This window comes from Choloepus didactylus, chromosome 8 (assembly GCF_015220235.1).
Source record: "Choloepus didactylus isolate mChoDid1 chromosome 8, mChoDid1.pri, whole genome shotgun sequence".
NCBI lineage: Eukaryota > Metazoa > Chordata > Mammalia > Pilosa > Megalonychidae > Choloepus > Choloepus didactylus.
In genome coordinates, this window is record NC_051314.1 from 145,694,721 (window position 1) to 145,818,030 (window position 123,310).

The 123,310-nt window shown below is 37.2% G+C and overlaps 1 protein-coding gene and 1 pseudogene across 12 annotated transcripts; one reads left to right on the forward strand and one right to left on the reverse strand.

Moving 5' to 3' along the window:
* Positions 1-2, forward strand: part of LOC119542967 — a 492-nt pseudogene extending 490 nt beyond the window's left edge.
* A 6,678-nt stretch (positions 3-6,680) lies between these two features.
* Positions 6,681-108,557, reverse strand: LOC119541431 (zinc finger protein 596-like). Of its 12 annotated transcripts, none has more exons than XM_037845392.1 (7): positions 108,440-108,528; positions 91,084-91,147; positions 89,325-89,414; positions 13,244-13,381; positions 11,502-11,628; positions 10,602-10,697; positions 6,681-10,090 (listed from the first exon to the last, which is right to left on the reverse strand). In XM_037845392.1, the coding sequence occupies exons 4-7, from the start codon at positions 13,253-13,255 to the stop codon at positions 8,976-8,978; spliced, it is 1,350 nt and encodes a 449-aa protein (XP_037701320.1). In that variant the 5' UTR covers positions 13,256-13,381; positions 89,325-89,414; positions 91,084-91,147; positions 108,440-108,528; the 3' UTR covers positions 6,681-8,975. The 12 variants fall into 12 exon arrangements, with proteins under 12 accessions (XP_037701320.1, XP_037701323.1, XP_037701321.1 ...); XM_037845395.1 differs by having other exon boundaries at positions 108,436-108,500; XM_037845393.1 differs by lacking the exon at positions 91,084-91,147 and having other exon boundaries at positions 108,440-108,557.
* Positions 108,558-123,310: the final 14,753 nt, after the last annotated feature.

Genomic DNA, 123,310 nt, shown 5'->3' on the forward strand with positions numbered 1-123,310 from the left:
AAGTCAGATGATGAACATCTCTGGGAAAATATGGGCAAATATGCTTGATACGGACTGTGTATCACACCGAAATCTACCAAAGTTAATTTTTACTTTGCATAGATTCATTTGTCTGTTTTATTTATTTTTCCCATTGAAAAGTGCATTTTGATGAGTATTTTTCATTTTATAAATACTCTGAGTTGCTGAAATATAGATTTTGCTTCTTCCTAAAATGTGCAATTATAATGTATGTGCATACAACATTACTTAGGTTAAAAATTCCCAGTGTTCAGTTTTGAAAGATAAGGCAAAAAATATATAGGAGAAAGTTGAAGAATGCACATTTTTCATAGCTAGTACATTTTGCTATATACATCAGAAAATTGTATGAAAACTTGATTGTTTATCAAAACTGAGCATTAATCTTTGAGATACATTTTTTCATTTAATCTTTTAAATATGTTTGTGAAACATGCTGCTGTGCTGTATTAACTCCACACCTTGTATCAGTCTTGAAATATTTTAAATCAGTGGGCTTAGTGAAACGATTTAAAATGGTCAGCTTAGTATGTTCTGAGTGTATTTTAGATATGTACCCTGTATTTTAGATATATATAGTTGCAAATAGCAGTAGCTGTGTGAGCTTCACCAATTCTTGTCTGCTCACTTTCCCAATAAGGGAACTGATCCACCGATCTCTGAGGCATCCTTTTCAGCTCCTTATATAGTTCTGTTCAGCATCTTCAAATCCACCTTCTCAGAAGTGTCTTTGGCCACCAGGCCTTGCATTGTTTTATACTCTGAATTTCACATGCTTGCTTGACTTAGCATTTCCAAATTGATCTTAAGTTTATTATGTTGATTTTCACTGACATAATATGGTTCTGTCACAATGCTGTAAATTAATTTGAAGTGTATCATTAAAGTAACTGGGATGACTTGTGTGCCGGTTTGGATGTATTATGTCCCCCCAAAATGCCATGTTCTTTAATGCAATCTTGTGGGGGAAGAAGTATTAGTGTTGATTAGGTTGGAATCCTTTGAGTGTTTCCATGGAGATAAGACTCAATCAACTGTGAGTGAGACCTTTGGATAATTTCCATGGAGGTGTTACCCCACCCATTCATGGTGGGTCTTAATTGAATCACTGGAATCCTATAAAAGAGTTCACAGACAGAAGGAGGTGGTGCAACTAAGAGAGACATGTTGAAGAACACACGGGAACTGAGAGTGGAGCTGGAACACAATCTCGGATCAGCAGACACCAGCCACGTGCCTTCCCAGCTAACAGTGTTTTCCCAGATGCCATTGCCCTTCAGTGAAAATATACTTGTGTTGATGCCTTTATTTGAACATTTTCATGGCCTTCAGACTGTAATATTGTAGCCAAATAAAACCCCTTTATAGAAGCCAATTCATTTCTGGTATTTTGCATAGTGGCAGCACTAGCAAACTAGAACAACTTGCTTTTAAAAAATGTTTGTTCCCTTTGCATTATGTTCAGTGTACTTTAATCCTAATTCAATTTGTTTCATTTACCTTGTGGAACACAGAGTAAGGTGTAACCTTGTGGCTGAAGACTGAAAAGAATGGAGCTAGTGGCATCTTTTATTCTCAAATGTTATCTGCAGTCACAGATGCAATTTCAGAACTGAGAATAAGAATCTTTGGTATTGTGTGACATCTGCTGAACTAAGCAGTATTTCTCATTGTACAAATTGGCTTTATACAGTCTAAAAGTCTGTGGAGAGATCCCAAAGTTTTTTCTATGTACTGGGCTTTTTATCTTGTCTGTTCTGGTTTGCTATTGCTGCCATTATGCAAAACACCAGAAATGGATTGACTTTTAAAAAGGGGATTAGGTTACAAATTTACAGTTCTAAGGAGATAAAAGTGTCCAAACTAAGGCATCAACAAGAGGGTATCTTCACTGAAGGACAGCCAATGATGTCCAGAACACCTCTATCTGCTGGGAGGCACGTGGATGGCATCTGCTGGTCCTTTGCTTTTGGGTTGCATTTCAAAATGGCTTTTTCCAAAATGGCTCTTGGTTTCTCCATAGCTTCTCTCAGCTTTCTACTTGGTTCTCCTAAGGATTTCTCTCTATGCATCTGGGAGTTCTCTTGTAGCTTCTCCAGGACAAACTCTGGGCATCATCTCTTAGCTTAGCATCTCCAGACATCCTTCTGTCTGTATCTCCCAGCATCTCCAAGTGTTTGGGCCTGTGTCACCTACTCAGCTTCTCTGAGCTCCGTCTCTCCAGGAGCTCTCTTAAAGGACTCCAGTGATCTAATTAAGAACCACATGGAATGGACAGGGTCACACCTCCATGGAAATAATCTAATCAAAAGTTCTCACCTACAGTTGGGTAGGTGACTTCTCCTTTGAAACAACATAATCAAAAGATTCCACCCTAATCAAGACTAGTAAGTCTGCCCCCACAAGAATGCATTAAAGAACATGGCTTTGTGGGGGCCATAGTAGATTCAAACCAGTTTACTTACAAACTTTTACCTTAACCTAGGGTTTTTTTTTGTTTTTTTTTTTTTCTTTTAATGTGTGTGGTATAGTGAAAAAGTGGAAACTTTTAATGGAGGCTGTGGTATAGTGGAAAAGTATGAAATACAGGTCTAGCTTCAACCTCTAGCCACATAGCCTTGGGCATGTCATATCACCTTTAGTATTATCACCTATAAGAACAGACTTGATGGTTCAAATATTTAAGGACTCTTCCTCCATGTACCTTCTAGGTTTGTGAGAACTCTTAACAGTATACTTTTGTTACTATTATGGCACTTTGCTTTTTGGTGGGATGACTAGTAGAGATGTGATGGTTGGTTGGTTTTACTAGTAGGATCCACAATTGAAAGCATCATAGTTTTGATTGGTCAGTTGACCATGCATCTAAGAAGCAATCTTCTCTCTTGCAATATTCTAGTATAGATTGAGGGGGTAAAGGGAGACTATAGGTGGGAAAAAAGAGCAAGGAGCAGTTTGGCAAGAAAGGAAGTGACCAAGAAAAACTAAGGATTGTCTGGAGGTGTGAGGGGTCAACTTAGATTTTGGGAGTGTAGAAAGCTAATTATATATGCCTTTGAAAATTTTAGTGCAATACAAGCTTGTTATCACTTGGCTTTCTGGAAAGTAATCCACTTTGATTTAAGCCTTGTTGAAAAGGCAATACTAGCTTTGCTTTAGAGCTAAGGCAAGTACATTCTATTTAAATGACAGGTTTGGTACTTTAAAATTAGGTCCCACTTTTGAAAGTATTACGTTAAAAAATCACCTTTTTTTTTTCCCACAAATGAAGTTTCCTGACTAAAGTTTTAACAGTGGTGATGAAACCAGAGGATTGTGATAGTACCAAGTAGGTAGGAATAAAACTCAAGACTACGTAAAACAGATTGACAGTTCCCATGTGCTAATGTTGCATGCTTGTACAAAATCTTGGGAAATGCAAATCATGTACTAGTGTTTGGGCAAAGATCTTTGTTAAATACAAAGTTTCTGTAATTTGTACTTAAAGTGAAAGCATTTAAAACACAGCCTTACCTGACAGTAGCATTTCCAATAGATAACTAGAACTTATGTTCACATTTAAATTACATAGTGTGTAAAACCTAGTACAGTGTGCCTAGTATGAAGACAGTAGATATTTTATTCTTCTGATCCCTCCTGATTACCATCTTCCTGCCTTTGTGACCTCACTGACAACCTATGGACGAGAGTGTTACTGAAATGTTATTGTGGAACACATTTTGAGAAAATTGGCATATCATGCAGCTACCATACAAAAATTTTTTTCTTGTAACATAAAAAAAATACAGTTTTTATTATTGCTTGTGCCTCAATGGTTTAAGTGAAAATTGAAGGGCTTGGAGAAAAAAAGTAACTGGTGGAAGGCTATAGCTATACTCCACTTATAGATCTGGGCAAAGTAAATGGAAAACCTCCTGGAAAGGATTCACCATTCTAGATGCTATTAAAAACATTTGTGATTCATAGGACAAAATATCAACATTAACAGTTTGGAAGTTTCTTCAAACCCTCATGGCTTCCTTCCTTTTAGTGCCAAAAGTAATTGCAGATGTATTGGAAATAGCAAGAGAACTAGAATTAGAATTGGAGACTGAAGATGTGATTGAATTGCAATCTCATAAAACTTGAATAAATGAGGAGTCATTTCTTATTGAATAAAATGGCTTCTTGAGGGGGAATCTACACCTGGTGAGGGTACTGTGAACTGTGTTGAAAAGACAACTAAAGATTTAGAATATTACAAAGCTTTGTTGATAATGCAGCAGCACAGTTTGAGAGGACTGAAATTTTGAGGTGTTCTATGGTAAAAATGCTATCAAACCTCATTGCATGCGACAGAGAAATATTTTGTGAATGAAGTCATCAATCAATGAAACTGACTTCATTGATGTCTTATTTTAAGAAATTGCCACAGCCACCCAACCTTCAGCAACCACCATCCTGGTCATTCAGCAGCTGTCAACTTTGAGGCAAGACCCATCACTAGCAAAAAGATGACTCACTAGAGGCTCATATGGTGGTGAGCATTTTTTAGCACATGCTATTGTATGCTTAATAGTCTACAGCATAGTATAAACATAACTTTTATATGTACTGGTGTGCCAGTTTGAATATATTGTGCCCCCCAAATGCCATTATCTTTGATGTATTCTTATGTGGGCAGACGTTAGCAGTGATTAGATTGTAATTCTTTGATGTTTCTGTTGAGATGCACCCCACCCAACTGTGGGTGATGACTCTGGATACTTTCCATGGAGGTGTTGCTCCACCCATTCTGGGTGGGTCTAAGTTGAGTCACTGGAGCCATATAAATGAGCTGACAGACGGGGAACTCAGTGCAGCTGAGAGTGAACTTTTTTAAGAGGAGCTACAGCCAAGAGGAACACTTTGAAGAAAGCACAGGAGCTGCAGATGAGAGACAGTTTGAAGACGGCCGTTGAAAGCAGACTCTTGCTCTGGAGAAGCTGAGAGAGGACAAATATCCCAAGTGCAACTAAGAGTGACATTTTTGAGGAACTGAAGCCTAGAGAGGAATGTCCTGCGAGAAAGCCATTTTGAAACCAGAACTTTGAAGCAGACACCAGCCATGTGCCTTCCCAGCTAACAGAGGTTTTCCAGACACCATTGGCCATTCTCCAATGAAGGTACCTGATTGCTGATGTGTTACCCTGGACACTTTATGGCCTTAAGACTGTAACTGTGTAACCAAATAAACCCCCTTTTATAAAAGCCAATCCATTTCTGGTGTTTTGCATTCTGGCAGCACTAGCAAACTAGAACTGGGAAACCAAAAAGTCATGTGACTCACTTTATTGTGATATTTGCTTTATTGTGGTGTTCTGGAACTGAACCCACAATATCTCCTAGGTATGCCTGTACCCCCCAAAAATTGAAAGCAGGCACTCCAACACATATTTGCACACCAATGTTCATAGCAGCATTACTCAAATTTCCCACAATGTAGAAGCAACCCAAGTGTCCATTAACTGATGAATGGATAAACAATGTGTTGTACATACACAAAATAGAATATTAATCAGACTTAAAAAGGAATGAAACATGATAACATAAATGAACCTTGAAGAGATTTTGTTGAGTGAAATAAGCAGACACAACAGGAAAAGTGTTGTATGATCTCATTGATAAGAAATAATTAGAATAAGCAAACTCTTAGAATCTAGAACATAGTTTGCCAGGAGATGTGTTGTGGGTAGATGAATATGGAGTTAATCCTTAAATTGTATACTTTCTATTTGGAATGATGGAAAAGTTTTGGTAATGGTGATTATAGCACCAAAGTGTGGAAATAATTGAAAGCACTGAATTATATATATGAATGTGGTTGTCAGGGGAAATTTTAGTTGTATATATGTTACCAGAATGAAAAAAAAATTAAAAATCAATCAGATGGTACAATACAAACAGTGAACCCAAAAGTAAGCCATGGACTACAGTTAATAGCACAATTATAAAAATGTGCTACTATCAGTTATAGCAAATGTACCACACAGTATTGCAAGTTGTTAATAACTGTGAAATGGGAACGCTGTCTTTCATGCATGATTTTCCTGTAAACCCATGTCTCCAAAAAGTGATACATATAAAAATATTATAAAGACATAATACATCAAACTTAAATAAGTTAGCAAATAACTGAAACAGCATGGGAAGAATGGGGAAAATATCATAAAGTAATAATTCCATATATATGAATAATGCCCTTGAAATCACTATGGAAATTTTGCATTATATGGTCAATTTGTTTAGAAAAAGTAAAATCTATTTGAGGAAAAACATATTTGGTTAAATTCCTGACATTCATCACTCACAATAAATTAAAATTCAAATGTAATGAAGAACAAAAAGTTAAAAACTACAACTGCAAAAGAAAATGTTGAACTCAAATACTGAAAGTGCTACAAACAGATTGAAAAATGGGACAATGGAGTGTTTTACAACTTATGTTCCCAAAATGCCAAAACAACTAAGAGATGGGAAATCATCTTATACCGGTTTCAACAAAGGGGGAAAGCAGATGTAATACAAAACCACCCCACAGATCGGTAAGAATGTAATGCATAGAAACATATGCATAAGTAATGCATAGAAATGTATCAGCACAAAAGTCACCAACATTGTCACAAACAATTCCTCTTCGGGAAATATCTATTTATTTTAATATAATTTAAAAACACTGTTGTGAATGTAAACACACTGTTCTACTTTTATTTATAATTCACATGCAGCAAAATTCACTTTTAGTGTACAGAATATCCTTTTGCCAAAGTGTACAGTCATGAAGCTACCGCCACCAAAAAGCCCCCTATTTCTTTGTCATCAACTGCTTCCCACACCCCAGCCCCTAGCAAGCACTAAGATATATTCTTGCCCTATCATTTTTCATTTGCCAGAATATCACCCAATGAGCTTGAGATCCTGATGAGACAGAGGCTGAGAATGATCCTATCAAAGAGGATGATAATGGACTTAACTTCAATGATACCCATGAAATAGCTGAATTTCCCGTAACTGCTTCTGCTGCTGGGTGGACCAACACTGAACTGGACATCAGTTCTGGCACCATGAAATCATGGGCCCAGGAAAAGGGATTACCTCTCAATAAATTTCTATATACTAGAAACTGAATTTTACTTTTACTTCAGATCCTGTGACATTCCTACACTTGATAATGGCCTCTAGTTTTGTTTTGCAAATATAACAGCTGTATGGGCCCAGGAACAGGGATCACCTCAATAAATTTCTAATATATAGAAATTGAATTTTACTTTTACTTCAGACCCCATGACATTCCTAGAATTGATAATGGCCTCTAATTTTCTTTTGCAAATATAAAAGTTGTTTCTATATACCCAAACATGCATTTTTCCCCCAAGTTTTCTGCTTTTTCTTACCACTCTTCAACAAATTACACTACATGAGTCCACTCTTATGCCTACATATAATGGAAGTTATGAGAGGACAACCTTTACTTGGTCTCTAGGGTAAAGCAATTAGTCTTTTAGTATTTATAAAATATGAGTAGTGATGAGAACAGAGATTCTTTTAGTGTCCCCAGTTTTAGTAGGAAAGCATTCACCACTCTTTTGAAAGTATGCTATTAGTGAAAATTTCTATATATGCATGCTCTGGATAATAACATTTTCAAAATTAACATTAAAGACTGGGTTTCCACATTTGGACCAACATAATAGCATTGCCTACGGGTCCTGTAGATCTTGGAATCTATTATCTCTTTGATTACTAATATAATTATTTCAGTGCGTTCAGACTGATAGTTCCTAATGGGCTAATAGAAAGGGGAAAATGGAATTATCTGGGCATCCACTTTACTCAGTGAACTACTGTGTGCAGGACCCTCTCACCCACTGATAATGTTGTTACTTAGATGAAGTTTAGTTCCCTCTAAGATCAGAAACAAAGTAAACATATCTGTTCCTAACCTTCAGATATTTAATCTCTGACCCAAAAAAATGTCCATCACTGATCCATTAGAGGGCAAGCATATAAGCATATTCATTTACTCTAGAAGACTCCCGAATCACAATCTTCACATTCTCTTATCCCCAAAACTAGAGCATTTCCAACACCAATCTCTATAACTCAGCCACTACCCAATAATTTGCCCAATCCCCTCAAACACTATTCCTCATAGATACAATAACTCATGCCCACAACCTCAATTTCTGAATAAATGATTTCCCAAGATTTCACACTGAATGCATTCTCCATCATGAAATTTCTGGATCTCTCCCAAGGGGATTCACATTGCTAATAAAGAATTTTATCTTATTTCATGTTTTCATAACTTTTCTCTCATTTCATATTTCTGTCATTATTCCTAAATTGAGTATTCTTTAGCATACAAAGTCTTGTGTTTCACTCAGTGACAGTGCACAAGAAGTACAGACCTAGTAATTCACTCCTATGGAGTTCACTCATTTTATTTAAAGGATAAATTACAAATTAAGGCACACCAATCTTTAGTACAAGCATAGAGTTCCTCATGTGCTCATTTCTCTGACTTGTCTATCTGAGTGGTAGATGAGGACTTTCCACTTCCATTATATTTCTATTGAGTTCTCTCATATGGTATATCATCAGCTCAACTACTAAGGGCTTTGCTACAAAGACGACATTCATTTTGTAAAAATTTCCTTATATTAACTAAAATAGTAATGATGACTAAAGAAACTATCATATTGATTACAAACAGTGTTTCTTCAGTATGTGAGTTCTCTGCTGTGTTTAAAGGTTGAAGACATGGATAAAACATCTTTCATATTCAAAACATGTGTACTGTGGGTTCTCATTCCATCTAAGGTCAGAATACTGACTGAAGGCTTTGATGACATTCATACATTTCCTCTCAAGTTTGAACAATTTCCTCTTGTCTAAGGATAGAAAATTAAGGTTTTCCCAGATAGGTGACACTCTTATGGCTTCTGTCCATTGTGTGTTCTCTCATGCTGCCTGAGGGCAGAACTATGAGCGAAAGCTTTCCCACATAGATGACATTCATGGGGTTTCTCTCCAGTGTGTGTTCTCTTATGTCGTCTGAGGGCAGAACAATCAATGAAGGCTTTCCCACATATATGGCATTCATAGGGTTTCTCTCCAGTGTGTGTTCTCTCATGTCGTCTAAGGGCAGAACAATCAATGAAGGCCTTCCCACATGTACGGCATTCATAGGGTTTCTCACCAGTGTGTATTCTCTCATGTCGTCTGAGGGCAGAACAATCAACAAAGGCTTTCTCACATAGACGGCATTCATAGGGTTTCTCTCCAGTGTGTGTTCTCTCATGTTGCTTAAGATGAGAACACTGACTGAAGGTTTTACCACATACATGGCATTCATACGGTTTCTCTCCAGTGTGAGTTCTCTCATGTTTTCTAAGAGAAGAGTACTGACTGAAGGTCTTCCCACATAGATGACATTCATGGGGTTTCTCTCCAGTGTGAGTCCTTTCATGATTTCTAAGAGAAGAGTACTGACTGAAGGTTTTCCCACATAGTTGACATTTATGTGGTTTCTCTCCAGTGTGAGTTCTCTCATGATTTCTAAGATGAGAATATTGACTGAAGGTTCTTCCACATAGATGACATTCATGGGGTTTCTCTCCCGTGTGAGTTCTCTCATGTCGTCTTAGGGCATAACAATCAATGAAGGCTTTCTCACATGTATGGCATTCGTAGGGTTTCTCTCCAGTGTGTTTTCTCACATGCTGTCTAAGATGAGAATATTGACTGAGGGCTTTGCCACATATATGGCATTCATAGGGATTACCTCCAGCATATGTTCTCTCAGGTTGTCTAAGATAAGAATATTGACTGAAGGTCTTCCCAAATAGATGACATTCACGTGGTTCCACAGCAGTGTGAGTTCTCACATGTTGTCTAAGATTAGAAAACTGACTGAAGGCTCCTCCACATACAGGGTTCACATCAATGAAGCTTACCAATGACATGAAGTCAGAATTGTCTTTCCTGCAGGTAAGTTGCATGAATATCATTTCTTGCTTATTACAGGCATTTTTCCTGCCTATAATTACTGGGGAAAAAAAGCACAATAAATTGTTAGAGTAGCGTTAGGGGAATGAAAATGTTGGAAAGTTCCAAATATCCCTGTCACTATGTTTCAAACATTGAGACTTGGTTGGAAAAGAATATCAAATTAAGGAATACTCTACAAAGAAGAAAACATTATAAGACATTAACAATCAGAGAAGATTTTGAGGGTTGAAATATGAGAAAAATAAGTTGCTGTGTCAAGGAGGGAGTAAGAGGGAAAATCTTCCAAGGCTAAGACTAAGACATAGTTCATTGTGTCAAAGTTTAATTCCAATAGTACATGAACATCCCTTTCCCAAAGTCAAAGAGACTTGAATACAGCTTGCTAAGTTTATAAAATAATGACCATATATGAAGATAATTTCTCCAATATCCTCTCCTGCAATTCAGAAATAATAACTCACTTAAGGAAACCTGAAGTTGGCATTTACAAGGACATATTAACTGACAAAGTCCCCTCCACTACTGATGCACAGGTTCCTAGAGCTCACCTGGACTCTGGTTTTGGAGAAATCCCATTCCTTCTCTCCACACTTCCTCTCCTTGTGCCAACTGGGAAGGCACATCTGATTTGCAGACCTGACATCCTGTTTGTAGGAAAAAAAGACACCTGGAATTTAAGTGTTAATAGTGCATTATCAACTCCATAGCAGGCTATCAAAGAGAAAGGTAAGCACTGAAGTTCAGCAAGGAAAAATTAGTTTGAATACAGAACAATGACAATACTTCACCAGCAAAAGGGTAACACCTGACCTTGTTCTCATTAATGGGAACCTCTTGTTGTTGCTGCCCATGCACAAGTGCAAAGAGAGACTGCAGAATCTTCCGTATTCTGAATGGGGAGAAATTCTATGATTCTGCAGTTATTATTTTCAAAAATAATCCAATAAGCATAAACTTCACAAAAAAATCTAAATTCTATGTGGAAATTGATATATGTGGTGTTTTTACTATTGTCTTGTGAAGCATCAGCACAGCCATTACAGAATAATTATGTCAAAATGTATAGTCCATTATTTATCCATTCAAAAACTATTCATTGACTTCTCAGCACTGCTCTGAGTGTTGGAGACTGAGATTCAAGAAAGACATTAAGTTGTGGTCAAGAAGTTTAAATTATATGAGGGTGAACTAGATGTAAGCAAAAAGAGTAGAAAACATTTCATGCAAGTGGTTGTATGTGTTATATAAAATATAAAATAATTTAAATGTATTAGCATAAAATATAAAAATATAAAGATTATGAAAAGGTTATACAATAATATAGAGAAGCTAACCTAGATACTTAGGATAAATAAATAGAAGATAATACGATAGACACATAGGTAGATAAGATAGATTAGATAGATGATAGGTACCTATCAGTGATGGATAAGTTTTCAGAGACTCACCCACTGAGATCAGATGATTGATATTCTCCAGCATCACTTCTCTGAACAGCTCTCTCTGGGATGTGTCTAGCAATGCCCACTCTTCCTGAGTGAAGTCTACAGCCACATCTTTGAAGGTCATTAACTCCTAAAATATCAGACAAATTTGGGTTCACACAAGGCCATTCTTATTAAAGTCCTGAGTGTGGTGCTCAAAATGACAGCACTGAGGAAGCAGAGACTGAAAATGTTTGGAGTTCCACTAAGATCACTCTCAATGCTCAAATGCAGTTTGCTTTTCAGATAAACTCACAGACACATAGACATTTTGAATACATACAACTCTACTGTAAAGGAATATCACATGACATGTAGTGTGATATACGCATGGAAATTTCCCAATAGATTTGTCCTCATGCCTTTCTGATGTTGATTATAATACTTGCTCTAGACATCCATAGCTAAAATGATCTTTTCTACCATTTTCAGGTAAATCTACAGACTCATCATGAGGCAAAAAATATCTATTATTTATATCAGTTTTAAAAAATAATTAGGGTTGGATTATTCCCATATATGGATGACCTCACTTTCCTCTCACTTGTAAAAGTGTTTATGTTATGCATTTGAACAGATCCAATGCGCTAATGTGTGAAGTGCTTTCTATCTAAATTCAATTATATGGTCTATTATTTATTAATGTGGCAGGGAACTTTGAAGCAATACCTAGAATTCTGCAGAACTGAACAAGTTTCATACAGAACTCTGGGTCATTTAAGCGCTAACACCCTCAATTCTATGTAACTCAGCTGTTTGTGATAATGTTAAATACAGCTGGTTCAGGATCACGAGTCAGGGACCCTTCAGACTGAAAGATGGCCCTAGTCTGACCATTCCTGTGGTAGAAGACCTCCCATTCTCAACATTTTCTGGGGCCTATACCAGTTTTCATTGTCCCTCTTATGTATTCATCTCATCTGTCTGCTCCAGATTAAAAGAAGCCCCTTCATTGCTTCTGGTCTCTTCAAGTCTTATAATAATTTCACACTGCCATAAATTTTATTCTTCCTAAGGGAACAATATTTCCTATACTTTGAATCCATGCATAAAATTTGAATAAAGCTGATTTATAAAAAACAAAGATGGGAAATTAGGAACAACAGTTGTAAGGAAAATTTTAGTTTTCTGTTTTTGAATATTTCAAAATGTGCAAAATATATTCTGCCAACACTTTAAGAAAATTAAAATTTGGGAAAATAATTCCTCCTTTCCTTTTATTTCCCAAAATAAATGCTCCAGTCAACAACGCATAGTTTTAAATGTCAGCATGTGTAAAGCTGGACTGACTGAATGTATCTGCTGAAACATCAGCATCCCAACTGACTGTTAACTTCTGCTTTTACTCATTTATTTCACTTACGTTCACTGTAAGCCTAAGCCAACTTCAGGCACTGACATGATCTGACTGCATTATTTCTTCCAATGAGGCCATGAGTTGGTTGAGAAAAAGAAAAATCTCTCATGTCTTCAGAGAATACACAACCTTAAACAAGGCTAGAAGAAACTATTGTAATCTTGGGAAGGAGATTACCTATTGCTGAGCCCCAAATTACCATAACTATTCTAGAGTCTGGATAAACTAAACTGAAGCTCAGATCCTTGAATAGCTAATGAATAGACTCAAAATGTTTATGCCACTAGGAGAAACCTCCCCATCTGCTGGCAACAGTGGTAGAACTTCAGCTAAAGAATTCCCTACTCACCTGTGGTTGCATTGTCAATAGCTCAGCTGAGAACTGTCTTCCTTTGGATTTTCACTAAACCAGACAAGCAATAGGTGAGCAAAGCTGAGAGAGGAGATAGAAACCTTCAGACTCAAGTCTTGACCACAATTCTCAGAGCTGAAAGAAAACAATTTCCAACCAAGAAACTTTATATCTAGTAAGATTTTGTTTCAAATACAAGGGACAGAGTAAGGCATTCCCAGATAAAACATGAGGGAGTTAATTACCACTAAATCTGCTATATCATCAAGGGTAAAGGGAGGTCTTCAGACTGAAAGGAAAGGCCAAGATACAATGGATCAAAGTGTATAGCTCTGGAAAAGGTAATATTATGGTTGACTTAAAATACCAGTACTATAATATTGTATTTTTTGTTATATAACTCCACTTCTTACAGCTGCTAAGATGCAAATTCATAAAAAGCAATAACAAATCAATGGTTATGAAATTACAATGTACAAAAATATAATTTGTAACAAGTGCAAAATATGGGCGTAGAGAACTGTTCTTGTATAGTATTGAATATAAGTTGGTATCTGTGCTGGTTTGAATATATTATGTCCTCCAGAAAAAGTCATATTCTTTAATGCAATCTTGTAGGGGCAGATGTATTAGTGTTGATTAGATTGTAATCCTTTGATTGATTCCATGGAAATATGACTCAATCAACTGTGAAACTTCTGATTGGATAACTTCCATGGAAGTGTTACCCTGCCCATTCAGGGTGGGTGTTAACTGGATCACTGGAGTCATATAAAGGAAGTTAGAGACAGAAGGACCTCAGAGCAACTGAGAGTGACATTTTGAAGAGCAACTGCAGCTAAGAGAGGACAAAACGCCCTAAGAGCAACATTTTGGAGCATGCCATTTTGAACCACCACTTGGGAGTAAGCAGACACCAGCCACATGCCTTCCAAGCTAACAGAGGTTTTCTGGACACCAGTGGCCCTCCTTCAGGAGTACCCGATTGTTGATGCCTTACCTTGTACACTTTATGTTCTTCAGACTGTAAATTTGTAACCAAATAAACCCCCATTACAAAAGCCAATCCATTTTGGTATTTTACTTAATGGCAGCATTAACAAACTGGAACAGATTCTGGTACTGGAGAATTGGGGTGCTGCTGAGTTTGCAAATACCAAACATGCTGTAATGGATTTTTAAATGGATAAGGGTAAGATTCTGGAAGAATTGTGAGGATCTTGATAGAAAAGGCCTAGACTACTTTGAAGAGACTGTTGGTAGAAATATGGACTCTAAAAATACTTCTGACGAGGACTTGAACAGAAATGGTGAATGTGTCATTGCAAACTGGAACGAAGGCAAGCCTCATTTTAAAGTGGCAGAAAATTTGGCAAAATTGAGCCCTGATGTTGGATAGAAGGCAGAATTTGAAAACGAGCTGGAATACTAAGCTTGAAGAGATTTCAACACTAAATATCAAAAGTGTGGCCTGGCTTCTCCTTGCAGCTTGTAGTAAAATGCAAGAGAGGGATAAGCTGAGAAATGAACTCTTGGGTTCTAAGAAACCAGAAACTGATAGTCTGGAAAACTGGGTTTCCAAAATGAGACTCCAGAAGCTACAGACCAACGTGAGGATTTAACCAAACATGGAACCCAACTGACATTTCAGGACAAGCCAGGATTGGAGATGGAGTTATCCAGAAAGGATTTGTGGAAACTCCTGTTGTCTGACAGTTTTGACCCCCGTGTGCTTCATGCCACACCAACCAGATATTTGCAAGATCTGTATATATGGAGCCACTGCCAGTCTGGACTGGAAGGGACATAGAAGGAACAAATTGAAGGAAAATTTCTTCAAGGACAGAATCATGGAAATTGAGTTCTGGAGTCAAGAAATCCCAGGCAAGAAGAGCAGGGCAACCCAGGGACATGGAAAGGGCAAGTTTGCCCCAGAGGCAGAGTGCAGGCCTTCGGCCTTGATTCTCAGGAAGAGTGCTTGCCACCCCAGGCCCCAGAAGAGAGGGTGGAGCACATTCCCCAGGGATTGGGGAGAGCTTGGCTACCACCCCATTGTTCAGAGAGGGGAGAGCCTTTGCCCCAGAAAGGCAGAGTCCGGGGTGGCACCCTGATGTCTGAGGAGGGTGGGGCTGAAAAGGTGTTCTCCCCAATGTGTGGATATGTTGGAGCACTCACCCCAGTGTTTGGAGAGAAAAGGGCTGCAATGTAAGCCTTTGCAAAGTGTGCAACTGCTGCTCTCTAAAGCCTCGAGGATACATCATTCTATAAATGACTCTCAGACTTTGAAATCTAATGGTGTTTGCCCTATGGGTTTTAGGAATTGTTTTGGTCCCTTAAGCCCTGTTTTCCTTACTGTTGATCCTTATGGCAATGGGAACGTTTATCCTATGACTGTCCCTCCTTTGTATATTGGCAGTAGATAACTTTTTCTAAGTTTCACAGGTCCACAGTTAGAAGGGAATTTGGCTTTAGGACATACCAGGCCTGTAACTGATTTTCATGAGATCTTGTACTTACCTACTGTTACTGAAATAATTTAAGTTTTTGTGATACTGTGATGGGATAAATGTATTTTGTATTTGGAAAGAACATATTTTTCTGGGGTTCAGGGGGTGGAATGTGCTGGTATGAATATATTATGTCCCCAGAAAAAGCCATATTCTTTAATCCAGTCTTGTAGGGGCAGATGTATTAGTGTTAATTAGATTGTAATCCTTTGATTGTTTCCATGGAAATGTGACTCAATCACTGTGAGTGAAATGTTTGGATAATTTCCATGGAAGTGTTACCCTGCCCATTCAGGGTGGGTGGTAATTGGATCTCTGGAGTCATTCATATAAAGGAATTTACAGACAGAAGGACCTCAGAGCATCTGAGAGTGTTATTTTGAGGGAGAAGCTCCAGCTAAGAGAGGACAAAACACCCCAAGAGCAACATTTTGGAGAATGCCATTTTGAACTACCACCTGGGAGTAAGCAGATGCCAGCCACAAGCCTTGTGGGTGCCTTACCTTGGACACTTTATGGCCTTAAGACTGTAACTTTGTAACAAAATAAACCCCCTTCATAAAAGCCAATCCATTTCTGATATTTTGCTTAATGGCAGCATTAACAAACTGGAACAGTATCTTATCAAATATGATTGTTATAGATTTAGGATATTAAGTTTTAACACCATGGCAACCACAAAGAAAATACATGAAAAATATTTTCAGAGAAATGTGAAGGACTCAAAATGGTACAATACAAAAAAAAAAAAATCAGAAGGACACATGGAAATAGGCATTAACAGAAGAACAGAGGGTCAAAAGGATAAAACTCATAAAAGACAAAACAGCAAAACAGAAAAAGAAAGTACTTGTCATTAGTTACTTTCAATGTAAATGGATTCACTCTCCAGTCAAAAAGCAGAGATTAGGAGGACCGATTAAAAAAAGCAATTAATCTTAAATTCAAATAAATAAATAGGTTGAAAGTGAAAGCATGGAAAAAGTAGATACTATGCAAGTAACAAACAAAAGAGAGCTGGGGTAGCTATACGAGTATCAGATAAAATATACCTGAAGTGAAAAATCATTACAAGGGACAAAGAAGGCCATTATATACTGATAAATGGGTCAATATGATGAGACCTACCAAACAATTATAGATATATATGCACCTAACAGCAGAACCTCAGACTATATGGAGTATATATTGACAGATTTGAAGGGAGAAGTAGATGTTCTATAATACTAGAAGATTTCAACACAACACTTTCAATAACAGTCCATCCACATATGAATAAATAAAAACTATGTGGTATATACATGCAATGGAATATTATTCAGCTATAAAAAGGAATGAAATTCTGATTCATGTGATAACATGGATGAACCTGAAAACTTCATGCTGAGTGAAATAAGCTAGGCACAAAAGGACAAATAAGATATTATCTCTCTGATATGAAATAATTTCGGGTAACAAATTCAGAGTCAGAAATTAAAACTTAAAAATCAAAATAATAACACTGTACAACACAGTGAACCCTACTGTAAATAATGGACTATAGTTCATAGTAAAATTATTAAAATTTCCTCTTAAATTGTAACAAATGTACATTAATGCAAGGGATTAATAACAGAGTAGTATATGGGAACTCTGCATTTTCTGTATTTACTGTAAACCTATAATATCTCTAATAAAAAAAAGATTGGGGCAGGCTGAAGAATCTATATACTTAAAGATAATCCAGCTGAAATCAGCCAGTCTGAGAAGGAAGAAAAAGTGCAGAAAAGTGAAAAGAGCCTGAGGATCTTAAAGGAACAGTTGGTGGTTTGGAACTGTATGTACTGCAGAAAAATATTTTCTTAAAGGTAGTCCATTTCTGTGGGTGTGGACCCATTATAAGTATAACTTTTTGATGAGGCTATTCAATTAAGGTATGACCCAGCTCAGCTCATTCATCATGGGTCTTAATCCTCTTCTGGAGTCCTTTAAAAACTATCAGAGAGAGAGAGAGAGAGAGAGAGGGAGACGTGAGAGAGAAGGTGAAATCAGAAGTCAAAATAAATGAAACCTGGAAGAGAACGGAGACCAGCAGGTGCTGCCATGTATCTTACAATGTGGCATAGGAGCCAAGGAACACCAGCAGCCAGTCTTCAGGAAGAAAGCACCACCTCGAAGAAGCCTTGATTTGGACATTTTTTAAGACCTCAAAACTGTAGGCTTCTAAGCTAATAAATATGTGCTGTTTAAGCTGAATCATTTCATGGTATCGGTGCTGAGCAACCTAGGAAACTGAAACAGATTTTGGTGCCAAGAGTCAGGTGCTTCTACTGTAAACACCAAACATGCAGAAAAAGTTCTAGAGTTGGATAATGGACAGAGACTGTAATTGTGAACTGTTTGATTAAAAAAAAGGCTTACTTTGCTTTGAAGAGACTGTTGGAAGAAATATGGATGCTACAGGTACTTTTGATGAGGTCTTAGATGGAAATAATGCATGTGTTATTGAAACTGGAGAAAAGGTGATCCTTATTCTTAAATGGCAGAGAAATTTGTGAAATGGAGCTCTTATGCTGGATGGAAAACAAAACTTAAAAGTGATGAGCTTGGATATTTAGCTGAAGAAATTTTCAAGCTAAGTGTGAAAGTGCAGCCTGATTTCTCCCTTGCAGCTCATAGTAAAATGTGAGAGGAAAGGGATGAGCTGAGAACTGAAATACAAAGAAAGAAAGAACAAAGAAACCAAAAATTGATGGCTTGGAAAATAAGTTTCAGCAAGGTGAGTCCCCAGAGAACAGTGCTCAGTGTGAGGGTTTAAATGAACATGGATCCAGTCAGCCATTTCAGTGTAAATCAGGATAGGAGGTGCAGCTATCAAGAAAATAACTGGAAAATTTTACTGTCTGATGAATTGGACCCCTGTGTATTACATGCAAAACCAACAAGTTTCAGATGAGATCTGTATGAATGGGACCACTGTCAACCTGGACTACCAGGCTGGAAAAAAAGGGACAGAAAAGGACAGATGGAAGGAAAAATCACATCAAGGGCAGAACCATGGAGGCTAAAGCCTGATTCAAAGACATCTTTTCAAGCCAAGAAAGCCAAGATTGTGCTAATCTTGTTACTGGAGTCCTTTGTAAATGGAATGAATATACATAGAAAGATAAAGCAACAGATAGAAGCTGAAAGCAATAAAACCTGGAAAAGAAGGGAGAAACAAGCAGACACCACGGGTCATGACATGTGGCAGAGGAAACAAGCATCACTGGCAGTTGGCCCATGGTTTCAGAATCTAGGTGGCTTCCTTCTAGGGCCTGTTAGCTAATAAATCCCCATTGTTTAAGCTGAACCATTTCATGGTATCTGCTTTGAGAAGCTTAGGAAACTAAAAACAGACATCAAACATACCAATATATGCATTGTGGAAGTCAAAGAAGGAGAAGAAAGGAAAAGGCAGAGAGAATAGTCACAAAAATAATGGCTGAAAACTTCCCAAATTTAATGAAAGACTTGTATAAACACATCCAAGACGCTCAATGAATACCAAACAAGATACCAGATAGAACCATACCATGACATGCTATAGCCAAACTGTTGGATGCAATGATAAAGAGAAATGTTACCAAAGATATATATAAAAAGGAAAGAAACATAAAACTGTGAGAGCCCTAATGTGAACTATGGACTAGAGATAATAGTATACTTATAGTGATGTCATTTCATTAATTGTAATAAAAGAAAAACAATACCTTTGTTAAAAATAGGGTAATCATGTGAGGGGGTAGATGGAAACTACTTTCTGCATGATTTTTCTCTAAACCCACAATTTGTTGATTTAAAAATGCCAACTAAATATCCTGTATCTGGCACTACTGTCTTATATTCACAGATTAACAAAAGCTGAGTGATAAGAGATGCTAAAGAATAGACAATAGACAGCAGTCACCTGAAGAAATAAAGATCTCCAGTCAAGGTAACAACATGCATAAATACAAATGAGTATACTTCCAATTTGGTTTATAAATCCACTTTTTACTTCCTACCTGATCTAAAACACAGCTGCATAAAATATAATCACAATTCAGTGATGTTGGACACATAATGCATAAACATGTAATCTGTAACAATAACTACATGAAAGTTGAGGGATGCAGAAGTATAGGGAACATAGTTTGTGTATAATATTGAAGTTAATTTAGTATCACAGAAAATGAGATTTTCACAGATTTAGTATGTTAAATTTAAGCCCTCTGGTAACTACAAAGAAAATATGAGAATATGCAAGCTGATTAAAAGAGAAAAAAGAGTATGCCACCAGGGGTGGTGTTTCAGTTTGCTAAGGCTGCAGGAAGACCAGAAATGGATCAGCTTGTATAAAGAGGATTTATTAGGTAACAAATTTACAGTTCTAAGGCCATAAAAGTATCCAAACTAAGGCATCAACAAGAGGATACCTTCACTGAAGAAAGGACGATGGCATCCGGAGCACCTTTGTCAGCTGGGAAGGCATAGCTGGTGTCTGCTGGTCCTTTGCTCCTTGGTTGCATTGCTTTCAGCTTCTGATTCCAGCAGCTTTCTCTTTAAGAATCTGTGGGTTCTCACTTAGCTTCTCTGGGGGCAAACCCTGGGCTTCATCTCTTAGCTTAACATCTCCAAACATCTTTCTGTCTGCATCTCCAGGTGTCTGGGTTTGTGTCAACTCTGAGTTCTCTTAAGGACTCCAGTAAACTAAGATTCACATTGAATGGACAGGGTCTCATCTCTGTGGAAACAACCTTATCAAAAGAACTTACCCACAATAAGTCTGCACCCATGAGTCTGGAAAAAGAGCATGGTTTTTCTGGGGGTACATAACAGTTTCAAACCAGCACAGGTGGGAAGAATGGAAAGATGGGAAAGTTTTAGTAATGGAAGGTAGTCAGGGCACCACAATATTGTGAATGTGATTCATCCTACCCAATGCTATGCTTGGGAGTGTCTAACATGGGAAAGCTTATGTTGTACATACGTTTCTGCACAAAATACTTAAAAAAAAAGAGCAACCAAGTAGATGAGGACAATTAAACGCAATGTGATCTTGAATGTGATCTAACAAAGGAGGAGAAAACACTAAAAGAGAAATTACTAGGAAATATAATAATGGAATACAGACTGTAACATTTACTATCCATGTTAAATTTCTTTAATTTGATAACTACATTTAAGAAGATTATGTAAGTGAATATTCTATTTCTTAGGAAATGTACATGGCAGAATTAAGTCTTCAACAAGCATGATGTATACAACCTATACTTAACTGTTCAGAAAATGTATTAAATAGATAAACAGGCAATTGAATAAACAGGTAAGTAGATGGATTGATGGATGTAAAATATGGCAAAGTTGAAAAACTGTTAAATTAGTAGATCTGGGGATCTAGGGTGAAATAGGTGTGCTGGAGGTCTCTCTATTAGGTTTGTATCATTTTTGCAGCTGTGCTGTAAGTTTGAAAGTATTTCAGAATGAAAAGGGTTTTTTAAAAAATCACTTGGCCATAGATGTGAGGGTTTATTTCTGAACTCTCAATTGTATCCATTATATATTTCTCTATTTGTGCTGGTACCACATGGTTTTGATTTGTTGTAGCTTTGTAATATGTTTGAAATCAGGAAATGTGAGAACTCCAACTCAGTTCTTCTTCTACAGGACAGTTTTCACTATTCAGGACCATCTGCCTTTTCATATAAATTTGATAATTGACTTTTCCATTTATGCAAAGAAGGCTGTTGGAATTTTATTGTTATTGTAATACACCTGTATGTTCCTTGGGGTGGTACTGCCATCTTAACAATGTTAGGTTCTCCATGAAATGGGGTGTCTATTTATTTACTTCTTTTTTAATTCTTTCAGCAATTTTGTGTAGTTGACTTGCAAAAGTCCTTTACATCCCTTGGTTAAACTTAATCCTCTATTTTATTCTTTTAGTTGCTATTGTAAATGAATTTGTTTTCATACTCTCTTGGAATGTTCACTGATGGAAAATTAAAACACCCCAAATTTTGTGCTGAACTTGAACTTGAACCCACTGATTAGTTCAAGCAGCTTCCTTCTAGATTCTTTTTTATTTCTATACTTAGGATCATATCATCTGTGAATCAGGAGAGTTCAACTTCTTTTCCAATTTGCATGCATTTTATTTCCTTTTCTTTTCTAATTTTTCTGACTAGAACCTCCAGTAAAATTTTGAGAGGCAGTGGTGAAAAAGGGCATCCTTTTCTAGCTCCCAATCTAGGGGTAAGTTTTGCTGTCTTTCACTGTTCAGGATGTTACCTGTAGGTTTTTCATATATGCCTTTTATCATGTTGACGATTCCCATGGTTTTTCTAATTTTTTTGCATATTTTAATCTAGAAATGTTGCTAGATTTTATCAAATGCCTTTTCTGGATCAAATGACATGACCATCTCATTTATTCCATTCATTCTTTAATGTGGTTTATTGATTGTCTTATGTTGAGATATCATTCCCTTCCTGTCATCAAGTCAAGTTGGTGATAATGCATAATTTTAAAATGCAGTTGGATTTTGTTTGCTAGTATTTTGTTGAGGATTTTTACTTCTTATATTCACCAGCTATATTGGATTGTATTTTGTTTTTCCTGAGATGTCTTCTACCGACTTTGGTATTAGAATGATGATAGGCCCATAGACTGCATTAGGAAAAGTTACCTATTCTTCAAATTTGGAAGAATTTGAGAATTATAGATGTTAGTTAATCTTAGAATATTTAGGAAAATTCACTGGTGAACCCATATCTTCCAGGATTTCTCTTTGGAAACAGGATTTTTTTTTTCCTTATTAGGAACTTGTGGGTTTTCAGAACAATCATACATTAAATACAGGATTCCCATATACTGCCCTATTATTAACACTCTGCATTGGTGTAGAACACCTGTTACAACTGATGGTAGCATATTCTTATATCTGTACTATTAACTCTAGTCCATGGTTTATCTTTGGGTTCACTGTGTAGTGCAGTTCCATGAACTTATAAAAAATTTTTACTGTTACCATATATACAATATAAGATTTCCCCCTTTTAATTATATTCATATATATTTCAGTGCTGTTAACTGCATTCACAATGTGCTACCATTACCATCACTCATTATGAAAACATTTCCCATCATTCTAAATAGGCATCCTGTAAATGTTAAGCCTTAACTTCCCATTCCCTATCACTACCACTTCCTGTGGTAACCTATATTCTGGACTGTGGTTCTGAGTTTGCTTATTCTAATTGTATCAAATCAGTGAAACAATATAATATTTGTTCTTTTCTGTCTGGATAATTTCACTTAACATATCTTCAGGGTCCATACATGTTGTTAAATGTAATAGGATTTACATCTTAATATTCAGTCTTATAACCCATGAACATGGTATGTCCTTCCATTTCTTTTGGGCTTTGATTTGTTTTAGCAATATTTTGTAGTGTTCTTTAAAATCCTTTACATATTTGGTTAGACTTATTATATATATTTGATTCTTTAGTTGCAGTTGCAAATGGGATTTTTTTCTTGATTTCTTTAGCCAGTACCATAAACCTTCTAGAAGAAACTACAGAAAAACATCTCCAAGACCTAGTGATAGGAGATAGTTTCTTAGACCTTCTACCCAATGCACAAGTAACAAAATAAAAAATAGATAAATGGTACCTCCTCAAAACTGAATACTTCTGTGCTTCAAAGGACATTGTCAAAGGCTGAAAAAGCAATCTCAATGTGAGAAAATATTTGGAAGCCACATATCTGATAAGTGTTCAATATCTAGAAAATATAAAGAAATCCTACAGCTCGACAATAAAAAGAAAAACAACCCAATTAACAAATGGGCAAGAGATATGAATAGACATTTTTCCAAAGAGGAAATGCAAATGTTTAAAAAGCATCTTCACAAGCTAGTAGGGAAATGCAAATCAAAACCACAATGAGGTATCATTTCACACCCACTAGAATACCTGCTAATAAACAAGAAAATACAAGTGTTCTAGAGGATGTGGAGAAATAAGAACACTTATTCACTGCTGGTGGAAATATAAAATGGTACAGGCACTGTGGAGGATGGTTTGGCAATTCCTCAGAAAAGCTAAGTATGGAGTTGCCTTACGATACCAAAATCATGCTACTCGGTATACACACAGAAAATCTGAAAGCAGGGATGTGAACAGACACTTGAACAACAATGTTCACATCAGCTTTATTCACAATTCCCAAAGAATGGAAACAATCCAAGTGTCCATGAACGTAAGAATAAACAAAATGTAGAATATACCTATGATAGCATATTATTCAGTAGTTAAAAGGAATGAAGTTGTCAAGCATGTGAGAATATAGATGAACCTTGAGGACATTATCCTGCATGAAGTAAGTCAGATAGAAAAGGACACACATGATCTCACTAGTATGAGCTAATGATAAGTAAACTCAGTCATGAAATGTAGAATATAGGTTACCAGAAGATAGAATGAAGGTAGAGAATGGGGAACAATTGCTTAATAATTGCAGAATTTTTAAACCGGTTGAACTTAAATGTTTGGAAATGGACAGAGGTGACAGTAGCACACAATTGTGAGTATAATTAACAGTGCTGAGTTTTATGTGAATGTGTTTGAAAGTAGTAGTTTAGAATCATTTATGTCAACAGAGGGAAAGCTAGAGGTTAAAATATGGGAATGCATAAAATAGCGAACCTTGTGATCGATAATCACTACAATTACCAGTATGAATGTAAATAAACCATTTCATAAACCAGAAAAAATGTACAGCACTTTTAGATGGAGTTAATAACAGAGTGGTAAATGAGAAAAAAAATGTACCTATAGCAAACTATGGACAACAGTTAAAAATAATAGCATAATATTCTTGATGTCATCAACCGTAACAAATGTACCACACCAATACTTGGAATAAATAATAGGGGACAGAAGGGGTATGGCATGTTTCAGGTTTCCTTTTATATTTTTATTTTTTATTTTTCTATTTGGAGTAACAAAAACATTCTAAAATTGATTTTGGTCACGAATGCACACCTATTTGATGATACTGTGAGCCATGGATTTTATACTTTAGATAGATTATATAGTGTGTGAATATATCTCAATAAAACTACATTAAAAAAAACAAACAAAAAAGGGCCATACTTTAAATATATTGACAAAGAAAGGTCAAATCTAAAGGATGATATATACACATCATGAATACACTAACCTAAAGACAGCTTTTGTGGCTATATTAATTTCAGACAGTAGACTTTATATCAAGAAGCATTATTAGAATAAATACATTTTATAATAATAGAAGTGTCAATTAACAAGAAGATACAACAGTCCTAAGTTTATATAAACTTAATAACATAGCTTCAAATTTGCAAATTAAAAGACGACAGGAGTAAAAGGAAAAATAGACAAGCCCACAATTACACTGAGGTTTTAACACAACTGTTTCAATATCTGATAAAACAGACAAAAATAACCAGTAAAGACTTAGAAGATTTAATAACGTTATTAATCAACTTGACCTAAATGAGTTAGCTAGAGCTCTGTATCCAATAACTAAAGAAAACACATTCTTTTTAATTGCACATGAAACATTTACCAAAATATATCATATGCCAGGCTATAAAGCAAGTATCAAAATTTTTAGATTAAAATCATATTTAGTATGTTCTCTGACCCTGTGGTATTCAACTAGAAATCCAACCAAAACCATAACCAGATTTTCAAATATTTGGTAATGAAGTAGCATGCTTCTAAATAACCTACAGGTCAAAGAGGAAATTATAATGGAAATTAGAAAATATTGTTAAATAAATTATGAAAATGACATGTCAGACTCATGGGATGCAGCTAAAGCAAGGTTCACAGGTAAAGTTATACCCAAATGCATATATTAGTAAAGAAGAAATGTTGGAAAGTTAGTGACCTGTGATCTAAGTTACGATCTCAAGAATCTGGAAGAAGAAGACCAAATTGAATCCCAAGAAAGTAAAAGAACAGAAATAATAAAGATAAGACCAGAAATCAATAACTAGAAAATAAAAATACAAATAAGAGAAAATCAATAATGCCAAAAAACAATACTTTTGAAAAAACTTAGTAAAATCATTATACCCCTCATATGACAAATAAAAGAGAGAATGAAGAGATAGAGATGGAAGAAGGAAGAGAAAGCAAACTACCAATATCAGGAATGAAAATCTGAGGATAAATGAACAAGTTTATGCCAATAAATCTGACAATCTGGATGAAATGGACAAGTTCCTTGTAAAATGTTACTTACCAAAACTGTCACAAAAAGAAAATCTGAATTATCCCACACGTATTAAAGGGATTAAATCTGTAATTAAAAACCTTTCCAAAACATGTAAATACAGATAGCTTCATGGCTCAGTTCTCCTAATAATTAAAGGAGAAATAATATCATTCTTTAAAAATCATGAAGGAAGAGAGAGGGCACAGTTGCCAACTTGTTTTATGAGGATACTATAAGCAACATATTAAAATATTCTTTCAGGAATGCAAGGTAGTTTTAACATATGAAAATCAATGAAATTCAGTACATAAACAAAGAGGAAAAACCCTAGCATTATCTCACTAAAGGGAAATAAAATGGATAAAAATCAACACTTATCACACTAGGCATAGAAGGGTGCTTTCTTAATCTTATGAAGTGTATCTAAAGACATGTTCAGGGTTAAATTTGAATACTTTCCTTCTGAGATCAGGAACAAGTCAAAGGAGATTCATTATTATCATATCACCTCTTCTAGTCTACATTGTCCGAGAGGTTCTAGAAAGTGAAATAAGTCAAAAACAGAAATAAAAGGTATAAAGATGGAAAGGGAAGAAATGAAACTGTCAGTTAGTTTAGGTTATACCTAAACTATAATCCACAACCTTAACTGGAGGATTGTACATGAAGGAAATCCAAAAGAACCTACAATCTATTAAAATTAATGAATAAATTTAGCATGGTCCCTGAATACAAGGTAAGTATGTGAAAATCAATTGTGACTATAAACTAGCAACAAACGATTAGAAAATGAATTTTTTAAAATAACACTTAAAATAGAAAAAAGAATCACAAAATTGTGAAGGGTATATCTAACCAAAGATGTGCAAGACCTCTACATAGAACACTATAAAATATTATGGAGAAAAATTAAAGAAAACTTAGATAATTGCAAAGATATTCCGTGGTCATGGACTGGAAGCCAATATTGTAAAGATGCCTGTTCTTTCCAAGTTTAGCTATAGTTTCAGTGAAATCTCAACCAAAATCTCAGCAAAATTTTTATACACAATTTTTTTTAGCAGATTTAAAAATTTACGTGGAAATGCAGAGGAGGTATATTCTACATTTTGTTTATTCTTACGTTCATGGACACTTGGATTGTTTCCATTCTTTGGGAATTGTGAATAAAGCTGATGTGAACATTGTTGTTCAAGTGTCTGTTCACATCCCTGCTTTCAGATTTTCTGTGTGTATACCGAGTAGCATGATTTTGGTATCGTAAGGCAACTCCATACTTAGCTTTTCTGAGGAATTGCCAAAATGATTGTGAAAAAAAAGAACAAAATAGGAGGCCTTACGCTATTTTATTTCAAGGCTGCCTATCAAATTACAGGAAATAAGACAGTGTGTTATTGTGGTAATGACAGACATTTATCTCAATGGGACAGAACAGAGAGTCCAGAATGGATTACACTTACGAGGTAAATGGATTTTTGCCCAAGGAGTGCGCCAAAGCATTTCAATGGTGGAAAAAAAAGTCTTATCAATAAATAGTGCTGAAATAACTTGTTATTTATGTTGCAAAAAAGAAATCACAACCCATACCTCAGAGTATACAAAATGAGTTGAAGATGGACCATAAACTTAAAAGAATATAAAGCTTCTAGAAGAAAAAAAAAAATAGAATGTTCATGACTTTGAGGTAGGCAAAGGTTTCTTCAACAAGACACAAAAGCCTTAACCATAAAGGAAAAGACTGATATGCTGGGCTTTTAAAAGGATGAATCATTAAGAAAGTTTTCATAAATATGTACAAATTAATTGTTTTACACATATTTGTGGACTTTACTGTAAACAAGTTATACTTCAATTTAAAAAATAAAAAGTGGAAGAGGTAAAGAAAATAACAGTTTCCTACTATTAATATAGAACCATCAATTTCTCCCTTCAATTCTGACAGTAATTGTTTCATACATTTGGGGGATCTGCTGTTAGGCGCATATATTCTTACAATTGTATTTACCCCTGTGCTGTTTTGAGTGTGTTATGAACCCCATAAAAGACAAGATTCTTTTAAATCACTCTTGTGGGGGCAGACACATTGTGGGTGGGACCTTCTGATTAAGAGTGTTTCCACGGAGATGTCAGCCCACCCATTCAAGGTGGGTCTTAATGCTTTATTGAAGTCCTTTAAGAGTGCTCATGGAGAAAGCAAGCTTACAGAAAGTGGGACATTTTGGAGAGAAGCTAAGACATGTAATCCAGAGTTTGGCCCCTAGAGAAGCAAACAGAACTGACAGAAGCCAAGAAAAGCTAAGAGAGATGTTTAGAATGAAACACCCTGGGAGAAACAAGCAGATAGTTGAAAGAAGCTAAGGGAAACAGAATCCCAGTGACATTTTCGAGAAAGCCATTTTGGAATCAGGACCCAGAAGGACCAGCAGACATCACCCATGTGACAGAGGAGCCCCAGATACCATCAGCCTTTCTTCAGAGAAGGTATTGTCCTGTTGATGCCTTAATTGGGACATTTTCATGGTCTTAAAATTGTAAATCTGTGAATAAATCCCCACTGTAAAACCCAGTCCATTTCTGGCATATTGCATTTTGGTAGCTTTAGCAAACTGCAACAACCCCTTTATCAGTATATTATGAACACATTTGTCCCTTGTAACTGTTTTGGTCTTAAAGTTTTTTATATCTGTGACCAGTATAGCTACCCCAGCTCTCTTGATTACTAGTTGCATGGTATATTTTATATCTGTCCTTTCAATCTACTTGTATTTTTCATTTAAGGTTAATGATGAGCAGACAGCATATAATTTGGGCATGGTTTTTTATCCAGTCTGCCAATCTCTGCCTTTTGAGTGGAGAATTTAATGGATTCACATTTAAAATCACTACTGACAATGCAAAACTTTCTTCTTCCATTTTGCTATTTAGCCTTTGTAAGTCTTAGGATTTTTTTTTTTTGGGGGGGGGGGGCTCAATTCTGTTAATGCTTACATATATATTTACTTGATTTTTTTGTGTCACACTGTATTAAATGCCTTCTCTTTTCTGTCTGGGTCTATTTTTAATAGATTTTCCTTAAGGCTATCATGAGGTTAGGATTTAACATTGTAAGTATGTAACAATCATATTTGGTTTAATACCTACTTGACCTCAATAAAATACTTATCTACTTTTCCATTACCCCTCTGTCCCTCCACCTTTTTTAGTATTTGTTACAAATTATATCTTAGTACATTACATGTCAACATGCAAAGACATCATCCTTGTTTATTCACTCACATTTTAGCACCTGCTGGAAGTAAGATGTGGACTCATATATCCAACAATACGCTACAGTAGCATTAGCATTTATAATAACTGAATGGTTACTGTGCCAGTTTGGATGTATTATGTCCCCCAAAATGCCACGGTCTTTGATACAATCTTGTGGGGGCAGATTTATTAGTGTTGATTAGATTACAATTCTTTGAGTGTTTCCACGGAGATGTGACTCAATCAACTGTGAGCAAGATCTCTGATTGGATAATTTCCATGAAGGTGTTACCCCACCCATTCAGGGTGGGTCTGAATTAAATCACTGGAGCCATATAAAAAGCTGGCAAATAGAAGGAACTCAGAGCAATTGAGAGGCACATTTTGAAGAGGAGCTGCAGCCGAGACAGACACATTTTCAAGATGGCCATTGGAAGCTGACACTTACATTCTGGAGAATGTCATTTTGAAATGCAACCTGGGAGAAAGCAGATGCCAGCCACTGCACACAAAACCCGAACAGTTACCTTCACTGGAGATCTTTATTTCTTTATGCTCCTTTGAACAAATGTCTAGTGTTCTTTCCTTTCAGTCTGAAGAACTCCCATTAGACCTCCCTTTAGGTCTAATGGGTTGACTTCCCTCAGCTTTTATTTACTTTATTTATCTTAAAATGTATTACTTTCTCCTTCAGTTTTGAGATAAAGCATCACCAGGTATCAAATTCTTGGTTGGCAGTTGTTTTCTTTCAGCACTTAAAGTATTTCAACCCACTGCCTTCTTGCCTCCATGGTTTCTGATGGCAGATCAATGCACAATCTAATTGGAGCTCCCTTGTACATAACATGTTACATTTCTCTTGCAGCTTTCAGAATTCTTTCCTTGTCCCTTGCATTTGGTAGTGTCATTGTTCCAGTTTGCTAATGTCATTGTTCCAGTTTGCTAATGCTGCCCTTTTGTGAAATACCAGAAATAGATCGGTTTTTAAAAAGGGGATTTATTTGGTTACAAAGTTACAGTCTTAAGGCCATAAAGTGTCCACGGTAAGGCATCAACAAAGGGTACCTTCACTGGAGAAAGGCCATTGGCATCCAGAAAACCTCTGTTAGCTGGGAAGGCACGTGGCTGGCATCTGCTTGCTCCCAGGTTGTGTTCTAAAGTGTTACTCTTGGGGTGTTTTGTCCTCTCAACTGCAGCTGCTCCAAAATGTCACTCTCAGTTGCTTTGAATTCCTTCTGTCTGTGAACTCCTTTATACAACTCCAGTGATCCAATTAACACCCACCCTGAATGGGTGGGGTAACAACTCCATGGAAATTATCCAATCAAAGGTCTTGCCCACAGTTAATTTAGTCACATCTCCATGAAAACAATCAACAGGTTCTAACCTAATCAACATTAGTAAGTCTGCCCCCACAAGACTGCTTCATAGAATATGGCTTTTTCAGGGGGGGGACATAATATATACAAATGGCACAGTCATCAATATAAGACTAGCTGTATTTTTCTTCATGTTTATCATGTTTGCTATTCCCTGGGATTTTTTGGATGTGCACTTTCATGTCTTTAGGTAGGTTTAGGAAGTTCTCTGTCACTATTTGTTTGACTATGCCTTCTGCCCCTTTCTCTCTCTCTTCTCCTTCTGGGACTCTCATAATACACACGTTGATACACTTGATGGTGTCCAGGAAGTTTCCTAACCTATTTTCTCTTTCTATACTTTCTTCTTTCTTCTCGTCAGCCTGATTCATTTCAACTGTCTTGTCTTCAAGTTCACTGGTCCTACTTCTGCCAGTTCCAATCTGTTATTGAAACTCTCCTCAGAATCTTTCATTTCAGTTTTGTGATATTCAAGTATGGTACATCTGTTTGGTTCCTTTTTTTAAATTTCTATATCTTTACTAAGATTCTCATATTGCTCATTCATTGTTTTCCTGATATCCTTTAGTTCTATCTCTGCATTTCCTTTCATCTCGTTGAACATTTTTATGATCATTTCTTACAAGTCTGTTTGGTATGTCTACACTCTGGTTTTATTTATTGATGTTTCCTGGACTTTTATCTTCTTCCTGCATCACTACCACTTTTTTTTTTTTTTTTTTGATAAATGCTATTTTACTGAGCTATATTCATAAACCATATAATCAACCCAAAGTATACAATCACCGGCTCATAGAATCTTCATATAGTTGTGCATTCATCACCATAATCATAAAACATTTTCATTACACCAAAAAATAAAACAATGAAAAAAATAAAAAAGAAACCTAACAAGCTGTACCCCTTTACCTCCCCTATTATTTATATATTTTTGTGGTTATTTTATTACTCATCTGCCCATACACTGGATCCAGGGAGTGTCAGTCACAAGGTTTTCACAATCAACATGATCGCATGATAAAAGTTATAAAGTTATACAATCATCATCAAGAATCAAGGCTACTGGATTACAGCTCAACAGTTTCAGGTATTCTCTAGCTACTCTAATACACTGGAAACTTAAAGGAGTATCTAAAAAATGCAACCAGCCAAGAACTTCTGGGGCTCTCCAGCATCCAGTTGGGAACTCCTGGGGCTCATCAGCATCATCAAGCTTATTAAACTATTTAGCTGTACATGCTGACTAATCTTTGGATTCTTTCCTCTGTGTCAAGAACCCTCATGCCTCCAGCCCTTGCTTGAGGTCTTGATCTCTCCAAGATCTCCCGGGCCTCTCCTGCATCCAGCTTGGAGATCCTGGGGTTCTCCAACATCCAGCTGGAAAATCCCAGGGTTCTCAAGCATCCAGCCAGGAACTTCTGGGGCTCTCTAGCATCCAACAGGAAACTCCAGGGGCTCCAGCATCCAGCTGAGAACTTCTGGAGCACTCGGGCATCATCCAGCTTATTAAACTATTTGGCTGAACACACTGACTAGACCTTGAATTCTTTCCTGTGACTGAGTCAAGAACCCTCATAGTGCCAGACCTTGGTTGAGGTCTCGATTTGAGAACTACCGGGGCTCTCCAGTATCAGTAGGCTATCATGCAGTGCCCTGGCTGGCCCTGCGCCCACCCATCAACACTTCATGCCCAGCTGCTCATACACCAAGTGCAATTCCCTGATGAAGTTCTGGAGGAGTTACCCTTGTGAGTAACGAACTGGGGGTGTGTATGTCTGGTACAACTGGACAGGAGGCAGTGTGGCAGTCTGAACCAGGATACTCATCACAAACAGGCTTACTGTTTCAGAACTTACTCTATTATTGTGTGAGAGCAGACAAGTTGTGGCTGCCTGGGGCAAGGTTGCTAACTGTGGGACATAAAAGTCAGTGCTCAGGACCTAAAGGAAACTGTTTCCTAGGGCCACCCTGGCATGCCCAGGACAAGATGCATGCATAGAAAGGATCAGGGAGGTGCCAATGATTTGGCCTGGAGCTATTCTCTAAACTGACTATATGCATAAACCCTCAAGTAAAGCACTGAGTGTTTTTCTGTTTTCCTTTTTCTTTCTTATCTCCTGGCACTCAAGGAGGGCTCTGTGATAACACTAACTGGATACAAGCTTTCAGGAGCATGAACTGTTCTGGGAAGATGGTGGAACAGGTAAGGCACAGCAAACTTCTCCTCTATGAAAGAAATAATTGAAAGGCAGAAAACGCCCAGGACAGTGGTTTCAGGGCACCAGAGGCCAAAGAGGGAACTCTATAATATGTGGTGGGGACTTGGACGAAAAAGCAGAGATACTACATCTCAGAGGATGGGGTGAGTTTATTCAGTAGGGACTGCCATCAGGAACTGGCAGAAGTGAGATGGCTGCCAAGCAGGGGAAGGAGCAGCTCTCCACTGCTGGGCACATATCTAAGCAATTACTGAGAGAGAGAATCCTCCTCAGCCACATGGCTGGGAGCTCCCATGAGAACCCGGGAAACAGGGGACGGGTGTTGACCGCATATACTCTCCCTTGATGGAAGCCCATGGTGTGAATGGGTGAGAGGTGGGGATAGGTGAGGGCAATACACAGAAGCACCAAGAGGCTCGTGGGAGCACGGTGGGCAGGGAGCAGAGCAAGTGTGAGCTGCACAATGAGACACGCAGCCCCACATGCCAAGTAATGCACTCAGAGGCTTGGGAATCACCAGACCCAAGGTGCACTTAAGCAGACACACCACAGCAAACTGCACAGGGCCCACACTACAATCCCAGGGCTGTCAGCCCCCACTGGACACAGAGAACCAGTGTGCTGACTGGATTTCCACCTGGTTTGGACCCCACCCAGGGCACCACATACAAAGGAAACCAAGTAAGACTTAAGTACTGACTACACAGAGGGCACCATGGAGGCAAGAAGGCAGTAAGACATATTTAGAATTCTGAAAGAGAAAAATTGCCAGCCAAGAATTCTGTATCCAGGAAAGCTCTCCTTCAAAATTCAGGGAGAGTTTAAAATTTTCACAAATACTGAGAGAATCTGTTAACAAGAGACCTGCCCTGCAAGAAATATTAAAGGGAGTTCTACTGGCTGAGAAACAAAGAAAGGAGTGGAGAGATCTGGAGAAGGGCACAGCACTGAAGAGTATCAGCAAGGGTAACTTAAATGAAAAAAAGGGGGGGGGTGTAATAGATTTGACAAATAAAAACCAAAGATGGTTGGTTCAAGAACTGCCTTCACAGTAAAAACTTTGAATGGGAATGGATTAAACTCCCCAATTGAAAGATACATATTGGCAGAAGGGATTAAAAAGTATAATCCATCAATATGCCCATGACGAGAGACTTATCTCAGACCCAGTGACACAAAGAGATTGAAAGTGAAAGGATGGAAAAAAATATTCCATGCAAGATGCAGCCAAAACAAAGCAGGGGTAGCAATACTAATATCAGGCAAAGCAGACTTTATTTTCAAAGTGTCATAAGAGACAAAAAGACTGTATATTAATAAAAGGGACAATTCACAAAGAAGAAATAAGAATTATAAATGTTTATGCACCCAATCATGGTGCTCCAAAGTACATGAGACAAAAATAAATACATGAGAAAAACACTGGCAAAATTGAAGGGAGCAATCAACATTATACAATAATAGTGAACATTTCAATACACCATTCTCTTCTAAGATACAACAACCAGAAAGAGGACCAATAAGGAAACTGAGAATCTAAAAAATGTGATAAATGAATTAGACCTAACAGATATATATAGAGCATTATATCCCAAATTACTAGGATATATATTCTTCTATAGCACTCATGGAACATTTTCCAGGATAGCTTATATGCTGAGGCACAAAACAAGTCTTAATAAATTTAAAAAGATTGAAACTATTAAAAACCATTCTCTAACCATAATGGAATGCAACCAAAAACCAATAATCCCCAAAGAACCAGAGCATTCAAAATATGAGCAAGTTAAACAACACACTACTAAATAATTTGTGGGTCAAAGAAGAAATTGCAAGAGAAATCAGTAATTATCTACAGATGACTCTGAAAACAAGAACACAAATATCAAAACCTATTGATCACAATAAAGGCAGTGCTGAGGGTGAAATTTTTAGCTCTAAGTGGATATATTATAAAGAAAGAGCGAGCTCAAAGACCTAACTGAACAACTGAAGAAGCTAAAGAGTGATCAGCAAACTAACCCTAAATCAAGTAGAAGAAAACAAACAAGGATTAAGGCAGAAATAAATTATATGGAGAACAAAAAACAAAAGAGAGACTAAATAAAACCAAAAATTGGTTGAGAAGGTCAACAAGATTGATAAAGCCTTAGCTGGAAAAAGTCAAAAACAGAGAAAACCCAAATAAACAAATTCAGAAATGAGAGGGGGGTCATTACTATGGATCCCAAAGAAATTTTAAAAATCATAAAAGAGGATACTATGAACAACTGCATGCCAACAGACTAGACAATTTAGAGGAAATGGGAAACTTCCTGGAAACACATGAACAGTCTAGACTGAACCAAGAAGAAACACAAGATCTCAACAAACAAATCACAAATAAAGAGATCCTATCAGTCACCAAACATCTTCCTACAAATAAAAGCCCAGGGCCAGATGGCTTTACAGGGGAATTTTATCCAAAAATTCCAAAAAGAACACCACTCCTGTTCAAACTCTTCCAAAACACTGAAGAAAAGAAACACTACCTAATTCATTTTATGAAGCTAATATCACTGTAATACCAAAACCCAATAAAGGGGCTACAGGAAAGGAAAATTGGAGGCCAATCTCCCTTATGAACATAGAGGCAAAAATTCTCAACAAAATACTTGCAAATCGAATCCAAAGACACATTAAAAGAATCATACACCACGACTAAGTGGGCATCATTGCAGATATGCAAGGGTGGTTCAACATAAGAAAATCAATCAATGTGATACAACACATTAACAAATCAAAAGGGAAATATCAAATGATCTCAACAGATGATGAAAAAGCATTTGACAAAATTGATTCTTTTTTGATAAAATCACTTTAAAAGGTAGGCATTGAAGGAAACTTCCTCAATATGATAAAAGGCATGTATGAAAAACCCACAGCCAGCATAGTACTCAATGGTGAGAGACTGAAAGCCTTCTCCCTAAGACCAGGAATGAGACAAAGATGCCCAATGCCATGACTATCATTCAACATTGTGTTACAAGTTCTAGCCAGAGCAATCTGGCAAGACAATGACATAAAAGGCATCCAAATTGAAAAGGAAGATGTAAAACTGTCATTATTTGCAGATTATACTATCTTATATTTGGAAAATCCCGAGAAATCAACGACAAAGCTACTTGAGCTAATAAACATATTCAGGAACAAAGCAGAATACAAGACTAATGCAAAAAAGTCAGTAATGACACTCTACACTAGAAATGACCTAACTGAAGAGACACTCAAGAAAAAGTTTCCATTTTCAATAGCAACTAAAAAAATCAAGTACTAGGAATAAACTTAATGAGAAATTTACAAAAATTACAAAATTTTACTGAAAGAAATAAAAAAGGACCTAAAGAGGTGGAAAGATATTCCATTGTCATGGATAGGAATGCTAAATGTCTTAAGATGTCAATTCTACCCAAACTGATACACAACTTCAATGCAATTACAATCAAAATTCCAACAACCTACTTTAAAGACTCAGAAAGACTTGTTATCAAATTTATTTGGAAGGGAAAGGGGCCTTGAATTGCCAAAACATTCTAAAAAAGAAGAACAAAGTGGGAAGACTTATACTTCCTGAGTTCACAGCCTACTATAAAGCCACCTCCGTCAAAACAGCATGGTACTGGCAAAAAAATAGACATGTTGATTAACAGAATCAAATTGACAGCTTGGAAACAGACGGCCAGGTCTATGGTCGGCTGATTTTTGATAAGGACCCCAAGTCCACTGAGCTAGGACAGAATCTTCTCTTCAACAAATAGGGCTGGGAGAATTGGATATCAATATCCAAAAAATGAAAGAGGACCCCTACCTCACACACTATAAAAAAATTAACTCAAAGTGGATCAAAGACCTCAATATAAGAAACAGTACCATAAAACCCCTGAAAGATATATAGGGAGCTCATTAGACCTTACACCCAAAGCAGAAGCAATGAAAGAAAAAATAGAGGGGAACTCCTCAAAATCAAAAGCTTCTGAGCCTCCAATGACTCTGTCAAAAAGGCGAAGAGGTAGACAACTCAATGGGAGTAAATATTTGGAAACCATATATCTGATAAGAGACCGATATCCAACACATATAAAGAAATCCTAGAACTCAATGGCAATAGTATGAACAGCCCAGTTATAAAATGGGCAACAGATATGAAAAGACATTTTTTCCAAGAAGAAATACCAATGGCTAATAAACACACACACACACAAAATGTTCCTAGCTATCAGAAATATGTTTCTAGCTAATGAACTAGCTATTAGGGAAACACAAATCGAAACCACAATGAGACTTCATCTCACACCAATAAGAATGGTTGTCATTGAACAAACAGGAAACTACAAATACTGGAGAGGATGTGCAGAAATTGGAACTCTTATTCATTGCTGGTGAGAAGACATAATGGTACAGCTGCTGTGGAAGACAGTTTGGTGGTTGCTCAGAAAACTGACTATTGAGTTACCCTGTGATATGGCAATTTCACTTCTCAGTATATACCCAGAAGATCTGAAAGCAGGGACATGGAAAGTAATTTTCACACTGATTTTCATCGCAGCATTGTTCACAATTGCCAAGAGATGGAAATGATCCAAATGTCCTTCAACAAACGAGTGGGTAAACAAAATGAGGTATATACATACAATGGAATACTATGTAGCAGGGAGAGGGAATGATGTCCTGAAACATATGACAACATGGATGAACCCTGTAGACATAATTCTGAGTGAAATAAGTCAGACATGAAAGGAGAGATATTGTTATCATTAATATGATCTCCCTGAAAAATGTAAAATCAGTGTCTTATAGTGTAGAACATAGGGAAACTAGATAGACGTAAGCTACTGAAGGAAGAATGATTACCTAATATGTACAGACATGTTAATGACAGCGAACTTAAAGATATGGGAATGGAGAGGTGATGATAGTTCATTAACAGGATTAAAAGCATCAGTGCCATATTAAAGGTGAACATGACTGAAAGGGTATGTTTAGCACTACAGACGTAAGTGCTTGCATGAGCTACTTCTAAGGGATGACAGTGGTACAAAGAGTTAACACAATGGTATATGGGAAAAACTACCTATTGCATATTACAGACTATATTTAATAGGAATACCTTACCAGTACCACACTAATACTAGGGACAAATAAATAGGATCTGACAAGAGCTTTGGGGTGTTTTGGTTAATGATAATTGTTTAAAAATGAACGTAATGATGACTGTACAACTAAGTGAAGATAATGTGAGACACTGATTGTTTACCTTGGACAGAATATATGTTATGTGAAATTAGGAACCCCTTACTTAGTAAATCAAGCCCTTGATCTTGTGGCTTGCTCTTGTGAAACTTATGGCTATAAAGGGGAAGCTAAGGCTACCTATAATTATGCCTAAGAGTTACCTCCAGAGAAACTGTTTGGTTGCTCTGATGTGGCCTTTCTCTCTCTAAGAAGAACTCAGCAAATAAATTCATTACCCTCCCCCTTCGTGGGACATGACTCCCAGGGTAGTGAATCTCCCTGGCAACATGGGGCACATCTCCCAGGAATGAGCCTGGCCCTGGCATCAAGGGACTGAGAGTGCCTGGTTGACCAAAAGGGGAAAAGCAAGGTAACAAAATAAGGTTTCATTGGCTAAGAGATTTCAAATGGATTCAAGAGGCTATCCTGGAGGTTACTCTTATGCAGCCTCCAGCTAGATATTCCAAATGCCCATAGAATGCCAAGCCTAATCAACAAAATACTAAAGAATACTTAGGTCCCTATTTGAGACTCTATAAAAGTTTCAGTCACTAAGTTTACTTTTGAGAAACTTAAACCGTCCAAACTGTTCCAATGCCAGATAAGTACCAAAACCCAGAAGCAACAACCTCTCTAAGAACATCAACCAGATGCACTCCCTTCCCAATAATGTCGACACCCCTTTTCAAAATGAACAAGTTAGGGTGGTCACTGCCCAGATATCCCTGAAAACAAGAGAGAGGGGTAGCAACAGACAAGGCAGGATTTAACAAAGGATTAAAAATACTGAATCTTTACATTAATCACTCGTTTTTAGTTTCTAGGGTCCTAGGATAGCTAGAAGGAAATAACTGACATGGTGGAACTTTAACATATATATGTAAGTTAAATAACAATAACCTATGTTTTGAAATTTGCTCTATAGTTATTTGTTAAATTGCACTTTGAAAGTTATCATATTTCTGTATATATGTTCTATTTCACAATAAGGAAATACCTGAAGTTGTGGAACTGTAACCCATAAGATTCTTTGAAATCTGCTCTCTAATTACTTGTTAAATTGTACTTTGAGAGTTATCACTTCTCTGCATATATGTTATATTTAACAATAAAAAAATGTGAAAAAAAGGAACAGGACCTCGAAGTCCAAATTCCAGCAATAACACATTCAAATGTCCAAGTGTCAAAGTTTAAACAAGAGATTACAAAACATACAAAGAAATGGGAAGTGATGGCCCAGGTCAAGGAGAAGATTAAATCATTAGAAACCATTGATATAGAGGACCAAACCTGAGACATTCCAGACAAAAGTTTTTTAAAATGGTTCTAAACATACTCAAAGATCTAAAGGAAAAGACAGACAAAGAGTTAAAGGAAATCAGGAAAATGATAGATGATCACAAAGAGAGTATCAATTAGATGGAAATTATGAGAAAGAACCAGAGACGAAGATCACAGTAACAGAAATTAAAAATTCCTTAGAGGGGTCCAACAGCAGATTGGAGCTGACAGAAGAAATACTCGGTGAACCTAAAGATAAGAGAATTGAAATCACCCAGTTTGAAGCACAGAAAGAATGAACAAAAGTGAACAGAGCCTAAGGAACTTGTGGAACACCAACAAGCTAACAATAGATGTATTGTGGGAGTCTCAAAAGAAGAAGAAAGGAGCAGAGATAATATTCAAAGAAATAATGGCTGAAAAGTTCCTAAATTTAACGATAGACATGAACATATACATCCAAGATTCTCAACAAACTCCAAACATGATAAACCACAATAGACCACACTGTGGTATATTATAATCAGATTGTCAAATGCCAGAAATAAAGAGATAATTCTGAAAGCCCCAAGAGAAAAAGCAAAATGTTCATGTACAACGTAGCCTCATTAAGAATAAGTGCTGATTCCACATTGGAAATGTGGTGGTTTGGAGCTATCTAACCCAGGAAAACATGTTCTTAAATTTAATCATTCCTGTAGGTGTGAACCCACTGTAAGTCAGACTTTTTGATGAGGTAACTTCAGTTATGGTGTGGCCACCTCAACTAAGATGGATCTTCATTCCATCATTGGAGCCTTCTATAAGCAAATGAAATTCAGACACAGAAAGAGAAAGCCAAAGATGGAGCAGCCAGAAGCTGAGAGTCAAGGGAACCCAGAAGAGAATAAAGAGGCCAGGAGAAACACCATGACAGAGGATCCAAGGACCAGAGATCTCTGGCAACCAGCCCCAGAATGCCAGTCTTTGGGAAGAAAGCATTGCCTTGATGAACATTGATTTGGACTTAATTTGGACTTCTTTTAGCCTCAAAACCATAAGCCATTAAATTCCTATTGTTTAAGCCAATCCATTGCATGGTATTTCCTTGAGCAGTCAAGGAAACTAAAACAGAAAGCATGGAGGCAAGAAGGCAGTGGCAGGGCATATTTAAAGTGCTGAAAGCAAAAAAAAAAAAAAAAAAAAGAACAGAAAAAGCCAATCCAAGAAATCTATTTCTGACAAAACTGTATTTCTAAAATGAGGCAGAGATTAAGACATCACCAGATAAACAAAAGCTGAGGGAGTTCCTTGCCACGAGACTGGATCTACAAGTGATGCTAAAGAGAGTTCTGCAGGTTAAAAAGACAGGTTAATAGACAATAGATTGAAGCCACATGAAGAAATAAAGATGTCCAGTGAGGGTAATGACATGGGTAAATATAAATGCCAATACTCTTATTATTGGTTTGTAACTCCACTTTTTACTTCTGATGGGATCTAAAAGGCAAATGTGTAAAATGTAATGATAAATCAGTGGTTCTGGACTCATTAATGTGTCATCTGTGACAAGAACTACTTAAAGGTGAGGGATGGAAAGGTATAGGAACCTGGTTTGTTTATACTACTGAAATTAAGTTGGTATCAAAGCAAACAAGAGTGTTACAGATTTAGGATGTTAAATGTAAGCCCCATGGTAACTACAAAGAAAATACCAGAGAATATGCAAGCACATACAAGGACAAATTAGGGTACAGATTGCCAGGGGCAGGGGGCAGGAGAAATGAGGAGTTAATGCATAAATGGGTGTAGAGTTTCTGCTTCAGGAGATGGGGAATTTCAGTAACAGTATGTGGTGAAGGAACCACAACATAGTGAATACAATTAATCCCACTGGATGCTACGCTTGTGAGTGGTTGAGATGGGAAAGTTTATGTTGTATACATGTTCCACAATAAATATTTTTAAAGGAGCAACTAAAGAAACAATAAAATTAAATGTAATACATAATCCTGGTCAGGATCTGTGAAGGTTTGAATCTGTATATACCCCAGAAAGGCATGTTTTTAAATTTAATGCATTCCTGCCAGTGAACCCATCCTAAGTAGGAACTTTTGATGAGACTACTTCAGGCATGATCCACCTCAATTAGGATGGGTCTTAATCCCTATTACTAGACTCCTCTATAAGCAGAATGAAATTCAGACAGAAGAGAGAAAGTGACAGGAAGTAAGAAGCTGAAACCATCAGAACCCAAAAAAGAAGGGAAAGACCAGTAGATACCAACATGTACCTTGCCATGTGACATAGGAGCCAAAGATCATCAGCAGTCACCTCGAAAATGCTGGTCTTTGGGACGAAAGCATGGCCTTGATCACACCTTGACTTGGAGTTTCTTTTAGCTTCAAAACCATAGGCTAATATATTCCCATTGTTTAAGCCAGCATATTTCCTGGTATTTGCTTGAGCACCCTAGAAAACTAAAACATGATCCAACAAGGGAGGGGAAGACTTACAAGGACATTATTGGGATATATGAAAAAATTGGAAGACAGACTATAAAGTTTATATCAATGTCAAATTTCTTGAACTAGAGAACTCTACTTTAAGTGGTTACATAAGTGAATATCCTTGTTCTTAGGAAATGCACACGGCAGTATTGAGTGTTCAAGGAGCATGATATATACAACCTATACTCAAGTGTTCAGAAAATAGATTGACAGACAGATAGATGGACAGACAGAGGACGAATGGGTAATGATAGAATGATACCACAAATGTTTCAAAATGTTAAAATTGGTGGATCTGGGTATCTGGGGGTGGAGTGGGGAATGTGTAGAGGTATGCTGTAATGCTGTGTATGGCCTTTGCATTATTTTTGTCACTGTCCTGTAAGTTTCAAAGTATCTCATGATAAATAGTTTAAAAAACATATGGCATTATAAGAGACACCAAATAGTTAAAATGATATTGTAAAAGAAGAACAAAATTGGAGGATACCCAATTCTCTATTTCAAAGCATACTAAAAATAAACTGTAATCAAAATAGAGTGATATTGGCATAAAGATAAACTATATAGACCAATGGAATAAAACTGATAGTCCAGAAATAAACCCATGCATCTATGGTCCATTCATTTTAAACATGGCACCAAAATAGTACACTTTCGAAACAACAGTGACTTCAACAAATGCTGGTGAGGCAAGTGGATATTCACAAAGTATAAAGTTTAATTCCTCTCTTAAAGTACTTAAAAAAAATTAAGTCATTTAGAGAGCTAAATTTCAGAGAAAAATTATAACACTCTTACAAGAAAATACAGGGGTAAATCTTCATGACATTGGATTTGGCCATTAATGACATTAAGAGTTAAGAGCAACATAACCAAAAAAGCAAAAATGTGAACTTAATAAAAATTAAACACTTTTGTTCATCAAAGGACCCTCCCAAGAAATTGAAAAGGCAACCTACTGAATGGAACAAAATATTTGCAAGTCATATATGTGACAAGGGCCTAATATCCAGACTATACATGAAAAATTTCTTATCACTTAAAAAAAATACAAATAATATAGTGATATCTGGACAAAGATTTGAAAAGATGATTCTTTCCAGGAACATATGCAAATGACCAACAAGCACACGAACAGATGCTCAACATCTTTAGTCATTAAGGATGTGCAAATAAAAACCACAATGAGACACCACTTCACACACACTACAATGGTCATAATTTTTTGAAAATCTAAAATAACTGTCAGTAAGGATGTGAAGAAAATGGAACACTTTTACACTATTGGTGGGAATATACAATGGTGCCATCACTGTGGAAAATATTTGGGCAGTTCCTCAATAAGTTGTGTACAGAATTAGCAGATGATCTGGCAATTCTAGTCCTTCAAATATACCCCAAATTGAAAGAAGATATTCAAATAATTTTAACAAATATTAATAGCAGCACAATTCACAATATCCAACAGGAACAAACCAAATATCTATCATCTAATGAATGAATAACAAAAAGATGTTATATCCATACACTGATTGGAGTACAGTTCAGCCACAAAAAAAAGAAAAAAGTAACAGTACAACCTATAACTTGGACAAAACTCAAAAACACAAGTGAAAGAAGCCAGACAAAAAAGGTCACATTTTTAAAAAAAGATTCCATTTACATGCACTATACAGAATAGATAAATTAATAGAGATAGAAAGAAGATTAATGGGTGACAGGGGTTGAAGGGAGTAGGGAATGGGGAGTGTCTTTTTTTGGACATGAGGTTTCTTTTAGATGTGATGAAAATGCTCTGGAATTAGATAAAGCTGATGGGCTACATGTGTACGTACTAAGCACCACTGATTATGCTGTTTAAAACAGTTACATTTATATTAGATGAATTTCTCCTCAATAAAAAATGTGCAGATAAGCCCAAGTACAGTAATTGCATGAGATTTTATTCAAAGAAATCCATTTTTCTTGGGAATATAAAACATTTTAATGTTTATATATGAATATAAATACCAATAGTTCTAAATTTTAATAAATATGTACTTTCTAATATTTTTTCACACAAAAATGACACACTATTCAGAGAAAAATTAAAATGGAAAATTTAAAAGAAACATTTGAATTCCTCTTAAACGTCAATTCAATTATGAAATGAAATGGCAAAAAATTTATGTCCCGCAATGTTATGCACTGTAATACTATATAATTTCCTCTTATCAAAAGCAAGTATAGAATTAGCATCCAATTTGGCTTATGATAATTGATAACATTTTAAATCTTTTCTAGAGAGTTAGTTGCCTCTACCCTATCACTCCCATCCTCCATTCATCGAAGTACCCTGTTTTATTTTTGTCATAAATCATTAGGCATGTGGGAAAAGATAGATTTTTTAATTTTCCATTTCTTTTTATTTCCAGATTTATTTCAGAGACTTCCAGCCATTTCCCTGCTGAATCTCCAGAACCCAGGCTATTTCCTGGTACACATAAGGCATCCAAAAGGACTTATGAATGAATAAAGAAATGAATGAATTTTCAAAAGTTCCCCTCACAATGGCCTCACATATCCAACATCATGAGGGTTATAATTTTGTAATTGCTTGATATTTCCAGTCAAGATGAACAAGTGAGTATCCCAAGGAATGAAGCACTGACTAAGTTTATTATCTGTGTAATTAGGGTGGAATCCCTGGAATATAACCCCTATTAGGGTTATTGAATGTTTTAAAGGAATACAAAACAGGAGTTATAGTCACTTTGAGATGAAGAAGCTTAACAGAGCAGAACTTTAGGAGAGGAGCAAAGTGCTGCTTTCCTTTTATACCTATCTCAGAACATAGGTGACCTTACTGAGTCTTCCAATTTGTGAGTTCTCATGAATTTTCCAAACAATACATGGGAGCAGGCCTCACTCACTTACACTCATTCACTTACACTAAGTATATTCATTTTCTTTATATCAAACCAGTATCTTACATTTCATTTTGTCAACTTTTGCCTCACCAAACTCATTTCCTATTTTGACTATTTGTGTCCTTTCCCATTTTCCTCTCCAATCTAGTTCATTACTTTTTTTTTAATTCAGTTTTATTGAGATATATCCACATACCATGCAATCATCCATGGTGTACAATCAGCTGTTCACAGTACCATCATATAGTTGTGCATTCATCACCCCAATCTATTTTTGAACATTTTCCTTATACAAGAATCAGAATCAGAATAAAAAATAAAAATAAAAAAGAACACCCAAATCATCCCCGCCCCCATCCCACCCTATTTTTTCATTTAGTTTTTGTCCTCATTTATCTACTCATCCATCCATAGACTGGATAAAGGGAATGCGATCCACAAGGTTTTCACAATCACACTGTCACCCCTTGTAATCTACATTGTTATACAATCATCTTCAAGAGTCAAGGCTACTGGGTTGGAGTTCGGTAGTTTCAGGTATTTACTTCTAGCTATTCCAATTTATTAAAACCTAAAAAGTGTTATCTATAGTATGTAAGAATGTCCACCAGAGTGACCTCTTGACTCCATCTGAAATCTCTCAGCCACTGAAGTTTTATTTCGTTTCATTTCGCATCCCCCTTTTAATCAAGATGTTCTCAATCCCACGATGCTGGGTCCAGATTCATCCCCAGGAGTCATATACTGCATTGCCAGAGAGATTTACACCCCTGGGAGTCAGGTCTCATGTAGGGGGGAGGGCAGTGAGATCACCTGCCAAGGTGGCTTGGTTAGAATTACAAGCAGGTTTTAGCCTCTCCTTTGCAGTAAGAAGCTTCATAGGGGCAAGCCCCAAGACAGAGGGCTCAGCATGTCAAGCCGACAGTCCCCAGTGTTTGTGAGAACATCTAGTTCATTACTTTTAATTGCCTCCTCCAAGATTCTAGGTTTTGTTGCTTAATACTGTAAGTGTTGAATACTTGTATGGCACATGTGGTAATTAAATTTAAATTAATTAAAACTAAAAAATTGAGGTATTCAGGACTTCTACTGAAATTTCAAATGTCCTCTAGCCCCATGTGGCTAGTGGCTTCTGTAATGGTCTGTGCATATAGAACATTATCTTCATTGGAGAAGACACTATTAGGCACACTGTTCCGGATCCAAGATATTTCTTTTATTTTTCCTATTTATAAATGATTTATTTTTTGTTTCACTCCATTAATTCCCTTCTGTCTTTCCTCAAATGATGTTTTATTGTATTTCTTTTAACTTCTTAGGGTGGGGGTTAATATCATTAAATTATTTATTTTAATTAATCTAACTATTTTTCACAGTATAAGGCCAATAATTTTCCTGGGAATACTGGTTGACTTTTGGGACTTTGGCAATTTTATGTAATGTGTTCAAGTATAATTTTTTTTTTCAAAATGTACATTTTAAAAATTTGTGCCAAGGTTATTTAAAGGCCTTTCCTGTTAACTTTTGGTTCCTAGATTATATTTTCTGTCTGTCACTATTTTCTGGTTTTATTTCTTTTTGAATAGGGAATATTGGTTATCCATTTCAATTTTTTTTAGGTTTTCCTCCATTTTATTTTAAGAACCATTTGTTTGCTGGGTCCATGAGATCTTCAAAAATAGATTTCCTCTTTTGGATGTGCTACTTTCAAATATACATTTGTTGAATAATTGTGGAATTCATTCTACTTTTTTTTTTTTTTGAGAAAACAATAAGGATTTTTATTGTTAAAACAAGTAAGAGACACAAGCAAAACATGATAAATTACTTAAGTAGGCCTGAGATGGAGTCCCACATGCTAATAAGCCCATGTCAGCAAAACCAAAGCTTAACTGAGTTCCAAATTCCTCCTGTAAGTGTTCTTACTCCCAGAACCTGAAACATGAGAACATAATCTGCCAGCTCCCTTTTCCTTCTGTAGCTTAGATTCCTCTAAGTCAAGGCTAAGCTCAATAAGGAAAACTATCCTGCACAATCAATAAGATGATTTTAAGACTACCTTGCTCTGCCTATATAATCCTTGCTCTTGCTCTCCCTCTACAGAGCTCCCCTCCATTTTACGTACTGGAAATTGCCTAATTCATGAATTTATTCATTAATAAATTCATGAGAAACAAAAAAAATCATTTCCTGTGGATTTTTTTTTTGACAGTTTTGATGATAACAGGAACTAAAGGCAACTGCTAAGGACTATGGAGGCAAGACAGAAAGCAACCACTGAACCCTTTGAGTTCTCTGTCCTCCCCAAGGTTCATGGGCGAGTCCCTCTCAGAACTGAGATCCATTCTTTTTGTATTTGAGCTCTCTGATCTCATTAGCTCTCAATCCAAAAGCTAGTATGTCAATCTTATTGATCAAAAAGAGCAAATTTTGAGCCTGAATCCCTAACCTTTTGGCGCACTCCACAGTTTCACTTTTGTTACTACTAGTTTCTTTGCCTGTGCACGAGGTAAGAAATGAAACAATAAAGATGGAATCCATAAATTATTAAAATGTTTATTCTCCACCCTCTGGCACTGTGGCATTCACAAGTTTGCAAATTGGGGGTGAGAAGCTGTGCCAATATATAACAGGATGGCTACCTCTCACCAAGACAACCTAGAATTTCAATGTTCATTAAGGGAAATATTCCAAATAGACAAAATGCCTCATCTCAGAAATGCACTCCAGAGTAAAGCAAACAAATAACCTAAGACTGTTTCATTCAAGGATTCTTTGCAAAAGGCAAATAAGTAATTTAAAGTTCATGACATTTATATGTTTTTATGTCAGACTAAGAGCAAACATTTTTTCATTGAAGCTTATTTGCTCTCTATTTATGTCTGACTGTAGGTTTGTTGCATATTTTCCTACCTCTGAATGATATTACCAAATTAACATATAAAACTCCTTAGAAGTGCTCTACTTAAAATAATTATTTAAAGGTAAATAATCATTTACATAAAAATTAACACTAATAATGTTCCATGAATTAAGGAAAACAAACTTCTAATATTTCCAATGGGGGAAAAAAAAGCATTCATAGAAACAAATCCAAGTGTTTTGAAGAAATTAAAGTTCCCAAAATTCAGATAAGCTTTTGGCAAACAGGAAAAATATCAGTTAAATAAAAATAGCTATGTCTTTGGAATTATCAACGTAAGTACAATATAAGCATTTAATTTTATTCTACTTGGGTGTGTTCTTCCTATATTTATACAGAATTACTGACCAAATAAACTAGCATTCTATGTATGAGATGTTTAAGATAATGAACCATGTAAATTTGTATTTCAAGAATGTGTTTTGAAGGATGTTAGCTTGAAGACAGTTTGCAAGATATATCTGATAAATATGTAAGATAGGCAAGAGGTGTTTTATTAAGAGGAAAGAAAGAAGCTTGTCTTAAAGTAAAATAACCTGTTGTTGCAAAATAAGCAGGAATATGTAGCACCATCCTGAATGAATATAAAACCTAGAAGAAGGTTTGTAGAAAAAGCATTTTATTTGACATAGATAAGGGTGGTTAAGATTGGATAAGTTTATAAGATTTTTAAGGGTTTTCTTATCAGACAGTATCTTCATGTAAAAGTCGAATTTGGTTATCTCTATGTTAAAATGACAGTTTACTTGGATTACTGGTCTGCTCTTAATTAGAAGTTATAAAAGGTTTTCCCTAAATCTCTCAATAACCTGCTTTGAAAGCAAACATTCTGAATCTTATCAGAATAATCTCCTGTGCTTTATATTGACAATATCATCCTTTATTGTTTTAGAGAAAAAGTCTCCTCACTTTTGAAATAATTATGTACATGCTACCTCCTCTCTTTACTTTAAAAAATGTTTTATTGTCACTTTTGTTCGATAGGGAACTATTATTTCACAATAAACGGTGGTCCTATTTAACATTAAAGGCTGACAACTTTTGATATAATGCCTTCCCAAACTTTAACCCTAAATGATGGCTTCCTGAACTGAAACAGTCAATGGGATTACAAAGGCCTTTCTTTTTCTTTCCACCTTGTAAATAGAGAGGTGATAAAACTAGTTAGGTTTATTTACCATGGTATCATGCATAGGAAGTGTTATCAAATTCAAAAAGATTTTCTAGGAGGCAGGGCGAGATGGAGGCATAGAGAGGTGTGGAATTTAGTTAGTTCTCTAGAGCAACTAGCAAATAGCCAGGAACAACTAGTTAATAGTCTGGAACAACTGCTGGGGGACAACCGTGACTGTCCACACATCATACACCAGCCTGGAATGGGTGGAATGGCTGAGATCGCAGCACAAAAGCTGTAAGTAGAATCTGCAGAACTGTGCGGGAGCTTCCTACCCCCATGGCAGGCTGAGCTGCAAAACTTCACTGTAGGAGAAAGCAGCAGTCCCTGCTGGGAGCCAGCGAATATAGCTCAACCTAGCTGAACTTACAATACTGGAAAATGCCTGTGACCCAAGAAAAGGAGCACAGAAGACAGGGTACTATCTCTGGCTGACAGGCAAAACTGGGGTGGCTGGGGACTGGCTCTGAAAAGGGGCCTTTTTTCCCCTATTTTTCTCTCTCAATTGGAGTGGCTCAGTCGAGAAAGCCTCAGGCATTTTCATTTCTCAGCATTCTGACCCAAGCATGGGTGAAGTTAAGAGTCAGAGAGAGAAAGGAGTAACTCCAGTCAGAAGATAACTCCCTAGGGGGTCTATGGTGGGGCCCAGCTCAAATGCCTGCCCTCCCTTCAGAACTCAGACCTCAGAGGCTGGGGGAAAACAGTCAAACCAGAAACAACTTAATCTGGGAGTTAAAGAGAGCACCCCTCTTTACACCAGTGGGGAGCCACAGGCTGACAGGCGCCACCTGTTTGGCAGGTTGGGAAAAGCACAGCGGCTAGAGGCCCCACAGGAAAGTGTGTCAATCTTCCAAGACAGACCCTCAGGAAAACCTGATACTGAATATAGCCTCCTTCTGAGACCTGAGCTCATTTTGGTTTGGGAAAATGACTGGGGTAATCAAGGAAACCAGATATCTAAACAACAGAAAGCTACAGATAACACTAGGAAAAACAAAGATATGGCCCAGTTAAAGCAACAAACTTACACTTCAACTGAGATACAGGAATTAAAACAATTAATTAAAGACCAATTCAATTTCAGGGAAGATATGGCAAAAGAGATGAAGGATATAAAGAAAACACTGGGCAAACATAAGAAAGAATTTGAAAGTTTGAAAAAACAACTGGCAGAACCTATGGAAATGAAAGGCACAACACAAGAAATGAAAAACACAATGGAGACATACAACAGCAGATTTCAAGAGGCAGAAAACAAGATTCAGGAACCGGAGAACAAGACACCTGAAATCCTACACATAAAAGAACAGATAAGGAAAAGAATGGAAAAATATGAGCAACATCTCTGGGAACTGAGTGACAACACTAAATGCAGTACTGTACATGTCATTGGTGTCCCAGAAGGAGAAGAGAAGGGAAAAGGGGCAGAAGCAGTAATGGAGGAAATCATCATGGAAAACTTCCCATCTCTTATAAAAGACATAAAATTACAGATCCAAGAAGCACAGCATACCCCAAAGAAAATAGATCTGAATAGAACTACACCATTAAATAGACACTTAACAATCAGATTATCAAATGTCAAGGACAAAGAGAGAATCCTGAAAGCAGCAAGAGAAAAGCAATCCATCACAAACAAAGGAAGCTTGATAAGACTATGTGCGGATTTCTCAGTAGAAACCATGGAGGCAAGAAGGTAGTGGTATGACATATTTAAGATACTGAAAGAGAAAAACTGCCAACCAAGAATTTTATATCTGGCAAAACTGTCCTTCAAACATGAGGGAGAGTTTAAAATATTCCCTGACAAACAGGCAGTGAGTCTTGGAACAAGATACATGCTTTACAGGAAATACTAAAGGGAGCACTACAGACAGATAAGAAAAGACAGGAGAGGTTTGGAACACAATTTTGGGTGATGGTAGCACAATAATGTAAGTACACCGAACAAAAATGACTGTGAGTATGGTTGAAAGAGGAAGGTTAGGTGCATGTGGGACAGAAGGAAAAAGGGAAGATAAAGACTGGGACTGTATAACTTAGTGAAACCTAGAATGGTCAACAATTGTGATAAAATGTACAAATATGTTATTACATGAGGGAGAAAAAATGAATGTCAACCTTGCAAGGTGTTAAAAATGGGGTGGTATTGGGGAAAAAATACAATCAATGCAAACGAGTCTATAGTGAACAGAGACAGTATATCATGCTTCCTTTAATGTAACAAAGGCAATATACCAAAGCTAAATGCCTAGAGAGGGAGCTATAAGGGAGGGATATGGGATTCTTGGCATTTGTGATGTTGTCTAACTTTTTTATTGTACTTTATCTTTTCTCTCATTGCTTTTTAGCTGTCATTTTGTTCTTTCTTTTTCTTTTGTCTCTCTACCTTTTTTAACTCTTCCTCTTTCTTTGTGGAAGAAATGGAAATGTCCTTATATAGATAGTGGTGGTGGTGGTGAATGCAGAACTATGTGATTATACAGGGAACCATCGATTGTTTACTTAGGATGGAATGTATGGTGCGTGAACAAAACCATATTTAAAAAAAATGAGTCAATGGATGAAACTTGAGGACATTATATTGAGTGAAATAAGTCAGACACAAAAGGACATATATTGTATGATCTCACTGATATGAACTAAATATAACATGTAAATTCAGACATGAAATATAGGTTATCAGGATATAGAATGAGACTAAAGAATGGGGAGCAATTGCTTATTACGAGCAGAATGTTTATCTAGGTTGAATTTAAGCGTTTGGAAATGGACAGAGATGACAGTCGCACGTTATTGTGAGAATAACTAACAGTGCTGAATGGTGTGTGAATGTGGTGGAAAGGGGAAGTTTAGAGTCACGTTTGTCACCAGAAGGAAAGTTGGAGGTTAAAACATAAGAATGTATAACACAGCGAATCTTGTGGTGGATGATGTCCGTGAATAACTGTGCAAATATTAGAAATTTCTTTCATAATTAGAACAAATATATGACACTATAACTAGAAGTTAATAATAGAGGGGTATATATGGAAAAAAATGTACCTATTGCAGACTATGGCCTACAATTAGTAATATTTTAACATGTTTCATCAACAATAACAAATGTACTATACCAATACTATGAGTAAATAATGGAGGGGAGAGTTAGGGGTGTGGGAGGATTTGAGTTTTCTTTTTTATTTTTATTTCTTTTCTGGAGTAATGAAATGTTCTAAAATTGAAAAAAAAAATTGTGGGATGAATGTACAACTATATAATGGTACCATGAACAACTGACTGTACACTTTGGATGACTGTATGGTATGTGAATAATCTCAACAAACCTGAATTAAAAATAAGATTTTCTAACCTGCTGTGGTTTACATTTGTAGGATCCTGTTTTATTAACATAAACATTTCAGAAGTTATGTAAAGTTCTTAGAGATTTCTCAATATTCTCATTGTCTTGAGACATCAAAGTACTTACATGCTTGATATTGGACAACAGTTATTATTGTTCATAAGATATTCTTAAAATAATGTTTAATGGACTCTCATCAGATCATTTGTAAAACAGCAATTAGCAAACCATGGCCATTTTAAGTCTTTTGCCGTTTATTCTTTTTATTCTGAGGCTTCCCTATACAGGCCAGTGTGTTTCATCTTCACCAAAAAGGATTATCTCAGAGACCTATGAAAAGGACTATGCCACATTCTGTGAGGCACAGACTTCTAATGACATTCCCTAAATAACTCTGAAACCATACCACTGGACTGAGTCAAGATTAACAGAATTCTAGTGCTTGCTAACTAGATCAAGTGAAACAAGGATTAATTACCTAGGATTAAAAGAACTGATAAAGAAATATTATAGTTTTATTTGGATTCATAGTAATGTTTTATTATTCTACTTTCTAAATACAAGGAATCCTTTACCCTTTTTCCTTAATTACCAATAACCCATGAAACATTCTCCCGTATTTCCCTGCCTTATCCCTCCAGAATTTGGAAAACTCTTATTGACTATGTTTTCTTTCTTTCTTTCGGTGATATAATTATTCACACAGACTTTATTAGAATCTGTCCTCTTTGATATCAGGAAAAAATAGGAGACACTGGTTATATAACTAAGTCTTAGGAATGATAACTCAAGAACACAGAGAAAATTCTAACCTATTTTAGCCTGCAACTTGATGCAGTTATCTGTGCTTACCCAGACTGTGTAAAAGCTATCGCTGAAGCTGCCAAATTAGTTAAACTCAGCAAACTTAACTCTGAGCAGACCCAACATTTTTCCTCTGGAAATCTGACTTCTTATGAGATCCTTCTACTTTCAACTCCTAATCTTCACCTAAAGCGCTTCAGTGTTCTTAACCCTTTATCTAATGAGGCAGAACCTCATGACTGTAAATTGTTAACTTCACAGTTAATGACTCCATACATGGTCCTTTAACAATCCCAGATGTCATTCTATTTGTTATTGCCACTTACGACAGAAATTCTGATGGTAAACTGCAAGCAGGCTATCCAGTTACTACTCACTATGAACTGACTGAATGAGGTAGGCTTCCCCATTTTTGTAACCAACAGGATGATGACCTCTATTCTCTCATCCTAGTCTGCTTCCTGTCTGAAAGAAAATCTGTTAACATCTATACTAATAACACATGTTTTTTGTGCAATCCACGATAGCAGCATTCTATGGAAACAAAGATGGTTCCTTGCTTCTTCTGGTACTCCAAGTCAAAATAGACAAGTAAATATGTCCTTTCTGCCACTTCTCTCACATCTATGGTTGTCTTCATTAAGAAAGCAGCTCAGGGAGGCTTCCAGAAGACAACAAAAGTCCTTGAAGAACTGGGGCACTTCTCAGCAACTCAGGACGCTAATCGGACAACGGTGAACTCATCAAGATAAACAATCCCAGAGATGTTCCTAGATATTCCACCCATGTGAATGTGTTCTTCATTTAAACTTCAGTAATCCCTAGTTTTTGACCCTTGCTCCCAGTGATGCCAAGAATGATGCTACCTGGTCACTGTCACAATTAAAGATACCCATTTACAGCCCACTATGACGTAAGAGCTCCTAGAAGCCAATTGTGATTCAGTGAAAACCCCTATCAATAAACAGATGTTACAAAGTATATTCTCTGCTTGCTGCATTGAAAAAAATATTAATGAAATGAGGAAATGGAGGCAGAGTGAGACACAGACTAGTTAGTTATAAAGCCAAAAACTTCACATATATTATGTCTGAATCTCTAGGTCCTGGAAGAATGCCTGGTGTGGATGAAGAAACCCAAAGATAAAATGCAACACACCACGGACCCAGAGCCTGGATATGGGTGGCTCTGAAGCCTGCCTTTCATGAGACCTGTCTGATTAGTCATTATTTTCTGCACTGCCAGATTGCTTTGCATGTATGTGCACTGATTCTGCAAATTGGGAAGATATGAGCTTTTTAGAGAGTTTTCACTCTAAAGGAAATTTACCACATTGCTAATCTGAAATATTGTCCTTAAAAAAAAAAACACTGAGAAATCTGCTGAACTTTTGCACTACCTTTTTTATTAACATTACACCATACAACCTACAAATAATTTGTTTATTCACAAGATCTCACATTTTCTGCTTTTCAGGTTAGCAGAGACATACCCTTTCCTTTGTTACAAATGGTTAAATCCAACTCCAAGGATTTGGCCTAGCTTGCATGATTAACTAACTGCTATTTATTTAGGCAAAATCCATTATGCCAACAAGGGATGCATTGTATTTTGGCAACAATGTTCCCCTCAATATAGTTTTACAGTGGAGTACTGTGTGCTTTTAGTAAAAACATTTAGTAAAATAATAATATAAAAATGCATGGGTTTACATGTTACAATTTTATTTTTTCAATTTTAAAGTAGTATAAATTTATAGCTCCCTAAAGATAATACATCGGAGGAATTAAGTCCAATAAATCCAATCACAATTCTCAATGTGATCTTTTTTTCTCTCAATTCATGTTTAGTCTTTACTTTTACATGTAATAGGAAATGTTCATCTGATTCTTCCTCAGTTGGACAGGACTTCATTCTGAAATCACAGCAATGACTTTTAGTCGATTTCTGAAAACCTTCCATAACTTAAATACTAAATTATCTAGTTTTTTAATATCAAATTAAAATTTTCTTATAAAGAGACATATGTAGTTTTGTGGAAATGAACTCCTTACAAATAATTGATTATTTATTTAGGAGATGTGATTTGTCTAGCATCTATAAGATAAACACATGTCTTTGTACATTATATAAATAAATAATAGTTCTTTATTTTCCTTAGCAAAATTTCAATAACAACTTTAAACTTTGAAATTCCAAATGCGTGTTGACCCCACCTTCTATGTGTAATTGTTTTTTAAATTTTACTTTGCATGTCTCCCCCTCTCATACATGTACTTAAAAAAATATTTAAAAAAAAAAATGCTGCTTATAAACCCAAATGAAAGAAGAAATGCTCTAGAAATACAACAAATTTAGACTGAATATTTCAGATGAGCTTTGTTTTTTGTTTTTTTTTAATTATTCAAGGACATAAAATTCCTTTACATATAGTTGGCCCTTGAAAGTTGTCAAAACAATTACACATTCCTCATTTTGCTCAATCCCACAGCAGCCTCAGGGCAGAGTCAGGACAAGCAATATTTATCAGGGCCTGCTTTATGCCTGCTTTGAAGGAGGCCCCTTGCTTGGAAAGGCCCCACATTTTGTTCAATTCTCAGCTGTCACCATCTTGAGATTCTTGACTTTTTAACAAGGCGCTCTACATGTTCATTTTGCACTAGGCTCAGCAATGATAGGTAACTTCTTTTTATGCTTCACACCAGACTGGTGACTAGCCAAGAGGAACCAAAAAAAGGAAAGTTAGAGAAGTTAAAGAGAGTTGTTATATTTTGGTCATATTCTTTAGTGTGAAATGTAAATTTTCAAACCGTTAGATCCATTTACACTCAAATATCATCTACACTGGAAGATAAGCCAAGTATTTTTTTTCTCTCATCTGAAAAATACATATCCAAAAATGGAGGAATTGTCATATATTAAAACTCTTGCAAAGTCTGTGTCGTATTAAGGTGGCCTCACAATTATCTTATTTTGAACATTAGCCACAGGGATAATCTCAATAATGCTAGTTTGGGGTTTTAAAGATATCATATGGCAGAATCAGTTAAGAAAACAAGGAGGCACATACCTGCAATTATTTATGGATATATCATCTCACAATTACAACTGTGGCATCTCCCTATAAAAAGCCTTCTGAAGATTGCTTTTAAAAGATAACTGGTCAAATTTTACCTTGTAGGGAACATAACAATATACCCTCAGGATAGCTGAAAGAAAAATGCTAGAATGTATGTGAATAGGTACTTTTATCTAGAAATAAAATCTCTAGTGACAGCGTCATATATGCATTCAAACTACATTGACAGAAACTGCCCTGGAAAATTCAAGATGGTTCAAAACTGGGCTCTGGAAGAGGAAACATCACTGTTCTTGGAGAACATGTGAGGAGTTTGACAAAATTATTTCATAAAATTCAAGTGTGAAAATATTTTCTGTATTCATATTTTGTAGAATATTTGAATTTAAATGTATAGAATTAAATTAATAAATTAAATGTCCTAAGTATAAAAAAAGAAGCTCACACAAAAAGATTTCAGATTAAAGATTTTTTTAAAAAAGTGCTCTTGCAAATTTTCATGTGGGAACAGCCTCTACTAAAATAACTCAGATTATAGACTTAAAGTAAAATGGTGTAAATTAACTGAAGAAACTGGCCTTCCCTGGCCCCAAATTTTATCTTTGGCCATGACAATTATTCATGGCATTCCCTTTGTGAAGCAAACTCCCCTCATACGTAAATGTTACTGGCAGACCTATGGTTCTATGAAAAAAATCTGACACTGATTACTTATTGTCACACCATGATGTGACCCAATTTGAAAATACTTAATGCATAATGCCAACGATTATCTCCAACAGGTAAGGGACACGTTTCCTGACTCACATGACGGACACCCTATTAATCAGAGATAAATGAAACCAAGAACAACAAAACAATAGAAGGAATCAATAAAACCAAAAGTTGTTTCTTTGAAAATATAAAAAAAAAAATTGACAAACCATTAGCTTGACTGACAAAAAAAGGTTAGAAGATAAAAATAACAAAATCCAAAATGAAAAGGAGGACATTACTACCAACCTCTCTGAAATAAAAAGAAGTGTAAGAGTATACTATTAACTATTGCAAACCAAAAGATTACCTACATGAAAGGGTAAATTCTTAGAAAGACACAAACTACTTACATTGACTAAAGAAGAAACAGAAGATCTCAACAAACCAATTACTAGTAAGGAGATTCAACTAGTCATCAAAAACCTTCCAACAAAGAAAAACCCAGGACCAGATGGCTTCACAGGGAATTCTCCAATCATTCCAAGTAGATTTAACTCCAATTCTGCTCAACATACCAAAGTCAGTTGAAGACATTATACAATAACTACAGATCAAAATCTCTTATGAATATGCATGCAAAAATCTTCAGCAAAATGGTTTCAAATTAAATCCAGCAGCATACTGAAAGAGGTATACCCCACGATTAAATGGGATTTATCCCTGGTAAGCAAGGTTGTCTCAACATAAAAAAATCAATTAATATAATACACCACATTAAAAGAATAAGGAAAAAATCATATGATCATCTGAACTGATAAAGAAAAGGCATGTGACAAAATCCAGCACCATCATGATAAAAATACTTAGAAAACTGGGAAGAGAAGGAAACTTCCTTAACATGATAAAAGGCATATAAGAAAAGCACACAGCTAACATACTACTTAATAATGAAAGACTGAAAGCTTTCCCTGTGTGATGAGGAACAAGACAAGGATGCCCACTGTTACCACTGTTATTTAACATTGTACTGGAAGTTCTCGCCAGAGCAATTAGACAAGAAAAATAATAAAAGGCATCCAAATTAGAAAGGAAAAAGTAAAACTTTCACTGTTTGCAGATGACATGATACTATATGCACAAAGTCCCAAAAAATTCTACAGCAAAACTACTAGAGCTAAAAACAAGTTCAGCAAAGTGGCAGGATACAAGATAACATGCAAAATCACACCAACCATTGTTAATTTCTCTTCCAGTATTGTACTACCATCACACAGTATTGTGCTATCCTTTTCTGAACCTTTACAATCAGCTTTTTGAATATTCCTTACTTCTTAAGCATCGATTGCCCACTCTCTTCCCTCTTTCTATCTCCAGTAGCCTTGATCTTTGATAATCCCTATATAACTATATAGCTTTCATCTGGTGACCATGTGATTGTAAAACCCTTCTGACACCCCCTTTATCCAATGTAGGTGTTCCAATTTGCTAATGCTGCCCTTTCACAAAACACCAGAGATGAACTGGCTTTTATAAAGGGGGTTTATTTGGTTACACAGTTACAGTCTTAAGACCATAAAGTGTCCAAGGTAAGGCATTGACAAAGGGTACCTTCACTAAGAAAGCCCAATGGCATCCAGAAAACCTATGTCACCTGGGAAGGCATGGGGCTGGCATCTGTTTGCTTCCAGGTTGTGTTTCAAAATAGAGTCCTCCAAAATGTTGTTCTTGGGGAGTTTTGTCCTCTCTTAGCTGCAGCTTCTCTTCAAAATGTTACTCTCAGTTGCTCTCCAAAATGTAACTTACAGCTGCTCTGCGCCTGGGCCTGTGTGGCTCTTTTTAAAGTACTCCAGTGATCCAGTCAAGTCCCACACTGAATGGGCAGGGCCACACCTCCACGGAAATTATCTAATCAGAATTATCACCTACAGTTGGGTGGGTCACATCCCCATGGAAACAACCTAATCCAAAGGTTCCAACTTAATCAACACTAATATGTCTGTCCCTACAAGATTGCATTAAAGAATATGGCTTTTTCTGGGGGACATAATGTATACAAACCGGTAAAGTAGGGTAGATGTGTAATAAAATAAAGACATGCATTAAAAAAATAATAGGTTGGGAATATGAACAATAGTTAATAGTACTAGTTTAACAATCTTTCATAAATTTTAACAAATGTAATTACCTAAAAAATAGTAGCATTACAAAAAAAAAAAGTGCTATCAATTGTAACAAATGTTCCTCAGCAATGCAGTTTTGGTGGTAGGAAGGTGTATGGGAATTCTGTATTTTATGCATGATTGTTCTATAAACCCACAACTTCTATAATAAAATTTTTAAAAATCAGCAGTGTTTCTATATACTAGCAATAAGCAATCTAAGGAGGAACACAGGAAAAAACTTCCATTTACAATAGTAACCAAAAGAATCAAATGTCTTGGAATAAATTTAACCAAGGACATAAGGGACCTATAAAGAGAAAACTAAAATCACTGCTAAAAGAAATCAAGGAAGACCTAAACAAATGGAAAGACATTCGTGTTCATGGATTAGAAGACTAAATATAGTTAAAATGTCAACTCTACCCAAAATGATTTATAGATTCAACATAATACCAATAAAAATCTCAACAACTTACTTTGCAGAAACAAAAAGACCAATAATCAAATTTGTCTGGAAGGGCAGGGTGCCCCGAACAGCTAACAACATCTTGAGAAAGAAAACTGAAGTTGGAGGTCTCACACTACTTGACTTTAAAGCATATTACAAAGCTTCAGTGGTCAAAACTGCATGATACTGGCATAAGGGTATATATACTGACCAATGGAATAAAATTGAGAGTTCAGAAACAGACTCTCTCATCTATGGATAACTGATTTTTGACAAGGCAGTCAATTCCACTCAACTGGGAAAGAACACCCTCTTCAACAGGTGGTACTTGGAGAACTGGATATGCATATCCAAAGGAATGAAAGAGTACCCCTATCTCACTCCCCATACAAAAATTAACTCAAAATGGATCAAAGGCATAAACATTAGAGCTAAGAACATAAAACCCTTAGAAGAAAATGTAGGGAAATATCTTACAGATCTTGCGATAGGAGATGTTTTCCTAGGCCTTACACCCAAAATACTACAATAAAAGAATAGATAAATGGGATCTCCTTAGAATTGAATACTTTTGTGCATCAAAGGACTTTTGCCAAGGAAGTAAAAAGGTAGCCTACTCAATGCGAAACAATACTAAGAAACCACATATCCAGTAAGGTTTTAATGTCCAGACTATATAGAGAGAGCCTACAACTCAACAACAAGATGACAAACAACCCAATTTAAAAATGGGCAAAAGACATAGATAGACACTTTTCCAAAGAGGAAATACAAATGGCTCAAAAGCATACGAAAAGATGCTCAACTTCACCAGCTGTTAGGGAAATGCAAATCAAAACCACAATGAGATCATCTCATACCTACTAGAATGGCCATTATCAAAAAAAACAAAACTACAAGTGCTGGAGAGGATGTGGAAAAATAGGTACACTTAATCACTGTTGGTGGAAATGTAGAATGGTGCAGCTGCTCTGGAAGGCAGTCTGGCAGTTCCTTAGGAAGGTAGGTATAGAACTGCCATATAATTCAGCAATCCCATTTGTTCTGGTTTGTTAGAGCTGCCATTATGCAAAATACTAGAAATAGATTGGCTTTCATAAAGGGGATTTATTAAGTTAAAAATTCAGAGTATTTCGGCCATAAAAGTGTCCAAACTAAGGCATCAAGAGGATACCTTCACTGAAGAATGGCTGATGGCATCCAAAACACCTCTGTCAGCTGGGAAGGCATGTGACTGGCATCTGTTGGTCCTCTGCTCCTGGGTCTTTCTCCAAAATATGTCTCTCAGCTGCTCTGAGCTCCTTCTGTCTGTGAGCTCTTATAGGACTCCAGTGATTAAATTAAGATCCACCCTGAATGGGCAGGGTCATACTTCCATGGAAATAATTTAATCGAAGTTCTAACCCACAGCTGAGTGTGTCACATCTCCATGGAAACATTCAATCAAAAATTTCCACACAACAAGATTGGATTACAGATCATGGCTTTTGTGGAGGACATAATATATCCAAACCAGCACATCATTACTCAGTAGATATATGGAAGAACTGAAAGCAGGGACATTAACACAAATTTGCACGCTGATGTCTACAGCAGCATTACTCATGATTGCCAAAAAACTGAAACAGCCCAAATGTCCATCGACTGACGAGTTGATAAACTGTGGTATATACATACAATGGAGTATTATGCAGCTGTAAGACAGAATGAAGTCATGATGCATGCAACAACGTGGATGAACCCTGAGGATATTATGTTGAGCAAAATGAGCAAGAAACAAAAGGACAAATACTGTACAGTCTCACTAATATGAACCCTCTGTGACGAGCAAACTCTGCGAGTTAAATTTGAGGGTATAGGTTATCAAGAGACAGAAAGAGGGCAGAGATTGGGCGACTAATGCTTAAGGAGTACAAAATCTTCGGTAAGGCTGATTGTAAAGGTTCAGAAATGGATAGCTCAATACTGCATAATGCTAACACAATACTGTAATAGTTATTAACAGAGCTGGATGTAAGTATGGTTGAAAGAGGAAGGCCACAGTCATGTATATCACCAGAAGGAGAGCTAGAGAATAAAAACAGGAACTGTATAACTTAGCGAAACAGAGAGTGGCAACAATAGTTGTTAATTGTAAAAATACAAAAAAGTTCTTACAAGAACTAGAACAAACGTATGTCACTATTATAAGGTGTTACTAATAGGGTGATAAATGGCAAAAAATAAAATTAATGTAAAGTAAGTTCTACAGTTAACAGTAACATGGTAAAATTATTTCATTAATTGTAAAAAAGGCACTATACCAAAGCTAAATGTCAATAATAGATATATATATGGGGTATGGGATTTTTTCCCCTTTTCTTCCCTTTAGAAGAAAAGAAAATGTTCTTACATTGACTGTAGTGGTGAGTGCAAAACTATGTGATTATACAAAGACCACTGATTGTACACTTAGGATGGATTTCATGGTGTGTGAGTAAAACTGTTTAAAAAAATCAACTTATAAGAAAACAGGAAGAGGAAGAAAAGAACAAACAAGAGTGACAACTAGAAAAATAGCAGTAGAGTGGCAGCTACCCAGTGATCCCCACCTCATGGTAGTCACATCCTGTGTAAAACCCTCCCCTTGAATGTAGGCAAGGCTGTGTCTTGCTTCCAACCAATTTAACACAGCCAAGTGAAGGGATGTCACTTCCACAAGTTACGGAAGATTGGACCATCCACCTTTCTAGCAAGCTCCCTCCTGTACTAGCTTTGATGAAGTAAGCTGTTATGTTATGAGCTACCCTATGGAGAGGCCCATGTGGCAAGGATCTGAGGGTGGCCTCCAGCCAACAGCCAGCAAGAAACTGAGGCCCTCAAAGTCCAACAGACCGCAATGAACTGAATCCAGACAAGATCCTCATGCACTTGGAAGCAGATGCTTCCCTAGTCAAGCTTTCAGATGGGACCCCAGCACTGGCCAATACCTTGACTGCATTCACAAAGCGCAGGACTCAACTAAGCCATGCCCACATTCCTCACAAACAAAGATTCTGAGATAATAAATGTCTGTTGTTTATGCAACTAAAAAAAAAAAATTACATCAATCCCTGAGTTGTCAATAATATGTGTTGGAGGAAAGAGCGGGAGTCTGTGGAACTAGCTGTTGGGAAAATTAGTTCCATCTCAAAGCCAGAGTTTCCTCACCCATAGAGGAATAACAATAGTTCCTATCTTATAAACCTGTTGTATAGAGTAAATGTGTTAAGAACCGTAAACTATTTAGAACAGTTTCTAGCATGGTAATACGAGGGTTTGCTATTATTTTCTGCATATTATGCTTCTAGGTGGACTGACTTCTTTACATTAAAAAAATGAACTGTTTTATCCCTGGTGTCATTCCTTGCACTGAAATCTACATTCTTTGATATGAAAATGCCTCTACCATCCTTCTTTTGATTAGTGTTAAACTATTTGTGTCTTTATATTTATAGCAAAATTCTCATGGACAGCATATAGCTGGGCCCTGTTTTTATCCAATCATAAAACCTCTATCTTATAATTTAATTTGGATGTTTCCACCATTTACACTTAATGTATCATTCATGTAGTTGGGTTTCTGTGTACTATTTTGCAATCTGTTTTCTATTTGTCCTATCTGCTTCCCCCTTTTTTTCTTTTCCTACCTTACCTTGGATTATTTTTATTATTCCATTATATTTTTTGTTGACATTATAGTAATTCTTTCCATTTAAGTGGTTACTGTAGGATTTAAAATGTATGTCCTTAATTCATCACACTTTACCTTTGTACATTTGAAACATATAGGAAAATTGCGATAGCATTCTTCCATTCCCCTTTTCCAGTCATTGTGCAAACGTCACCTATATTTTAGTTCCACATTAAATTACTTCCATAGTACTTTATTAATTTTATTCTAGACAATTAACTTCTGTTTTGTTTTGATTTCTACATTAAATCACTTCATAATATGCTGTTATTTTTGCTTCAAATATCTTTTTATTTTGTTTTTGTTTCGATATTGCAGTGCATCTCCTCAGGGACATTCATTTTTCCTTTATAATGGAAAAATATGTAACATACATAAACATAAAATTTCCTATTTTAACAATTTTTAAGTATACGATTCAGTGGTACTGATTATATTCACGATGTGCTACCATCAGCACATTTCCAAAAAGTTTCCATCACCCAGACACTCTTTAACCATTATGCATTAACTCCACATTCCCCTTCATCCCCACTCCTAATAACCTGTAATCTAATTTCTGCCTCTATGTATCTGCATATTGTAGTTATTCCATATAAATGAAATTATATAATATGGCCCTTGTGTGAGGATTATTTCACTAAACATGCTATCCTCAAAAATAATTCATAATGTAGCATAGAATAGAACCTCATTCATTTTTATGACTGAATATTTTATTGTATGAATATACCACAGTTTGTTTATTCATTCATTGTTTGATGGACTCTTGGGTTGCTCCACCTTTTGGCTTTGAAAATTAGTGTACAAATACCTGAGTCCTGCTTGCAGTCCCTTTAGATATATATCTAGAGGTGGGAATGCTGGGTCATATGGTAGTTCTTGTTTAACTCTTCGAAGAAACGCCTGTTTTCCACAGTGGCTGCACTATTTTACATTCCTATCAAAGGTTCATATTTCTCCACATTTCAACACTTGTTATTTTTGTATTTTTTCCCTTTATATTAATAACCATTCTAGTGGGTGTGAATTGGTATCTCATTGTACTTTGATCTACATTTCCCTAATGGACAGACTGTTGAGCATCTTTTTATGTGCTTATTGGCACTTCATTGGAAAAATATTGAGTTTTATACTTTCAGCACATATATTTAGTACCTTGATCCATTTTGAGTTAATTTCTGTTCATAGTGTGATGGGGTCCACTTTCATTATTTTGTATATGTATACCAAATTTTCCCAGCGTCATTTGAAGATACTATCCTTTACCATTAGGTGGACATCACATGCTTAACAAAAATCAATTTGCCACAGGCCCTGCCCCAGTCAATATGAAGTAATTAGAAGCTTCATGGCTGGGTCACCCAAGAGAAGCTTTTTACAACCAGCAAGAAATGGTAGAAACATCTCTCTCAAAGTTCCAGAATGCAATTAAATGATCGCAGTAACAGGATGGGTGCTAACTCAAGAAAAGGCATCTTGAAAATGGTAGGATTTCATGGCACCTGGGATGGCCCCACCCCAACCCCTCAACAGCTTGGCATGAGGCAGACCCATGCTCCCAGTGTGAGCCCCTGGCCCTGGTAAGAGATACTCATGCACCTAGCCGGGTCATGTATGCCTGGCCTAATCTCTCTGATGGACTGAACCAGGATGCTCATTATGGATAAGCCATTCAAGTTCAGTGTTATAAATTAAGGATGTTAAATTTAAGCCCCATGGTAACTACAAACAAAATATCTGAGAATACACAAGCCCATCCAGATAGAAAGAGTAGGGCAAATGGGGTGTGTCTATACAATAGGTAGAGGTTTTCTGTCTCAGGAGATGGAAAGTTTTAGCAACGGGTGGTGATGAGGGTGCCACCAACATTGTGAATGTGATTCATCCCACCCAGTGTTATGCTTGGAAGTGGTGGACATGAGAAAGTTTACATTGTCTACATGTTACCACAGTTAAAAAATAAAAATAAGCAACTAAAGAGATGAAAATATGTGATTTTTGATGTGACCTAAGGAGCAACACTCCAAAGAAAATTACTAGGACATATGAAAAATTGGAATATAGACTGTAAGCTTTATCAATGCTAAACTTCTTGAAATTGATAACTGCAATTAAGAAGGTAGGTGAATATCCTATTTCTTAGGAAATGGACATGGCAGAATTAAGTCTTCAAGGAGCATGATGTGTAAAACCTATACTCAATTGTTCAGAAAATGTATTGATAAGACAGATGTATTGACAAATGGATAGGTAGATGGATATATTGATAGCTGGATAGATACAGAATATGGCAAAGTTGGCACACTGTTCAAATTAGTGGATCTGGGGATCTAGGGTGAAATCAGTGTGTTGGATTTCTATCACGTTTGCATGCTTTTTCCAGCTGTCCTGTAAGTTTGGAAGTATTTCAAAATAAAAAGGTTTTTTAGAAAAATACATGGCCATAGACGTGAGGGTTTATTTCTGAACTCTCAATTCTACTCCAGTAGTCTGTATTCCTCTGTTTGTACCAGTACCACAGTTTTGATGTCTGTAGCTTTGAAATAAAATTTAAAATCAGGAAATGTGAGTCCTCCAACTTGGCTCTTTTTGACAAGACAGTTGTCACTATTCAGAAACTCTGCCTTTTCAAATGAATTTGGTAATTGGTTTTTCCATTTATACAAAGAAGGCTGTTGAAATTTTATTGTGATTGCAATAAATGTGTAAATTGCTTGGGGTGGGAAAGGCATCTTAATGATATTAAGTTTTCCAGTTCATGAACAGCAAATGCCCTTTCACTAATTAAGATCTTTTTTAGTTCTTTCAGCAATGTTTTCTGGTTGTTTTGCACAAGTCCTTTACATCTTTGGTTAAATTTATCCCTCAATATTTTCTTTAGTTGCTTCTACATTTGTTTTCTTTATAGCCTTCTTGGATTGTTCACTGATGGATAATAAAAATACCCTGATTTTTTGGTGTTGAACTTTAACTCATACATTATTCCAGTAGTTCCCTTCAGATTCTTTTATATTTTCTATAATAGGATAATGTCATCTGTGACTACGGAAAGTTACTTCTTATCCAATCTGTAGGCAGTTTATTTCATTTACTTTCCTAATTGTTCTGGTTAGAACCTCTAGTAAAATTTTGAATGGCCATTGTAAAAGAGGACATCCTTTTCTTGCTTCTGATCTAGGGGGAAATCTTGCAGTCTTTTACTGTTCAGCATTTTACTTGTGGGTTTTTCATGCGTACCCTTTTATTCATGTTGAGAAAGTCTCATGATTTTCCTAGTTTTGTGTGTGTATTTTAATATAGAAAGGGTGCTAGACTTTGTCAAATGCCTTTTCTGTGTCAAATGACAGGACCATGTTGTTTATTCCCTTCAGTCCTTTAATGTGGTTGATTGATTTTCTCATGTAAGCCATCATTACAGTACTGGAATCAAGCCAAGTTGGTGATGGTGTATACTAATTTTAATGTGCAGGTGGATTTCATTAGTATCTTGTTGAGGATTTTTGCTTTTATATTCACTAGAGATATCAGACTGTATTTTGCTTTTCTTGAGATATGTTCTGACTTTGGTATTAGAATGATGCTGGCCTCACAGAATGAGCTAGAAAAACTGACTTATTCCTCAAATTTGGAAGATTTTGAGAATAGTTGTTAGTTTTCTTAGAATATTTAGTAAAATTTACCAGTGAAACCATATGATGCAGGATATATCTTTGATAATGTTTTTTTTTTCTTTATTGGGAAGTACTGGGTTTTCAAAACAACATACATAAAGTACAGAATTCCTGTATACTGCCCTATTATTAACACTTTGTACTGATATGGAACATTTGTTATAACTGATGGTAGCACATTTTTATAACTGTACTGTTAACAATTGTCCATGGTTTAACTCTGGGTTCACTGTGTACTGTAAGTTCCACGGATTTTTTTAAAAGCTTTTATTCTGTTAACATATATACAATCTAACATCTCGCTGTTTTAATTATATTCATATACGTATAAATTTTAGTGCTGTTAATTACATCCGCAATGTGCTACCATCACCACCATTCATTACCAAAACATTTTCATCATTCCAAATAGCAACCCTATACATTTTAAGCCTTAACATCCCATTCCCAATCCCTATGCTTTCGTGTAGTAACCTATATTCTAGATTGTGCCTCTATGAGTTTACTTATTCTGATTGTTTCAGATCAGTGAAACAATACAGTATTTGTCCTTTTCTTTCTGGGTTTATCCATGATGTCACATGTAACAGAATTAACATCTTTTTTTTTAATGCAATTTTATTGAGATATATTCACACACCATATAATCCATCCAAAGTATCAGTGGCTCACAGTTTCATGATATAGTTGTGCATTCATCACCATAATCAATTTTAGAACACTTTCATTACTCCAAAAAATAAAAAAGAACTCCAAAAACATCCCATACCCCTAATACTACCCCCCCCATTATTTATTTCTGGTCTTTATTTTATTACTCATCTGCCCATACACTGGATAAAGGGAATGTCAGTTAAAAGGTTTTCACAATCACACGATCACATGATAAAAGCTATATAGTTACAGAATCATCAAGAAGCAAGTCTACTGTACTACTGTTCAACAGTTTCAGGTATTTCTTTCTAGCTATTCTAATACAACAGAAACTAAAAAGGAGTATCTGTATAATGCATATGGATAACCTCCAGAATGACTTCTCGACTCTATTTGAAATTTCCTAGCCACTGAAACTTTATTTCATTTCTTTTCCCCCTTTTGGTCAAGAAGGCATTCTCAATTCCACAATGCCAGGGCCAGGCTCATCCCTGAGACTGACATCCCACATTGCCAAGGAGACGTACACTCTTGGGAGTCATGTCCCACAAAGGGGGGAGGGTAGTGAGTTTATTTTCAGAACTAGCTGAAAGGCCACATTTGAGCTACAAAAGACATTCTCTGGGGTGATTCTTAGACATAATAAGTAGGCTTAGCTACTCCTTTGGAGGAATAAGTTTCATAAGGGCAGGCCCCAAGATCAAGGGCTTGACTTATTAAACTGACAATCACTAACGCTTGTGAGAATAGTAGGAATTCCTGAAGTGGGGAAGTTGTATATTTCCACATTTTCCCCCAAGTCCCTCAAGAGGACTTTGCAAATACTTTTTTATTTCCTGCCCCAAATACTCTGGGATATATTGAGGTATTACCTTAACCTATACAGAATAACAAGATCTCATTCCCTATTCTAGGTTCCATGTGATTATGCTGTTTAAATAAACTGACCATACAGGTTAAATTATACTGTGCTACATAAAATATAAATTTTGTACCAAACAAATAGCTCTTCCTTTGGTCTCAAACAGAATTTGAAGTTTTAAAGTACAGTCAATATCATCCATACCTTGTATGCTGATTTACCTTAGTCTGTTTCATTCATATCACTAATTGAAGTCTGATCTCTTTTTCAGCTTCTTTAACTGCTGCTGTCTGGAGTATCGCTGATTTTCAGAGCTGCTGGGCCTCCTCTTGATGGTTTCTAATGCTTTAATTTTTTCCCTTTGCCTGGAACAGCAGTTCCTATTTCTTTGTATGTTTTGTAATCTTTTGTTGTAACCCAGATATTGTGATAGCTTAATTTATTATCTATGAAATTTAGACACTGAGGTGTATGTTCTTAAGCCTGTATCCAGCTAGTGTTATGACAAAGGAAAAGGAAAAGTCACCTCTTTCAGTCTTTGCAGACTGGTCTTGGCATGTGCTCTCCTTCAAAGCTTAGCTTTTAAAAAATAATTTTAGGGAAGAGCCTGAGGCAAAGCAGAGTGCCTCTCAGGTCTTTTCTGCATGTATCCTTTTTTCTGGGCGTATGTGCAAGGCCCTGGGATTCTTCTGTTTGTAAACAGATTTGAATTTACCCTTTCCCTAGGAAACAATGTTTCCTTACATACCAGGCACAGCACTGTATGTCCCACAGCCAGCAAATCTTTGTCCCAGCCACATTTTGACTGCTATTCTAGCTTTCTTTACAGAGCTCTGTGAGATGCCATTACACGCAGGACAAGTTTTGGGACAACAAGCCCATGGTAAGTGTGTGTGTGTGTATGTGTGTGTTCAGTCTTTCAGGTTGTCACTTGACAGACTGGCACACACATACATGCTTCCAATATTTGCACACTGGCTACTCTGCTCCCTCTGGTAATGGGACAAGGGATCCCTACGGGGAACACTGGCTCGCTACTTTCTAAGACAGCAAGGAGATTGAGGAGGGGCCAGAAAACATCATATGATCTTACCATTTTATCTTTTCTCTGATTGAGAGAGATCTTACCAAGTTTCCTTTTCCTTGATTGAGTGGTTTCCCTGTTACTGTAACTTTGTATGTATTTTCTGGATTTTTGAGAAAATGGTACTGACAGCTCTTTGTTGTATAAAACTTCCTGGGGGGAACGGAGCAATTGAACAGCTCACTCCATCATCTTAATGCTCCTCAAAAGTATTTTCAATTTTTACTCAAATTTCAGAATGGCAGATACTGGAACATGTTAATTCTAAGATGATATATTGGACAGATGATAGGAAGTAATTTAAGATACAGTCTATAATGTATTAATAGTAATACAAAATTACTGCTATCTAGGAAATTTTGGAATAAAACACAAATTTACAGATCAAGAACATAGCTGGGATTAAAGATAATGCCTTGCCTCTAAAAGGAGAGATGACATACGCAACAGATGCCAGACTAGAAATACTTTCAATTTTAATAGTCAAAATCACCTATCTCTAAAGTTATCTATTTCATTTGGGAAATGGTTTCCAACTATCTGCTTTAACGTGAGAGGAAGGGCAAGACTGTGGTGATTCAAGGTTATGGCAAAGGTTTAAAGTAGTATTTTATCAAGCAAAAGAGATGGAATTGATCTCCAAGACTTACTAGGATTGCCTAGAATTTTTGAGAAATTCCCCAAATAGCCTGGTGTCATAGCCTCAGATCCAGTGCAATACTTATTATGCACCCTGGTAGAACTTCTTCCTCCTGGGAACCAGATATTTTAACCCAATAGAACTTATCTCTGAAGGAACAATTGTTTTTGTGGGGTTTATATAGCTCTAGCTTAGAAACCTTCCATATGCCATTTTGGAACCCACAGTAATATGTAGCTGGGACAAGGACATCTAACTCTCAGAGGTACCAGAAATAGTCATGCTTCCAGAGACAAAATGGATATTAAGGTTCACTGGGCCTGGAGGCTGGGGTTGGTTATAATGATCCCTGATGCCAAATGTTCCTGATATTTGCAGAGAGTCCCAGGATAAATTCAAGCACCACATTTATATGATCTAAAATTCCAGACGTTTTAGCATCCTAGCTTATGAAACAAATACCACACCAAGGGATGGATTAAAAAATGGGAATTTATTGGCTCACTGTTAAGATTTGCTTCCTCAAGGGGTTGTTATCGTCTGGCTGGCTAGCAATCTTTGGGGTTTGTTGGAATTTCTGTCACATGGCAATGTACATGGTGACTTCTCCTTGAATACTCAATGAAGGCTACCAAATTTTGATACCTAGGAAAGTATCTGAAAGAAGCCCATGCTGGAGGTTGCTGCAAGGTGATCCAAGAATAGGAGACTGCATGGGCAAGTCACTAATGCAATTTTAGAGTTGGGAATCTCCCAGTTGCATCACACATCCTAAGGCAATGGGGTTGAAAAACATGATAAACTGTTTAGACCTAGCAGACATACGCAGGCCACAACACACATGGCAGCAGAACACACATTCTTCTCATGTAAACATGGAATATTCACCAGAATAGGTCATATTGTCTGGTCATTAAACAAGTCCAAAAATTTTTAAAAGATTGAAGTCGGACAAAATGTCTTCTCCAACCATAATGCAATAGAAACTAAAACTCAGTAACAGAAGGAAAGTTAGTAAATTCACAAATACATGGAAAATAAGAAATACATTTTTAAGCAACAGTGAGTGGGTCAAAAAAAATAAATCACAAGGGAAATTTGAAAATAGTTTGTCTTAATAAAAACCATAACAATATAACAAAATTGATGGGATGAAATGACAGGAGTCCTCAGAGAGAAATTTATAGGTGGAAAAACATCTTTTATAAAGCAGGAAAACCTTAAATCCAATAACTTAAAACCTAACTTTACATATTAAGGAACTCTAAAAAGAGCAAAACTAAACACAAAAGAATGAGAAAGAAGGAAATAATAAAGATTAGAGTGGACACAGATGGACTAGGGAAGAGAGAAAACAATAGAGAAAATCACAAAGACAAAAGCTTGTTCTTTGAAAATAACAATACAATTTCCAAACCATTAGCTACAGTGACAAGGAAAAAAAAAAAACATGAATAACTCAACTCAAAAATGAAATTCTTGACATTACTACTGACTATAGAATTTTAAATACTGTCTAAGAGTAAGACAACATTACAAACAACTGAACTCCAACAAATTCAGTAACTTAGACAAAATGGAAAAACTCCTAGAAACGCAAAATACAAAACCTGACTCAAGACAAAATAGAGTATCTTAACAGAACCATACCAAACAAAAAGAGTGAATCTGATTGAAAACCTCCAAACAAAGAAAAGTTCAGGATAAGATAACTTTACTGTTGAAATCTATGAAACACTTAAAGAAGAATTAGCACCAACCCTTCTGAAATGCTTCCAAAAAATGAAGATTAGGGAATACTTCCTAACTAATTCTTTGAATCCACCACTGTGATTTTATGAATGCCAGACAAAGGCATCAAACTGCGGACAATTATAAAACTATGGACAGTTATCACTTTTGAATACAGATGCCAAAATCCTCAATAAAATACTATCAAACTAAATCCAGCAAAATGTTAATAAGACTTCACATCATGACCAAGTGGGACTTATCTTAAGAATCCAAGAGATGTGTCAACTTACAGAAATCAACCAATGTAATACTTGATATTAAGAGATTGAAAAAAAAAAAAAAACAAGATCACCTAGTTTGATGGAAGAAAAAACCACCTGATAGAGCACAACACATTTCATGATTAAAAACAATCAACACCCTAAGACTGGAAGGAACTTCCTTAACCTGATAAAGGGTATTCATGACAAATCCACAGCTAGCATTATAAACAATGGAGAAAGCTGAAAACTTCCCTCTAACATCAGGAATAAGACAAGGATGCTTGCTTACATTTTTTCCCATTAAACACAGTACTGGTCCAGGTGAGTGAGTCTCCCTGGAGACATGGGACACGGACCCCATGAATGAACCTGACCCCTGGCATTGAGGGATTGAGAATGCCTTTTTGACCAAAATGGGGAAAAGAAAGGCAACAAAGTAAGGTTGCAGTGGCTAAAAGATTTCAAATAGATTTGAGAGGATGTACTGGAGGTTACTCCCATTCAAGCTTCAACTAGATATGCGAAATGGCCACATAATGACAAGCCCAAATCAACAGTAGTCCCAAAAACCCTAAAGAATACCCTTATCCCTATCTGAGACACTATCAAAGTTTTACTCACTGAGTTTATTTTTCAGAAACTTAAATCCTCCAGAGTGCTCCTATGCCAGATAAGTCTCAAAACCCAGAGGCAACCATCTCTTCAAGAACATCAACCAAATGCATCTCCCTTTTCCATAGTGTCGAAACCCCTTTTCAACATGAACAAGTAGGGGAGTCACCGCCTAGACATCAATTAAGATCAGGAAAGTGATTAAACTAGAGGAAGGGGTGGCAACAGGCAAGAAAGAATTTAACAAAGGATTATGAATACTGAATTTTAGGTAATTTTTTTTCTTGGTTGCTAGGGTATTGGAATAACTAGAAGGAAAGAACTGAAGTGGTGGAACCATAACCCAAACCATTCGTTGAAACTTGTTTTATACCTACTTGTTAAAATGTACTTTGAAAGTTAGCACCTTTCTGTATATACAGTATATTTCACAAAAAGGAAATAACTGAAACTATGGTACTGTAACCCATAACACTCGGAAATTTCCTATATAACTACTTGTTAAATCGTACTCTGAAAGTTATCAACTTTTTGCATGTTATATTTCACAATAAGGAAATAACTGAAATTGTGGAACTGTAACCCGTAACATTCTTTGAAATTTGCTAACTAGTTGTTAAATTCTACTTGGAATGTTATCACTGTTATGTATATGTTAAATTCCACAATAAAAAATAAATTTAAAAAATCGGGGGATTAGAAGCAGTGTCTATCGAACAAAATGGCAACATCTCACTAAACACCTCCCAGAATTTCAATGTCCATGCGGGAAATATTCCACATAGACAAAATTTCTCATCTCAGAAATGAGCATCGGTCAAATGGGATTCCTGTTTTAAATGGTACTCAGAGCATATGAATCTGCAGAAATCTAGAAGTTTCATTCAAGGATTATTTGAAAAAGGCAAATGGGAAATTAAAAGTTCTTGAGGAGAAACTAAGACAGCAGCTAGGTGAGACAGGGCAAAAAAACACCTCCGTGAAAAACACTAGCTAAAAACCAGAAAGTGACCCAGAATACCGGTTACAGTGATGCGCCAGCTGGACGAGGTCTGCTAGTTCCACAGGAGCCATATACTTGGTGAAACCGGGAGTCTGCATTCTGAAACGAGTGAGTAAGCTGGCTGGAAGACCCGCAGCCGCGCGGCAGTCTGGGGAAGCCAGGGTTTGGCATTTGGAGACCGACTGGCTCTTTAAAAAACAAAAAAAAAAAAAGGGAAAAACCCAGGAGTGGCTGCAGTTGCAATAGTGGGAACCAAACAGTAAAACACAGCAAGAGGGGGCTGGGCCAGCCTCTCGGTGTCTGGCCTGGAAGACAGCCCACTGCAGATACCCTCGGGGCCGGGGGAACAGAGGGGGGGAGCCGGAAGCAGAAAAAAAACCCCGCGGCTAGCAGCTGGCTCCCTGGAGGGCTGGATAAACTCCTGCCCGGGGCCGTGCCCACAGCCCAGAGCCCTGCCAGTTGTCCCGGAGCTGGGAAGGAGGAACTGTGTGTGTGTGTGGGGGGGGGTTGAGACGCCCCGTTCGGCCATCTTCGCATCAGGCTGAAAGCACCCCAGCACGGCCCGGCAGCCCAGGGCTTCCCTTGAGAGACGGCACACACTGGTGACGTAGCACGGCACCCCCTCGGCAGAGGTCCTGGAGGATGGCGGCTGGGCAGGGGGAATTGCTTGGAGAACCCAGGGACACTACACCAAGTCCGGTGGTTTGTGGGACAGTGAGAGAGAGGGTCTGGGGCTGAAATGAAATGAAGGCTTAGACTCTTGCAGCGGCCTTGAATCTCCGGGAACCTGGGGGATTTGAATATTAAAGCTATCCTTCCTCCCTGGCCACCCGTAAACACGCCCTACATTCAGGGCGGACGGCTCCAGCAACACACCCAAACTGAGTTCTCCAACTGAACCCCACAAGAATCATTTCCCCACACACCGCGGGGACAAGGTGGAGAAATGACTTGAGGGGTATAGGTGACTCACAGACGCCATCTGCTGGTTAGTTAGAGAAAGTGTACGACACCAAACTGTGTTTCTGAAAAATTAGACAGATATTTTTTTTTACAACTTGAGAGAACCCTATCAAGCAAAGCAAATGCCAAGAGGCCAAAAACAACAAAAAATCTTAATGCATATGATAAAACCAGACAATATGGAGAATCCAACTCCAAACACACAAATCAAGATATCAGAAGAGACACAGTACCTCGCACAATTAATCAAAGAACTACAATCGAGGAATGAAAACATGGCAAAGGATTTAAAGGACATCAAGAAGACCATGGCCCAGGATATAAGCGACATAAAGAAGACCCTAGAAGAGCATAAAGAAGACATAGCAAGAGTAAATAAAAAAAATAGAGGATCTTATGGAAATAAACTGTTGGCCAAATTAAAAAGACTCTGGATATTCACAATCCAAGACTAGAGGAAGCTGAACAATGTCTCAGTGTCCTAGAAGTCCACAGAACAGAAAATGAAAGAACAAAAGAAAGAATGGAGGAAAAAAAAAAAATCGAAATGGATCTCACGGATATGATAGATAAAATAAAACGTCCAAACTTAAGACTCATTGGTGTCCCAGAATGGGAAGAGAAGGGTAAAGGTCTAGAAAGAGTATTCAAAGAAATTGTTGGGGAAAACTTCCCCAACCTTATACACAATATAAATACACAAAGCATAAATGCCCAGTGAACTCCAAATAGAATAAACCCACTCCAAGACATATTCTGATCAGACTGTCAAATATTGAAGAGAAGGAGCAAGTTCTGAAAGCAGCAAGAGAAAAAGCAATTCACCACATACAAAGGAGACAACATAAGACTAACTTGTGACTACTCAGCGGCCACCATGGAGGTGAGAAGGGAGTGGCATGACATATTTAAAATTCTGAGAGAGAAAAATTTCCAACCAAGAATACTTTATCCAGCAAAACTCTCCTTCAAATTTTTGTCTGTCAAATTTTTAACAGACATACAAATGCTGAGAGAGTTTGCCAATAAAAGACCTGCCCTACTTCAGATACTAAAGAGAGCCGTACCAACAGAGAAACAAAGAAAGGAGAAAGAGATACAGAGAATTTTAACAGACATATATAGTACCTTACATCCCAAACCACCAGGACACTCATTTTTCTCTAGTGATCACGGATCTTTCTCCAGAAGGGACCATAAGCTGGGACATAAAACAAGCCTCAAGAAATTAAAAAAATAAATAAATAAAATTGAATACTCAAAGCACATTCTCCAACCGCAATGGAATACAAATAGAAGTCAATAATTTTTGAACTGTAACTCCACTATTTACTTCCTACATGATATAAAATACACAAACTCTAATGACAAATCAGTGGTTTTGAACTCAATGTAAAATATGCAATTTTAGACAACTATATAAAGGTGGGGGAATGGAGGAGTATAGGAACATAGTTTATGTGTCCTATTGAAGTGAAGGTGGTATCAAAGAAAAATAAGACTGATATGGATTTAAGAGGTTAATTTTAAGCCCCACAGTAAACACAAAGAAATTATCAGAGAATATAACCATAGAGATGAAAAGTAGAGATTGGGTTAAGAGAGAAATGAGTGTAGGGTTGCTGTTTGAGGTGAAGGGAAATTTCTAGTAATGGATGGTGGCAAAGAGCATTACAACATTCTAAATGTGATTAATCCCACTAATGGAAGGCTAGGGAGGGGGTGGAATGGGAAGATTTAGGCTATATACATGTTTCCACAACTGAGAAAAAAAAAAAAAAAAAAAAAGACAGTCTAAACAGATGACAATTGAATGCCAAGGATGAACTTGGATGGGATTGGAGGATAGGCCACAGCTGGCTCAAAGGGACACAGTTGAGACATAAGGAAAAGGAAATGTAGAATGTAAGCTTTGTATCATTGTTGAATCTCTTGTACTTCTTAGCTGCGCTTAATGGGATTGCATATAAGAATGTTCTTGTTCATGGGAAGTGTATACGTGAATTATAGTGTACGTTCAAGGATGTGTGCAGCTAGCTCTCATATGTTCAGAAGACAGAGCAATAGATGATGGATGATAGATAGGGAGGGAAAGAAATAGCGATGTGACAGCATGTTAAAGTTGGTGGACTGAGCTATCGGGGGAGGGGGGTCAGGGTATGATGGAATTCCATGTATGGGGTTAATACTGTTTTTGCAACTGTTCCTATAACTTTGAACTTATTTCAAACTAAAAATAATAAAAAAAAAGCTCTTGAAATTTATATGTTTTTACGTCTGACAGCAAACATTTTTTAATCGGAGCTTATAAACTCTCTATTTGTGTTTTTCTGTAGGTTTGTTGCATATTTTCCTACTTCTCAATGGTATTATCAGATTAACTTATGAAACACCTTAAAAGTTGTCTATTCAAAATGACTTAAAGAGAAATAAGCACTTATAGAAAAAGTAATACTCTTGAGGTTCCAGAAATTAAGGAAATCAAACTTCCGATATTTCAATGAAAAACTAAGTTCAGTTGTTTGGAAGAAAATTAAAAGTTCCCATAATTCAGATAAACCTCTGGCAAATAAAACTAATATTATTAGTAAATTAAAAATAGCTGTTTTGGAATTATCAATGTAAGTACAATATAAACATATAATTTTATTATACTTGGGTGTGTTCTTCCTGTATTTATACTGGATTACTGATCAAATAAACTAGCATTATGTCTACTAGATCTTTAAGATGATGAACAATGTAAATTTGTATTTGAAGAGTAATTGTGTTTTGAAGGATGTCAGCTTTGAAGACAGGTTGCAAGATATTTCTGATAACTTATATATGTAAGATAGACAAGAGATGTTTTGTTAAGAGGAATGAAAGTAGTCTGTCTTAAAAGTAAAATAACCTGTTGTTGCAAAATGATAAGCAGGAATACGTAGGACCATCCTGAATGAATATAGCAAATTGTAGAAGGTTTGCAGAAAGGGCATTTTATTTGACATGAGTAAGAGTGGTTAAGATTTGTTAGGTTTATAAGATTTTTAAGGGTTTTCTTATCAGACAGTATTTTCATGCAAAATTACAATTTGGTTTTCTGTCTGCTAAAATTAGTTTACTTGAATTACTGATCTGTTCTTAATTAGAAGCTATAAAAGGTTTTTCTTAACTCTCAGTAACCTGTTTCAAAGGCAAACATTCTGTATCTTATCAGAATAATCTCCTGTTTTATATTGACATTATCATCCTTTATTGTTTTAGAGAACAAGTGTTCTCACTTTAGAAATAAGTATTTATATTTTAAAATTATGCTACCTATCTCTTTACTTTTAAAATCTTTTATAGGGAACTAAATATTATTTCACAGTAACCTATGATCCTATTTAACAATTAAAAGCTGATAATATTTGCCATATTGCCTACCCAAAGTTTAACCCTATATTTTGTCTTCCTGAACTCAAACTGTCATTAGAATTTCCAGAGAACCCCTGGAAAATCACAAAGGATTTTTCCTTTCACCTTGTAAATAGACATATGGTAAAACTTAGGTTTACCTTCTATGTTATCAGTTTCGTGAGTAGTGTTATCAAATTAAAAAGGATTATCTAACCTTCTGTGGTTTAAATCTATAAGATCATGTTACTAATACGAACATTTCAGAGGTTATATAAAATTCTTGGAGATTTGTCAATATCCTCACTGTCCGTGAGATGTTCAAGAACTTATGTGCCTGATACGGGGCAACAGTATTTTGTTCATAAGTTCAGTTACTCAAACAAATTTTTAATGGAGTCTCATCAGATCATCTGTAAAAGAGCAATAAGCAAAAACCATGACTGTTTTAAGTCTTTTGTGATTTACTGTTTTTATTCTGATGCTTCCCTAAAAACACTTGCAATAAGGTACAGGCCAGTGCACTTCATCTACAACAAAAAGGATTTTCTCAGAGACCTATGAAAAGGACTATGCCAAATTCTCTGAGGCACAGGCTTCTAACGACAGTGCTTAAGTAACTCTGAAAGCATACCATTGGACCAATTCATGATTTCTAGAATTCTAGTGAAGAAGCTGATGGATTCATGAGATTGCCAGTACAAAATCAAGTGAAACAAGGGTTAAATATCTAAGGCTAAATGAACTGATAAGGAAACAATATAGTTTGTTTGGATTCATGCTAATGTTTTATTATTCTACTTTCCAAATAAAGGAATCCATTACCCTTTTCCCTTAAACCATCTATGATTCATGAAACACTCTTCTGTATCTCCCTGCCTTAGCCCTCCAGTATTTAGAAAACTCTTACTGAATATTGTTATTTTTTTGGCAAGATAATTATTCACAGACTTTATCAGAATCTGTCCTCCTTGATAAATTTCTGCCTGTTCACTCCCATCTATGGTTGCCGTCATTAAGAAACTTATGCAAAAAGAACCGAGACTGAACATTTTTATGAAAAGTGCTCTTGCAGATTTTCATGTGGAAACAGCCTCTACTAAAACAGCTGAGATTATAGACCTAAACTGTCTAAATTAACTGAAGAAACTGGCCTTCACTGGCCCCAAATTTTACCTTTGATGTTTACTCATAGCATTCCCTTTGTGAATCACAAATTCTCCCCATATGTAATTGTTACTGACAGACCATGGCTCTGCAAATAAAACTGACACTGATCACTTACTGTCACACCATGCAATGATCTAACCTCCAAATCCTTAACGCGTTATGTGACAGATTATCCTGAAAAGGTAAAGGACACCCTTCCTGACCCGTATGACAGACACCACATTAATCATAATCTAGAACCCAGAAGACTGGATCTACTGGAAATGACACCAACAGAAGACAGCCCCAGAACCTCATTAAACGAGAACCTACCAATTGCTATGAACTTCTGACACTGCAATTAAGTTACAGGGTGTTGAACCCATGGGTCCACATATCTCAACTAAAAAAGGCTCCACCAGAGTCCAGGACTTCTTTTAACTCTGGAGACTTAATAATCAAACTAGCCAGGAAGTGAAGTAGAGCATGTTACAAGGTAGTCTACTTATTCCCATGATGATAGATCAACTCCTCACATAGTCTTTATCTTACCCAAACTTTTAAGGCATAAAATTCTTTACCCCCTTGCTTTGAACTCACAGTGGCCTACTAAGTCAACAGCATTGTCTTCTTCTTCCAGGCCATTTCAAAGCAAAGTAACCTCACAAAATTCTGGATTTGTCACTAGAAAGCCTGATCTATGCACACTGCATGGGACCTCACCATTCTTTCCATAAATATTTCTGGTCCCAAATGCTTCAGTCTCTTTGGATCAAGCTGTACCATTTGTTTCATATCAAACTCAAATATAAATCCAAGGTCCTCTTTACCCTGCTTAACCTTTCTTGGACCTATAAACTCACTATAGACACAACTAGCCTACAGAGTTATACAGATACCATAGAAGAGTTTGGAGACATTACTGTAATTGGGCACCTGCCTCCATGATTTGTAAGTTACATTAAAAATGTATGTCAGATAAGAGGAGGATTTAAGGTGGCGGCATAGAGAGGAGTCAAAGCTAAGTAGTCCCCCTGGAACAACTAAAAAAAACCAGTAACAACTAGTAAATAATCTGGAATAACTGCCGGGGGACAAACATGACCATCCACTCATCATACACCAACCTGAATTGAGAGGAATGCCCAAGATCACAGCATAAAATCTGTAAGTAAAAACTGCAGATCCAAGTCGGACCTCTCCCCCAACAGCCCGAGCTGCAAAGCCTCATGGTGTTAGAGAGAAGCTCTCTCCCAACAGGTGAATATAGCTCAGCTGAGCTCCAAATGGGGTTTTAATTAGCGAGTGTGAATTGCTCACTATGAGCTACGAATCCCCAACAAGCAGACAGAGGCTTCGGGTGATGACTGACCTTGCAGAGCTGGACGGCTGCCACAGACTAGCTCTGAAGGGGACTTTCTGTTCCTTTTTCAGCACAGTGGAGAAAGCCTGAGACATTTTCAGTTCCCAGGGCTCTGACCCAGATGGGGTGGAGATAGCACAGGCAAAGAGAGACCACTGAAATGCTAATGACTGCCCCCTAGGAGGTCTATCTTCTCTAAGAGGAAAGGAGTGGGGCCCAGCTCTACTACCTGCCTTCCATTCAGAACCAGACCCTAGAGCCTGGGGGAAAACAGCCATACCTCCTTATACCAGCCTGCAATTACAGGCTGACAGGTGCCACCTACTGGGCAGAAAAGCACAGTCACCTGAGGCATCACAGGGTGTACCAATTTTCTAAGACACACCCTCAGGGAAACGGGACACTGAATATTTCTTCCTTCTGGGACCTGAGCCCATTCTGGTATGTGAAAACCTGATTGGGGTAACCAAGGAAACCATGCCTAGACAACAGAAAACTACAACCTACACTAAGAAAAATGAAGTTATGGCCCAGTCAAAGGAGCAAACTTAACAGTTCAACTGAGATACAGGAACTGAAACAACTAATAAGAAGGTAATTCAAAAAGTTCAGGGAAGATATGGTGAAAGAGCTGAACCACATAATGAAAACACAGGACATACATAAGGTAGAAATTGAAAGTTCGAAAAACCAACTGGCAGAATCTATGGAAATGAAAGGCACAACATAAGAGATGAAAGACACAATGGAAACATACAACAGCAGATCTCAAGAGGCTGAAGAAAACACTCAGGAACTGGAGAACAAGGCACACAAAAAAAGACAGAGAAAAGAATGGACAAATACAAGCAACACCTCCGGGAACATAAAGACAAAAAGAAAAGCAACAATTTACGTGTCATTGGTGTCCCAGAAGGAGAAGAGAAGGGAAAAAAGCAATAATAGAGGAAATAATCAATGAAAATTTCCCATCTCTTATGAAAGACATAAAATTACGGATTCAAGAAGTGCAGCATATCCCAAACAGAATAGATATGAATAGGCCTAACCCAAGACACTTAATAATCAGATTATCAAATGTCAAAGATAGAGAATCCTGAAAGTAGCAAGAGAAAAGCAATCTATCACATACAAAGGAAGCCTGATAAGACTATGTGTGGAGGATTTCTCAATAGAAACCATGGAGGCAAGAAGGAACTGGGTGATATATTTAAGATACTGCAAGAGAAAAAAACACCAACCAAGAATCCTGTATCTGGCAAAACTATCCTTCAGATATGAGGGAGAGCTTAAAATATTCTCTGACAAACAGACAATGACAGTTTGTGAACAAGATACCTATTCTACAAGAAACACTAAAAGAAGCACTGCACACAGAAAGGAAAAGACAGGAGTGAGAGGTTTGGAAAACAATTTTTGGAGATAGCAGCACAGCAATGTAAGTACACTGAACAAAGATGACTGTGAATATGGTTGAAAGAGGAAGGCTGGGACCATGTGGGATATCAGAACAAAAGACGAATGATAAAGACTGTGTAACTCGGAAACCTAGGGTGCTCAATGACTGTAATAAAAGGTACAAATATGTTTTTACATGAGGTAGAACAAATGAATGTCAACATTGCCAAGTGTTAAAAATAGGGTGGGATTGGGGGTAAAATACAATCAATGCAAACTAGAGGCTAGAATTAACAGAAACACTGTATTATGCTTCCTTTAATATAACAAGGGCAATATACCAAAGCTAAATGCATATCGTGGGGGAGGGGGAAGGAATAGAGGAAGGGTATGGGACTCCTGGCATTGGTGATGTTGTCTGACTCTTTATTCTACTTTAGGTTAATGCTATCTTTCCTTCGGTAGCTTTGTAGCTATCAAGTTTTGTGTTTCTTTTTCGTTTGTTTTTCTCTCTGCCTTCTTTGACTCTTCCTCTGTCTTCGTGGAAGAAATGGAGATGTCTTTATATAGAGAGTGGCAATGGTGCTCAATACATAAATACGTGACTACACGGGGAAACGACGATTGTTTACTTAGGACAGAATGTATAGTGTGTGAACAAAACTGCCTTAAAAGAAATGGGTTGCTTGGGAAGACTGTTGCTGCAAAGGAGAGGCTACGCCTCCCTACAAGTGTGCCAAAGAGCCTCCTCCCGAATGCCTCTTTGTTGCTCAGATGTGGCCCTGTCTCTCTAGCTAAGCCAACTTGAAAGGTGAAATCACTGCCCTCCCCCCTACATGGGATCAGACACCCAGGGGAGTGAATCTCCCTGGCAATGTGGAATATGACTCCTGGGGAGGAATGTAGACCCGGCATCATGGGATGGAGAACATCTTCTTGACCAAAAGGGGGATGTGAAAGGAAATGAAATAAGCTTCAGTGGCAGAGAGATTCCAAAAAGAGCCGAGAGGTCACTCTGGTGGGCACTCTTACGCACACTTTAGACAACCCTTTTTAGGTTCTGAAGAATTGGGGTAGCTGGTGGTAGATACCTGAAACTATCAAACTACAACCCAGAACCCATGAATCTCGAAGACAGTTGTATAAAAATGTAGCTTATGAGGGGTGACAATGGGATTGGGAAAGCCATAAGGACCACACTCCCCTTTGTCTAGTTTATGGATGGATGAGTAGAAAAATAGGGGAAGGAAACAAACTAACAAACAGACAAAGGTACTCAGTGTTCTTTTTTACTTTAATTGCTCTTTTTCACTTTAATTATTACTCTTGTTATTTTTGTGTGTGTGCTAATGAAGGTGTCAGGGATTGATTTAGGCGATGAATGCACAACTATGTAATGGTACTGTGAACAATCGAATGTACGATTTGTTTTGTATGACTGCGTGGTATGTGAATATATCTCAATAAAACGAAGATTTAAAAAAAAAAAAAAGAAAGAAATGGGTTGATGAAGAAACCCTGAGGGCACTATATTGAGTGAAATAAAACAGACACAATAAAGGCAAATATTGAAGGGTCTCACTGATATGCACTATTATAATATGTAAATTCATAGACATGAAATATAACTTACCAGGATATAGAAATGAGGCTAAAGAATGGGGAGCAGTTGCTTAATATGAGCAGAATGTTCAACTAGGGTGAACTTAAATGTTTGGAAATGGACAGGGGTGATGGTAGCATGTTGTGAAAATAACTAATAGTGCTGAAAGATGTGTGAAGGTGGTAGAAAGGGTAAGCTCAGAGTCACGCATGTCACCAGAAGGAAAGTTGGAGGTTAAAAGATGGGAATGTATAAAACAGTAACTCTTGCACTGGACAATGACTGTGATTAACTATACAAATATTAGAAATCTCTCTCACGAACTAGAACTAATGTATGTCACTATAACTAGAAATTAATAATAGAGAGGCATATAGGGAAAAAACATATACCTATTGCAGACTATATACTACAGTTAGTATTTTAACATTCTTTCATCAACAGTAACAAATGTACTATACCAAAGCTGAATCAATAATGGAGGGGAGCATGGTTAGAGGTATGGAAGGATCTGAGTTTCCTTTTTTTTTCGTCTTGATTTCTTTTCTGGAGTAGTGAAAATGTTCTAAAAATTGAAAAAAAAATTGTGTTGATGGATGCACAACTGTATGGTGGTGCCGTGGGCAACTGATTGTACACTTTGGATCTTTGCATAGTTGTATGGTATGTGAACAATCACAATAAAAAAAAATTTTTTTTTTAAATGCATGCCAGTGACATCATCAACATGGTGACTTAAACAGCAACTGAAAACTCCTTTCCAAAGATTCAATGAAAAAAAGGGACAATTCTGCATTGTGTGAAACCCTGGAGGAGGATACAGACTGGAGAAAGGCCCTGCAGATGCCAAACTGAAGAAAGAGAAGAAATATCAGGTAGGAATCTTCCATCCCAGACCAGCTAGCCCTCTCCCCTCCCCCTCACTCAGTCTCCGTGTGGGAAAGGCATCGAATCAGCAGACAGGAACCCTCCCACCAGGAGCACAAATTTTTAAATCTCTCACAACAGTGAGACTTTCCTCCCACTCTCTGAAGACCCAGGGGACAGGGGAGGACATTTCAAGGCCCAGATAAGTGAGGGACAAAGAGACTGGGAAAACATGGACAGAGGCTGTTGTTTCCAGCCCTGTGTCTGAAAACCCTTCCCCCACCCTGAGGAAAGCAGCAGCCAGCAGCCATTTCCTGGCCTTGAGGATGGCTAAAGCAATGGGTCAACTGAATGAGTACTGGATCACAGGTAAAGCCTCACATCGAGCCAGATTTTGGCCAGGCAAAGTGAGGGCATAGGAATCCTGCAGTTCCATCTCACCTGTATGCACCCTGTGCTTGGAGGCAAAGCAGCTCTGAACACAATTAAGTTACCAAACAGCGCCGTCTGCTGGACAGTCCAGAAAGTGCAAGGGAAACAGAGAACCACACAAAGCCAGCAGATATGTATAACCATATACAGCGTACTGGCTGGAGTGCACAGTGACTTGTGTGCAAGCCACGGGGCCTGCCTGATCTGGGGGGAAGACTAGGGGGCCGAGCCAATCTGACAACTGGTGAGAGAAACAAAGAAATATAGAGATACAAGAAAACCAACAAGAAAACCCAAGGCAAAAGAGAGAAAACCACCTCCAGAATAAACTAATGAAGAAAATCAGATGCCTGGACAGCAAAAAATCATGAGCCATTCCAGGAAACACGAAGATATGGCCTAGTGAAAGGAACAAACACCTCAACTGAAATTCAAGAAGTGAAACAACTGATTAAGGATGTTCAAACAAATCTAAATCAAATCAACAAGTTGAAAGAAAATATGACAAAAGAGATGAAAGATATAAAGATGACACTGGGAGATCATAAGGAAGAATTTGTAAGCTTGAAAAAAAAAGGCACAATAGAAGAAATGAAAAACACAATGGAGACATACAACAGCAGACTTTGCGAGGCAGAAGAAAGGATTACCGAACTGGAGGACAGAACATCTGAAATCCTACACACAAAAGAACAGATAGGGAAAACAACGAAAAATATGAGCAGGGGCTCAGGGAACTGAATGACAACATGAATTGCACAAATATATGTGTTACAGGTTTCCCAGAAGAAACGAAGGGAAAAGGGACAGAAAGAATAATAGAGAAAATAATCAATGACAACTTCCCAACTCTTACGGAAGACATAAAATTACAGGTTCAAGAAACACAGCGTACCCCAAACAGAACTGATCCAAATAGACCTACTCCAAGACACTAATCAGATTGTCAAATATCAAAGACAAAGAGAATTCTGAAAGCAGCAAGAGAAAAAAGCAATGCATCACATACAAAAGAAGCTCAACATACTAAGTGCAGATTTCTCAGTAGAAACCATGGAGGCGATAAGACAGTGGTATGACATATTTAAGATACTGAGCGATAAGACAGTGGTATGACATATTTAAGATACTGAAAGAGAAAAACTGCCAACCAAGAATCCTATATCCAGCAAAACTGTCCCTCAAAAATGAGGGAGTTTAAAATATTTACAGATAAACAGATACTGAAATAGTTCATGAACAGAAGACCTCCTCTACAAGAAATACTAAAGGGAGTGCTACAGATAGATAGGAAAAGACAGGAGAGAGAGATTTAGAGAAGAGTGTAGAAATGAAGACACCAGGAGACAGAAAGAAGGTAAAAATCAGGCATTTGATGCTGAAAGAGTACAGAATGTTCAAGAGGATTGATTGTATAGATCCAGAAATGGATGACACAATACTGGGTGATGGTAGCACAATGTTTTAAGTACACGGAACAAAGCTGACTATGAGCACACTTGATAGAGGAAGATTAAGGGCATGTAGGACACCAGAAAGAAAGACAGAAGATACAAACTAGGACGGTGTAACTTAGTGAAACCTACAGTGGTCAATGATGGTGATTAAATGTACAAATATAAGAATGTTTTTACATGAGGCAGAACAAATGAACGTCAACTTTGTGAGATGATGAAAATGGAATAGTATTGGGGAAAAAATACAATCAATGCAAACTAGAATGTATAGCTAACAGTAACATTGTAATATGCTTCCATTAACTGTAACAAAGGCAATATACCAAAGCTAACTGTCTGTAAAAGGGGAATATAAGGGAGAGGTATGAGATTCTTGATGGTGTTATCTGACTTTTTTTATTTGATTTTATTTTAATTTTATTTTTTCTTTTGTTGCTTTTTAGCTGTCTTTTTTTTTTTTTTCATTTTCTTTTTTCACCTCTTCCTCTCTTTTTTGTGGAAGAAATGGAAATGTCATATAGATAGTGGTGATGAATGCATAACTATGTGATTATACAGGGACCCATTGATTGTTTACTTAGGAGGGAATACATGGTGTGTGAATAAAACCATCTTAAAATACACATGCACACACACACGTACACAAAGCAGACACGCCACAGAGGTCAAATCAATAGGATAACCCTTCTATGTGGGATAGGTTGAGAGAGAGGGAGGAGCCAACAAGGGCTCCCAGGTTTCTGTGTGATTATGGTGCCATTCATTCCATTCATTGGTAAAAGAAACACAAGAGGAGTAACTATTTGAACAATGCCTAACAGTACCTGCCACAAAAAATCTTTGTTGCATTTAAAGTGAATTTGAAATGCTGAAGGCTAGAAAATAGATTGGTAGAAGATAGATTTGGACTTGTTGAGTTGGCAGTATTTCTCAACTGCAGCTCAAGACAGTTGTCTGTGGTATATGCGGCTGGGAGGAGAGGCCTGGGAGCGAACATCAACCAAGGAGGACCCAAAAGTGAGTAGAGGGTTGGAAGAGAATCCTGGAAAACCCAACTTTTAAGAGGTGGTAGAGGAAGAAGAGGCTAAGAGGAAAATCATTAGTTGACACTAATGTGCTAGGATGTACTGGTTGCTTTAAAAAAAAAAAAAAAAAAAAAAAAGCATTGTCACCTCACACCCACGAGAATGGTTATTATTTTTAAAAAATAGAAAGAAACAAGTGCTAGTCAGGATGCAGAGAAACAGGAACCCTTGTACATCATTGTTGGGAATGTAAAATGGTGCAGCACCTATGGAAACTACCATAAGATCCATCAATCTCACTTCTAGGTATATACTCAAAAGAACTGAAAGTAGGGACTTGGTCAGATATTTGTACACCAATGCTCACAGCAGCATTATTCACCATTGCCAAAAGGTGGCAGCAACCCAAATGTCCATCTGTAGATGAATGGATAAACAAAATGTAGTATATACATACAGTGGAACATTACTTAGTCTTAAAGAAGAAGGAAGTTTTGATATATGCCACCACATGGATGAATCTTGAAGACATCATGTTGAGTGAAATAAGTCAGGCCCAAAAGGACAGATATTGTATGATTTCACTTACATGAAAACTCACAGAAACAAAAAACAGAGACCACATTACCCAAGGAGAGGAGGGAGGAGGAACGGGAAGCTAATGTATAATGTATATACGGTTTCTGATTGGAGAGATGAGAAAGTTCTGGTAATGGATGGTGGTGAAAAAAAAAAAAGGCAACTAAACAATGACAATTAAATGCAATACATGATCCTGGACTGAATCCAGTAATGGAGGAAAAAAGGTTCAAAGGGACATTCCTGGGACATGAAAAGAATTGGAATTCAGACTGTAAGCTTTATGTCAATGTTAAATTTCTTGAACTTGATAACTGTACTTATGTGATTACATAAGTGAATATCTTTGTTTTTAGAATACGTACATGGAAATATTATGGGTTCAAGAAGCTTGATGTATACAAACTACTCTCAAATGTTCAGAAGACAGACAGACAGATAGACAGATAGATGACAGAGCGAGCAAATGTGGTCAAAAGTTAAATTTGGGAATGGGGCAGGTATGTTGGAGTTCTCTGTACGGATTTTATATTATTTTTGAAACTGTCTTGTAAGTTTGAGATTATTTCAAAATAAAAAGTTTAAGGAAAAAAAAAAATGCATGCCCACTTCCAGATTGAAGACCGTGACTATGCAAAAGATTCACAACACAAATTTTCACTAACTGCTTATGTGTATTCCCAATATCACAGACCCTTGGTTACTAAGGGCAAATGATAGTATTCATAGTAGTGGGCTATAAACAGCATCACCTTGGCTGGAGTTACACTGTTCCGCCAGGCTTTTTATTTGAGGAGACTTTGATAATGTATTTGCTGGGGCACTAAATTGCCTTAATAGCTGGTAAACATCTGGACAACATGCACTTGTTCTCCTCCCTGACCCCTGAGGAGTTTATAATCAATCTGGAATTTCTCACTGGACTACTCGCCTCAATCCATATTCTTAGAAAAAAAAAAATGGAAATTACTCAGTGAGTTCATGATTCTGGGTTTGCCTCTTTTGGCAGAATGTTGTTACTTTGGCTTGGGTAATCATGAAAACATGATTAGAAATCTATCAATCACAATAGAACTTGTTGAATCTACAGCTAGAGCTATAGCTCCAAAGGAACAGTCATTAGATTCACTAGCTAATCTTGTTTTAGACAATAGCATTGTTGTCCCTGACTACTTACTAGCTAAACAAGGAGGCATTTTTGCCATTGCCAACACCACTTCTTGTACTTGGGAAAACACCTCTGGGAAAGTTGAGACAAAAATGCATAAAATAATTAAACAAACCACATGACTCAAACAGATAAGGTCATCCTCAGAGTGATTTTTAAATCACTTTGATATCAGCAGTTTAAATCATGGGACCTGTGCTTAGGAACATATTAAGAAATGGGTACTTGGGCATTTTACAACTCATAGTACCAGTTATAGTCTCCCTGGTGCAGTTTTCTCTCCAGAGTATTAAATGGGGGTACGCAGCTGCTTGTGAACCAGCAAATGCTTTCTTTATGCCTGCAATGACAAAAAAAGAGATGAACACGGAAAAATTGACGTCATGACCACATTTGAGCTCAACATCAAAGAACATGCAATTATAACTCCAAGATTTTAGGCAGTAATTTAGAGTTATGCTCAATATCAAAAATTCTGATCACAGATGTCAATGGCTGACAGCCAGATCAAAATGGAGGAAACCGTTAAATATATTAAGTAAGCCCGAGATGGAGAACGTCATGCTAAGCCCTATTCAGCAATCTGAAACTTAACTAAAGTCCTACTTCTTTTAAGTGCCTGTTCTCACAGGTCCTGAAATCTGTGAACACCCAATCATAATCGCCAGCCCCCATTTTGTTCTGTAGCTTAGTTCCTCTAACTCAAGGCTAAGTCAAGGAAAACTTTCCTGTACCAACCAGTAAGATTATTTTCCTTAAGACTTCCTTGTTCTGCCTGTATAAACCTTGTTCTTGCTCTTCAGACCTCTCCTCCATTTTATGGATTGGATGGTACCAATTCATAAATTACTTAAGAAAGTGCTCAGATCCAAACAATTTCCTGTGGATATTCTTTTTTTTTTTTGAGGGGGTCTGTTAACACAGAGAAGACACAAATTAATTACATGTTCTGATCGTTTTGGACTCCCAGATCTCCCTACGGAAAAGTCAGCTCCTTATGTAAACAAGACAATATCCAAAACACAAAATGGCAGGAATTTGGCACAGGTTTCAAGACAATGACTGAAAATGTTCACACTAAAGAGAAATGAAAAGGCAGTTTCCCTCTTTCCTTTCATGAGCAAATTATATATGTTTTTAAAGGTATGAGGCTCATTATGGGGGAAAATGTTTTCATACAGCAAAATCTTAATTTCCTCTATGACCCAGAAAAAACAGTTTCTGGTCCTGGGCAAGGAAATAAAAATCCAGTGAAAATAGTTTCACACAAATTTCAAGAATATAATCTAACTGTGGTAACCACCTTCTTTGCTTCAAAAATTTAGTATCTTTTTATCTATATGAACTAGTACACTGAATTTTTTCCCTTATAAAGTTTAAAAAAAAAATTGGAGTGAAACTGATATCACTTTCAAGGGAAAAGAAGGATATGCAAGATTAGTGTTTGTTCTGTGTGACACATAAGACAAGCATCCCTCCAACAGTGCAGGCCCAAGAAGTAATGCATGAAGCACTGGATGCAGGACACACTGACTCATTAGGACTATCACAAAAGAGTGCAGTTATAGCATGGGAAGAGGGATCCCTGGCAAGTCTGGCTTTTAACTGTACCTTGATCTCAAAGAGATCTTAAGACCTCTCACTGACAAGGCCAGAGCATGTTCCAGAACAGTGTCAAGAAGTCCAAGGTCATTTGAAGTAGCCAGGGAACACCATTACTCTATGATTTGTTAATGTACATGTTGCTAGTGGTAAAGGAATCAAGAAGCCTTTAGAACATCACAAACATTATTTACCTAGTAAGCAAAAGTTCTTGTCTAAGGCAAATGATGCAAAACTAGGTAATGAAGTTCCCAATGCACCAATGCTAAGATTAGTCTAACTTTGAACTAAAGCAGTACAAAATGGCTTCTTCCACATAATAAAGGCAAGCTTCGCACTAATGTTTCTCAAAAGCCAAATATGTCTCTAGCTCTACCCTCAATTTAACAGGTTTTTATAAAATATACCTTTAGTTTATCAGAGTCAAGGTGAAAAGGGAGTCGGGAGCATGACACCATCTATCCAGAGTCCCTGGAACAGAAAATACTTTAGAACCCAACAGGCATACACACATTTAAACCATGTGGTTTGCCATCATGAGTCTGTGCTAATTGTTTTTTTTTTTCTTTCCGTTACATAACCACCTTGCACAGCTTGAAGACTGCTGGATCCTCAGCTATTTCAGTGCCCTGGACATGGATCAGTTCTACTGGAGAGAGCTTTCTGAACTCCTGTAGAGGTCTGGGTACCAAATCCCCCTGAATTAGACTTCTAGAGGAATCTTGGTCCAAAGATGCTCATTTTTATGAGTTTTTGTCCTAATCCCCAATTCCAGATTCTATGGTGCTAGAATTTCATCCAGATAAAGCTGTGGAAGAACCAGAACTGTATCAGCCTCTGGTTTCTGCTTAAGAGAAGAGTAGGTAGTATTTCTTGGCAGAAACTAGGCTGATGCCAGTTGCTTTTCTTTTTTTATTGTCTCTCCAGTCTGAAGCTTTAGTTTGTGGAGTGCATCTGCCATTCAAAGGTATTTGGTGCTTTTAGTGGTAAAGCCCTTGTGGGGTGTGCACCCAGCATCTCTCAGCCCTGCTTGTTCCTCAAAATGCTGAATGCTTTCCTGGATCTTTTGGAGATGGGAGAATTTATGATACCCTTTGGCAGCTTTAGCCTTCACCATTGGGAACACATACATACTATGAATAGTCAGTGATAGGGTCATGGGAGGGGAAAACACACTGGCCTCTTCATTCCCCACCTTGGTGAGGTACTGATACTTGTGCCCTAGTCTCACTGGCTTCCAAAGATAGTTGCCCAAATTTAATGGAGGAGGAGCCATGGGCATAGGGCCCTAGATGTATCATCACAGCTGAATGCCCAGAGGGATGTTGTAATGGGTAGGGATATCTTGCGTAGAGGCCAATTAGGCTCAAGAGGAAGCAGTTCTGGTTGTCTGGAAGCCACTGAAAGAGTCCAGGTCCTTTTCCAAGATAAAATTCCAGGGCTGACTCCCTGCCACCAGAGTAAAATGATATAATGATTATGCTGACAGATATTAATAAGGAATACTGTTCAACTCTGCAAAATAGCAAAGCTTCCAAGAGAAGAGTTCATCCAGAGGTTCTGTTCCTCCATCACCACAAGGTTCCCCATAGCTTGAGCTCCAGCACTAAAGAGACTCCGAGGACCCACATCTCCCTGGATGTTGTGGCACAGTCTGAACCCAAGCCATGTTGTAGGTGGTCCTGTGATGGCAGTGACACTGAAGGTCTTGGGTACTGGCTGGAGAGCATAGGCTGCTGGGCCATGGCAGCTTTGCAATAAAGCCTTGAATTCATTCTACTTTCACTGTTACTGAATTTCTATGGATATATTTGATGCTGTACATCAGGAAAGGATGGGATTTGATATTTCATTCAGTCTGAGATGGTAGGTTTACCATTTATAGTATTTACTGGAAGATATATTTGTTTAAATTCAGTACCTTCTTCATACTAAAGCTATTTTCTGTTATTCCAAGGCCAATCTCTGCATTTCTCTATATTGCTATAAGGTAAGAAGCAAGAATATTTCTTTTGTTTAGCTATTCTATTTAAGTCTCTAGTGCCTGTACTGGTGCCTAGCCCATATTGGTGTTGGGATTTGAGAGGACACACTCAATATCATCTCTTTTCCCCACTGCATTTTTGAACATAAAGGAAGACAAATGACAATCAAATGAGTATCAGATATTAGACTTTTGTTGACAGACCTTTTGAGCACATCATTTTGTTGTGTGGAAACAAAGAGGTCCCTAATATCATACCACAGCACCAAGCCAATGTGTCGACAAAGTCAAGCAAGGGCTGGACAACCACAGGCCTGCCTCTGCATGGCAAGGAGTGCACTTACATGTTAAGGCCAAAATCAGGTAACAAAATGCCTACTCCATAGTGGCTACTATGAAGAAACTAATCTGTGCACTTACCCATCCTAATGACACCAAGGACATAAGTCACTACACAAGCTGTGGTGAGAATATTATATATGTATATAGTAGATTTTTCAATGAATGGATGAATTAGTGATTTGGAAGCATTAAACACCTTCTTTAACTTCTCCTCAATATTAACTGTGAAGGCACCTTGTTTGTAATACACCTGATCTTCATTTCCTAACAGCATTTCTATTGACTCCATCTAGAATTTTGTTATTAAATGAGTTTAATATGTGTCCCTGTCAATGGCTGCATTTAAGAATTTAAATTATTTTTAATTCATCTATACGTTACACTTACACAAAGGTTTTCTCTAAGTCCATCTCTTGCTGTGATATCTGAGGCAGAATTTACTACCTTGTAAGTTTCTGAGTGTCACAATTGCTTTCACTGAAAGCTTTGTATGCATTCTACAACAGCTCATGCTGCTGACTGAATTTTCCCATATTTTGCTTGAGTATTTTGTTCTGATGCTTAAATAGTATTTATCTTTAAATTACAATGTGAGTTGGAATTATTCATTTTTATTGTTTTATATTGGTTTACCACTACACAGATTGAGCTTTCACAAACTCTGAAATTAAGTTTTACTGAATTAAATCATAAAATTATTTTTGTCATACCATTCACTTCATTATCTTTACTAGTAACATTAATTTTATCCGTTGTGGTTCTGTCTTCAATAGCCTTCAGTTTCTCTCTACTATTTAAAAAGTTTTTACTTCATTTCCTTTCACTAATTTTCAAGTTTGTCCTTCATGTATGCAAATTAATTTTACCAGTCTTATTTCTTTTATATGCGAACGGTCCTTGTTCTAGTTTGCTAAAGTTAACGACATGCAAAATACCAGAAATGAATTGGGTTTTATAAAAGGGATTTATTAGGTTACAAATTTACAGTTCTAAGGCCATAAAAGTTCCCATACTAAGGCATCAACAAGAGAATACCTTCACTGAAGAAAGGCCAATGGCATCCAGAACACCTCTGTCAGCTGAGAAGGCATGCAGCTGACATCTGCTGGTCCTCTGCTCCTAGGTTGCATTGCTTTCAGCTTTTGATTCCAGTGGCTATCTCCTTAAACACGTGTGGGATCTAACTTAGCTTTTCCAGGGCAAACTCTGGGTTTCTTCTCTTAGCTTAGCATCTCCAAACATCTGGGTCTGTGTTGACTCTGGGTATTTTCTCTCTAAGCATCTCTCTCAACAAAACATTTCTGCCTTTTATCCTCTCACAGAAGATGCCAGTAAACTAATTAAGACCCACCTTGAATGGGCATGGTCACACCTCCATGGAAATAATCTAATCAAACGGTCCCACCAACAATTGGGTGGGTCAAATCTCCATGGAAACAACCCAATCAAAAGATCCCACCCACAGTAAATCAGCCCACACAAGAGTGGATCAAAAGAACAGTCATTCCTGGGATACACAACAGTCTCAAACTGGCACAGTCATCTTCTCTGAGGTGGCTTTATTTGCTTTTCCTTTAAGTTTTAGCATTCTGCCAACTCAATTTTCCCTTCATCTTTTAAAGCAAAATTTTTACTTTTATTATTGTAACTGTACTGTGAAGTGCTATTTGATAACAGTTTTCTAATTTATTTTTCACCAACTCATTCTTACTATTATATTAATGAATGGCAGAGAGTAGTGTAATCTCTTGATAACACTAACTGTTGGCAAGTAACCACGTATTTTTTGTCTTATTGGGGAGGAAACCATTGGGGTCAAGAGTATATGGAATGATATGCTAGTAATCCAGCCTCTGAAACATTTCAGCACTAGAAAACACACAAATGAAAAACCTGGATTTACAGCACTTGCTGATTTCCATAGTGCCTATATGCATATACCTAGACTATGGCCAATTTCAACTACCAAATGTTAAAAGACAACTGTCTCACCTTGTGGATCACACCCCCTTTATCTAGTGTATGGATGAGTAGAAAAATGGGGATAAAACTAAAGGACAAATGGGGTGGGATGGGGGAGGATTTGGGTGTTCTTTTTTCACTTTCATTTTTTATTCTTGTTCTGGTTCTTTCTGATGTAAGGAAAATGTTCAGAGATAGACTGTGGTGATGAACGCATAACTATGTTATCATACTGTGGACAGTGGATTGTATACCATGGATGATTATATGGTGTGTGAATGTATTTCAATAAAACTGAATTTAATTAAAAAAAAAAAAGACAACTGTTTCATAAATCTTCTGAATATTTACTCACCAGCTTTTACCAGAGAGTACATGTCTGCTCAAGCATATCTCTAGGTGAAGAGTTGAAAGACTGTGTTGAAGGATGAAATTCTTGAACTAGTACAAATGTACAACACTTGTACTAAGAGTTAATAACAGAGTAGTATATGGGAAAAAGGTACCTATTACAAACTAAGGACTATACTTAAGAGTAATATGTTAACATTCTTTCATGAATAGTAACACATGGAGCACACCAATATTATGGGTTAATAATAGGGGGGACAGAGTGGTATATGGGTTAATAGAGTGGTATATGGCATATACCATATATATATATATATACATACACACACACACACCATATACCACTACAGACTGTAGTTAACAGCAATTATCTTAATATTCTTTCATCAACAGTATCAAATGTACCAGACCAATACTAGGGTCAATAATGGGGGGGATAATGGGTATACAATGTTCTGGGTTTTCCTTTTTTATGTCTATTTGTTATTTCTCTTTTTGGAGTAATGAAAATGGTCTAAAATTGCATGTGATGATGACTGCACAACTAGGTGATGATAATGTGAGACACTGAATGTATACTTTGGATGGATTATATGGCATATGAATATATGTCAGTAAAATTTGCTGTTAAAAAAAAAAAATACAGAGGCAAATCAAAAACTAACAGAACAGATTAACACTCCTGAAAGAGGAAGCTTTCTCCTGGGGATGAAATAATTGCACAAATAGAGCAATCTCAAAAACCGTTCCATATATGCAGGGCAACAATCAGTTTAAAAAGAGCTAGAAAATTTATGATCAGTTAAATACGAGCTACTCTAGAGGTCTAGAAAAAGGTGAAATAAGTGTCAAAGAAGAGTTACAGCACAAAGCCCTGCAACAAGAAAACACTAGGCAATAAAGAGAAAATGGCCTCCAAAATAAACTAATAAAGAAAATCAGATGCCTAGACACCAATGAAAATCACAAGTCTCACTAAGAAACATGAAGATTTGGCCCAGTAAAGAGAAGAAACCAAAACTTCAGTTGAGATACAGGAGTTGAAGCAATGAAGGAAAAATATGGCAAGAGAGATGAAGGATACAAAGACACTGGGTGAGCAGAAAGAAGAACCCAGAAACACGCAAAAAAACAAAAACAAAAAAAAAACAGAACTTATGGAAATGAAGGGCACAACAGAAGAGATTAAAAAAAAACCATCAAGACATACAACAGCAGTTTTTAAGAGACAAAAGAAAGGATCAGGAAACTATAGGATAAGACATCTGAAATCTTACACATAAAAGAACAGCTGGCAAAAGAATGGAATAATTTGAGCAGGGTCTCAGCAAATTGAATGACAGCATGAAACACATGAATATACATGTCATGGGTGTCCCTGAAAAAGAAGAGAGGGGAACAGGGGCATAAAAGAGTATTTGAACCTGAAACTACCAAACTCCAACCCAGCAGTCTGGACTCCTGAAGACAATTATATAATAATGTAGATTACAAGGGGTGACAGTGTGATTGTGAAGACCTTGTGGATCACACCCCCTTTATCTAGTGTATGGATGAGTAGAAAAATGGAGATAAAAACTAAAGGACAAATGGGGTGGGATGGGGGGATGATTTGGGTGTTCTTTTTTCACTTTTATTTTTTATTCTTGTTCTGGTTCTTTCTGATGTAAGGAAAATGTTCAGAGATAGATTGTGGTGATGAACACATAACTATGTTATCATATTGTGGACAGTGGATTGTATACCATGGATGATTGTATGGTGTGTGAATGTATTTCAGTAAAACTGAATTTAATAAAAAAAAAAAAAAAAGAATTTGGAGGGGGGATGGCATATGGGAACTCTGTATTTTCTGTAAACCTACAACTTCTCTAATAAAAAAAAGTACGTGTAAAAAAAAAAAAAAAAGAGTATTTCAGGAAAAATACCCAAATATTCCCCAACTCATGAAAGACATCAATTTAGAAGTCCAAGAAGTATAACATACCCCAAACAGAATAAATCTGAATAGACCTGCTGCAGTACACGTAGTAATCAAACTGTCCAAATGCCAAAGACAAAGAGAGACTTCTAAAAGCAGCAAAGAGAAAAGGCAATCCATCACACATGAATGAATCACAATAAGACTAAGTGTGTGGATTTCTCATCAGAAACCACACAGGTACACAGGAAGGTGGTGTGATACATTTAAGATACTGAAATTGTAATTTGAAAGCTATCACCTTTGTGTATATATTTTTCCAACATATGGAAATAACTGAAACTATGGTATTGTATAACTCATAACATTTTTGGTAATTTCCCATATAACTTCTTGTTAAATCATACTTTGAAAGATATTGCCTTTTTGCATATATTTCACAATAAGGAAATAACTGAAACTGTGGAATTGTAACCCATAACAGTCTTTGAAATTTGCTCCCTACCTACTTATTAAATTGCACTTGGAAAGTTATCACTTCTTTGTATATATGTTATAGACTACAATTTTAAAAATATGATTAAAACAAATTGAGGGAGAGTTTAAAATATTCACAGATAAACCAACACTAAGAGAGTTCGTTAACAAGAGACCAGCTACACAAGAAATATGGAATGGAGTGGTACAGGCTTACAGGAAAACACAGGAGAGAGAGGTTTCGAATAGAGTGTAGAAATTAAGAATATCAGTAAGGGTAACTAAAGGGTAAAAAGAGAAAAAAATAAGGAATGACATATAAACTGCAAAGGATAAAATGACTGAAGAAAGTACTGCACTGAATGCTAATGGATTACACTCCCCAGTCAAAGACATAGACCAGCAGAATAGATTTTTTTAAAAAAGGCCACAATCCATCTACACGCTGTCTAAAAGACACTTCAGACACAAGGACACAAATAGGCTGAATGTGAAAAAGTTGGAAAAAGATATTCCATGCAATCAGTTACCAAAAACCTGGTATAACTATACTAATACGTGGAAAAATAAGACTTTGAATGCAAAAATGTTAACAGAAACCAAGATAGAAATGATATATTAATAAAAGCAGTAATCCACCAAGAAGAAAGGACAATCTTAAATATTTATGCACCTGGTGAGGGTGCCCCAAGGTACATGAGGTAAACACTGGCAACTCTGAAGGTAGAACTAGGCATCTCTACAATAATAGATGGAGACTTCAATATACCACTCTCATCAATGGATACAACATCCCGACAGAGGAGCAATAAGGAAACAGATCTTGAATAATATGATAAATGAACTAGACTTAGACATTGACACTGCACTCCACAACAGGAGAATCTACATACTTCTCAAGTGCTCACAGCTCAATCTCCGAGACAGACCCACTATTGGATGTAATGGTTAGGTTTCATGTGGTTAACTTGGCCAAGTGAGAGGTGCCCAGGTATCTGGTCAAGCAAGTACTGGCTTAACCCTTACTGCAAAGACATTTGTGACTGGTTAATAAACCAGAAAGCTGGTTTATTAAATAATCAGTCAACTGACTGCATGTGTGACTGATTACATCAACAAAGGGTATGTCTTCCATAATGGGAGAATTCAATCAGATAGATTTAATGCAATCAGTTGAAGACTTTTAAGGTAGAAGAGAAAGAACCTTCATTTCTTCTTCTTCAGCTAGCCAGCCTCTCATGGCAAATTCATCGAACACCTTCACTGGAGTTGTCAGTTCGCTGCCTGCCCTACAGAATTTGGACTTGTGCATCCTGCCCTAGGAATTTGGACTTGTACATCCCCACAGTTGCATGAGACACTTAAAAAATCTTATATTCACAGGTATCTCCTGTTGTTTCTGTTTCCCTGGATAACTCTAAATAATACAGCTTGGTACCAGAAGTTGGGTGGTTACTGAAGAAATAGAACCTTAAAATGGGCTTTTATAATTGATTTTCTACTCTGATAAGATTCAAAGGCACTAATGAATCCATTTCCAATAATCAAGATGGCACTGACAGTTCATGGCATGAGTTGGCAATGGAGATACACAAAATATCACCATTTGATTTCTCCTCATCATACTCTGTATGAAGCAAGGCCTCTGGGTGACAGTGTTTTTAACACCTTAACAGAGTTTTGTGGAGTAAAGAGGTATAATGATGTTGGCTGGTTGCTCTTAGATACGCTGAATAAAGTTGTAAAAGAAAGAGATGAGCTAAAGCCTTCAAATTTGAAACTTAAATGCCATATGACAGATGTAAAGGTTTCTATGTGTGCCCTGAAATAAAATCTATTTCCTGTGGCTGCAGACTTGAGATTTCTGAAAACCAGATCCAGAGTCTCATTACACAAGTAGCAAATTTACAATATAAACTAAAATCTCAACCTCGCAGGTGTCTGCTGTTAAAGTAAAGGCACTGATTGGAAAATTGGTGACAAAGAAGTCTGGGGAAGACGTATATGGATAGAGCTTTCCGAATAGGCCAAAAACCTGAAGATATTTGTGTCCCATGTGAATGCTCACCAGAGGGTGACTTCAGCAGAGGAAGATTTTAATAATCAAGTGGATAAGATGACCCATTCTGAGGATACCAGTCAACCTCTTTCCCCAGTCACTCCTGACATTGCCCAATGGGTTCATGAACAAAGTGCTCATGGTGGTAGGGATGGAGGAGGTTATGCATGAACTCAGCAACATGGACTTCCACTCACTACCACTCCTAGTGATCCACCAGGAAAATTTTTACTTCCTGTCCCTGAAACTTTAAACTCTGCCAATCTACAAGTCTTAGTTCCAAAAGGAGGAGTGCTCCCACCAGGAGACACAATAATAATTCCATTGAAGTGGAAGTTAAGACTGCCATCTGGCCACTTTGGGCTTCTCATGCCTCTGAATCAACAGGCAAGGAAGGGGATTACTGTACTGGCTGGGGTGATTGATCCTGACTATCAAGGGGAAACAGCACTGCAACTATACAATGGAGGTAAAAAAAAAAAAAAAAAAAAGACTTTTCCTGGAATACAGGAGATCCCCTAGGGCATCTCTTAGTACTACCATGCCATGATTAAAGTCAATGGAAAACTGCAACAACCCAATCCAGGCAGGACTACCAGTGGCCCAGAAACTTCAGAAATGAGGTTTCCATCACCCCGCCAGGCAAACAACCATAGCAAGCTGAAGTGCTTGCTGAGGGTAAATGGAACATGCAATGGGTAGTGGAAGAAAGTAGTGATAAATATGAACTACGATCATGTGACCAGTTACAGAAACAAGGACTATGATGGCATGAATATTTCCTCCTTGTTTTGTCCTGAGTATGTTTGTATTTGTCCATAAAGCAAATATATTTGTTTACTTCTCTATCTTATCCCTTTATCATACGACGTAAGCTGTACTGTTCATTTCGCAGTATTTAAGTTATAGGAAATCAAATTTAAGAGTCAATGTTACCCAAGGACTTGTACCCTATTCTCGAATGATTTAGTGCGTTTCCGGTTGTACACAGTACAGCTGAGTATTGTTAGGCAAAATATGTCTGTTATTGTGTTCTACTTAGAGATTAAGTATGCTCTAAGGTGATGTGCATAACTGCCAAGTTGACAAGGGTTGGACTGTGATGATTAGGTTCACATGTCAACTTGGCCAGGTGAAGGTGCCCAGGTGTCTGGCCAAGGAAGTACTGGCCTTGTGACTGGTTAATAACCCAGAAGACTGGTTTATTAAATCATCAGTCAACTGACTGCATCTGTGACTAATTACATCAACAAAGGGTGTGTTTTCTACAATGAGAATTCAATCAGCTGGATTTAACCCAGTCAGTTGAAGGGTTTTAAGGGAGAAGAGAGAGAACCTTCACTTCTTCTTCAGCTAGCCAGCATCTCCTGGGGAGTTCATCAAACACCTTCGTTGGAGTTGCCAGTTCGCTGCCTACCCTATGGAATTTGGACACGTGCATCCTGCCCTAAGGAATTTTGAGTCATGCATCCCCACAGTTGCACGAGACACCTTCATAAAATCTTATATTTACAGATATCCCCTGTTGTTTCTGTTTCCCTAGAGAACCCTAACGAATACACTGGGTCACAAAGCAGGTCTCAATAAATTTAAAAAGACTAAAATTAAACAAAGCATTTTCTCTGATCATAATGGAATGAAGCTGGAAGTCAGTAACAGGTGAAAAGACTGGATAATTCACAAATATACAGAGGCTAAACAACACACTCTTAACAACCAATGAGTCATGGAAAAAATTACAAGAGAAAATCAGTAAATAGCTCGAGATAAATGAAAATGAGAACACCACATATTAAAAATGTATGAGAATGCAGCCGGGGAAGGCAGTGCTGAGAGGGGTATTTATTGCAATAAAACACTATTATTAAAAAAAAAGAAGAGCAAAAATTAAGGACTTAACTGCACACTTGGAGAAAACTACAAAAAGAACAGCCAAACTAACCCCAAAGCAAGCAGAAGGAAAGGACAGAGCAAAAATAAAATGGAAATGGAGAACAAAAAAAAAACAACCAGAGAGAATCACAAAATTAAAAGTGAGTTCTTGAGAAAATCAATAAATTGATGGACTACTGGCTAGACTGAAAAGAAAAAGAGGATACAAGTAAATAAAATCAGAAATGGGGAGGGAAAATTACTACTGACCCACGAATAAAAGAGATCATAAGAGAATACTATGAGAAACTGTATGCCAACAACTAGACAACTTAGATGAAAGAGACAACTTGCTACAAACACATGAACAATTCTAATTCTTCTACACTGACTCCAGAAGAATTAGAAGACCTCAACAACCCAATCACATGTAAAAAGATTGAATCACTAATCAAAAATCTCCAAACAAAGAAAAGTCTAGGAACACATGGCCTCATGGGTGAATTCCAACAAGTATTTCAATAAGAATTAATACAAACCCTGTTTAAATTCTTCCAAAAAACACTGAAGGAGAGGGAAAGCTACCTGACTCCGTCTATGAGGCTAACATCACCCTATTATGAAAACAAGACAAAGATACTACAAGAAAAGAAAACCAGAGACCAATCTCTCTAATGACTATGGATGGAAAATTCATCAAAAAATACTTGCAGATTGAATCCAGCAGCACATTAAAAGAATTATTCACCATGATCAAGTAGGTTTTATCCCAGGGATGCAAGGGAGATTCAACACAAGGAAATCAGTTAAAGTAATATACCACATCAACAAATCAAGGGGGAAAAGTCACAGGATCATCTTGATTGATGTGGAAAAAGCATGTGACAAAATTCAACATCCTTTCTTGATAATAACCACTTAGAAAAATAGCAATTGAAGGAAAATTACTCAGTATGATAAAGAGTATATATGAAAACTCCACAGCTATCATAATACTCAATGGGGAAAGACTGAAAGCCTTCTCTCAAGATCTGCAACAAGATAAGGATGCACACTGTCACCACTGTTATTCAACACTGTGCTGGCAATACTAGCTACAGCAATTAGGCAAGAAAAAGAAAAGGCATCTAAGTTTTAAAGGAAGAAGTCAAACTTTAGTTTTTTGAAGATGCTATAATCCTATATTTAGAAAGTCCTGTAAAAACCACAACAAAGCTACTCTGAGCTAAAAACAAATTCAGCAAAGTGGCGGGACACAAGATCAACACATAAAAATCAATGGTATTTCTATACAGTAGTAATGAGCTATCCAAACAGGTATCAAGAAAAAAATTCCACTGACAATAGCAACTAATAGAACCAAATATCTAGGATCAAACTTAACCAAGGATATAAATGACTTGCATACAGAAAGCTACAAAACATTGCAAAAAAAAAAAAAAGTCAAAGACAACCTAAATAAATGGAAAGATATTCCGCGTTCACTGACTGGAAGGCTAAATGTCATTAAGATGACTACTCTATGCAAATTGATTTACAAATTTAACACAGTACCAATCAAAATTGCAACAGCTTCTTTGGCAGAAACAGAAAAACTACAACAATCAAATTTATTTGGAAAGGCAAGGTGCCCCAAACAGCTAAAATCATCTTGGGAAAAAACAGTGCAGTGGGAGGTCTCATACTTCCTGGCCTCAAAGCATATTACAAAGTTACAAAGATCAAAACAGCATGGTACTGGCATAATGAGAGATATACTGACCAACTGAATTGAATTGAGAGTTCAGAGATTCTCTCACCTACGGCCAATTGATTTTAAGTTTTATTCATATATCTTGCAATCCATCCTAAATGTACATTCAATGGCTTCTGGTATAGGCAGATAGTTATGCATTCACAACTACAGTCAATGTGAACATTCTCATCTCTTCCAAAGAAAAAAATCCCATATACCTTATATCCCATTATGAGTGTTCAGCTTTGGTATAGTGCCTTTGTTACAGTTAATGAAAAAAATATTACAATGCTACTAATAGAGACCTTAGTTTACATTAACTGCATTTTTTTCCCATATAAAAGCCTATTATTAACACCTTGTAATGGTGGCATACATTTGTTTTAGTTCATGTAAAACCCAGTTTAATTGCACTTACAGTATTGCACTACCATCATACAGTATTGTGCTATTCATTTCTGAACCTTTACAATGAACCTATTGAACATTCTGTATTCCTTAATCATCGATTGTCCTATCTTTGCCCTCTTTCTATCTCCTGATAACCTATGCTCTCAAATTTAATTCTCAGAATTTGCTCATTATATTTAGTCCATATTAGTGAGACTATACAATATTTGTCCTTTTGTTTCTGGCTTATTTTGCTCCACATATTGTCCTCAAGGTTCATGCACTTCATTGCATGCCTCATGCCTTCAATCCTTTCTGCAGATGCACAATATTCCATTGTATGTCTCCACCACAGTTGGCCCTTCTGCTCATCAGTCAATGGACCCTTGGGTCACCTCCATCCATTGGCAATCATGAATAATGCCACCATAAGCATCAGTGTGCAAGGACTATTCATGTCCCTCCTTTCAGTTCTTCCAAGTATGTATCTAGTAATGGGATTCCAGGATCATAGGCAACACTATACTTAGCTTGTCCAATGGACTTGAACTGAGAGTTTAGAAATAGTCCCTCTAAAATACTGTCAACTGATTTTTCACTAGGTGACCATGTCCACTCAACTGGGAAAGAACAGCCTTTTCAACAAATGCTGCTAGAAGAATTGGATACCCATATCCAAAACAATAAAGATGATCCCTATCATTAATTATAGAGAAATTAACACAAAATGGATCAAAGACCTAAAACATTAGAGCTAGGACCAAAACCACTTAGAAGAAAAGGTAGGGAAATATCAAAGATATTGTGGTAGGAGGTGATTTCATGGAACTTACACACAAAGCACAAGCAATGAAAGAAGAAATAGATAAGTGGGATCTCCTCAAAATTGAATTCTTTGGGGCATCAAAGCACTTTGTCAAGAAAGTAAAAAGGTAGCCTGCTCAATGGGAGAAAAATATTCAGAAACTACATATCCCATAAGTGTTTAATATCCAGTATACATAAAGAAATCCTACAACTCAACAACACAAAGACAACCAACACAATTATGAAATGGCAAAAGATATGAATATACATTTCTCCAAATAGGAAATTCAAATGGCTAAAAAGCACATGAAAAGATGTTCATCTTCATTAGCTTTAAGGGAAATGCATATCAAAACCACAATGAGACATCATCTCATACCTATAAGAATGGCCACTATTAAACAAACAGGTAACTACAAGTTTTGGGATGATGTGGAGAATTAGGAACACTTATTCACTGCTGGTGGGAGTGTAAAATGGTACACCCTTGTGGAAGATGGTTTGGCAGTTCCTCGAGAAACTAAATATTGAGTTGCCCTGTGACCCAGGAATTCTGCTATTTGGTATATACCCAGAAGACTGGAAAGCAGGGACACAGACAGACATTTGTACACTGACATTCTTAAAGACATTATTCACAACTGCCAAAAGATGGAAAAAATCCAACTGTCCATCAACCAATGAATGGATAAACAAAATAAGGTATACACATACAATGGAATATTACTCAGCAGGAAGAAGGAATGAAGTCCTGAAGCCCATGACAACATGGATGAACCTTGAGGACATAATGCTGAGTTAAATAGGAAACATAATGCAGAGTGAAATAAGTCAGATACAAATGGGAAAGATATTACATGATTTCACTAATATGAACTAATGAGTATACGTTAAACTCAGTCATAAAATGCAGAATACAGGTTACCAAGAGATATACTGAAGCTAGAGAATAGGGAGCAGTTGCTTATCATGTACAGAATTTTTAACAAGGTTGAACTTAAGATGTCTGCAAACAGACAGAGGTGAGGGTAGCTCATTATTGGGACTACAGTAATAATGCTGAATTTTAGGTGAATTTGGTTGAAAGAGATGGTTTTGAGTCATATATATTACTGGAAGGAAAGCTAGAGGTTTAAGTATGAGACTGTATAACACACTGAACCTTGAGATTGTTTTAAATTAACACTACATATACAAGTAAGTTCTTTCATAAACTAGTACAAATGTATGACACTTGTACAAAGAGTTAATAATATACTGGTATATGGGGGGAAAGAACTCATTGCAAGCTACGGACTACAGTTAACAGTAATATCCTTTTATCAACAGTAACAAGTGTACCACACCAATTCTAGGGGTCAGTAATGGGGGTTAAGGGGTATGGTGTGCTTTGAGTTTTCTTTTTTTGTCTGTTATTTCTCATTTTGGAGCAATGAAAATGGTTTAAAATTGAGTGTGACAATGATTGCAGAACTAAGTGATGACACTGTGAGACACTGTATACTTTGGATGAATTTTATGGTCTGTGAATATGTCTCAATAAAATTTGCAGGGAAAAAAATGGACAAAAGACATGGATACATACTTTTCCAAAGAGGAAATACAAAGAGCTAAAAAGCATATGAAAAGATACTCAACTTCACTAGCTGTCAGGGAAATGCAAATCAAAACCACCTCGAAATACCATCTCACACTTACTACAATAGCCATTATCAAAAAAAAAAAAGACAAAAAACCGTAAGTGCTGCAAAGGATCTGGAGAAACAGGTACACTTATTCACCGTTGGTGGGAATGTGCAGCCACTCTGGAAGGCAGTTTGGCGGTTCCTCAGGAAGGTAAGTATAAATTGCATTTGACCTGGCAATCCCTTTGCTGGGTACAAACCTGGAAGAACTGAAAGCAGGGACACGAATAGACATTTGCACACCAATGTCCACAGAGGCATTATTCACGATAGCCAATAGAAGGAAATAGCTCAAATATCCATCAACTGGTGAGTGGATAAACAAAGTCTGGTACAAGCATCTGATGTAATATTATACAGCTGTAAGAAGGCATGAAGTCATACTTGCAACAATGTGAATAAACCTCGACATTATATTGAGAGAAATAAGCCAGAAACAAAATGACCAATATTGTATGGTTTCATTAACATGAACTCACTATAATGAGAAAACTCTGGGAGTTCAATTCAAAAGCGCAGATTAGCAGGAGACAGTAAGAGGGTAGAGATTGGACAATTGAAGCTTAAGGAGTAAAGAATGTTTAATAAGGTTGATTGCAAAGGCTCAGAAATGGATAGCTCAATACTGTGTGACAGCTGCACAGTACTGTAAGTGTAATTAACAAAGCTGAGTGTGAGTATGATTGAAAGAGGAAAATCAGGGTTGTGTAAGTCACCAGAAAGAAAACCAGAGGAGAAAACCTGGCACTATATAACTTTTCATTAATTGTAACAAAGGTACTATATCAAAGCTAAATGTTAGTAATAGTGGAAAAGATGGGATATGGGATTATTTTTTGGAGGAAGTGAGAATGTTCTAGTATTGACTGCGGTGACGAATGCATAAGTATGTGATTATACCAAGAGCCACTGATTGTACACTTAGGATGGATTGTATAGTGTGTGAATAAAATTGTTAAAAAAAAAAAAAAAAAAAAAAAAAGATAGGATGAGGTGAATGGTAGTATAAATCTTATTTTCATTTTAAGTATGAGTGAAATCTATGGCCTATATAAATTAGAAAAGCTTACCAGATGAACAGTACCTGGAAGAACGATCCACAGATTTCTTTCCTTACTCACAAAGTTATTTTTGTTATCAATAAAGGGAAATCCCCAATCCCAAGCAACATCATACCTGATCTCAAACAAAGAAATGATGAGGGCCATGTCTCCAAATCAGGAAGTCAGTATCTTTCAAAATGGGAAATGACTGAGGTAAATGAACCCAGGTCCCAAGTGTTAAAAGAGAACAGTGTGTTTGTGTGCTTTCTCAAAACCTTTACACTGCAAAAGCTGAAGGAGGATAATCTACGGAAAAGTTGTACAGGTGAGAGTTTTGCTGTGACTTAACCTTTCTAAGCTCTCATTTTCCACTCTGTGAAGCAGGAACAATAAGAGGACCTACCTATTACTTAAGCTTATAACCGCTGATTCTCTGAGACTCCCTGAGGATGATTCTGAGTGGCAACTTTTATTAATTGTCAGAATTTGCCAAGTTGCTCATCCTCCCTTTGCATCATACTTCTCATTAATCAATGTAAACAATAACTATGACCCCCTCAAAAAATAATGAGTTAATATATTCTAGGTACACAGAATTTTGTCTGATGTACAGTAAGGTTTCAAGTAAGATTTATTATAACCTGACAAGGCTCCCATGCTTTCACAATAAAGGTTAACTCCCCTATGGGAAATTTTTATCAAATTAGAAAAATATATGCAAATCGATAAGAACCATAAGAATTGAAATAGCAATCCAATAGACAAGTACCTTCAATCATCTAGAATATGTGAGAGATTGCTCACAATTTTCTTAATACATACCATCTTTTTGAAATCTTAAGGCATCATTATTAGAACGACAACATTTGCAAGCTGGTTTTCACCGATCGAAAATAAAATTACAAAAAAATTTTTACCTGGTATCTGCAGGCGAGTGCTGCCAGCGCACTCCTGCCCCGCCACCCCCCACCCCCCGCCACCAACACCCCTCGCCCATGACGAAGGGCCGAATGGGCCCACGCAGGTCCGAGTAGCGGCCGCCGCGCCTCTGAGGGACAGTCCATGCCACAGGCCGGACCAGCAACACGCTCCCGCCAGCTAGGAGGAGGTCCACGGGAACCGCGTACTCACGTACGAGAGCTACGGTCGCCGTGAGCATCTTCCTTTCACCGCGGACACCCTACGAGCCTGGCCTGCTGCTCCTTCTGCAGTCTAAACGCGATCTGGACGCTGGCGGAAGCCCCCGGGAGTACCGCACTGTCGCGATAATAAGCCTTTCTTCCGGCGACGTGGAAGGAGACAGGAACGCACTTCCGGTGTCGTCAGCTCACTCTCGGGGAGTCCGGCAGAAAAGAATGGCTGTCATTTTATTGGGCTGAAGGGCCCTACTCAGTCGCAGAAGGCCATTTCCTTAAACTATCACGATCAGAAAAGTGAAGAAAAAACTACCGTATTTCTTGGATTTTAACATGCTCTTCGTCGGGCCCATCTGCTCCCCTCAAGCGCCCCTCCCCCGCTAGCGTTTTTCCTCCAGAGTGGCTTCACTGCAATCTCTTACGTATTGGACACTTACGTCGGTTTTCTTTTGCACAAATGAATTGTTTTGCTTAATAAAGACTGAAAACACCCGGGCTATTATATGGATCAAATAAACCCTGTAGAGAAATTTTTAAGAGTATAGAACTGTAGTCTAAAATGCATTTATTTATTTATCAGTTCACTGTATACTACCTGCTCTGTGCTTGGCAGTGTAAAGCACGCTGGTGACACAAAGCTGAACAAGGCGTGGTCTAGTGGGAGATGGAAACAATTCCTACAATTACAGTACGATGTAATGGATGCTATGATAAAACTAAAGTACAAGTGCTTTAGGAATCCACAGGGAAGGCTTCTGGAGGTAACTGTTAAGATGAGAGCTTAAAGGGGGATTGGGTCAGCCAGGAAGTAAGTGAGCAGGAAAAAAAAGTGAAAGAGCCCAGATCCTAGGCTTATGAAATCTGCCTCCTCACTGGAGGAAGACAAGCTAGTTAAGGAATGGATTCAGATTAAAGTGACCATTGTCATTTCTATCACAGCCTTATATCTTACTGGAGTCATAAAAAGTACTGCAGATAGAGTTATTTCCAAATTCAAAATAATTTAGTTGTAAGTCTAACACTTCTAGAATTCTGTAATATCGATCAAGGACATAAGTTAAGGCCACCCAGTTCTCAGTTCTTGTGAAGTATTTTCCATGTACCCTTTTCTATTCGGACAATTTCTAAGTATATTCCTATTTTCCCATCCCTGATCCTATAGGCACTCTTTTTGGTAGAAGCCTAATGAGCTGGAAACTATGGTTAAAGTCTTTCCAGTTTACAAATTGTATCTGACGCTATCAGCAGTGAATACTTGGGGCTTCACTCTGAAACCTTAACTCTGAAAACACCTTGCTGTTTCAGCAGAATGAAGCATTTAAAATCACAGGCTCTGGTGACCCACAGGTCTAGGTTCAAGTCGTAATTGCCGTTTTTTACCTGTGAGGTTTTCAGGCAATTTCCTTAATAAAAAACACTTGTACAGACTGGCATGGATTTAGTACTCAATAAATATTGACTGCTGTGTCATCGTTGTTTATGGTTGTGAGAGGATGTTGAATTTGTCAAAAGTCTTTTCTGCATCTATTGAGGTGATCATATGGTTTTTCTTCCTTAGCTTTTAATATGGTATGTTACATTAATTTATTTTAAAATATTAAATCAGTGTTGCGTTCTTGGGATAAATCCCTATCAGTCATGTTTTGTCATCTTTTTTGTATGTTGCTGAATTTGATTTCCTAATATTTTTTAAAGACATTTTGTACCTGTGTTCATGAGGGATGTTGGTTTGCAATATTTTTTCTTCTGATGTCTTTTCCTGGCCTTGTTCTCAGGATAATACTATCTTCAAACAGTGAGTTAGGAAGTGTTCCTCTGAAAGTGTTTGCATAGGATTGGTATTATACTCTCTTTAGATAGTTGATAAAATTCACCAATGAAGCCTTAGGCTTTTATTTGTAGGAATATTTTTAATTGCTAATTCAACACATTTATTGTTTGTCTTCCTTCTTGAGATAGTTTTGACAATTTATGTCTTTCTAGGAATTTTTCTGTTTCACCTAAGTTGTCTGGTTTGTTGGCATAAGTTATCCATAATATTATCTTATCATACTTTTAATTTCTCTTAGGTTATTAGTGATATTCCATTCTCTTATTCACATTTTTGTAGATTTTGTGTTCTCTTTTTTTTCCCCTTGGACCACCTAACCTAACAATTGTAAGTGTATGCACCTTACCATGTAGCCCTAAATCATGAAGCAAAAACTGACAGTGCTTTTCAAAGAGCACTTTTGATTGTATTGATTTTCTCTACGATCTTTCTGTTTTGTATGTCATTGATTCACCTCTACTCTTTATTAATTCCTTCCTTCTGCTTGTTTGGGGTTAATTTGCTATTATTTTTCTAGTTCTTAAGGAGAAATCTTGGATTACTCTCATAAGAATTTTCTAATACAAGTGTTTAAAGCTATACATTTCCTTTTCTACACTGCTTTAGTAAAATTTCCTCAGTTTTTGTTATGTTTAGTTTTTGTTCTCACTCAGTTCAAAATAATTTCTAATTTTCCCTGTGATTTCTTTTTTGAATTGTGGGTTATATAGATACATGTTGTTTAATTTCCAAATATTTGGTGATATCTCTAAGTCCTTTCTATTTTTTGATTTCTAATTTGGTTCCATTGCTTTTGGAGAACATACTCAAATATTTAAAATGTATTGAGAACATTTCATGACTTGCTGTATTGTCTGTTTTGAACAGTGTTCAATGTCTGTTAAAAACAAAAGTACCTTCCAATGTGTGGAATGTTCTATAAATGTCAGCTAATCAACTTTCTTGTTAGTGTTTTTCATGTCTTCTATATTCTGCTGAATTTCTGTCTAGTTGTTATTAGTTATTGATAGTGAGATATTAAAACCTCTGCAATTGTTGAATTGTTTATTTCTGTTTTCAATTCTGTCAGTTTTTGCTTCATGATTTAGGGCTCCACGGTAAGGTGCATACACTTATAATTGTTACGTCTTCCTGATGAATCATCCATTTTATCATTATGAGTTTCCCTTTTTTTCTCTAGTAATATTTCTTGTCTTAAAGTCAACTTTGTCTGATACTGATTATAGTTACCCCAGCTATGAGTTACTGTTTGCATGGCATATATTTTTCTATCATTTTACTTTCAACTTATTTATGTTATTGAATCTAAGGTGTCTCTTTCATAAAACATGTAGTTAGTGTTTACTTATTTATCTATTCTGACAATATCTGCCTGTTGATTGGAGTGGGAGTCTATTCACATTTAATGTAATTATGATAAATGGGTGCAGTTATGGTTTTCATTTGCTATTTTTCCCTTCTGTCTCATAGTTGTGTGTGTGTGTCTGTGTATGTTTGTGTTTGTTCCTCCTTTCTGCCTTCTTTTGTGTTAAATGAATATTTTATTTCAGTTTACCATTTCAATACCTCTGTTAATTTGTTATTTATATAATATTTTAGTTTCTTAATGGTTACTCTGGAATTACAATATTAATTTTAATTTATCACATTCTACTTCAGGCTAATCCTGAAATTTTATGTCTTTTAAAGAAATTAAGAAAAAAAAAGAAAAAATTTGTATATGCCATCTTTCATATTTACCCACAGTTACCATTTTTATTGCTCTTCTTTCTTCCAGTGGATTTAAGTTACTGTCTGGTATCATTTCCTTTCAAGTTGAAGGAATTTCTTTAGTAATTCTTGTAGGACAAGTCTGCTAACAATGGATTCTCTCAGGTTTTGTTTCGTAGATTAGTGGTCTTGAATAGGAATGCCTTTGATAGCAACCATGGAACAGGCAGTGTCTCCATAATTATTTTCAGGGAGAGATTTTATTCAGTGATCAGTTGGCTGCTATGTAAATTTCATTCTTCAGAAATATGAGACATGTCTTCATGCCAGTGCAGATTTTAAAGTATTATTGCTTTTGGATAACAAAATCCAGATCTGCCTGTGTGTTGGTTGTGAAACTTTTACATTAGGTTGAACAAGTGGCTTATCCGGTAACTGCCTTCTCTGCTTTGTGTTATTAGCCCTAGAATTTAATCAGACATCTCATACACCATCCCATCTTTCCCATAAATAATCCAACGTATTGTTCATTTCATGTAATGAGGATGAAGTATGGGGTGATTTGTTTATGCCAATAAATTCCAGGCTGCAAATAAAACAAAGGATAATATACACGACACGCCTACTTTGGGTATGAATCCAAACCAGAAAGTGACCTGAAATACCAATCTAAATGTCTCAAAATCTGAAATGATTTGACTCAGTTAAATGATATTAGTTTAGGCATTTTTCAAATTGTGATTGCTGAAATACCAAAATAGTTTATTATTTGCTCCAAAGAAGTGCCATAATTTAGGAAAGTAGCCAGAGGTTTTTGTTTTGAGATTTATCTATTTAAAATGAAAATATTTGTAATTAATTTTGATAGCAGGCTGAACTAAACAGTGTAGAGACTCAAAGTTGATCTGCATTTTGTTTACAGTTAGGGCAATCATACAATTTAAAATCCTTCTTGACAATTCCAACACCTGTGTCATCTCAGAGTTGTCCTCTATTGATTGACTTCTCTCATTCATGTTGAAATTTTCTGAGTTCTTGGTATAACAAGTAATTTTCCATTGTACCCTGGACATGGGGTGCTATGTTATGTGACCCTAGATTCTACTGATACTTCTCTTTTCCTGCAGTCACCCTGTTGAAGTGTAGTACACAGGTCCAGTGGGAGGGAGATGTTCAGCTCCCTGCTGGGCTTACCTGACACCACCCCATCACAAAATAGAGCCCTGAGTGGTCCCATCTCTCCTCACCCTGCCTCAACCCCATCTGGTAGCTTATAGGTGGGATGGAATGTTCTCTCCTGGTTGGTCTTGCTGATCCAGGGAAGTGTGCAGAGGGAGGGGATGCAAAGGGCTGAACAGCAGTGCCTTGCCCTGAGTCATTCTATCTTGTTATTGTGTGAGGGTGAAAGTTCAGCTCCCCAGTGGGCCCTGGGTTGTGGGTTTCTCTAGCACCCCGTTTGGGATATGTGGGAGGCACATGAACTTACTGCCACATTTTCCCTCAAGTCCTGAGATCTGTCCCAGCTCACCTTTTTGTTTTCACAATTCAGAGCCTCTCCTATATTTGTGTGTTGTATGATGTCTTAGGTTTTTTGTTGTTGTTGTTGTAACAGGGAGGACTAGTGAGGAATGGGGCTACTCCATCTTGACTGGAGCTGGAAGTCTGATAGTTGGATTTATCAGACAAACTGGGTCCCTTTTGAGAGTAAGAGTGTGATACCTGGATGTCTGAGCAACAAAACAGAACATATGGTCACCACATCTATAGCCTTTCTTCCTGGTTAATCTGAAACAGGACTTACTTTGTCACTTTCACTCAAGTTCAGCCCAACTTTTCAAGGACCCAACACTACCAAATGGTTTTGAAGGTCTTGCTTTATTCTCTTGGGCACTAACCATGAGATTTCCATTTAGCACCTATCCCTTTCCTTTCTGGTTAAAGCACCCTAGAAGGGCCAAGGGTTAGAACACCAATGTAGGGAGGAAGGCTGCCAACAGCCCAAGCATTTTCCATTACTTATAGGAGTTTGTGCATCAGTGTGTCCAAGATTCTCTCCCCTTGATGCTAACTTTTTGAGCAAGATATGATTCTAGCCACAGATCTCTCATCTTCCAGGGCTCAGAAATTTCTTAAAAAAAAATTTTTAAGCCTTAACTCCTTTTTCAGTTTGCAAAAGCTGCTGGAATGCAATATACCAGAAATGTGTTGTCTTTTATAATGGAGATATATTAAACCTGCAATTAATAATTCTAAGGCCATAAAAGTGTCCAAATTAAGGCATCAGCAGGAGGATAACTTCTTTGAGGAAAGGCTGCTGGCATCTAGGATACCTCTGTCTCATGGGAAGGCACATGGCTGGCATCTGCTGGACTTCTCTCCCAGTTTCATTGCTTTCACCTTTTGGCTTCATGGCTCTGTCTCTCAGCTCTCACTCTGGGTGTTTCCCTCTCTCCTATCTCTGGGCTTTTTCTTTTCTTTTTTTTTTTTTTAAATCTTCATTTTATTGAGATATATTCACATACCACGCAGTCATACAAAACAAATCGTACATTCGATTGTTCACAGTACCATTACATAGTTGTGCATTCATCGCCTAAATCAATCCCTGACACCTTCATTAGCACACACACACAAATAACAAGAATAATAATTAAAGTGAAAAAGAGCAATTGAAGTAAAAAAGAACACTGGGTACCTTTGTCTGTTTCTTTGTTTGTTTCCTTCCCCTATTTTTCTACTCATCCATCCATAAACTAGAGAAAGTGGAGTGTGGTCCTTACGGCTTTCCCAATCCCATTGTCACCCCTCATAAGCTACATTTTTATACAGCTGTCTTCGAGATTCATGGGTTCTGGGTTGTAGTATGATAGTTTCAGGTATCCACCACCAGCTACCCCAATTCTTTAGAACCTAAAAAGGGTTGTCTAAATTGTGCGTAAGAGTGCCCACCAGAGTGACCTCTCGGCTCCTTTTGGAATCTCTCTGCCACTGAAGCTTATTTCATTTCCTTTCACATCCCCCTTTTGGTCAAGAAGATGTTCTCCGTCCCATGATGCCAGGTCTACATTCCTCCCCGGGAGTCATATTCCACGTTGCCAGGGAGATTCACTCCCCTGGGTGTCTGATCCCACGTAGGGGGGAGGGCAGTGATTTCACCTTTCAAGTTGGCTTAGCTAGAGAGACAGGGCCACATCTGAGTAACAAAGAGGCATTCGGGAGGAGGCTCTTAGGCACAATTATAGGGAGGCCTAGCCTCTCCTTTGCAGCAACCGTCTTTCCAAGGGTAAAACCTACGGTAGAGGGCTCAACCCATCAAACCACCAGTTCCCTCATCTCATTAAGGACTCCAGTAAAGGACTAAGACCCACCTTGAAGTGGGTGGGTCACATCTCAATTGAAACAACCTAATCACAAATTCCCACACACAATAGTTCTGCATCCACAAAAGTGGATTAAAAGAACATGGCCTGAGGCGGGGCAAGATGGCAGACTGGTGAGCTGTATGTTTTAGTTACTCCTCCAGGAAAGTAGGTAAAAAGCCAGGAACTGCGTGGACTGGACACCACAGAGCAATCTGTCTTTGGGCATACTTCATACAACACTCATGAAAACGTGGAACTGCTGAGATCAGCGAAATCTGTAAGTTTTTGCGGCCAGGGGACCCGCGCCCCTCCCTGCCAGGCTCAGTCCCGGGGGAGGAGGGGCTGTCAGCTCCGGGAAGGAGAAGGGAGAATTGCAGTGGCTGCTCTTATCGGAAACTCATTCTACTGATTCAAACTCCAACCATAGATAGACTGAGACCAGACACGAGAGACTCTGAGAGCAGCCAGCCCAGCAGAGAGGAGACAGGCATAGAAAACAAACAACACGAAAAACTCCAAAATAAAAGCAGAGGATTTTTGGAGTTCTGGTGAACACAGAAAGGGGAAGGGCGGAGATCAGGCCTTGAGGCACATATGCAAATCCCGAAGCAAAGCTGATCTCTCTGCCCTGTGCACCTTTCCTTAATGGCCCTGGTTGCTTTGTCTATTAGCATTTCAATAACCCATTAGATCTCTGAGGAGGGCCGTTTTTTTTTTTTTTTTTTTTTTTTTTTTTTTTTTAAATCCTTTTTGCTTTTTCTAAAACAATTACTCTAAGAAGCTCAATACAGAAAGCTTCAAAGAATTGAAATTTGGGCACGTCAAGTCAAGAGCAGAACTAAGAGAGCTCTGAGACAAAAGGCAATAATCCAGTGGCTGGGAAAATTCACTAAACAACACAACTTCCCAAGAAAAGGGGGGTGTCCGCTCACAGCCACCATCCTGGTGGACAGGAAACACTCCTGCCCATCGCCAGCCCCATAGCCCAGAGCTGCCCCAGACAACCCAGTGTGACGGAAGTGCTTCAAATAACAGGCACACACCACAAAACTGGGCGTGGACATTAGCCTTCCCTGCAACCTCAGCTGAATGTCCCAGAGCTGGGAAGGGGGAGCAGTGTGAATTAACAGAGCCCCATTCAGCCATTATTTGAGCAGACTGGGAGCCTCCCAACACAGCCCAGCAGCCCAGAACTGCCCTGGGGGGACGGCACTCACCTGTGACATAGCACAGTCATCCCTCAACAGAGGACCCGGGGTGCACAGCCTGGAAGAGGGGCCCACTTGCAAGTCTCAGGAGCCATACGCCAATACCAAAGACTTGTGGGTCAGTGGCAGAGACAAACTGTGGCAGGACTGACCTGAAGGATTAGACTATTGCAGCAGCTTTAAAACTCTAGGATCATCAGGGAGATTTGATTGTTAGGGCCACCCCCCCTCCCCGACTGCCCAGAAACACGCCCCACATACAGGGCAGGCAACACCAACTACACACGCAAGCTTGGTACACCAATTGGGCCCCACAAGACTCACTCCCCCACTCACCAAAAAGGCTAAGCAGGGGAGATCTGGCTTGTGGAGAACAGGTGGCTCGTGGACGCCACCTGCTGGTTAGTTAGAGAAAGTGTACTCCACGAAGCTGTAGATCTGATAAATTAGAGATAAGGACTTCAACTGGTCTACAAACCCTAAAAGAACCCTATCAAGTTCAGCAAATGCCACGAGGCCAAAAACAACAGAAAATTATAAAGCATATGAAAAAACCAGACGATATGGATAACCCAAGCCCAAGCACCCAAATCAAAAGACCAGAAGAGACACAGCACCTAGAGCAGCTACTCAAAGAACTAAAGATGAACAATGAGACCATAGTACGGGATATGAAGGAAATCAAGAAGACCCTAGAAGAGCATAAAGAAGACATTGCAAGACTAAATAAAAAAATGGATGATCTTATGGAAATTAAAGAAACTGTTGACCAAATTAAAAAGATTCTGGACACTCATAGTACAAGACTAGAGGAAGTTGAACAACGAATCAGTGACCTGGAAGATGACAGAATGGAAAATGAAAGCATAAAAGAAAGAATGGGGAAAAAAATTGAAAAACTCGAAATGGACCTCAGGGATATGATAGATAATATGAAACGTCCGAATATAAGACTGATTGGTGTCCCAGAAGGGGAAGAAAAGGGTAAAGGTCTAGGAAGAGTATTCAAAAAAATTGTTGGGGAAAACTTCCCAAATCTTCTAAACAACATAAATACACAAATCATAAATGCTCAGCGAACTCCAAATAGAATAAATCCAAAAAAACCCACTCCGAGACATATACTGATCACACTGTCAAACATAGAAGAGAAGGAGCAAGTTCTGAAAGCAGCAAGAGAAAAGCAATTCACCACATACAAAGGAAACAGCATAAGACTAAGTAGTGACTACTCAGCAGCCACCATGGAGGCAAGAAGGCAGTGGCACGATATATTTAAAATTCTGAGTGAGAGGAATTTCCAGCCAAGAATACTTTATCCAGCAAAGCTCTCCTTCAAATTTGAGGGAGAGCTTAAATTTTTCACAGACAAAGAAATGCTGAGAGAATTTGCTAACAAGAGACCTGCCCTACTGGAGATACTAAAGGGAGCCCTACAGACAGAAAAACAAAGACAGGACAGAGAGACTTGGAGAAAGGTTCAGTACTAAAGAGATTCGGTATGGGTACAATAAAGGATATTAATAGAGAGAGGGAAAAATATGGCAAACATAATCCAAAGGATAAGATGGCCGATTCAAGAAATGCCTTCACGGTTTTAACGTTGAATGTAAATGGATTAAACTCCCCAATTAAAAGATATAGATTCGCAGAATGGATCAAAAAAAATGAACCATCAATATGTTGCATACAAGAGACTCATCTTAGACACAGGGACACAAAGAAACTGAAAGTGAAAGGATGGAAAAAATATTTCATGCAAGCTACAGCCAAAAGAAAGCAGGTGTAGCAATATTAATCTCAGATAAAATAGACTTCAAATGCAGGGATGTTTTGAGAGACAAAGAAGGCCACTACATACTAATAAAAGGGGCAATTCAGCAAGAAGAAATAACAATCGTAAATGTCTATGCACCCAATCAAGGTGCCACAAAATACATGAGAGAAACATTGGCAAAACTAAAGGAAGCAATTGATGTTTCCACAATAATTGTGGGTGACTTCAACACATCACTCTCTCCTATAGATAGATCAACCAGACAGAAGACCAATAAGGAAATTGAAAACCTAAACAATCTGATAAATGAATTAGATTTAACAGACATCTACAGGACATTACATCCCAAATCACCAGGATACACATACTTTTCTAGTGCTCACGGAACTTTCTCCAGAATAGATCATATGCTGGGACATAAAACAAGCCTCAATAAATTTAAAAAGATTGAAATTATTCAAAGCACATTCTCTGACCACAATGGAATACAATTAGAAGTCAATAACCATCAGAGACTTAGAAAATTCACAAATACCTGGAGGTTAAACAACACACTCCTAAACAATCAGTGGGTTAAAGAAGAAATAGCAAGAGAAATTGCTAAATATATAGAGACGAATGAAAATGAGAACACAACATACCAAAACCTATGGGATGCAGCAAAAGCAGTGCTAAGGGGGAAATTTATAGCACTAAACGCATATATTAAAAAGGAAGAAAGAGCCAAAATCAAAGAACTACTGGATCAACTGAAGAAGCTAGAAAATGAACAGCAAACCAATCCTAAACCAAGTACAAGAAAAGAAATAACAAGGATTAAAGCAGAAATAAATGACATAGAGAACAAAAAAACAATAGAAAGGATAAATATCACCAAAAGTTGGTTCTTTGAGAAGATCAACAAGATTGACAAGCCCCTAGCTAGACTGACAAAATCAAAAAGAGAGAAGACCCATATAAACAAAATAATGAATGAAAAAGGTGACATAACTGCAGATCCCGAAGAAATTAAAAAAATTATAAAAGGATATTATGAACAACTGTATGGCAACAAACTGGATAATGTAGAAGAAATGGACAATTTCCTGGAAACATATGAACAACCTAGACTGACCAGAGAAGAAATAGAAGACCTCAACCAACCCATCACAAGCAAAGAGATCCAATCAGTCATCAAAAATCTTCCCACAAATAAATGCCCAGGGCCAGATGGCTTCACAGGGGAATTCTACCAAACTTTCCAGAAAGAACTGACACCAATCTTACTCAAACTCTTTCAAAACATTGAAAAAAATGGAACACTACCTAACTCATTTTATGAAGCTAACATCAATCTAATACCAAAACCAGGCAAAGATGCTACAAAAAAGGAAAACTACCGGCCAATCTCCCTAATGAATATAGATGCAAAAATCCTCAACAAAATACTTGCAAATCGAATCCAAAGACACATTAAAAAAATCATACACCATGACCAAGTGGGGTTCATTCCAGGCATGCAAGGATGGTTCAACATAAGAAAAACAATCAATGTATTACAACACATTAAAAACTCGAAGGGGAAAAATCAATTGATCATCTCAATAGATGCTGAAAAAGCATTTGACAAAATCCAACATCCCTTTTTGATAAAAACACTTCAAAAGGTAGGAATTGAAGGAAACTTCCTCAACATGATAAAGAGCATATATGAAAAACCCACAGCCAGCATAGTACTCAATGGTGAGAGACTGAAAGCCTTCCCTCTAAGATCAGGAACAAGACAAGGATGCCCGCTGTCACCACTGTTATTCAACATTGTGCTGGAAGTGCTAGCCAGGGCAATCCGGCAAGACAAAGAAATAAAAGGTATCCAAATTGGAAAAGAAGAAGTAAAACTGTCATTGTTTGCAGATGATATGATCTTATATCTAGAAAACCCTGAGAAATCAACGATACACCTACTAGAGCTAATAAACAAATTTAGGAAAGTAGCGGGATACAAGATTAATGCACATAAGTCAGTAATGTTTCTATATGCTAGAAATGAACAAACTGAAGAGACACTCAAGAAAAAGATACCATTTTCAATAGCAACTAAAAAAATCAAGTACCTAGGAATAAACTTAACCAAAGATGTAAAAGACCTATACAAAGAAAACTACATAACTCTACTAAAAGAAATAGAAGGGGACCTTAAAAGATGGAAAAATATTCCATGTTCATGGATAGGAAGGCTAAATGTCATTAAGATGTCAGTTCTACCCAAACTCATCTACAGATTCAATGCAATCCCAATCAAAATTCCAACAACCTACTTTGCAGACTTGGAAAAGCTAGTTATCAAATTTATTTGGAAAGGGAAGATGCCTCGAATTGCTAAAGACACTCTAAAAAAGAAAAACGAAGTGGGAGGACTTACACTCCCTGACTTTGAAGCTTATTATAAAGCCACAGTTGCGAAAACAGCATGGTACTGGCACAAAGATAGACATATAGATCAATGGAATCGAATTGAGAATTCAGAGATAGACCCTCAGATCTATGGCCGACTGATCTTTGATAAGGCCCCCAAAGTCACCGAACTGAGCCATAATGGTCTTTTCAACAAATGGGGCTGGGAGAGTTGGATATCCATATCCAAAAGAATGAAAGAGGACCCCTACCTCACCCCCTACACAAAAATTAACTCAAAATGGACCAAAGATCTCAATATAAAAGAAAGTACCATAAAACTCCTAGAAGATAATGTAGGAAAACATCTTCAAGACCTTGTATTAGGTGGCCACTTCCTAGACTTTACACCCAAAGCACAAGCAACAAAAGAGAAAATAGATAAATGGGAACTCCTCAAGCTTAGAAGTTTCTGCACCTCAAAGGAATTTCTCAAAAAGGTGAAGAGGCAGCCAACTCAATGGGAAAAAATTTTTGGAAACCATGTATCTGACAAAAGACTGATATCTTGCATATACAAAGAAATCCTACAACTCAATGACAATAGTACAGACAGCCCAATTATAAAATGGGCAAAAGATATGAAAAGACAGTTCTCTGAAGAGGAAATACAAATGGCCAAGAAACACATGAAAAAATGTTCAGCTTCACTAGCTATTAGAGAGATGCAAATTAAGACCACAATGAGATACCATCTAACACCGGTTAGAATGGCTGCCATTAAACAAACAGGAAACTACAAATGCTAGAGGGGATGTGGAGAAATTGGAACTCTTATTCATTGTTGGTGGGACTGTATAATGGTTCAGCCACTCTGGAAGTCAGTCTGGCAGTTCCTTAGAAAACTAGATATAGAGCTACCATTCGATCCGGCGATTGCACTTCTCGGTATATACCCGGAAGATCGGAAAGCAGTGACACGAACAGATATCTGCACGCCAATGTTCATAGCAGCATTATTCACAATTGCCAAGAGATGGAAACAACCCAAATGTCCTTCAACAGATGAATGGATAAATAAAATGTGGTATATACACACGATGGAATACTACGCGGCAGTAAGAAGGAACGATCTGGTGAAACATATGACAACATGGATGAACCTTGAAGACATAATGCTGAGCGAAATAAGCCAGGCACAAAAAGAGAAATATTATATGCTACCACTAATGTGAACTTTGAAAAATGTAAAACAAATGGTTTATAATGTAGAATGTAGGGGAACTAGCAGTAGAGAGCAATTAAGGAAGGGGGAACAATAATCCAAGAAGAACAGATAAGCTATTTAACGTTCTGGGGATGCCCAGAAATGACTATGGTCTGTTAATTTCTGACGGATGTAGTAGGAACAAGTTCACTGAAATGTTGCTATATTATGTAACTTTCTTGGGGTAAAGTAGGAACATGTTGGAAGTTAAGCAGTTATCTTAGGTTAGTTGTCTTTTTCTTACTCCGTTGTTATGGTCTCTTTGAAATGTTCTTTTATTGTATGTTTGTTTTCTTTTTAACTTTTTTTTTCATACAGTTGATTTAAAAAAGAAGGGAAAGTTAAAAAAAAAAAAAAAAAGAAAAGAAAAAAGACAAACAAGGAAAAAAAAAAAAAAAAAAGATGTGGTGCCCCCTTGAGGAGCCTGTGGAGAGTGCAGGGGTGTTCGCCTGCCCCGCCTCCATGGTTGCTGGCATGACCGCAGACATAGGGGAATGGTGGTTTGATGGGTTGAGCCCTCTACCATAAGTTTTACCCTTGGGAAGACGGTTGCTGCAAAGGAGAGGCTAGGCCTCCCTGTATTTGTGCCTAAGAGTCTCCTCCTGAATGCCTCTTTGTTGCTCAGATGTGGCCCTCTCTCTCTGGCTAAGCCAACTTGAAAGGTGAAATCACTGCCCTCCCCCCTGCGTGGGATCAGACACCCAGGGAAGTGAATCTCCCTGGCAACGTGGAATATGACTCCCGGGGAGGAATGTAGACCCAGCATCGTGGGATGGAGAACATCTTCTTGACCAAAAGGGGGATGTGAAAGGAAATGAAATAAGCTTCAGTGGCAGAGAGATTCCAAAACGAGCCGAGAGATCACTCTGGTGGGCACTCTTACGCACACTTTAGACAACATTTTTTAGGTTCTAAAGAATTGGGGTAGCTGGTGGTGGATACCTGAAACTATTAAACTACAACCCAGAACCCATGAATCTCGAAGACAGTTGTATAAAAATGTAGCTTATGAGGGGTGACAGTGGGATTGGGAATGCCATAAGGACCAAACTCCACTTTGTCTAGTTTATGGATGGATGTGTAGAAAAGTAGGAGAAGCAAACAAACAGACAAAGGTGCCCAGTGTTCTTTTTTACTTCAATTGCTCTTTTTCACTCTAATTATTATTCTTGTTATTTTTGTGTGTGTGCTAATGAAGGTGTCAGGGATTGATTTAGGTGATGAATGTACAACTATGTAATGGTACTGTAAACAATCGAAAGTACAATTTGTTTTGTATGACTGCGTGGTATGTGAATATATCTCAATAAAACGATGATTAAAAAAAAAACAAAAAAACAAA

Bases quoted from the DNA above. Each gene is read 5' to 3' on its own strand.
- LOC119541431 (XM_037845391.1), bottom strand. From the start codon at position 108,463: ATGCTCACGGCGACCGTAGCTCTC. The intron at 10,698-11,501 runs GTGAGTCTCTGA...TCCTACAAACAG, and splicing joins CAATCATCTGATCTCAGTGG to GATGTCAGGTCTGCAAATCA. The intron at 10,091-10,601 runs GTGAGCTCTAGG...TTTTTTCCCCAG, and splicing joins TCTCCAAAACCAGAGTCCAG to TAATTATAGGCAGGAAAAAT.